Raw genomic sequence first — 144,179 nt, forward strand, 5'->3', positions numbered from 1 at the left:
ATCTCTAGTCTTTCCCATTCTATTGTTTTCCTCTATTTCTTTGCATTGATCACCGAGGGAGGTTTTCTTATCACTAAGAAACTAAAAATATCCAGATGCTTTTCCTAATATGATAGTTTTCAGAATTTTAGATCCAGAGGGCACCCTACAAATTGCTTACTCTTGTTAGTGTAGTCTTCTCATTTTTTAATATGAAGAATCTAAAAATCAGATATTTAGTGACTTGATCAAGATTGCAAATTGTTAGTTAAGGTCCAGAATTAGTACCTCAACCTTCTTTATCTTTATAGCTAATATAGAACTCTGTCTTCCAATAATAATATTTCTCTCATAGTAAAAGTTGTAATATGGGAGAAATATTATATCTGACCCAATATATATCTAGCCCAATATTCAACTTGGGCTTCCCAGGTGGCACTAGTGGTAAAGCACCCACTTGCTGATACAGAAGATGTAACAGACATGGGTTCAATCCCTGGGCCTGGAAGATCCCCTGGGGGAGGGCATGGCAACCCACTCCAGTATTCTTGCCAGGAGAATCCCTCAGATAGAGGAGCCTCTCAGATTACAGGCCATGGGGTCGCAAAGAGTTGGACACGACTAAGTGACTTAACACTCACCCACATATTTCTGACTTAGAGATTTAAAATTATTCTGAGAAATAAAACAAGTTGGTGATAATCACATATTTCAGATGCAAACAACATTTTTGGTTTATATTGCTCTGGTATTTTCCTTATATAAATGTATACATGTTACATGTTTAAAGCTCAGTGTTGTGTCCAGTTGAGTCTTTCTTCTTGATTGTATGATGTGGATTGTCTTGACTGTGACACAGTTGAATGCAAGAGAAAGACTCTGGCTTATTTTGATGAACCTAAACTTATATCACAGAAATATTATTTAAGAATATTCTAATAATATTAAACCTTGTGCCTCTTTCTTATATGGAAACCCAAATTAATATGAGCAGGAATGGGAAGCCTTGACCTTCATGTGTTGTTCCTTCTCACATTGGGCTTGAAAAACAACTGACTGACTCTAGGGCCCTGGGACCTCGATTTAAGTCATTACCAAAGAGGGGTGTCTCCAGCTGGTAAGTGTTGGTGATGCTTTCAGTTCCCGTTCTGGCCCTGTTTATAAAAGTTTCACTCTTTCGCTATTCCTGCTTTGCATGTAAAGGTGATGCTAAAACTGAGCTTGGTTTGTAACTACAGACAGCTTTCTGTTGTCAAGGATAATGTGTCAGTGTCTCCTGCAAGGTGTGTAACAGTTACAGGACAAAAATGTAAAGCAGATTTTTGTGAAAGCAAATTATTCTTAGGTCAAAACTGGAAAGTTCCATAATCTTATCTTATTTTGCCATGACATTCCAATAGGATGAATAAAACAATGCAATATTTCATGCCCACTTTTGTCAGATCTTGAAAAGTTGTGGCCCTAAAATGGATCATGGGACAAGTTTTTAAATAATACTATTGATTCATTGTATCTTAAACCAATTGCTTTTAATGGATGGAATCTGCTTTCCACTGGACTATTTAGAATGTTTACAGAAACTAAGAAAAAGTTATTTTAAACAGTAGTGAATTCTTGCTTTCTTGCTCCCATGTCTAGCTGTTACTTTAACATCTTTCCCATGACTTACCAATACCTGATAAGTAAGTAAGCAAGCAAGTAAGTAAGTGTTAGTCGCTCAGTAGTGCCCAACACTTTATGACCCCATGGACTCCAGCCTACCAGGCTCCTCTCTCCATGAGATTTTCCAGGCAAGGATTCTAGAGCGGGTTGCCATTTCCTCCTCCAGGGGATCTTTTCAACCCAGGGATCAAACCTGGGTCTCCTCCACTGCAGGCAGATTCTTTACTGACTGAGCTACAAGGGAAGCCCAATATCTGATAAATATTGTTAAATCCAAATGTAATTAAAAGGGAAGCAAGATTACAAATCTAGGCTACCAAATTAATGCATGTTCATGGGCATTAATCAAATTAAAACTAATGACACTGATAATATTGAGAGAGTCAATTCCTAGGCAGTTAAGAAGTCAGGGGTCCCTGAGAAGGAGAGAGAGGGTCTGGGGTTCTCAAGGTGGAGATAGGGGTCTGGAATTCTCAAGGAGGAGGAAAGGACGAATTTTTTTTTTTTCCCTCTACATTCCTTAGTGTTAGTCACATAAAACTTTTGTTTTTTCCCTTGAAGCCCAGAACTGATGATTACACATCAAACAACTCAGTTTAAACTCTATACAGCAATGTATCCTGCTTGATGACATGTTTCTCCTTCTTGAGAACTTTCTGACTAATCCTGTCATCTTAAAATAATTATTATGGGAGTGGGTCTGGTAAGACCTTTCTGCTGTCAGTTCTAATTTTGTTAATTTAAGATATATGTTGTGAGAGTGTGTCTGGTAAAAGTATATAAGGCCTTGATAAGACTAATGAGTGGGGCACTCTCCATTCGCCTTCTGAGATCTATGTCAGAAGATTTCTCTGTCCCTTTTCATACTTTAATAAAATTTTGCTACACAAATGCTCTTGAGTGATCAAGCCTGGTCACTGGCCCTGAAGCTAAATCTTCTTTGGAGATCATGAATCCGACATCATTCATATGTAAAAATTAAAATCAATTAACAACTCTGTTAGAAATGTGTATTCTATAGATTTGAGTTCAGTTTAGTTCAGTCGCTTAGTCATGTCCAACTCTGTGACCCCATGGACTGCAGCATGTCAGGCTTCCCTGTTCATCACCAACTCCCAGGGCTTGCTCATATTCATGTCCATCGAGTCGGTTATGCCATCCAACCATCTCATCCTCTGTTGTCCCCTTCTCCTCCTGCCTTCATTCTTTCCCAGCATCAGAATCTTTTCCAATGAGTCAGTTCTTCGCACCAGGTGCCCAAAGTATTGTAGCTTCAACTTCAGTGTCAGTCCTTCCAATGAATATTCAGGACTGATTTCCTTTAGGAGGGAAGAAGAACTGTGTAACCAAGTAACCAATCAACCAGTTTAGGTCAGTAAAAGAGTATCAATATCTCAGGATCATAGCATATATTTTCATATAGTACTTAGATTAGGAGCTCAGAGGAAACTAAGGGCTTTCCTGATGGCTTATATGGTAAAGAATCTGCCTGCAATATAAGAGACCTGGATTTGATCCCTGGGCTTGGAAGATCCCCTGGAGGAGGGCATGGCAACCCACTCCAGTATTCTTGCCTGGAGAATCCCCATGGACTGAGAAGCCTGGCAGGCTATAGTCTACAGGGTCAGAAAGAGTCAGACACAACTGAGCGACTAAGCACACAAGGCAGAGAAGTGTGTTCTGTAAAGGTTCTTCTGGGTCCCTCATCCTATGTACTTCTACTCTGACTTTCTCCTGGAAAAATAAACACTTTGCTAACTTTACTCAAACCTACCACTAGGCCAGAGAGGAAAGCTGCCTCTCAGATGAAGAAACTAGTCCCTGAGAAGACTTTAGAATATAAAGTTCCAATTTCTCCACATCCTTGCCAACAATCATTATCTGTTATTTGATCATAGTTATTCTAGCAAGCATGATTACCAGTAACTTATTTTTTATCTTTTTAAAAAATTCCAAAAATAACCAGAATTTTTAATATTAAAAACATGTTATTAGAAACAAGCGGGTTTTATTGATGTTTTGAGTCAATTGCTTTTTAATAGATTGCTCTCTTTAGATTCAATATGTTTAGATGGCTTTGATGGTATGAAGAAATATGGAGAATTAATTGGGATTCAAAAATCTATGGTGTATATTTTAAAGTCTTCTCAGGGACTAGTTTCTTTATTCAACCATAAAAAAGTATAAAGTCTTGATATGTGCTATAACATGAATGAATTTTTAAAACACTTTGCTAAGTAAAAGAATTCACTTACAAAAAGAACTGCTGCTGCTAAGTCGCTTCAGTCGTGTCCGACTCTGTGCGACCCCAGAGACGGAAGCCCACCAGGCTCCCCTGTCCCTGGGATTCTCCAGGCAAGAACACTGGAGTGGGTTGCCATTTCCTGCTCCAATGCATGAAAGTGAAAAGTGAAAGGGAATTCGCTCAGTCATGTCCAACTCTTAGCGACCCCATGGGCTACAGCCTACCAGGCTCCTCCATCCATGGGATTTTCCAGGCAAGAGTACTGGAGTGGGGTGCCATTGCCTTCTCCATCAAAAAGAACACATATTATATGAATCAATTTACAGTAAGTCCCCTACATACTCACCTTCAAGTTGGGAACTTTTAAAGATATGAACATGCATTCATGTTTGCAATCACATTAAGTTAGTCCACATGTCTGGTGTATATTGTCACATGGGTGCATCTTCTGCAAGAAGTCGTGCTTTTCTGTATGGTGCTATATAGATTACAGTCGTACAGTACCTTCATTTTAACCCCAGGCTGCCCAGAAGCAAGTGGAAAAGCAGTAGCAATGTAGCTGGTACTGCTAGGAAGCATCAAGGGATAACAGTAGAAGAAAAATGAAAATAATTGAGAGCATGGAGCAGAGGAAAAGATGGTAGATGTCTCTCATTCTTATAATGTGAATCGTTTAACACTTAGTACGATCCTAAAGAACAAGGATAAGATTATGGAGCACGTGGACTCAGTTGTGCCAATGATATTGACAATATGGTCAAAGAAGCATGGAAAAGTGATGGAGAGGATGGAAAAACTTCAGCGTGTGGATGCCGCATCAACATCAGTGTTGAGACCCACTCAGTTTAAGGCTGACTCAAGAGAAAATTAAAAGCCTTTATGAAGACTTGAGGAAGAAACACAGCAAGGAATCAGAGGGCACATCTTTTAATACCAGCCATGACTGGATTCATCAGTTCAAAACTACAGTCAACCTTCACAGTGTTAAATGACAAGGCAGAAAGTATAGATACAATAGCTGTCTGGGAATTTCCTGAAACATTTCAATAAATTATTGATGAAGGAGCATATTTACACAAGCAGGTTTTTAATGTGGGGAGACAGGACTGAACTGGAAGAGGATGCCAGACCGAAGTTACATCAATAAGGAGGACAAGTTGATGCCAGGCTATAAAGCAGCAAAGAATAGACTAACTCTGTTGTTTGGCGGCAGTGCTTCTAGCTATATGAACCTGAAACCTCCCAGTGTCAAAGCAGAGCATCTGCACTGAATACTAAGTTGCTCATCCAACCTAGAGATCAGGGAGTTATAGAGGCTTTCAAGAAATATTATTTACATCACACTTTTTGTCAGGCCAGTAAAGATGAGTGATGAATCAGAAACAACCTTGTAAGAATTTTGGAAGGACTATAACACCTGTGCTGTGCTGTGCTAAGTCATTTCAGTCATATCTGATGGTTCGTGACCCTATGGACTATACCCCACCAGGCTCCTCTGTCCATGGGATTCTCCATGCAAGAATACTGGAATGGGTTGCCGTGCCCTCTTCCAGGGGATCTTCCTGGCCCAGGGATCGAACCAGTGTCTTTGCACTATGTGAGGTTGGGCCATCACCATGAAAAAAGCCAGAACTTTTGCCTGCAGTTTGTTCACAATTTTGGGGGATTTGAGAAGGTGGATGAGGAATTCAAAGAGGTCTTCAGCAACTTAGTGACCCTCAGTGAGAAGCTAAAGCTAAACCTGCAAGAGGACAACTGCATTGAACTTCTTGCTGTGTGCCACATGAGAAGCTTACTAGTAAAGACCTGATGGAATTGGAGGCCCAGAGAAAGGACAAAGAGGGACAAGAGGAAGAAATAACTGAAGAACTGAATGAGATTCATAACACAGGAAATGATAAGGGAATTTTCCTTACTTGGTCAGGCGCCCTTAGTTTTTGAGACACAGAGGATGAGATGGTTATACAGCATCACCAACTCAGTGCACATGAATTTGAGCAAACTCCAGGAGATATTGGAGGACAGAGGAGCCTGGCGTGCTGTAGTCCAGGGAGCTGCAAAGAATCGGACACAATTTAGCGACTGAACAACAACAATATAACATGAAGGCTTCAGCAGTCATTCAGAATGCAATCCAGTGCTACCATATCATCTGTGATGGAAAAAAAGAGCTGCTCTCCAGACATCACTGGAGCATTTTCTCAAGAGGTTAGATACAATTGAATCCAACAGGTAACCAGAATCTGTACCATCAACATCAGACATGAGTGAAATTGCAGCTTGCCCTCTGTCTCCCATTGCTGACAATTCTTCTGCTCTACCATCTCCCACCTCCTCCCTGCCTCCAGTAACTCTTCTTGCCTGTTCACTAGATGCCAGCCCCTGTGTGCCAGCTGTTGCACCACACTACTATAATTTTCAAGGTACTATACTGTAAGGTTTTAAAAGTTTTCTTTATTTTGTGTGTTTTTTATGTATTATTTGTTTGGTAAGTATTATAAACCTATCACAGTACAGTACTATAAATCTGATTGTGTAAGTTGGGTACTTAAGCTAACTTTGTTGGACTTAACGAATAAATTGGGCTTAAGGAACATGCTCTTGGAATGGAACTTGTTCATATGTAGCAGACTTACTATATATGAAATATCCAGAATAGGACATTCTATAAAGACAGATGATAGATTAGTGGTTGCCTAGGCCTTAGAGGTGGAAAAGGAAATGGCAACCCACTCCAGTGTTCTTGCCTGGAGAATCCCAGGGATGGGGGAGCCTGGTGGGCTGCCGTCTATGGGGTCGCACAGAGTGAGACACAACTGAAGCGACTTGCAGCAGCAGCAGCAGCAGCAGGCCTTAGAGGAGAAAAGGAAGTGACTGATGATGGGTATAGGGTTTCTTCTGAGCCCTGAAATTGAACTCTGAATATATGAAAAAACCACTAAACTGCACATTTTTAAGTGGATGAATTCTGTGGTATTTTTCAAATTATATCTCACAGAGCTATTTTTAAAAAAGTATTTGATGTTATTAAAGTAAATGCCTATTTCTTCCACATGTTTTAACTTAATGACAAAACAAACTCAGAGGTCATTAATTACATTACTGAAACCTAAGACTTATTTAATTAACAGTTATATTCTCTTCATATTATCGCTAGTTAATGCCATAACACCTATGATTAAAAATCAAAATAATTTCATAAATCACCTCAACTGTCCCAGAAACTAAGATATTTAGAAGACAGGATAGAGAAGAAACTGAAAGATCATATGGGTAATTTGGTATAATTCCAGTAACTAGATGTCTTTTATCATAGGGAATTAACATGACTTTTTCAGGGGAGAACTTTACTATGGATTTTTGGTTCCAGGCTAACTTCAGAATCTGATACTATATACATCTGATAAGATTTTAACATCCTCTCCCCCACCACCACGAAGTTCTTAAGAAAGACACCAAGACGGTGAATAGAATTTTTTTTTAAAATATATCCGGCTAATTTGTTTTATCATAACCTTTAGACCATATCCAAGGCTACAAATATGAAACTAATTATGAATGCTATTTGTGAACAGATAGCCAAGTTTCCATTCAGGAATAAAAGTGATCAACATATCTACAGTTTATTGCCTGCTGCTGTTGCTGCTGAGTCGCTTCTGTCGTGTCCGACTCTGTGCGACCCCATAGACAGCAGCCCACCAGGCTCCCCCATCCCTGGGATTCTCCAGGCAAAAATACTGGAGTGGGTTGCCATTTCCTTCTCCAATGCATGAAAGCGAAAAGTGAAAGTGAAGTCGCCCAGTTGTGTCCGACTCTTCAAGACCCCACGGACTGCAGCCCATCAGGCTCCTCTGTCCATGGGATTCTCCAGGCAAGAGTACTGGAGTGGGGTGCCATTGCCTTCTCCGACAGTTTATTGCCAATCTACTTTAAATAACTAGAATATTAGACTTCACTAGAATTTCTACAGGAAAATGGTCACCACCATCCTTGCAGAAAATATAGGGCTATAGGTCGGAATAACAAAACAACAATTATATTGCAGATTGTTTTCTGAATATTTCAAGTTCATAAATACCCTTGCTCAGCATGAATCTGAAAGTTAGAAACAGACAAAATATGTTTTTCTATTGGATTGAATAAAATAAATACATGGAATTGTTGAGAATTGGTAAGTTTTACGCTCAAAAAAACTGAAAGATGCAAAAATGAAGCCACAGAATTTGAATATCAATTTCTGCCTGTATGACCTTGGACAAAGTATTTAATCTTTACCAATTCTTCACCTGCAAAACTGGATTACTAGTATTATTTACCTTAAAAGCATCTGATAAAATCCTAAGTAAAACTAGTCAACATTAAAACCTCTATAGCAGTCACTAAAATGAGCAAAGCCTCCATTCAAGGTATACTAACAGTATTGAGAACAGTGTTTGCTTTTCTCTTCATACCAACAGCAGAGGTCTGACATACAGCTAGGGTAATACAGATGTTCTTATTAGTGTGAGATTAGCATGAAGAGGCAAGGCTTGCAATATTCATAAAGATATTGGACAAAGGGTAGATGAACCTTCATCAGAGTTTCAAAAAGATGACATGTCAAAGAGTTCCTTTAATCTTTCAAGAGATTTAAATTCTACTCAATCCTTTGAATGCCATTTTGAATGGCAGCTGAGTTATAAGAGGAGAATCTGTGGTTAGAGAGCACGAACCTTGATAAAAGTTAATTTCAAGTCAAGATTAGTATTAAATAGAACAACTCAAAGTAACAAGTGCCTCATACTTGTGTACATTTTTATTAAATAAGTGTCAATATCTTCATTATAGAAGGCTTTAGAAAAAATTTTTAGTGGTCAACAGTGAAAGGAAAAATATGAAACAAATTAAAAGGAAGAAATCATTTCCCTTTTCATAAAATTTTCAAGCATATTTTTGCTGAGCAAGATATCAAGTGATATTTGATAAATATAGAAGCCCTTGAATCATCATTGAAATGAAATGCCAGATTATATCATAGAGTTATATATTTAGAAGAAAATGTAGATATATATTATTTGATATACAGGTAGAATTTTTTTAAATAGGAAAACAAAAGGAAAAATAGTTTATAAAACAAAAATTATACTATGCAGGGCATACCTCATTTTATTGTGCTTCACAGATTCTTTTTTTCAAAATTAAGGTTTGTGGGAAAGCATGAATCAAACAATTCTATCAGAGACATCTTTCCCACAGCATTTGTTCATTTTGTATCTCTGTGTCACATTTCGCTGATTCTTGCAATATTTCAAAGGCTTTCATTATTATTGAATATTATACTTGTCATGCTGGTAATCTGTCATTAGTGAACTTTGATGATACTCATGACTTGCTGAAGACTCAGATGATGGCTACATTTTTAAGAAATAAAGTATTTTTAAATTAAATTATGTACATTTTTAAAACATAATGCTATTGCATACTTAATAGGCTATAGTATAGTGTACACATAACTTCTATATGCATTAGGGAAACAAAAATTTGTGTGACTTGCTTTATTGCATTTGTTTGGAACTGAACCCACAGTATTTCCAAGTATGCCTCTATTAACTTATATAATTTAAAAAATACCACATAAAAATTAATAGGCAAATACCAGCACCAGTATGCAGAAAGTTATTTCCAACATATATCACAGAAAATGGGCTAGTATTGCAAATGCATTAAACTTTTGTGAATCAATTAAAATTATAAAAATAGAGGAAAAAGTCATAGAAATAAAATACAAATGGTTGATACATAAAACATTTAAACTGATCAATAACAAAGTTTTGAAATTAAATCTCTGTAATTAGCAAAGATATATTTTTAAATAAAACATGTATAATTGAAAACGATATAAGAAAATACTCATGGGCTAAATTTTTTAACAGTTTTATAGGACTATAATTCACATTTCATACAATTCACCCATTTTAAAAGCATACAATTTAATAGTTTTTAGTGTATTCGGAGATTGGAGAAGGAAATGGCAACCCACTCCAGTGTTCTTTCCTGGAGAATCCCATGGATGGAGAAGCCTGGTGGGCTGCAGTCCATGGGGTCGCACAGAGTTGGACACGACTGAAGAGACTTAGTAGTAGTAGTAGTAGTATATTCGGAGATATGTGCAATCATCTTCATAGTCACTTTTGGAACATTTTCATCATGTCTAGTACCTTTTAGTTATACCCATGTATCTGGTGTTCCCAACTTACTCACTAATTTACTTCTGGTCTTTATAAATTTCCCTATTCCGGACTTGTGAACGATTGGAATCATGCAGTGTACAGTCTTTTGTGATTGACTTCTTTCACTTAGAATAAAGTTTTCAAAGTTTACCTATCTGATCTGTGGCATGTATTAGTAGTTCATTACTTTATATGCCAGTTAATATTCCACTGTATGATTTTACTGCATTTTCTTTACACATTCATCTGTTGTTAAATGTTTTTGATGAATTGTCTCCCTTAATTCTGTAAATAATCTGAAGAGATTTAACCATTTCAATAATAGGAAAATTGAGGTAACTTATTACATCATATTGGGTTAGTAAATGGAACTTTCATTGCACACTGTCCGTTTTATAGAGCCTGCATACTTTCTATTCTCCATCACCTAAGCATGTTTTTCATAGATGGACCAGTAATTCTACATTCAGGAAGTATTCAGAAAGTGATAATCAGATACTTATAGAAATATTATATATACTGATTACTTCTTGCATCATTTATCAAAGTGAAAATTTGAGCATAACTTACTGTGTAATAACTGTAGACTTTTTAAATTATGGTGTATCAGTATCATGGAATATTATGCAGTTATACAAAATAAATGAAGCTTAAAAAAAATAACTAATGGTCTAAAAAACCAAAGAGACCATAGTCTTATTCTTGGCCACACCTTGCAGTATGTGGGATCTTAGTTCCCTGACCAGGGATTGAACCCATGCACCCTGCAGTGGAAGCATGGAGTCTTAACCACTGGACTGTCATGGAAGTCTTGTGACAATAGTCTTAAGTGTAAGGAATGGTAGCGATATACTATCTATAGTTATGTTCAGCAGACATCAGTATTTACATGTTCATCACTTATAAAGTACATGTAATAATAATACCAACTTTCTGGGGATGTTGCAAAGATTCAATGTGTTAATATACACAATGTGTTTAGAGCTGTATATATATATACATTTATGAGTCCCTTGGACTGCAAGGAGATCCAACCAGTCCATTCTGAAGGAGATCAGCCCTGGGATTTCTTTGGAAGCAATGATGCTAAAGCTGAAACTCCAGTACTTTGACCACCTCATGCGAGGAGTTGACTCATTGGAAAAGACTCTGATGCTGGGAGGGATTGAAGGCAGGAGGAGAAGGGGACGACAGAGGATGAGATGGCTGGATGGCATCACTGAGTCGATGGACGTGAGTCTGAGTGAACTCTGGGAGTTGGTGATGGACAGGGAGGCCTGGCGTGCTGCGATTCATGGAGTCGCAAAGAGTCGGACATGACTGAGCGACTGAACTGAACTGAACTGACTTAAATGTTAGACACACACTCACACACACACACATACACACACAGAAATACCAAAGGATAAATAATATATACATATAAGAATTCGGAGTGGAAATTGTGGGTGATCCTGAGTTTTTTAATATTTTTTGTTTTATTCCATCTATTCTATAAGAATCCCCAAAAGGTTTAAGTATGTGGAAAGAAATATCTTAAAACAATGAAGCAAAGAGAAACATTTTGTTCAACTTTTTGTTTCCATAAGATTTAGGGGCAGTTTGAGTCCAAGTAACCACTTAGGTTCATCCTGGAACATGAAGCTGGCAATGTAACAATCATTCCACACTATCTAACCTACATTCCTAAGTGTTTATAGACCTAGACCTGATTTGAAAAGGAGATTACCAAAATGATCCTAGTAAAAAACAGATGCTTAACAGTCTTGAAATGAATGGTAGGGTATGCGGCAGGATATTTTTGCCACTGTCAGATGTTGCTTATCAACCCCCCACCTAGCTAAGCACGCAGTTAGATTAGGAAAGAGCTTACAAAACTACTTTCTTCCCAGGAGACAGTTTGTTGACACGTCAGTTGCAGAAGAAAGTTTTCTGAAATCACTCAGACCATCTTCTTTTTAATAGCCCATACTTAATTAACACTCTTCCTCCCTCTGTTTCAAACCAATATAAGACAGCTGTCAAGAGCTGATTTAACTTGCCCTAAGTAATATTTCATTAGAAACTAAAAGCTTTTATATCACTTTTGCATCCTGCAGATACAGGAGGGAAAAAAAACACTGCCTAAGAGCAATTCAGTTTCATATGCCTACCTCCCTATCAACTGACACACCTCAAAGGAGGCGCTGTAATCATTCAGACTTAAGGGGACAGGTTCCACTTCTTTTTCTAAGTATACTTCTCTTTAAAAATTTCATTACTGGAATATAATTGCTCTACAGTGTTGTGCTAGTTTCTGCTGTACAACAAAGTCAATCAGCTATGTGTACACATATATCCTCTCCCACTTGAGTTTCCCTCCCACCCACCCGCCCCCATCTTTCCCCTCTGGGACATCACAGAACACCAAGTTGAGCTCTGTGAGCTATGTACAGCTTCCCACTAGCAATCTATTTTACACATGGTAGTTTATATATGCCAATACCTATGCCATACCACCCTGAACGTGCACAATCTTATCTAAGTATACTTTGATAGTGTATTCTCTGATTATAAAATGCTGCTGCTAAGTCGCTTCAGTCGTGTCCGACTCTGTGTGACCCCATAGACGGCAGCCCACCAGGCTCTCCCGTCCCTGGGATTCTCTAGGCAAGAATACTGGAGTGGGTTGCCATTTCCTAAAGGTATACAATTCCTTATCTGGAATTTTAAAAAAAGATTAAATGAATCATCATATGTGAAATCAATCAGTTACAGTCCTAACAAGTCCATGATAAGTAATTAGTTGAGTTTGAATAAATGTGAGTTCTCATGATTCTATTAATTTACTCAACAAATACTTTTGTGTGCTTACTTATTATTATTCTAGGATTCATCTCATTTGACCCTGTTGTGTAAAACACACTTGGGGAAATACAGGTTCTGCTCTGTCATTTAATGACCTGACCATTCTTTAAGTTCCTCACTTCCAAGGTGGAGATTTTTAATGCCTACTTCAAAGAGTAGTTGTAAAAATTAAATGATGTAATGCATTAAAGTACTGAGAGCGGTGCACATAATCAGTGATCAACCATCTTGAGAGTGTTGGTGGTGAGTAGTCAGATTTCCCACCCCAGTGCCTTACACAGAGTTGAAACCGTTCATCATCAATTTACCTCCCTTTTGTTTTTCTCATCAGCTCATAATCAAAGGTACATTACTTACCTGACCAGTCACTGCATGAGTGCAGGACCCACTAGAAAATCTGAACGACAAGATGAGAATTAATCAGCTAAACAAATTTCCACCCACCACTCCTTCACCATAGACAAAACATAACAAACAATAAACCCTCATGTTTCTTACTGAAAGCAATCCATTCCTTAATAATGCAAATATGAAAAATAATGAAATATAAAAAGACAATGATGGAATGTGCCTCGACTGCCAGAAAACCCCAAACAGAAACGTCACTAAAGAAATAAAGCAATTATTTTTAAAAATAGCTACTCTTCCCACTAAACAAGAAAGGAATTTTAAAAGCCTATACTTCCAGTAAAGTGCTTTTCTCTCCAAGGGAGCTGTGAGATTTATAATTATATAATCATGATTTTTTTAAGATACAATCAATTAATTCTAAGTTAATAATGTTCAAACCCATTAATTTTAAAATGATGAATTTTATAGTGTTGTGTCTCATTCATAATAGCTACATATTTGCCAACTATTATTTTATACTCTAACACTGTAGTCATTGATATTTAAAGAGCCATGACTATATCATCAAATAAAGCACATATTTGCTCAATTATCTAGTAAGCTTGAGAGCACAATGACATTCAATCTTAAATCATTAAAGCAAAAAAAAATAAAGTGATTCTAGCTTTCAAATGTCTTTAAGCTTGGGGTTAGGTATCTTCATGGGAAATAACAGAGCCCCAATTTGTTTATGGAAATATTGCCCCTGAAAAGATCAAGGGTGAATCCCTGAGAAATCACTTGCTCAGCTAGTCTAATAAATTGTTTTCAACCTTTTACTTTTTTTGTTCTGATCCACAATGGTTCCGGTTCATAGGACAAAAAGGCACTAACGAGGACTGTCTCTATAGCTTTAACAGAGGAGAGACAGATGACTGAATGGGCAGAAGAGGCATAATAAGCATTAGCCAGAGTCCTGTGTAACCTGTTATAGTATCAAGAAATCTTGGGAGAGAAAGAGGTGCAGTTTTTCACCGACACAATCTTTGGTTTTGGAAATCTGGTCTGGAAATCTCTGGTTTGCCTTAATAGAGGTGGACTCACTTGCTCTCCTGACATTTTGGCATTTGGATTTGCTCATACAACAGGAGTATGATTGCCAGTGTATGAAAAATGCATTCTGAATAATTGCAGGGTGTGAAAGCAGCTTCAGTATTTCGAGACTGCTAACAACCTAAGGTGGAAGTACTCAATTCTTTCATCTAAGAGATCGATATGCAAGATGCTGCCATGTAGTTGTCATCTTTGATAAAATAGTGGCTGAATAATAACATTTTTATTTTATGAATTTGACTTCTATATTAAAACTTCTTCTCAATGTTACAGAAGAATTTTGAAGCACGTTGTGAATTCAATCATTCAGGAAGAGTTTGAGTGATTATTAATATCTGATAGATAAATAAGAGAGTTTAGATATAGAAAAGTTACACAACCAAAAGCACAATATATTCTAAAATTCTTCCTAATGTGAATTTAGAATATTCCGTCCTAACTTCTTTTACTTGAGAGCATTAGATTTATTCATAGCATCCAAACTCTAATTCAGATTAGGTGTAAGGGGGTAAACCACTTTCAATACTATCCTTCACTTCTAGTAAGTGGGGAATACTATTTCTACTACTGCCCTAGTCATTCAGATGGTAAAGAATCTGCCAGCAGTGCAGGAGACTCAGGTTCAATCCCTGGGTCGGGAAGATGCCCTGAAGAATGGAACAGCAAACCACTCCAGTATTCTTGCCTGGAAAATTTCATGGACAGAGGAGCCTAGAGGCCTACAGTCCATGGGGTCTCAAAGAGTTGGACACAACTGAGTGACTAACACTTTCACTTCTAGTAATGTCCTTTAATCTACAATAATTATAGAAGGCAGGACAAAAAGAAAAATGCGCTGAAAGGTCCAGTCAGCTTTGGAAGCCATCGACTGTACAAGCAACATCAGTGTGAGTGAAGGCTGGCAGGTTCATAGGAGGAAGCCACACGATAGGGGCAGGCTCAAGGCAAGCAGAGTTCAGGATGGAGTCAGAAGATCTTAGCACCGTTGAGTCATTGAGAACAGTCCAGTACCCTGAAGAGCATCAGGAGAAGATGAAACATGATCCTCAAAGCTAAAATCATTTCTGTTAAGTGGAAAAGACCTACTTTTTTGTGGAAATAGAAAAAAATAATCTTTACCTTCCTAGAGTTTTCTAAACAGGCCTAAAGAAGAAGCTTACATCTCTTACCACTTGGGGCTTTGCGGCTTATCCTTGTTCTTAGAAGTTCTGGTGTACTGTTTAGGGAAAGGAGGTCATCTTCCTCTTCACTCTAAGGTTGATATTCTAAAAATGTTTCTCGTCTTCACCCTAAGGTTGATATTTTAGGAATATTTCTCCTCAGTCCATGGGCAGAGCTAGTTCATGATCAAAATCTTAATTGTTTTACCTAAACAAGCTTGGTAGAATGCCACAAAAGAGCAGACCTTTCTATAGTATAATAAGAGGTTAAATGTCACCAGGCAACTGCTAGGAAATTTCATTCCATACTACTAATTAATCAATCTCCTCCCCTTTTTTGAGCTACCAAAATCAAAAGTAATTACCTCAAACACTCTCTACTGAAAAACAAGGAGCTTCATTATGTTCAATTCAAAAAGGTACTATAACAAAGGAAATAATATATGAAACAGCAAAGATAGGCAATCGTTTATAGTTGTGTCATGGAATTGCAAAGGGGAAAACTGGCATTTTCCCTTCCTACCACTCCGTCTCATAGTCAAGGTCTAGCTTCTGAGCTTTAGGGTGGAGTCAAGACAGGTGTTGCTTTATTGACATCTAAAAGCCTGACTCTAGAAACTTCCATAATTTATTTGTTTGGATCAGTGTTTTAATTTTTATGGGATATAAAAAATTTATTTATACGTAAAAATTTATTTTACCTTCAGCTCCCTGGGCCAAATTTTTACTATTCACTCCAAGCATGTATTACTGTTTTTCTTGATGTTACCAAGTAATAGAATTGTGAAGTCAGCTACTGGTTGGATCACAGGCAGTAGGGATTGGCTGCTGTCACCATGTGCAACATTAGCTGATGTCAGGGACCAACCAATGTAGATAACCAAAATGACCAAAAGTAGAATGGCTTAGTATGAGCAAAAAATCCTTTTTGCTGCAACATTTACATTGAGAACCAGACCATTTATTTTCTGGTGGATATATCTCACTAGCTACTTAGAATCAGCAGGTGAGAAGCTGTTTCTGTAGATCTATGTATGGGCTAATTGTTTGCTATGCTATGCTAAGTCACTTCAGTCGTGTCCGACTCTGTGCGACCCCATAGACGGCAGCCCACCAGGCTCCCCCATCCCTGGGATTCTCCAGGCAAGAACACTGGAGTGGGCTGCCATTTCCTTCTCCAATGCATGAAAGTGAAAAGTGAAAGTGAAGTCGCTCAGCCGTGTCCGACTCTTAGCAACCACATGGATTGCAGCCTAACAGGTTCCTCCGTCCATGGGATTTTCCAAGCAAGAGTACTGGAGTGGGGTGCCATTGCCTTCTCCAGGGCTAATTGTTTAGAGATCATGTAAAGCTGTGATTACCAAATCTGAATGATTATCAGAATTCAAGTTGCTCAATCAGCTGTAGTATGAATTACCAATGTTTCACATGACATGTCCCTTTGATAATTTGATCACCATATAATTAATCTGGATAGATATAAAATGCATAGAAAATATTTATATATATTTCAAATGTTATATGGAGAAGGCAATGGCAACCCACTCCAGTACTCTTGCCTAGAAAATCCCACGGACAGAGGAGCCTGGTGGGCTGCAGTCCATGGGGTCGCTAAGAGTTGGACATGACTGAGCGAATTCACTTTCACTTTTCACTTTCATGCATTGGAGAAGGAAATGGCAACCCACTCCAATGTTCTTGCCTGGAGAATCCCACGGATGGTGGAGCCTGGTGGGCTGCCGTCTATGGGGTCGCACAGAGTCAGACACGACAGAAGTGACTTAGCATACATATATATCAAACAACCAAGTTAAAAAATGGAAATGGGTAAAGGACTTGAATAAACATTTTTCCAGAGGAATACAAATGGGCGACAGGTGTATGAAAACTTATTGGAATATGCTAAAATTTGATTTCACTTATGCACACACAAAATAGTTACTATGTTAGAAGATATGTTAATTAGATTGACTGTAACTGTAGTAATCATTTCACTCTGTGTATGTATATCAGATTGTCATGTTGTAAGATCCAAAATACACACAACTTTTATTTTAAAAAATTTAGAAAGGGCTCTCACTAGAAGCAATCACTTTACTTTTAGTTCTCTTCTTCCTCATTTCACTATCTTAAGATCATAGTCTCTTGTTCTGAATATTGTATATGTCCTTTGACACCAAACATAAAAGTTCCTAGCCCCAACTACTATCAAGCTCTTTTGTTGTGCAAGGTCCTTACTTGACCTTCTTATAATTAAAAATAATCAGTTTATAACTCATATTTCTGACCCATTATTCCTAATTTTGCTTGCCTGGGATTTAGATCCCTACTGTCATAGGCTACCTCTTGATAATTTGCTTGAATTTTTCAATCTAGCTCCTAGCTTTGCTTTTACTTTGAAGGAAATTCAAGATGTACTTACTAGATGAAGGAATGGAAAAAGGAAGTTTATCAAACAACACCTTCCTGTTATCTGTTTCCACCAGGTTTCCATGCACTTATGGCAAAACTCAAACTATGAGTGGGGATTTTAAATAGACTGGGAGAATATGAGCTTAGATTTTGCTATGTTTCAGCTGAACCTTGGAATTTGAAGATAATAAGAGGTCAACAAATTCTTAAGATAGCCTATAGCTTTTGCATCTTCCTAATAGCATAATATCTAGCCTATCAATCAGATGATATGAGCAAATGAGTGTTACTTAATTCTCCTTTGTCATAATTTTCTAAAAGGCAATAGAAATTGAGAGTTATTTTTTAAAAATCTTGCTGAAAAGAACTCAAGTATTCTTTAAAGTCTTTGTGCTTAAAAAGGAAGAAAATCTCATTAGGGTTTAGGTCAGAAGCTAAAGAACACTTGAAGAGAAATTAGAACAAAGTATTTTTTCTTCCTCTTTAAACAAAATAATTGTTAAGCATACAGACACACACACACAGATACACAAACTCACTTTTCTTTCATAATAAGATAAACCTGGAGATTCTTCCACATGACCACTCTTCCACTTAATACCCACACTCTAGGCCCATCCTTTTCCAGTGGTTTCCACATACCATAGAACTTTCATACCGCTATAGACCATTAGCCAGAATCCTCATAAGTAGAGTTCTGACAGTGGTTAGAACTCTCTGGGTTTATAAAAGTGGTGTGTGGAAACTTTTGAAATGGTGTGTACCAGTATGGTGTGTGCATGCTCAGTCATTCTGACTGTTTTTGCAACCTATGGACTGCAGCCCGCCAGGCTCGTGTGTCCACGGGATTTTCCAGGCAAGAATACTGAAATGGGTTGCCATTTCCTCTTCCAGGGGATCTTCCCAACCTAGGGATCGAATCTGCATCTCCTTTGTCTCCTGCATTGAAGTTGGGTATATCTGTATTTATATCCTAGAACCCAGAGCCATCAGATGGATCCAGTTTAACTGTTATTATTTTCTATCATCATCACCTGCTTCCTCACCCATGTTCCTATTTGCTCCCTCAATGTACTTTTTGCTTTTTATTAAGCTTCTGCTCCTTGTACATGGACTATTTTTGGCTTTCCTTCATCCAACTCTTTTCTTTCTTGACTGCACATTAAGTGAAAACAAAATAAATGCAAATAGTAAGTTATCATGTTACCTCATTTAACAAAATAGTAGAAGGCAACAAAAGATATCCACTGGCACAGAGATGATTTTATAAATTTTTCTCAAACATGAAGTTCTGGGAATTGTATCTGGATTAAAGTCCAGAAGCATTGTCTACACCTTAGATAAAAGCTACTTATTCCTTTAAATAAATGAGTTTTGGGGATGTTGTACAGGAACATGCTTTTACTTTTGAAATCAAATATTTCCTTCTCCAAAACACCTTCTTCTTAACGTCTTAGTTTCATTTTCAAAGAAGAACATCCTTCTCCCAGCTGCCCAGGACTAAAATTATAGACTCAGATTTGACTGCTACTCCCTTGCCCTTTAATACGTTGTCAAGTCTACTCAGGTCTACCTACATACTTTTCTGTATTTCCTTATCCCTGTTTGTACTACCCTTTTTCAGATCCCCAAGATCCACAGAATAATTAAAAATCTAACTGACGTGTAGTGATCTTGTTCTTCCAGTCTTGCCTTTCCAGTCTTATTTAGGGAGCAAATTTCTTTCATCTGAGCTTTGGCTTTTGCTTCTGCCTGAATACCCACCTTTGTCTTTTCCATTTGTCTAGCCCTCATTCATCCCTTGGATGTATACAAATGCCTCTACGCTGGAAAGCCTTCTTTAATTTCCACAAATGAAATGACAGTCATCACTCCCTCCTCTGAATTCCTACATACTTAACTCAGTTCTCTATCATTCTCTGTTTCTCATTCTCTATCCCCTCTTCACCTATTATCTGTTTTTTTTTTTTTTTTTTCCTAGTAGATTGTAACATCCTTGAAGGCAGAAACAATGATCAATTTGACTTCAAGTTTTTCATCATCTTCTGGAACATAGATATTCAGTACATTTAGGTAAAAAGTACGTAACATTTTAGTGCTAACACTTTAATGGATAAACTGATTACTGATTCTAAGTAAAGATAAATCTACATGGGCAGGGAATTAATAACATTCAGATAATAGAATTTTACCCTAGTTTATGTTATTGCCCCTTACCTAGTCACCTTCGTCACAAATGCCCCGGTTTTACTCTTAATGGGTCAGAAAGATGTAAAATCCCTCTTTTGAAAAGGGATGTTAAAAGGGGTTGGGAGTGGCATGAGATTCAAATAGGGTAAAATGACTAGCAAAAAGGCTTATTTCTTGTTTCAAAAGTCTAGTCAATATGATAGCCTCATTAATGCGTTAACCTGAAACTTCTTTTTCAAGTGCAAAGTTATTCACTGTAGACCTTCAAAATCATCATTTGAATAGTCTGTTCACACACCTGGTTCATACCTGATACAACTTTCTTACTCCCTCAGAAATGACCCACCAACCTAGTAGTGAATTAATAAACCAACAGTTTCTTATAACAGATTTCTGCATTCATTTGCAAATTCACTGAAAACTGAAAAATCAATTACAGAAAAAGTATTTAAACCAAAATTGAGAGGAAAGGGAAGAATATAAGACAGTACACTTTTGATTAAATATAACGTAAAAGCAGGAGAGATTTTTAAAAAATAAACTCTCCTCACTTGGCAAGAGCTGTTCCTCTGGTAGCATTGCATTCTCAACCAGAGAACTGCCAGTGGCTATTTGAAGAAGAAAAACAGGAAAAGGAGTTTTTAACAAGAAAAAAATGATATTTGTCAAAGACAGTTTATTAAAGAATATCATTTCCAGATAACTCCCTGGTACAGAGTAATAAAAATGAACTTAAAAATTAAATAGAAGCCTTGCAGACAAACATAGGACTTTTCTATGAAGCCAGACTATCCAGAACCAGAGTTCACCTTCAGTCAAGGATATGAGCTAGTGGAAAATAAAAACCATTGAGAGAACGTCAAAGCCCAGGGGTAAACACTGAAAGTTTAACTGGAAGTTTGTTTACTGTATTAATGAATCAGTAATAATCTCTGAGTCTTGCTTATATGCATACACCTCTGTGTTGGCAATCTGCACCAGAACTTTCAAGTGAGAGAAAACAATAAACTTTGAAAACATTTTTACTTTCTTGGAACCCAAACAGTAACAAAGAGACAAGAATAACAAAAAGAGACTATAAAGTCTAGCAGGAACCCCAATGCTGTTTTGCAAAAAGCATAATGGTTTTCTTGCAAAAGAGAGAAACAAGAAAGTGCAAAGTAATAGGTTAACATCTGCTGCAAGAACTGAGAGAACGTAAGGTCAAATAAACCTAACCCATGTAGATGGACAAGACTGTGCCCCAAGCCTCCTGTTCATATGTTGAAGCCCTAAACCCCACCATGACTGTATTTGGAGATAAGTTCTGTGATGAAGTGATAAAGAGTAAATGAGTGGGCCCTTGTGCAATAGGATTGGTGGCCTTATAAAAAGATATTCTCCCTCTCTCTCTCTCTCCTGATTCCCCCTCACTCTCTCCCTCCCTCCCTTCCTCTTTCTCCCCCACTATGTGAGGACACCAGGAGAAGGTGGCCATCTACAAGTCAGAAAGAGAGCTCTCACTAAATTGGCTGGCACCCTGATCTTGGACATCCTACCTCCAGAACAATGAGAAATCCATTTCCATTGTTTATTCCATAGAGTCAACTGTACTTTGCTATGGCATTCTGACCTGACCAATGCATCTGGATAAGTTGTTAACTAGCTTCTAGCCTTAAGAAGGGAGAAATGAGAGATTCTTCTATCCATTTTTCAATAGATAAACCTTTGTAAAACCTATATACTAGTCACCCTGCTAGGTGCTAGGGTTTCAATGATAGACCAAAAATCTAGGTACTCTATCTTTGGAAGTCCAGAGCCTATTTGGAGAAAAAGATATTATTTTAAAAATCACAAAAAGATGTACTTACCAATGATGATATATCCTTTGAAGAAAACTTGAGAGGAGCTATGGGCAGGGGAAGCAACGGGTCCTAATCCAGTCTGAGTGGCCAGAGAAGGGTTCTCTAAAGAAGTGACATTTGAGCCAAGGGGAAAACAATATGAGTTGATGTGGATGAAGAAACAAGGAAAGACAAGGGTTGGCTGGAGCAAAGGGAGGCCTGGCTAAGCTGAGGAAATGGCCCATACTAAGGCTCCTCGAGGGGGCAAGCGATATATTGAGGCAATTCTGTCATTACTCATCTTCTTGGATTTTATAACGGGGTATTGTGAATCAATACTTACAAGCCTTAAAAATAGCTTTACAAATAGCTGAGAAAAGAAAAAGACAGGAAAGGCAAAGGAGAAAAGGAGAGATATATCCATTTGAATGCAGAGTTCCAAAGAATAGCAAGGAGAGATAAGAAAGCTTTCCTCAGTGATCAGTGCAAAGAAATAGAGGTAAACAATAGAATGGAAAAGTCTAGAGATCTCTTCAACATAATTGGAGATATCAAGAGAACATTTCATGCAAAGATGGGCACAATAAAGGACAGAATTGGTATGGTCCTAATGGAAGCAGAAGATATTAAGAAGAGGTGGCAAGAATACACAGAAGAACTATACAAAAATCTTGATGACCCAGATAAACACAATGGTGTGATCACTCACCTAGAGCCAGACATTGTAGAATGCAAAGTCAAGTGGGCCTTAGGAAGCATTACTATGAACAAAGTTACTGGAGGTGATGGAACTCCAGTTGAGCTATTTCAAATCCTAAAAGATGATGCTGTGAAAGTGCTGCACTCAATATGCCAGCAAATTTGGAAAACTCAGCAGTGGCCACAGGACTGGAAAAGATCAGCTTTCATTCAAATCCCAAAGAAAGGCAATGGCAAAGAATGCTCAAACTACTGCACATTTGTACTCATCTCACATGCTAGCAAAGTAATGCTCAAATTTATCTAAGCCAGGCTTCAACAGTACGTGAACCATGAACTTCCAGATGTTCAAGCTGGATTTAGAAAAGGCAGAGGAACCATACATCAGATTGCCAACATCCACTGGATCATCAAAAAGCAAGAGAGTTCCACAAAAACATCTACTTCTGCTTTATTAACTATGCCAAAGCCTTTGACTGTGTGGATCACAGCAAACTGTGGAAAATTCTGAAAGAGATAGGAATACCAGACCACCTTAACTGCCTTCTTAGAAATCTATATGCAAGTCAAGAAGCAACAGTTAGAACTGAACATGGAACAATAAACTGGTTCCAAAACGGGAAAGGAGTACATCAAGGCTATATATTGTCATCCTGTTTATTTAACTTCTATGCAGAGTACATCATGAGAGATTCTGAGCTTGATGAAGCACAAGCTGGAATCAAGATTACTGGGAGAAAAATCAATAACCTCAGATACGCGGCTGACACAACTCTTATGGCAGAAAGCAAAGAAGAACTAAAGAGTCTCTTGATGAAAGTGAAAGAGGAGAGTGAAAAGGCTGGCTTAAATCTCAACATTCAGCAAATTAGAATCACGGCATCTAGCCCCATCACTTCATGGCAAATAGATGGGGAAACAATGGAAACAGTGATACACTTTATTTGGGGGTCCAAAATCACTGCAGATGCTGACTGCTGACATGAAATTAAAAGACACTTGCTCCTTGGAAGAAAAGCTATGACCAAACTAGACAGTGTATTAAAAAGCAGAGATATTACTTTGCCAACAAAGGTCCATTTAGTCAAAGCTATGGTTTTTCCAGTAGTCATGTATGGATGTGAGAGCTGGACTATAAAGAAAGCTGAGCACTGAAGAATTGATACTTTTGAACTGTGATGTTGGAGAAGACTTTTGAGAGTCCCTTGGACTGCAAGGAGATTCAACCAGTCCATCCTAAAGCAAATCAGTCCTGAATATTCATTGAAAGGACTGATGCTTGAAGCTGAAACTCTAATACTTTAGGCATCTGATGTGAAGAGCTGACTCATTTGAAAAGACCCTGATGCTGGGAAAGATTGAAGGCAGAAGGAGAAGGGGACAACAGAGGATGAGATGGTTGGATGGCATCACTGACTCAATGGACATGAGTTTGAGTAAACTCCAAGAGTTGTGATGGACAGGGAAGCCTGGCGTGCTGCCATCCACTCAGTAGCAAAGAGTTGCACATGACTGAGTGACTGAACTGAACTGAAATGTGAATCAAAGCATGTGAAATAGCTTCTGATAAAGTAAAAGTACTTCCTGTTTCAGGAAAAACAAAGTTCCTTCTCTTCATGGGGAGGGAAATAAAAATGATCTTAAATTCATCAGTGATATCCTGTGGACTGAAGGACAGTGTGACCTATGAGACAGTCAGTAGCAACCAAAAAGGAGCCAAGAAGAGACAAAAGCAAAACGGATCCATCAAGTTTCATTGCTCTATCTGAGCTTCTTAACCAAAGTTGCCTGTGTTGTTGCCATGGAAACAGATCTTAGAAGGAGAAATCAATGAGTAAAAAATAAGAGTGAGAACAATAATAATAAACTTGACTTGCCCCGTTGTCTGACCTGTCTAGAACATGACTCAGTATTGCTGACGGAAGTGAGAAAAGAAATGAAGAGTCCTACCCAGAGAGGAATCTGCTTGGCCCGATGCTAGTAGGCCAGGCTACACAATTCAGTGTAACTACCAGGTTAATAAATGAATCCTTGGAGCATTTTCCTCTCAGGGGCCAGTTGGCTGTGATTACCTGGAGTGGGGTGAAATCATGCAATGGTTTCTGTGGTGGATGAGGGAGATTTCACAAGGAAGAGGTGTCTGAGAAAACAAAGATTCAAATCTAGTACAGTTTTACACAGACAGATATGTCATCTTAGAGATCTTTCTATTCTGCCAAATAAAGATGAGAAATGTAGCTCCAAACCATCATTCATTTATCTTGAGGTTTTATTTGTCTATTCAAGTGCAGATATATCAGTTAGGGATAACACTGAAATTTGGATCAGTCCTTTAAACCTTATGTGAGATAGTTTCTTAGGTACTTTGCTAAGATTTTGATGGGAGTAAGATAATTTACAAGGCACATGGCTAATGTGGTTTTCAGGCATAAAGTAAAAGTAGGCTGAGGAGGTACAGATTGCCTTCATGCACTCAGTAATTTTGAGTACAGACAGGCCTGATTCTATCCCCCAGTATCCTCAGCTTCATCTTCTCCCAGTCCTGACTGTCCTGATGTATTCTTTAAAATCATTTGCAAATAAGTTTCTGTAGTGGATACTTTGTTCATAGACCTACTTTAGAACATTAATTTACTTTTTTTTCGAGATCAGAACTATAGTTCCTTTTTTTTTTAAAGTCAAAACAGTCCTTATTGGAGTCTCTAGTGCCTCTGAATCTGAAGCATCCAAAGAAACAAGTGGTCTGGGGACATATGAAGTTTCCACCATTTTATTTGTAGTTTATTTATTAAGAGCAAAAAACAGCAAGTAAAATAGGGCCCTGTCTGAAAATGGACACCCAAGAATGCCAAGAGACTGAGAGCATGCTCAATAATGCAGAGTAGCAGCCGTGCTCGGCAAATCCATTCCATGGCCCACTCGTTTCTGTCTGCAGTTAACAGACTGAAAAAAATGAATGTTGTCTCAACCCAGTGACCAAAAGATATTCACAAAGGCCCCTGGATTAGCATCAGTGTATTTAGTACTTGAAAAATAGACCACTAAGCTAAAGAAAATCAGCAAATGGAATGACATGGCAAACATGGATAGAAAGTGAGAATTTAATATATTTTAGGCCTGATTTCTTATTAACACTAAAATAATTCACTTCTTGTGAAAAGTCCTTGGCAGCCTACTAATAAGGATTAAGGAGAATCACCTGATCATTTCTATTAGATCAGCCCAGATGCCACTGCATTTGATACAGCTCTGATTCCCCTTGCCCTCCCTTCTCTCAGGCAGGAAAAAAATGTGTAAATTAAAATCAAGCAGGCAACTAAGATTTTCTTGCCATATGGGTTGCTGAGCTTCTCCTATTATCCACTTAGAATATTATGAGGTTCATCCGTTAAAAGTGATATTTCATTAAGGCCTAGCTGATTCTTATCATGCTAGCTCTATCTGTGCCCTTTAGAAAAATCACTCTGAGCCTCTGACCTTCAGGGTTTTTACCTGAAAAATGGTAGATAATGTCTAGATGTCCGTGAGCTCTCTAATTATGTAAAGGAAACATATTTCAATCATAATAAAATGCTGTGGTAAGTGGCAGGTAACATTTACAGAGTTATTAGTGGATGTACTGCAAAAACCTTGTGAGAGGGTCATCTTGTTGTTCAGAGGTTCAGTTGTGTCCAACTCTTTGCTACCCCAAGGACTGCAGCACACCAGACTTCCCTGCTGCTGCTGCTGCTGCTAAGTCGCTTCAGTCGTGTCTGACTCTGTGCAACCCCAGAGACGGCAGCCCACCAGGCTCCCCCATCCCTGGGATTCTCCAGGCAAGAACACTGGAGTGGGTTGCCATTTCCTTCTCCAATGCATGAAAGTGAAAAGTGAAAGTGAAGTGGCTCAGTCATGTCCAACTCTTAGCGACCCCATGGACTGCAGCCCACCAGGCTCCTCCATCCATGGGATTTTCCAGGCAAGAGTACTGGAAAATCCAGACTTCCCTGTCCTTCCCTATCTCCTAGAGTTTACTCAAACTCATGTCCATTGAGTCAGTGATGCCATACAACCATCTCATCCTCTGCCACCCTCTGCTCCTTTTGCCTTGTCATCCTTATTTGACAGATGAGGACAGTGAGGGTTCAGAGATATCAAGTTACTTATCCACAGTTGCACAGCTGGTCAGAAGAAGAATCAGGACACAATTTACTTTTATCTATTTCCACAGTCAGGACACAATTTACTTTTATCTATTTCCACAGTCTACATTCCTAAAGAATAGGGAGCTGCTTAATGGAATTAGAGCTACACTATAAAGCCTAAATTTGGATTTAGGCATGCAGAGATGGTTAAAGGAACAGTTTCTAGTATTTCATCAACTTAATATGATTTAAAGTCAATTGGCTTTGGAAATAAGAATTCAGTTCTGCATTCATGTTTCAGTTTTACAATAATGCTTTCCAGGAAAGGTAAAAGACAAAAGAAAGAAAAATGTATTTCTTCTGCTTTCACAAACCAACAACTAAGGTGGGAGATAGGAAACTAATGTACCAGGCATTAGATGAAGCATGGAAGTTTCTACAAAAGATAATATTCAGACAGCTAATTTCTAGAGTTTAAACTTTAGATTAAACATCATCCACTCACTTGCATTTGGGTCATGGAAAAGGAGGAGATGGTAGATATTGTTAAGAGTTTAGTTTGTAGTTACTCAAGCTTTTTCTATGTATTGTTATGATTCTTACTATCAGAATTTACTCTGGGCCAAACTTCTAATTTTTTTTTTAAATATTTACCAGCATAGTGTCTCAAATGTTTTATTTATATTGGCTTAGTTTTGTTGTTGTTGTTGTTTAAACAGCAGTAAGCATTTACCTGTACTAACCCTAAAGAAGACAGTATTGGAAATTAATTTCTAAGAATCACATATTGAATCACTCTATGAATACCATTAACATTTGTAGTAATCTTTTTTTTTCCTTCTCTTTGACTTCTCTGATTCTGAAAATGCAAGGTGGGGGGGGGGGGTGGAAAGAGCGAGGTATCAAGTGTGGACACATCCTTTATTTCTTCTCCAGAAAAAGGATTTCTAGGAGACAAAAGGATTTACCCAATAGAAATAGAATTATAGTTCATATGCCACCTTTTCCCTTCAAAGAGCAGAATAGGGCTTGATGGCTAGTGAGCAACAATAAAACAATGAAATTCTCTTTATATTTCCTTTTAAAATAAATTAATTTGGACAACAAAAGGAGATTTCATAGTAACCAATTTAAGAGAAGACACATAAATCTTATTCTATAACTGTGAATGTTCCAGTTCTGACTAAGACAAAATAAACATGTGCCACCCTGTCCTTCCCAGTGAATGCAACTATCTGTGGACTCTAAAATGCAAACAAGGAAGGAACTTTGAGGAAGGAATTGAGAATAAAAAGTACAGATAATCTGGCAGTGAATCTGTATTTCTCTTTTCCTCCTGTATTTCTCAGCCTATATCCAAAGGCAGTACACATCTCAGAACTATGCAGGGTGAAGACAGAAGGACCTCCAGGAAGCTAATCCCTTCTCCCTCTGGTCTATGGAGATGGAAAATCTATAAAGAGTAAAGGAAATCCCCGGTTATTTTTTTCCTTTTCTCTTCATCTCTTATTATGGGACATACATAGCAGTGTAGGGACACTAAATCTCTGGTGTTCTAGCCTAAGGATCAAGAAGGAAGAAGAAACCTTGGACCTGGAATATGTTCTAAAAGGAGCAAAGGAGAGGAGGGATCATGTAAAATTGTGTATGTACTCATGCGCTCACTTGTGGGCCCATGTATGCGTGGATCTGACCTTAAACAAGTATACTGAAGCCTTTGAGAAAAACCTACAGTGGAGATTACAATCTAGGTCTAAGAGGGGCCCCCGGGCTGCAGACATTTGGGGAAAGACACAAATAGCACTGTAAGGGCTTTGAAAACAACTAACATTAAAACCAAAGTCCACAAAATGAAGTTTGAAACTTATGGTGAAAACCTATTAATAACTGGGATAACTACTTACTGTAAAAATAACAACTATATTTTCCACAGGCTTTAAACAAGATCTGCATCTTATAGCATAATATTGAAAATATTTAGTATACAATCAAAAAGTAATCAAGGTACAAAGAACTAGTGAAGTCTGACAAACTCTCAAGAGAAAAGACAATTGATAGAAGCCAGCCCCAAATCTGCCATGATGTTAGACTTAAGAGATGAAGACTTTAAAATATCTCCCCTAATCTTTCTATGAAAACTAAGGGCAAACACTTCTGAAACAATTGGAAAGATAGAAAGTCTCTAGAGAGATAAGAGATATATTTTTTAAATAATCATTTTAGAACTGGAAGCTACATAAGTGAAAAACCATAAATAAAATAAAAATATTCACTGGATGAGTTCAAGGATAAAACTTATGAGTCAGTAATCTTGAGGACAGATCAATAAAAATAATCTTATCAACAGAGGGAAAAAGTTGAAAAACAAAAGATGAATAGCACCTCCAGTACCTGTCGGAGAATATAACAAAGTTCACAATTTGGTGTCCTATAGGTGCCAGAAAGGCAGGAAAAAAGAGTGTGGTGTAAAAAAAAATATTGAAGAAATAACAGTGGAAATCATCCTGAATTGGGAAAAGGTATAAATTTAGAAATTTGAGAATCTCAGCAAAATCTAACCAGAAACTACTCATAGAACTACAGACCCAGATATACTGTAATCAAACTGAAAACCAAAGCTAAATAAAACCTTGGAAACAGGCAAAAAATGACATAGTGTATACATATAGGTGAGGGCTTCCAGGTGGTGCTAGTGATAAAGAACCCGGCTGCCAGTACAGGAGGTATAAGAGACCTGGGTTCGATCCCTGGGTTGGGAAGATCCCCTAGAGGAGGGCATGGCAACCTACTCCAGTATTCTCGCCTAGAGAATCCCATGGACAGAGGAGCCTGGCGGGCTATAGTCCATGGGGTCACAAAGAGCAGGACAGGAATGAAGCTACTTAGCACGCATGCACACATATATAGGAGAACAAGTATTTGAATTATTACTGATTTATCAGAGGCAACTATAGAGACCAGAAGGTAATGGAACATTTATAAAGAGCTACAATAAAAGAATGAGCAACATAAAATAATATATTTAGTTTAAACATTCTTTAGAATTGAAGACAAAATGAAAGCATCCTTATCTTCAGATGAAGGAAAACTAAGAAAAGTTTTTCACCAGCATATCTAATAAGAAAGAAATGCCAAAGCAAGTTCTTCCTAAAAAGGAAATGATACCAAAAGAAAACTGTTATAAAGTAGGATATGCAGGAAAAACAACAGAAATGTTAAATATCTGGGTGGATATAATAGACTATCCACCTCTGTCTTAAATTCTTCAAAACAGACACATCAACAGAAAACGAAAACTGTGTCATTGTGTGTCAGAATGTGTGTGAATTACATATGTGTAATTCATTACAACTAGAGCTTAAAAGAGTAAAGAGACTTACCTGGTTTCGAGTTACCTACACAGTGGAGTGGGTTGCCATTTCCTGCTGCAGGGGATCTTCCCAACCCAGGAATCAAACCCAGGCCTCCCGCATTGCAGGCAGACTCTTTACCATTTACATTTCATTCCACTAGTGGTGGTAGATTATTAATTCAAATTAAATTCTGAAATGTTTAATACGTATAGTAATCTATAGAGCTGTTGCCCTTAAAATAACACAGATAATGCCCCCCAAAATCCCTACAAATCAACACTGCACCAAACAATGTTACTTTTATGGCATAGTACTGTAATTTAAAAGTAAATAAGCACACACACATGCAAAGACCTTTGTGCTCCACAGGAATTTTAGGCTGAGGAAAAGTTCTATATCTTGAATATAATGGTAGTTATATGGGTAATTATTCAAAACTCATTGAACTGTACTCTCAAATGGATGCATTTTATTATATACTAATTATACTTCAATAAATTGATTTTACAAATAAAAGCAAAAGAGTACATACCAAGAAGAAGATAGTGTGGCTCTAAACAGCACTTATTAATTTCAGCCACATGAAAAATAATACCTAAAATTACCATTTATGAATAATTAGTTACTCAAATTTGGGGCATAATTTCAGCTATAACTATGTTATAGATTTTAGAAAATAAACACATAATAAATTGTTTTATACATTTAGTAGAAGCTCCAAAAGTATACTTTATCTTTCTTGAATATGATTTCTTCCAGTTAGGAATGTTAGGTACATTCGGAAGTGTTTGAGTGTCTTTGCTGTTCAGTCACTCAGTTGTGTCCGACTTTGAGACCTTATGGACTGCAGCATGCCAGGCTTCCCTGCCCTTCACTATCTCCCTGAGTTTGCTCAAATTCAGGTCCACTCTATCCATCCATCTCATTCTTTGTCATCCCCTTCTCTTTCTGCCTTCAATCTTTCCTGGAATCAAGGTCTTTTCCAATGAATTGGCTCTTTGCATCAGGCGGCCAAAGTGTTGGAGTTTCAGCTTCAGCATCAGTCCTTCCAATGAATATTCAGTCCTTCCAACTGAATATTGATTTCCTTTAAGATTGACTGGTTTGATCTCCTTGCTGCCCAAGGGACTCTCAAGAGTCTTCTCTAGCACCACAGTTTGAAAATATCAATTCTTCAGAGCTCAGCTTTCTTTATGGTCCACCTCTCATATCCATATATGACTACTGGAAAACCCATAGCTTTGACAATACCAACTTTTGTTGGCAAAATGATATCTGTTTTTTAATATGCTAAGTTGGTCATTGGAGAAGGAAATGGCAACCCACTCCAGTATTCTTGCCTGGAGAATCCCATGGACACAGGAGCCTGACAGGCTACAGTCCATGGGGTCGCAAACAGTCAGACACGACTAAGCGACTTTCACTCACTTACTCGAAGTTGGTCATAGCTTTTCTTCCAAGGAGCAAGTGTCTTTCAATTTCATGGCTGGATTCACCATCCACAGTGATTTTAGAGCCCAAGAAAAGTCTGTCACTGTTTCCATTGTTTCCCCATCTATTTGCCTTGAAATGATAGGACCAGATGCTGTGGTCTTCATTTTTTGAATGAGTTTTAAACCAGCTTTTTCACTCTCCTCTTTCACCATCAAGAGGTTCTTTAGTTCCTCTTCTCTTTCTGGCATAATGGTGGTGTCATCTACATATCTGAGGTTATTGATATTTCTCCAGGTAATCTAGATTCCAGCTTGAGCTATATCCAGCCTGGCATCTCCCATGATTTACTCTGCATATGAGTAGAATAAGCAGGGTGACAACACGTTGCCTTGATGTACTCCTTTCCCAATTTGGAACCAGTCTGTTCTTTCATGTCTTGTTCTAACTGTTGCTTCTTGACCTGCATACAGGTTTCTCAGGAGGTCGGTAAGGCAGTCTGGTATTCCTATCCCTTGAAGAATTTTCCACAGTTTGTTGTGTGATCCACATAGTCAAAGGCTTTAGCATATAGTCAATGAAGCAGAAGTAGATGTTTTTCTGGAATTCCCTTGATTTATCTATGATCAACCAACGGATATTGGCAATTTAATCTCTGGTTCCTCTTTCCTAATTCCAGTTTGTATATCTAAAAATCCTCTATTCATGTACTGCTGAAGCCTAGCTTGAAGGATTTTGAGCATTACTTTGCTAGCATGTGAAATGAGTGCAGTTTATAATAGTTTGACCATCCTTTAGTATTGTCCCTCTTTGGGATTGGAACAAAAACTGACCTTTTCCAGTCCTGTGGCCACTGCTGAGTTTTCCAAATTTGAGGGTGTGTTGAGTGCAGCACTTTCACAGCATCATTTTTTAGGATTTGAAATAGCTCAACTGGAATTCCATCACCTCCACTAGCTTTGATGTCTGGCTCTAGGTGAGTGATCACATTATTGTGACGTTTGAGTGTCTATGAGCTGCAAAACACAATATTTTGAGTGATCTGCAAAGTATTAAAATTGGTGTTTTTTTTCTCTTTTTTTGTTGTTTTGTTGTTGTTTTAATTTATTTTAATTGGAGGCTAATTACTTTACAATATTATAGTGGGTTTTGCCATACATTGACATGTAAACCCATGGCTGATTCTTGTCAATGTATGGTAAAATTGGGGCTCAAAAAGCCTACAGTTTCAAATGTATTCTTTTTAATGGCTGAGTAATACTCCATTGTGTATATGTACTTCCAATACATGAAAGTGAAAAGTAAAAGTAAAGTCACTCAGTCGTGCCCGACTCTTAGTGACCCCATGGACTGCAGCCTACCTGGCTCCTCCGTCCATGGGATTTTCCAGACAAGAGTACTGGAGTGGGTTGCCATTGCCTTCTCCAAATGGAGTATTACTCAGCCATTAAAAAGAATACATTTGAATCAGCTCTAATGAGGTGGATGAAACTGGAGCCTATTATACAGAGTGAAGTAAGCCAGAAAGAAAAACACCAATACAGTATACTAACACATATATATGGAATTTAGAAAGATGGTAATGATAACCCTGTATGTGAGACAGCAAAGGAGACACAGATGTATAGAACAGTCTTTTGGACTCTTGGGAGTCCAAGAGACTCCCAAGAGTCTGTGGGAGAGGGTGAGGGTGGGATGATTTGGGAGAATGGCATTGAAACTTGTATAATATCATATATGAAACAAATTGCCAGTCCAGGTTCAATGCAGGATACAGGATGCTTGGGGCTGGTGCACTGGGATGACCCAGAAGGATGGTACGGGGAGGGAGGTGGGTGGGGGGTTCAGGATGGGGAACACGTGTACACCTGTGGTGGATTCATGTTGATGTATGGCAAAACCAATACAATATTTTAAAGTAATTAGCCTCCAATTAAAATAAATAAATTTAAATTAAAAAAAAATTTTAAAAAGCCTACAGTTAACTTGAGATTCATACCATATGCACATTGGACATAAAAATAACAAATATTAAATAACAAATGAACTGAGTGGTATAAGCAGTAAGTATATAATAGTGTTATTTAGGAAGGGAAAAATCAATAGTCAATAATGAGTTTAGAATGGCTGAACAAGAAAGGCTCCACTGAGATATGTGTATACAGGTCCAATGCCAATGAGTACATCAGGTGTTTTCAGGCTCTGGGAACAACTCTGACTGAGTGAACATACACAATTTCCAAAAATGAAAAAAGGAGAAAGGTATCTCACTTTGAGTTTATCAAAGGGAATCAAAATAATGACATTCAATCCAGCCAAAGCATATCCATGTGCTTAGAAATTGAAACATATATGCCATTAACTAAAGGTGATAACAATAAATAATAAAATAAATTTTTTTATTGGATTTTATTCTGTTACTTACTGTAGTACCTCAGGGACTAAAAAGAAAGATTTTTTCTTTTTTTATTTCCTGGAAAAACAAAAAAACAAAAAACTTCTTTTCTAATGCTACAATGCATAATGCAAGGGATGGAGATTATTTCAGCTTTATTTTACTCTCATGCACTACAAAACAATTTCACGATATTAGAAAATGAATAATTTATTTAATGTAAATGTACACACCTCTTCTTAGAGTGATGCTGACACTTTCACTTATTTTAAGGGAAAGGTTTATAAAATAAATCTTAATGGATATCTATAGACCATAGACTTTTTTATTGCTTTTTTTTATACTGACAAAATCTCTTCACCCATCAGCTTACTTTAAAAAATAACATATTGTAATATAATATTCCTTGTAAAAATTGTAATAAGAATAAAGGGTAAATTCTGTTAAGAATTTCTGAGGCAGGACATCATTCCCTCCACAAAATAGACTCCTTCTTTACCACTTAGTTTCTAAACATATTGAGAAATAAAGCAGAGTAACTTTTTGAGGCCAAAATACTACTTCTTTTACTTTAATGCTAAGTTAAATGCCATAGCTTAGTTCTAAGAATGAAACTGACTCCTAACACCAAATTCCCAAATTAGGTAGACATCCATCCAGCATCTGTCATGGTCAGAGGGTAGAGAAACTGCCTCTGAGAAAAACAACTTGTACTTCTAATAGTAGCTTACTTCAGTGAATTCTAAGAGACATCACTAGCTATTTAAGAAATGCAAATCAAAGCTACAAGGAGGTATCACCTCACAACAGTCAGAATGGTCATCACCAAAAAATCAATAAGCAATAAATGCTGGAGAGGATGTGGAGAAAAGGGAACCCTTCTGAACTGTTGGTGGGAATGTAAATTGATACAGCCACTCTGGAGGACAGTATGGGGATTCTGTAAAAAACTAGAAATAAAACTAACATTGTTGTTTAGTTGCTAAGTTGTGTCTGACTCTTACAACCCTATGGACTGCAGCACTCCAGGCTCCTCAGTCTTTCACCATATCCCTGGAGTTTGCTAAAATTCATGCATGCTTGGTTCGCTCAGTTGTGTCCAACTCTTTGTGACCCTTTGTACTTTAAGCCGGCCAGGCTCCTGTGTCCATGGGATTTTTCAGGCAAGAATATTGAAGTGACTTGCCATTTCCTCCTTCCCAACCCAGGGATTGAACTCATGTCTCCTGCATTGCAGGCAGATTTCTTCACCCACTGAGCCATCAGGGAAGCCCAAAACTACCATATGACCCACTAATCCCATTACTGGGGATATATTCTGAGAAGACTGTAATTGAAAAGGACACACGTACCCCAATGTTCATAGAAATACTATTTACAATAGCTAGGACATGGAAGCAACCTAGATGTCCATCAACAGATGAATGGATAAAGAAGATGCGGTGCATATATACAATGGACTATTATTCAGCCACAAAAAGGAATGAATTTGAGTCAATTCTAGTGACGTGGATGAATCTAGAGCCTGTTATACAGAGTGAAATGTCAGAAAGAGAAAAACAATATTGTACATTAATATGGAATCCAGGAAAATGGCACTGATGAACCTATTTGCAGGGAAGGAATGGAGACACAGTTAGAGAATGGATACAGTGGGGGAAGGAAAGAGTGGGACAGATGGAGAAAGTAGCATTGGCATATATACACTATCATGTATAAAAGAGATAGCTGGTGAGAAGTTGTTGTATAACACAGGGAGCCCAGCTTGGCGCTCTGTGATGACCTAGAGGTGTGGGATGAGGGGAGGGGAGGGAGGCTCAAGAGGGAGGTGATATGTGTATAATTATGACTGATTTGCATTGTTGTATGGCAGAAACCAACACAACACTGTAAAGCAATTTTCCTCCCATTGAAAAGTAAATTAAAAAAAAAAATTCTAAGAGGAAGAAGTAGTAGATCTAAGCTGAGCAAATAAACAGATCAACATATTTTTCCTTCCCAATTTTATCAATCAGGTATGTTATTCCACTGCCCGTGGATTGAAGTCAATCAAGGGACAGTCAGATTCTGAGTTTCTTTCAAAGCAGGAAACATGAAGAGGGAGGATTAAGTCTTTCATATAAAATCTCCTCTCTTTTTTTCTTCAAAACCCTTAAACTTTTTCAGAAAGCCTGTAGTCAGACAGGAGTCTGGCTGCCCTTTTAGGGAGAGGGGACCAGTAGTTTATGAGAGAAATCTTGCCCCCACCCTCATTAGATTGCCCCTCCATTGTTAACTACTACTGGAATCCTCCTAGGACCACCGGTAGTCATCTCAGATACTGATAAAATTGATGGGAGAAATACATTATCTAAATCAGCTCCAAGGCCACTTTGTACCCAAGAATAAAAAATTATTTCCTATTTAGTTTGCGATCCCAAATTACAACCAACCACTGTATCCACATAGCATTCCAGACATTCTTAAAGAACATTAAGCATATTCAAATAATTAAAATATCCACAATATAGGGACATCTCAATGTGAATTAAAAAAAATTCTCCCATTATCAAATTCCAAGAGATAATGGTTAAATCCTCTTGCAAGTTAAAATCCCCAAATATTAATATCCCTTAATGTCTGAACTCAAGTTATTTTGCTTATTTGAGTGTAAAATCCAAACCTCCAAATTTTTAAGTTAAAGTCAAAACCCCAAATTTTTTCAGCAAAATCTTGACCACGTGGAATTGGGGTTTTTAAAAAGCAGTCTTAGAAGAGGAGCATTGTTCCTTTTGGGTCATAACTGCAGAGTCAATTCTCTGATATATTTCATTTTAAATATCCCAGTGAGTGAATGAGCTAAATGACTATAAAAGCACTGACTTCACAATCGCGGTATTGAGAAAGGAAGCCACACCCAGGCCCTAGAGCCGTTTGTCCGGCAAAATAATGATCCCAGAATCCAGTACTTAAGTGTTGAAAAGGCCACAGTGAAGAGAAGTGTAGGCCTTGACACAATGCCTCGCTGAAATGCCAGTCATTGGTCGATGCCAAAATGTCTAGAATCCCAGTCTGGGGAATATAAAATGATTGGAGAAACCAGACGACCCCTCCATCGGAAGTGGACCGCTTCCGCCGCCGGGGCTCCGCGGCGCCAGCAACCGCCCATCTGCCGGAGCTCTACGAGAGTTATCGTGCCTCTCCGTGACCTTCTACTTTGACCATGACGCTGTGGCTTAGAAGAACTTTGCCAGCATTTTCTTCACTAGCCCTTTGAGGAGCGAGAACATGCTGAAAAACCGTTGAAGAGATGGCCGAATCTTCCTTCAGGTTAGCAAGGATCTGGAGCACTGAGACTGGGGCGGAGTCTGCATTAGAAACTAGTGTGAATCAGTCACTACTGGAACTGCACGAACGGGCCACAAACCAAAACGACACCCAAACTGTGACTTCTTTGAGATCTGCGACCTGGAGGAGCAGGGAGATGAAAGCCAGCAGAGAATCGAATGGCCTCGTAACTAACCTGCGTGAAACGAATGTGCCCCTCCCTGCCCTGCCCTGCCCCACCCCCAGTCTCCTCTAGTCCCCCTCCCCCCACCTCCCCGCCCAGCTCCTGCCCCCGCCTTGGAAACTGCCTTGGATAAGTGTCCGTGACAAGTGCACCCTTAAATCCTAGAGTGGCTTCCCTACAGTGATGGGGTTACCCTCTGTGGTCACCAGGGCAGTGTGTGTTTTTCAGGTTTATATTCTCCCTTTAAGTTGTAAGAACATCTACCTATGTTCTGTCATTTGTACCATTTCTTCAAGTGAAATAATTTAATACTCCTTCCCAACGAATTGAGAAAAAAAAATCTCCCAAAATGTAATTTATTTTGCCTCTGTGTATATACCATATTTGGGGGAAGCAGAAGAAGGGAGCCCATCTTTCCCCCAAAAAATATGCAGTATGTATTTCTTAAATTTCTTAATGTCGTCTTAAAGCCACACGATTTTTTGAATTCTGGTACTTGAGTGTGAACTAAATCTGATGACATACTATTTTTTAATTTATTACCATTCTTTTTCTCTATTCTTTTCTTTCCTTTTCAGTTATTGTCACTACCCCTTGTGATTGATACTTAAACCTAAGCTTTTTCATCATATCTTCACATTTGGTTTAACTGTCATCACTCTAAGCAATTATAGAAATTACAGAAGCTTGTTCTTAGGAAAGTGGTTATCAAAGTACAGTCCCCAGATGAGAAGCATCTGTATCCCTGGGAATTTGCTAGAAATGCAAATTATTGGCCTAACAGAAGCATCTGAATCAGAAACTTTGAAGGGAAAGCTTGACAATCTGTATGTTAACAAGTCCTCCAGATAATTCTAGTGCCGTGCTGAAGTTTTAGAATCATTGCCCTCTTCTAGGTGGGGTTGGCGTACTTTTCCATAAAAAGTCAAGGGGTCATATAATCTCACCATGCTACTTAACTCTGGCAATGTGGAGGGAAAGATATCTTGGACTAATGGGTATGGTTTGTCCCAATAAAACTTTATTCATAAAATTAGCTGGCAGTCCGATTTGGCCTGTTGGCTATAGTGTGATACCTCTGCCCTAGAGGATTAGAGAAAAGCAAGACTTCTACCTTATGTCCCTCAGCACACTATCTTTCTTCTACTTTTCAATCCCTATGCTTGTGAAACATGTTCTCTCAGGGCACTGGCATACCACCTATAATAACTGAATCATCTTGAAATATGTACACTAGTTCTTTGAGAATTAGTCATTCTCATATATACACACATATACGTATATATGTATATAAACTGCATTAAAGAAAATTAATTCCTCCAATAGCATCTCCTTATCTCTGAATAGATGATAAAATCTGGAGCAGTCATCTAGCAATGCTTTTCTGCCTGGTACTAGGACTTTTAACTTCTGAGAACTGTAAATCATGGAACTATAGAAACTTGTCTTACTTAATATTTCAATGCAGCAAATATTTTATACCCACCAATACCAAGCAAGCATATCAAGATTCTGTTCTTCCTGTGATATAATCTTTGCCACAGATAGTTCAGTTACAAAAAGCCCAGTCTGTGAATTAAACTGTGATCACATGCACCTGTTAAAGGCCCACGGAGGCCACTTGGGCATGGAGAAGTTTTGCCCAGTCAACTTTGTGATTCCCATGTACCTGTGGTAAAGATACACATACGAGCCATGTACCTCTGCTGGGACTCTCTTGCTTTTGTCAGGACCACCACAACCTTAAAAAATTAAGCCAGCCATAGCCTAGTCTGCAATGTGAGGCCAAGCCATAGCAGCTAAAAACTGATTATAAACCTCTAAAAGCTCTGAAGATCAGAATACACGGTGGAAAATGAAAGTCCATGGCTAAAGAGATGGTCATCATCCCATCAAAATCTTCTCTAATGTACTCTTTGCATCAGAAATCTACTCCTTATTTAATTCTCAATCCTATAGCCAGTGAACCAAATGTTACTTTTTAGGAGACTTAGCAGCAGCAGCAGCAGCAGCTTCCTTCTTCCTTTCTCAAGTTCTGAACACATTGGACATTAATAAAGAGGGTAGCTATCAACTTTATTCCCTAGTGGCTCAGGGGTAAAGAACTTGCCTGCCAATGCAGGAGACCCAGGTTCAATCCCTGGGTCAGGAAGATCCCTGGAGAAGGAAGTGGCAACCTGCTCCAGTATTCTTGCCTGGGAAGTTCTATGGACAGAAGAGCCTGGTGGGCTACAGTCCATTGGGTCCCAAAAGAGTCAGACATGACTTAGTGACTAAAACAAACAACATCAACCTTATTGCTTATAAATGCTTAGTTAGAAAAATTAGCTTAGGTATAGAAGTCTAGAGGGCTAACATAGAACTCCAGAAGGGGCTGAAGTTAAACAGTCTTGATACCTGAGAAGACTGGAAGACCTTGATACCTGGGAAGGGCTTCCTTTTCCCACAACATTTTCCCACTGAGATAGAGTCTCCCCTGGTGGAGCAACAGGTTAGGTGTTACCTTCAGTCAGTTCTTCTAAAACAGAAAGTCATTGCTGAACTAAGCATAATCTGTTAATTCCTCCCAAATTTAACCAATAATTAAATTATGTCATGCCAATGATTAAAAGAATAGAGAATAAAGATTGTAACAGGTGAACTCTGTCTACACTGGGAAATATATATACATATATATGTGTATATATATATATATACACATATATAGATATATATGATGTGTTTATATATATACACATACATTTATATAATAATGGAAATTACTCATTTTAACAGAAGTTAGAAAAGGGATATGTATGTCAGACACTGTTCATTGTCAACCCACAATTATTCCCATCCTCTAATTCCTTTCTGTGAAATGAACCCTGATGTTACAGGTAGGATGAGGAGATGCCTTGATCTCAAAAAGGAAAGCTTTTACATAGGCTTGAAGTAAGTAAGTAAGAAAGTAAGTGTTAGTCGCTCAGTCGTGCCCCACTCTTTGTGACCCCATGGACTGCAGCCCACCAGGCTTCTCTGTCCATGAGATTTTCCAGGCAAGAATACTGGAGTGGGTTGCCATTTCCTTCTCCAGGAGATCTTCCCAACCCAGGAATCGATCCCAAGTCTCCTGAACTGCAGACAGATTATTTTACCAACTGAGCTACAACTTGAAACGATGTTTCAAATCAATCCCAATAATCCTATTCTAGACCTATTGAAAATGGTCTGGGGTGGACAAAGTTCTAGACAAGAAGAGGAGGTTTTTGTTTGTCTGTTTTGTTTTGCTGAGGGCTTCCATACCCTGATAAAAATAAATACTTCAATGAAAAAGTTTTTACTTCTCATCTTTCTTAATGTGTCTTCTTGGAGGGCCACCAATCATATTTCAAAAAGAAGGACAGAGTCTGAGATTTTAAGCTAAATCATGCCTGGAATGATTAACAGGCAGCTTAGTAAATTTTCTGTTTCTTGTAACCAAAACATCCTGATGTAGGTGAAAGCAATGTATTCAACTACTTGACCTCTTTAATTGTTTCATTTAATATCCAATAAACTTAGTGACTTAAAAATCCATTATCATATTGTGTGTCTTGAAACATAGCAAGTTGAGACAATTTGAACCTGTTCATTTGAAATACTATCTCCACATTTTAAATTTCGTATAAATTGAGGCATAATTTAAATATAATGAAATTCCCTGATGCTAAATGTATAGTTAGATGAGGTTTTGAACCCTTACCCTTAACAAAATATAGAATGTTGTCATCACCTCTAGGAAATTCCATCATGTACCTTACTGTTCATTCTCTGCCCTGCACCCAGAGGCAATCGCTGTTCTTATTTTAGTTTTACCTATTTTAAAATTTCATATAGAAGGAATCACTTAGTCTGTACTCTTTTGTGTCTGTATTTCTTCAAGCAGCATGTTTTTGAGATTCATCCATGCTGTATGCACCTACAGTTGTGAGAAGCACTGAATTGTATAAATATACCACAATTTGTTTTATACATTTACCTACTGTTTTTTTTCTTTGCAACTGTGACTAAAGCATTGTACCAGAGTTTTGGTTATTCCATATCTTTTCCAATATTTGGTATTATTACTCACTTGAATATTGTTCATTCTAGAGGTGGTACAGTGACATTTCATTGTTATTTTAATATGCATTTCTCAGATGACAAATCATGTTGAGCATTTTTTCATATGTTTATTGGCCACCTGTAAATCTCCCCTGGTGAAGAGTCTGTTCAATTCTTTGCTTATTGTAATTGGGTTGTTTGTCTTATTGTTGATTTGTAACCATTATTTATATAGTCTGCAAATGAGTTCTCTTTCAGTTATACGTATAATTAATATTTTCTCCCACTCTATGACTGGTTGATTCCTTTCTTAATAATGCTTTGTTTTGATGAGCAAAACTTTAATTTTGATCATTAACATTTTATCAGTTATTTTTTCTTCTCTCTGCTTTATTGAAGGAACCACATGCCATGAAGTTATTCTCTTATGTTTGTTCCCAGAAGATTGATACTCTTAGCTTATTCATTTGGGTCACTGATTCCATTCCAAATTAATGTTTTTGTATGGTGCAAGGTAGACATCACAGGACATAGATATGCAGTTGTTCAAATATCATTTGTTGAAGAGAATTCCTTCCCTTTCCTCATTAAATAATTTTCATACCTTTGCCTAAAATCAATTAATTGAAAGTGAAAGTCACTCAGTCGTGTCCAACTCTTTGCAACCCCATGGACTATACAGTCCATGGAATTCTCCAGGCCAGAATACTGGAATGGGACGCCTTTCCCTTCTCCAGGGGATCTTCCCAACACAGGGATCACACCTGGGTCTCCCACATTGCAGGCAGATCCTTTACCAGCTGAGCCACCAGGGAAGCACAATTAAAAATCAATTAATTGGATATGTCTAAATTTATTTTTTACTTCTCTATTTGTTCCATTTATCTGTTTATTTTTACATCAACAATATGCTATCTTAATTAGCATAGTTTTATAATACTTCTTAAAATCAGGTAATGTAGATCCTCCAAACCTTGATATTTATTTTCAAGTTTTTTTTTTTTACACTATACATGTCCTTTGTATTTCCACATATATTTCAGAATTAGACTTGTCTGTTTCTATCCATAAAAAGTGTTCTGAGTTTCTTATTGGGATGGAATAATATCTGTAAATCAATTTGGAGAATATTGACTTTTTATCAATTTTGAGTTTTCCAAACTATAAACATGATAAACCTCTCTTTATTTACATTTATTTAATATCTCTTAGAAGCAGTATTTTGTAGTTTTCAGTGAAGAAGTTTGTACAACTTAGACTAAATTTATCTTTGTGCATTTTATGATTTTCCATACTACTATAAATCATATTTATTTCATCATTTTAACTGTTACTCATATGTAAAAGGGCAACTGATCTTTGTACATTGACATTTATTCCCTAAACTTCTTAAATTCATTTCTTAGTTTTACTAGTTTCCTCTCTCTATTTTTGGTAGATTACTTAAGATTTTCTACAGAGAAAATCATGCTGTCTGCATGTAGAATTGGTTTTACTTCTCTCTTTCTCATGTCTATACCTTGCGTTTATTTCACCTGCCATGGACCACCAGTGCCCCTGGGAGAGGAAATGGCAACCCCTTCCAGTATTCTTGCCAGAAAAATCCCATGGACAGAGGAGTCTGGTGGGTTACAGTCCATAGGGTCACACAAGAGTTGGACACAACTGAGCCACTGAATGCCACAGAACCACCAATGTAAGGATGAATAAAAGTGATTCTCGGCCAGTATTCATTGTTTGCAAATTTTCCAAATTTTAGAGTAAATTTATATTTTTCACCATTAAATTTAATGTTAGTGCAAAGTTCTCCATAGCTCCCCTATTTCATTTTGTGGAAATTCACTTACATTTCTGGTTTGTCAAGAGTATGTATCATAAAGTGTATCTATTGAGATAAGCTTTATGTTCGACAAATACTTCCCTTAGAATAAATGTGAGGAAAAGAAATTCAGCTTTATTACTTGTCTGCTATATTTCAATAGGTTTTATTTTTTACTAAATTGAGTTTGGGGAACTCTTGCATTTAAACAGAACTAGATGGATAAATTAAAAGCGTAAGATTTGGAGTAGCCAAATAAAATTCGAATGAATAAAGCAGAGTAGTGAAATACTGACAGTGTAAGTGGAACAACTGGCTAATCTTTGAAACAACTGATATTCTCAACGTCAAAGTGAAGTCACCAGTAGTCAGTCAGTTATTCATTACTTTATTTATTTACTCAAGAAAACTCTGTCAGATACTTGGCACATTTTAGGAATAAACAGATGTATTTGTGCATGCATGTACATACACACAGAGGAAAGATTGCCAGACTCAGCATCAAAAGGATAACAATAGCTATCACTAGATAGTTATGGCTTATATCATAGGGTATGGCTTATTTTCTTCTCTAAATAATTGTATTTTGTGAATTCTACTTAAAAGATGTCTTATTTGTACAAACTTGAAGAGAGCTATGCTTTTTAAATCATTCTAAGGTGAAGATAGTGGAGCCTGTGAATCTTAACAGTACTCACCTGTGACAACAAATCGCATGGTAAAAGCCTGGCAAATTGCCATGGGTGAATGCGTAGTCGCTTTATCCCTAATTCATTGTCATCAGGGGCAACATACATCATACATTGGTGCTGGATATTGCACAAAATTTTTTTTTTTGCTTTAAACAATTATGTCAGCATAGATATAATGGAAGGAATGGAAGGAATGCCCAACTCAGTTTCACTACATATTTAACGATAATTTTATCCAGTTTTATACATCCCTGAGCCAAATGGATTCTTAGTAGGAAAAGTTGCAGTGTTCATTACTAACATCTGACTTTCCTAAAGAAATTGTTCTTTATTCCTTAGACCCATCAGGACTACTCATCAGCTCAGTTTATTGGATCTAATGATAGTATCAGAAGCACCAAGAATGTGTGGCAACTATTCATTCCTTCAACAAGAAGTTAATATTTTCCTGGCAATAGTCTAAGCCTTGTGGATATATTAGTGAACAGCATAGAGAAGACTCTTGCTTCCACAGTTACTATTCTAGTAAAAGGGAGGAGATAGAAAACAAAAGAATAAGTAGAAGTGCTAAAAAGAAAATTAAACTCTTGCCAGGAAGTACTGTCCACTCTAGGCAGGGTGATTAGGAAAGGAATGAGAAGTAAACTTTAAGCTAAAAGAAAAGACCCAAGCATAGAAAAAACTGGGTAAAAGAAACATGTAGTGTTAACACATAATCTCTGAGGTGGTAAAGAGCTCAGTGTGTCACAATGCAGAAAGAAAGGCTGGTGAGGTTAAAACATAAAGGGCAGGAACAGGATGCAATGTGGTTTAAGAGGTAGACAAGGGTGACCCCTGAATGAATTATGAAAGTACTACAGATCAGGACTAATCACTAATTTCCCTTTCTAAATTTTAAAATTCTTTATGGAAGTGATCCCTCTCACTCTTCTAAATGTATTAGTCACTTAGTCATGTCTGACTCTTTGTAACCCGGTGGACTAGCCTGCCAGACTCCTCTGTCTATGGAATTCTCCAGGCAAGAACATTGGAGTGGGTAGCCATTTCCTTCTCCAGGGGATCTTCCCGACCCAGAGATCAAACCTAGTTCTCCTGCATTGCAAGCAGATTCTTTACCATCTAAACCACCAGGGAAGTCCTGGGAGTAATTACACAATGGGACAAAAAATGATAAAGGGTTATATTAATTCTTAAGTGACTTAGAAATAAAGAAAGAACAAATAGTATTTTGAATTCCATATGTTTGTTTCATTTCTCTCTGCTCTTGCTTTTAGATTGCACTCTATTGGATCATGACTGTGAGTTTTTGAATTTCTACATCTTCAATATCTTCATCAGTTAAATGTAAATAGTAATCCCTGTAAGAGCAACCGGGCAGCCATGGTGTGAGGTTTTAGTGAGATAATGGACGTGAAAGAACTTTAAAGATCTGGAAGCACTAAGACTATAGTGAGGAAATGGAATTTAAGTGGAAAATACTAATCTATAAAAGACCTGTGAAATAGGAACTGGAGTTCTTTCTCTTTTCCATTGCTAGAAGACCATTCAAGCTATCAGTGAAATTACCACGTATATTAGTTTCCTGTTGCTGCTATGACAGATAACTGCCAGTTTAGTGGCTTAAAACACAACACAAATTTATTTTCTAATAATTCTGAAGATTAGAAGTCCAAAATAGACATCCCCAAGCTAAAATCACTTGTGTACACAGTGGGAGAAGGTGAGGGTGCGATGAATTGAGAAAGTTGCATTGACATATAGGCTTCCCTGGTGGCTCAGATGGTAAAGAATCCGCCTGCAATGCAGGTGACCTGGATTTGATTCCTGGGTTGGAAAGAACCCCTGGAGGAGGGCATGGCATCCCACTCCAGTATTCTTGCCTAGAGAATCTGCACGGACAGAGGAGCATGGCGGGCTATACTCCATGGGTTTGCATAGAGTTGGACATGACTTGACATATAAACACTATAATGTTTAAATAGTGGAGAGTTGCTAAATAATGCAGGGAGCCCAGCTGGTCTCTGTGATGACACATAAGGGAGGAAAGGTGGGGAGGGGCGGGCAGAGGGGGAAGAGAAGGGACTCTCAGGAGGGAAAGGATATATAAATATATGTGTGTGTGTATATATATATATATATATATATGTGTGTGTGTGTGTGTATATATATATATGTATATAATTATGGCTGATTCACATTGTTACATGGCCAACACAAAATTGTAAAGAAATTTTCCACCAATTAAATAAATAAATAAAAAAATTTTTAATGCACCAAACAAACAAACAAAAAAGGAAAATAAAATAAAATCACTGTGTTGACAGGGCCGCATTCCTTCTGGAGGCCATAAAGGGGAAGTTAATTCCTACCTTTTTCCAGCTTGCAGAGACTGCCCACCTTTAACTCACGGGGCTATTCCTCCATCTTCAAAGCAAGCAACATTGGGGTGAATCTTTCCTACAACGCCATCTCTCTGGTATCCTCTCTTCTGTAAGTGTTCTTGTGAGGACGTCTGACCCACCCAGATAATCCAGGGTCAGTATTCCATTTCAAAATCAGCCGATTAGCAACCTTAATTCTATTAGCAGCTCTAATAGGATTTTCTCCTTGCTCTGTAGTCTATCTACAATCTTGGGGATTAAGATGTAGAAATCTTTGGTGGACCATTATTCTGCATGTCACACCACTCTAGAATGGTTTATTAAGGAATTCTTAAATAGGCAATCACAGATAATATACTGAGGGTTTTAAAGTTGGAGTGAGATTGTAGTTAAAGTTTGGGTGCTTAAAGCAAAAGAATATTTTATGTAAGCCTGACACATTCACACAAGGAAAGAATATGTCTCAAGGGAAAAAGGAAACAGGCCCCTATATGTTCTAGATCAATCTATAAAGGAATGGCAAAAATCTTCTAGTGCTTAGGTCCTCCTAAGAAAGGACATATAAAGACTAGAAAAACCTGCTGCTGCTGCTAAGTCACTTCAGTCGTGTCCGACTCTGTGTGGTTCCAACAATCAGAGGTTTATTTTCACAGCATTTTTAGTACAAATTTCTTTTAGACAATTGCCCTCTAGCTTGAACTCTGTCTAGCTCTCTTGTTTTGTAAATATCTTCTTATTTAGTCAAGAACTCTTTCTGCCTGCTTCTATTTAATAGTTCATTGTAATAAAAATTATTTTGGACCAAAGTATCTGCAGTTGCTTAGCCTCTGTTAACATGTAATCATGACAAAAAAAACCATCTAATGAAAAAACTGTGACAGACCAGGAACTTAAGTGTAACATATGATCTGTGAATAACCAAAATTTATTAAAATCATCAACATCAAATGTTAATCATGAACACACTACCCACAGGGCTTTTTATATTAGGCAATGAAGACAAACAGTTATGAGACATGGTTTCTGCTCTTAAAGGCCTGACAAGCTCTTTGGGGTAACAGGATCCATACATAAAATGATAAGTAAAAATGCAGGGCAAAATGCCAAAACAGTGGTTGAGGCAATGAGTACTACAGAATTTCAGAGAAAGAAAAAAACAAGTGAAAGGAAGAAAATTTATTGCAGGCTTTATGGAGCTTGAATTCAGTTTGTCTTATGCAAGTGTAGAGAAGTAAATAGATCATTCCAGACAAGGAGGATATAGTTATAAAAGCAAAGTTGCATAGGCAAAATCATACATAACTTTTCTGAGGGACAATGAGAAATCTATCTTGACTGGTGCAGGTGATGTGTGTAGAGACTAGGAGGAGGTACTTGGACTGCACAAGACTCTATGTCAAGGTGATTGTTGATCCTTAAAGCTTAGACAAGAGGAGAGAGTTTTCATTAAGGGGATATCAGTGTGAAGAACCAGTTCAGAAAGAAAACTAGCTGAATTCATTAGTGATAAGATATTATTTTGAGCTGTTTCTGATTATATCATTACCTCTATCTCTACTTCAGTACCTATACTTGAGTCTGTACCTACAAACATACATATATTTGTATAATTTTACCTATTTACCCTTTACATAATAACCCATTTGGTCTGAAGGACAATGTTGTTTTGTCTTCATGAAGCAGAACCATGGCAACAATGAGGTAATAAAATAAAACACTGGTCTTCAGTGTGTTTGTATTTTGTATAATATTGGCTGCAGTTGAAAACTGTAAACAACAATGCCTTCTTAAGCTGACTGTTTTCCTGAAGAAAACAAACACTTCTTCAGTGAATACATTTCAGTGAACACTTGTCTCCTGGGAACAAGCAGAAAAACCATATCCTCAGTACCAGGTTTCAGTTGGCTAGCTGACACACTCGAATCCTCTGAATCAATGCCCTTGCCATCTTCCTAATGCTGATGCAGTTGTGTGGACATTTGAGTGTGGGTTTTAATACCACAAAATATCTTCAGCTCTAGTGGTTTGGCTCGATCCAAGAAAGGGATGTGGCTCAAAGAAATGAATTCAAGAATCAATCTAATACTCATAGTGGTTGAAAACACAACCTAAAAGTTAATGTATATTGTGAATAAACAAACAGGGGGTGAAAAAATCTAAAGCAATTCTGTTGCCTCCAAGTCTGCCTGCCTTCAAATTGGAGGACAATAGTTATTCTCACCAGTTCTGATGCTAAAATATGTACACAAAATTAAAGGAGCAGTAAGTACACTAATGAAAATAGTAAAATAAGAGACTTCATTTTTAGTTCACAATGAAAGTCCTTATACTTTGCATTTGTAGATAAAATATATATTTTACATAATCTATACAGGTCATTTTCTATATGCCTAAAATTATCGAAATAGATCTGTGGATTACAGTGAAGATTTTGTTAGTTGTCATTTATGAATGAGAAAAGCAAAAAAACATTCACAGAGAAAGTCAATGACTCACCAAGTTCATATAATTGATTAATAAAATTACATTAAAATAGGTAAGCCCACAGATTGAATTTTAACATATCTCTGTAGGATTACTTTCTCAATCCCTTTATAGCCAGGAAATGTTCTAACTTAACCTCATCAAATCTCACTTTCTTTATATCCAAAGTGGGAATGATACCTAATATATAAATTTTGGTGATGATTTAATGAGATAACGAATACAAAGTTTTCAGCACAATATCAGATACCTAATGATCACTCAGTTCATGAAGATATTTTGGTTTGCTATACATAACAAAATGCCCAAATCCATTAACTTACAGCAATAAAATTCACTTATTATTCCTCAGGTGTCTGTAAATTGACTGTGATTACCTGGATGCTTCTATTCAGTCTCCTCAAGCTGTGATTGGTTGGAAAGTCTAAAATTGCTTGCTAAGCTAATGACTGACAGGTAATGCTAGTGTGTTAGCATGAAGCTTTTCTGGGGCCATCAACCAGATCATCTCAGCTCCCCTCCATGTGATCTCTCTCTGTCATCTGGGCTTCTCTCTATATGGTGAAAGAGAAAATATTCCCATTGTACAAAAGCAGAAACTGAGGATCTCTAAGGCCAAGTCACTGAAGTTAAACAAAATCATCCCCTTCACATTTTATTGGTCAAATAAAATCATAAGGTCAGCCAGATTCAAGAGGAGGAAAAAATAAACCATCCCTCCTACTGAGAGGTGTGGCAAAAAATTTATAGTCACTTTTAATCTACCATAGTTCTCCCTCTGGCTACAGATTATTTATATCTTTCCCACAGACAAAAATATACACACTGCCATATCAGTTTCCTAGGGCTGCCATAAGAAATACCACTAACTGGGTGACTTAAATCAGTAGGAATTTGTTGTCTCACAGTAGTTCTGGAGGCCAGAAGAAAAATTCAAGTTTTGAGCAGGACCATGGTGCTTCTGAAACCTAAGCAGAAGTATCCTGCATTGCCTCTTCTGGTTCTTGAAGTTGAAATCCTGGGTGTTCTTTGACTTGCAGATGCTTCCCTATAATCTCTGTCTCCATTCTCACATGGCCGTGTTCTCCCTCTTGTGTCTCTTCATACCAGTTACAATGGATTATGGGGCCATGCACCCTACCCCACTGTGACCCCATCTTAATTAATTCCATTTACAACATTATTTCCAAAAAGATCATATTTCTGAGGTACTGGTAGTTAAGATACCAGCATAACTTTAGGAGGACACAGTACAACCCATAATACAATCCTGCATGTAACCAAACATTGCCTTCACCATGTGATTCCATTCCAACATCAGACTCAGGCTCAACATAGAGGATTTTATATATCAGGTCCGGATGCCTGCAGTTTGTATCTTTAGGTGTCACTCCGCCAAGATGGTTCTAGTCATTCTGGAGACCTGGAAAATAAATGGACATTATTCCACCCACCCATTTCCAACATATTCAGTGCACAGGAAGCAGATGGGGACAGGAAAACCACAGTAGTCACTTCAAACAACAGTCACATCAAACAAGGGAAGATGGGAGGCCCAGAATAGTCACTAGTTCATATAGCTTGTGAGACGTAAGTGGGCGTTTGCAGTCAAGCTCTCCTGCTTTGGGGAAAGGAAATGATCCTCAGTCAGGGCTTGTTTTATTCACTGAGGGTAATTTTATTCACTGAGGGTATGTCTCCCTGGTTCTTGGCTCCATCCTCCATGTCATGTGTACAGCCACGTAAGAGTCTCAGCGTTTTCCCTTTTGTCTTGATTTTTCTGTCAGTTTTAGTGTACCATCTCTTCAAAAAGACTGCGTGTGTTCTGCAAATGAACTTATGACCCACTTCATGAGGCAAAGCCATACCTACAAATATCACCTTTGCTACAGTGTCTTCTCTTTCTGGACTATGAATCAAGAGTGCAGTGAGACAACATCCGAATCTAAGAAGCCCTTTAGCTGAGACAGAGTCTCTGATCCTCTGCCTTGAACGTTGCCAACGTCTTACAGACCCACCTGGGGTGTGATCTTGATCTTGTGGCCATATTTTACTGGCACTTCTTGGTTTTTTTTGTTTGTTTTTTGTTCTTTTTTTTTTTTTTTTTGAGGAACTTGCTGCCTAGAGATACTGTCCTGGAATCTCTATGTTTCCTTTACATTCTGTCTGAAAACTATATAATTCTCTATCTGTCTTCCTGTGCTTATTAAACAACTGAAAGAAATCAGTTGGGACTTTTAACATTCTACTTCAAAAATTTTTTCACTGGATCCAAAGCTTATTAGGTACATTTTCTTTTTTGAAAATTTTAAATTTATTTGGTTTTTAATTGAACGATCTTTGCTTTATACAACTGTGTTGGTTTCCGCCAAACATCAACGTGAGTCAGCTATAGGTATACATATGTCCCCTCCATGTAGTCACATGAAACGTTTTTCTATTGGTACATAACTATTTCACTATGGATTGAAAATAGAAAAGTGAAATAATTATCTACCTAATTTGTTTTCATAAACTGATATGGGAAAATGATGGATTGATACTTAATCTAAATGCCCAGTTTTTAAATAAAAATGATGTCAAGTAAAATTCCTCCTCTATAACTGATCCTATGATCTGGGTTATTTTCTTTAAATTATCCTTTATTTGTTAACAAAAACTGTTGGAAGATACTGGAAGAATTAGGCACTTCCAAGGATAGCAATGCTAAAGAGGACATTATAGTAAAAACCTATGAAACATTAATCATGCCATTTCAAGATATTAGGAATAACCCAAATATTAACATACTGGTGCATGTATTCAAATATATGCTAGGTAGCCATTTTAAAACTAAGAAACTATGAAAATCAGTTATGTTTGGTAAATTTTAAAAAGAGAGAATATAAATTTTTATATACACTGACTATGGAAATTTTATAATGGCACCCCACTCCAGTACTCTTGCCTGGAAAATCCCACGGATGGAGGAGCCTGGAAGGCTGCAGTCCATGGGGTCGCTGAGGGTCGGACACGACTGAGAGACTTCACTTTTACTTTTCACTTTCATGCATTGGAGGAGGAAATGGCAACCCACTCCAGTGTTCTTACCTAGAGAATCCCAGGGACGGGGGAGCCTGGTGGGCTGCCATCTATAGGGTCGCACAGAGTCAGACACGACTGAAATGACTTAGCGGCAGCATGGGAAAACAGATTAGAAAGGATCATAAAATTTAGGAGCAAGGAATTTATTTTTTATTTATTTATTTTAAATTTTTATTTTCTATTGAATTATAGTTAACAATGTTATACTAGTTTCAGGTGTACAGCAGAGTGATTCAGTCATACATATACATGCATCTGTTCTTTTTCCAATTCTTTTCCCACTTAAGTTATTACAGAACAGAGTTCCTGTGCTATACAGTGGGTCCTCCTTATTGTTTACCTGTTTTATATATAGTAGTATGTACAAGTCAATCCCAAACTCCCAATCTATCCATCCCCTCTCCACCCTTCCTCCATGGTAACCAGAAGTTCACTCTCTATGTCTGTGAGTCAGTGTTTGTTTTGCAAATAAGTTCATTTGTATCATTTTTTTCATGTTCTGCATATGAGTGAGATCATATGATATTTGTCTTTCTCTGTCTGACTTACTTCCCTTAGTATGATAATATCCAGTTCCTTCCATGTTGCTGCAAATGGGACTATTTCATTCTTTTTAATATCTGAGTAATGTTCCATTGTATATATGTACCAGATGTTCTTTATCCATTCATCTGTTGATGGACATTTAGGTTGCTACCATGCCTTGGCTATTGTAAACAGCTCTGCAGTGAACATTAGAGTGCATTTATCCTTTTGAACCATATTTTTCTCTGGATACATGCCCAGTAGTGGGATTGCTGGATCATACAGTAGCTCTGTTTTTAGATTTTTAAGGAATTTCCATACTGTTCTGCACAGTAGCTGTACCAGTTTACATTCCCAACAACAGTATAGGAAGGTTCCCTTCTCTCCACATTTGAACATTGTTATATTTACCTCTTAAAGGCACTATTTCTCACTTATTGAAGTAACATAAACTTTAAAACATTAAGAATATTAGAATCTTATAAAATAAAAATTTCAGAGATTGTGTCAATTGAAAAAAAAAGTAATAGACAGCTACAAAGAGATTCTATATAAAGATATAATGTGATATATGATAAACAGATATCACAAAATAATGTGAAGAAAACACAGGTAGCTTTTGGTATTAAAATTAAGAATTTTTGAAGTTCAAAAATGTAAGAATTATGTATAATGCAGATAGTCAAATCACAAATATATTTTGAACTTTTGATGAATTCAGTGTAGAATTTATTTTTCAAGTATTTTAGGAATACATCTTTCCCTGAATTTTGTGTATCACAGTATTTATACTATTTTCTTATTTATGGTTTAGAAATTTGCCATCACTTTAAGAGATTCCAGTATTGTGGGATATAATTTTTCTGGTCTAGAGACATAAACTAGATAACCTGTCTTAATTGCTTTTTTCTAAACTGAACTTTAATTTCTTCCTAATCATGTTTGTTCTACCCTTAACATTTTTCTATTTAATTAAAAAATGTAAGGTATCATCAATAGAATTTAGGTCAAAATTGAACTCTTTTGTTTGTTTGTTTCTGGTGTGGCCATTGTTCATGAATTTTGGGTTTTAATTTTTTTCATTGTTTAAATCATTTTTTTAATAATCAAAAGGCATTGGTTTGTATAATGAGTAATCATAAAATAAACTTTTCTTTGTAGTTTCTGAACTTCCTACAAAGATTATGACATTAATAATAAGATTTTTAAAACTTATTAAAGAAGAACACCATGGGGTATTGTTCAGTTACTGAATGAATATCAATTATTATCTAAAAGTTGGATATGTGCTATGGTTGCAACTCTATAAAATAATGTAAGGTATAGACAAGATCTTGAAGAAAGTATTTTGGGTATGACTGTTCGTATCCCAGAATTGGCAAGTAGTGGTAAGTAATAAGAGGGGATAAATTCTCAACATTTATAGTTTGATCTAAATGTTTATCTCAGAGTTTATTAGTAAATTGCTCAGCAGATTCTGTAATCCCAATCATTGCTTAGCCAATTCTTGCCTAGTTTCTCCAAAAATACTGGAAAGGAGGAGAGGCATGGATGGAGTTTTAGGACATATGATCTTCTTAAGAGAAATCCCCCTCACCCCACTTGGAGGGACCTGCAAAATGAGAAGGCACAGTTTCCCTACCTAGAGGGCAGGTCACCGAGGATAGATTTATAGGCCCATCTTGGAGTTGCTCTTGGCATAGCCATGGGAGTAGAATGATTCATGGTGATACTATATTGGGAAAACTTGCCAAGTGTTCCCAGAAGTTTAGGGTCATATGTAGGAAACAGGCATAATAAAAGAAAAGCAGGCCTCAGCAAGGGCTGCAAAAGAAATTTATAATTATTGATAAACTGGATGCTATAAGGCATGAGACTCTTAGAACAAGTCCAGAGGGAACAGTTCATAGTCTTGAAAACAAGATATAATCCTGGGGTCAAAAAACCGACCCCAGACTGTTTCTCAACTGGCATCTCAGAGTCACATGTTTTACATAACTGGTGGAAAATCTATGTATAAGAATATTAGTCTTAGTTATTGATTTGTTATTGATTACTGTTTCTTAGTTACTCAATGGTTAATGATCACTTTGTTCTTTGGCTCTGAAGGCCACACGGGTTATAGCTTAACTCCCCACATCTTCTTTCCTTCGTGGCTGAAAGTATAATAAAGCCGGCTTGGGTTCAGTTTCAGCACCTGCACCTTGGAGCGGTGCTGGTCCCGATCCTCGCTTTTCACTGAATTCTTGTGTCTTGTTTCTCATTCTGCCATATCGCATTTTTCCAAACCCTGTTTGTTGAGCTGGTCTTGACAGTCATACATGAAGAAAGAAGGTGGAATCTCTTAGCCACCTGGATGTTTCTAAGTATGGAAGGCTTGAGGGAGTAGACCTCTGCCTAGGGCCTATAAGAGACTATTGTATAGTGGACCTAGGGAAAAGTGTCTCCCACTTCCAATAAAGGACATACAAGAGCGATGTAGTGACTTCTCTGGTTCCAGATAAAGGAGGACTAAGTTTGGGAAGATGCAGGTAGTACGGTAGGCATTGTTGGATGTGCCACAAAATATGCCTCCCTGTAGTCCATACCATGATTTGAGGCTTGAATATGGTTGTCAGATAATGATTAAATTTCCTAATTCCCTTTGTAGTAGCCAGGTAACTAAGGTCATATCAATAATTTTAAGTCAAAGTGATGTACACTTCTGCCTCACTTCCTTGAGAGGAAATTTCTGAGACTAGTCCTTGATTTGTCTCCCTCTCTGAAGGTAGTATGGCAGTGTCCAGGAACACATGAACCTGAATCATTGCCTACTTGACTATGCAGAGCTGCCTTGTAACACCCACACTAGATCATACTGGACCAGTATACAAGAGGAAAGTAAACTTTTGTTTTGTGTGAACTATTAATTTTTTTTTTAACTAGAGCACTTTTTATAACATATGTCACCCTGTTTATTTAACTTACATGCAGAGTACATCATGAGAAACGCTGGGCTGGAAGAAGCACAAGCTGGAATCAAGATTGCTGGGAGAAATATCAATAACCTCAGATATGCAGATGACACTACCCTTATGGCAGAAAGTGAAGAGGAACTAAAAAGCCTCTTGATGAAAGTGAAAGAGAAGAGTGGAAAAGTTGGCTTAAAGCTCAACATTCAGAAAACGAAGATCATGGCATCCGGTCCCATCACTTCATGGGAAATAGATGGGAAACAGTGGAAACAATGTCAGACTTTATTTTTCTGGGCTCCAAAATCACTGCAGATTGTGACTGCAGCCATGAAATTAAGAGACACTTACTCCTTGGAAGGAAAGTTATGACCAACCTAGATAGCATATTCAAAAGCAGAGACATTACTTTGCCAACAAAGGTCCATCTAGTCAAGGCTATGGTTTTTCCTATGGTCATGTAGGGATGTGAGAGTTGGACTGTGAAGAAGGCTGAGCACCGAAGAATTGAACCTTTTGAACTGTGGTGTTGGAGAAGACTCTTGAGAGTCCCGTGGACTGCAAGGAGATCCAACCAGTGCATTCTGAAGGAGATCAGCCCTGGGATTTCTTTGGAAGGAATGATGCTAAAGCTGAAACTCCAGTACTTTGGCCACCTCATGCAAAGAGTTGGCTCATTGGAAAAGACTCTGATACTGGGAGGTATTGGGGGCAGGAGGAGAAGGGGACGACAGAGGATGAGATGGCTGGATGGCATCACTGACTCGATGGACCTGAGTCTGAGTGAACTCCAGGAATTGGTGATGGACAGGGAGGCCTGGCATGCTGCAATTCATGGGGTCGCAAAGAGTTGGACACGACTGAGCGACTGATCTGATCTGATCTGATCTCTAATCCAGATAGCATAAACTTTGGTCCAAAGATTTGATAGGATAATTGGACTACCAGCAGGACACAGAGACAATAGAATTAACTACTTAAATAGATACATATTTTGGTGCATCAAGCAAAGTTAATCCATCTATGAAAACAAATGGCAGATATACATGTTCTTTTGAACAGTGAAATATTCTTTTGACTCCAATTGATAAGATTGTTGTAAACTATCTGAAACTCTTAACTTGACCCACTCCACAATGTTATGGAGAATTCCAAGAACAGAGAAGGGAGAAGAATAAAAATCTCCAGGGAGTATACCAATCATTAAACTGAGATTTTGAGTTTGCAGAGCCAAGACATAGCTATGGGGGAATGCCAGTGAAGAGCATTAAAGAAACAGTCTGACTTATAATAAGAATCTCTATCCAAATCCATCTACCAAATCAAGTGAATCTGCAATAAATATAAAACCACATGCAGTAGTATCTCTCCAGGGAAATCTGGCATATTCCCACCAGACAGGATTGTTCTGCACAGCAGCCCTTTTACAGGAAGGATGACAACTTGTCTGTCTGTGCCTGCTGGGATCAGATCAGAATGTCAGCTATGCTACCAGTCAGGGCTCCTCTTCATATTAAGGTGACAGTTTGCCATAAGGAAACATTCTCTCAGCCAGACCATCCAAGAACAGGACACTAAGTTCAGACAACAGAAATAAGATAGGAAATTTCTCAAAACATGTATTATAGGAGACTTTTAAAACTCAAAGTTCCAAAAAGCATATAATGTCAAGGTTCTTTAGTAACAAGATATCCTTAGTAAAAGTAGTAATTTATCTAGGAATAATTTGTGTTCTTATTACTTAGTACCTCAGACTGTAAAGACTCAACCTGCAGTGCAGGAGACCCGGGTTCAATCCCTGGTTTGGGAAGATCCCCCAGAGAATGGAATAGCAACTCACTCCAGCATTCTTGCCTAGAGAGTCCATGGACAGAAGAACTTGGTGGTCTACAGTCTATGGGGTCACAAAGAGTTGGATATAACTGAGCGATTAGTAGTACTTTCATACTTGGTCAGAGATAGTGAGCCAGAAGTTGAGCTAACTACTTCCTGAAGCCTTACAGGTTTGAATTTGTTTCATACTTTCAGTCAAAAATCTATTTTTGTCTAATATGTTAGTAAAAGTAATAATAGTAGTAGTTGTTATGGTCTTTGGGAATGAATGTTATTGAAATGTGATGGATGGCTCAATCGGTTCTTTACATTATTCACATTCACAGAACGGTTCTCCCCTGTGAGTATCCTAATAATACATTTTAAGTTTTCTAAATTCAACATTTTAATAAAACATCGGTATTGTCATATAATGTTTGCAATACCCAAAAGTCCTGTCCTTTTTTTCAATATTTCAGTGAATAAAATTAAAAAATACTATGGACCCAGGTAAATAATTCATTTAGGAGGAAACCAGATTACAATGATATACTTCCGATAACACTGGTACAAAAGTATTAGATGATGTTTCTATGTAGATTCTTAATTTGCTACAGAGAAGTACACATCCATATGAACTTGAACTAACATCACTACTCAGTTTTGGGTGTTTTTATTGTGTTCTGTTTTTCGTAATCTTGGATGAGATGTTTGTCTTGTGCAAGAGCAAACATCACTCTCCTTCAAGTAATGTAAGTAGAAAATCATCCATCATATATATTTTTCCATAAGTAATATTATAAGGCAAAACCAGCTTTGCTAAGATATTGGATCCACTGGGTTCTGAGAATCTATCAGTGCCCCCCTCCCCAAAACACTGAGTTGAGTTCTTATTGATTAAGTGAGGATGTGAGCAAGAAGTTACAGCTCAGTCTGAAACACAGCACACCAAAGATTACATATTAGGAAGGCAACATTTCATTCTGGAGAACTCAATCAGTATGAGTTATTTTGTTTCTATATGTTAGCACTGCTACTAAACAGAATAAGAAAGGAGATCAGACTTCTCCAAAACTGAAAAAACAAACAAAAAAAAATTTTAAAGGATGATTTGACAATCTATAAGGTTCACTCCAGTACTCTTGCCTGGAAAATCCCATGGACAGAGGAGCCTGGTAGGCTGCAGTCCATGGGGTTGCTAGGAGTCGGACACAACTGAGTGACTTCACTTTCACTTTTCACTTTCATGTATTGGAGAAGGAAATGGCAACCCACTCCAGTGTTCTTGCCTGGAGAATCCCAGGGATGGGGGAGCCTAGTGGGCTGCCGTCTCTGGGGTCGCACAGAGTCGGACACAATTGAAGCGACTTAGCAGCAGCAGCAGCAAGGTTATGATATTTTACATGCATTAATATTATCCTTAATTGCATATCTTCTTCTTATCTGTCACTTGATAATGTTAAAGCATTCAGGATGTGTGAGCTTTGAGGACTAAACTGGAGGAGGAAAAAGAAAATAAAATAAGTGCCAGCACATCAGCAAGAAAAAGGAACTTAAAATGGCCTGTATTTTTCCTCATTCAAGATTTTGAAGATGTAAATATGACTAAACATTTCTGCTCTTAATCTTTCATCTTAAAATTTCTAGACAAACCTTAGTATGTACCACTGGTTAACATATTTTTAAGACTGTCTTTCTTTTTCTTTTTTTTAACTGAAGTAAATTTTGTTCATTTTAAAAAACATTAAAAATAAAAAAGTAATATATAAAGTATATACCATCTCTTAACACCATTGTCCACTTTGATTATTAAGATTGATGCATGAACTCTCCATTAAAATGGAATCTTTTCTGCTTCTACTGCTTTTCTAGAGGAGCAATTTACCTACCACACTCTTCTGTCCTCTTTCTAGGCCTTCCTGCACTCCAGCTCAGAAGTAGAATGATTGGAAGAACAATAGGAAAAATAAGTTGGCTTATTTGCCTCTCGTCTTCTCACCTCAGGTATTGCTACCCCTCTTGGGAGTGGTTAGGGAAGCTTCCCACATGAGGGCAAACCTGCTGAATTATGGGGTTCAATTCACAGTTCCAAGGACCCTGACACTAAGCCACACCCCATCACTTGGTTATTATCAACATGAAAAGAGCTGCCATCGACAGCTCCCAGTTATGTTTCTCAACTTGTTCAAGACTATAGGGGTGTCATTTATCTGATCTCCTAAGAGACCTGAACTCTTCTGCTTTTTTTTTTAAAATAATAATAGAGACACCTTAAAAAGTAACATAAAAAGCATTCATTCTGGTCATTGTAGCCCAGAACCTTGTAATTAGTCTTGCTCTTCTTCTTTATATGAACTGGTAAATTATTTTTAAGCTTTGTAGACTATACAGTCTTTTTCACAACTAATCACCTATGTCTTTTTAGTGAGAAAGTAGTCACAGACAATATTTAAATCAATGGATGTTGCTATGTTCCAATAAAGATTTGTAGAGATAGGTGACCTCCAGATTTGGCCTGTGGCTAAATTCAGATTCTTAGATAAAGCTGTCACCCTATTCCTGAATTTTCATTTTTCTTTTTTTTAAGTCATATTATTTTTAATGAAGTAGCTGAGTGAAATGTAATATATGAAGTCTAAGAAATTATATTCCATTCCATTGGAATTGATAATGTTAAAACATTCAGGATATGTGAGCTTTGAGGACTAAACTGGAGGAGGAAAAAGAAAATAAAATAAGTGCCAGCACATCAACAAGAAAAAGGAACTTAAAATTGGCTGTATTTTTCCTCATTCAAGATTTTGAAGATGTAAATATGACTAAACATTTCTGCTCTTAATGTTTCATCTTTTAATAAAGGTAATAAAGGTAATTTTTAAAAGGTAATTCCATTCCATTACCTTCCATGGAAGATCTTTTCACTTCAATAAAAGTGAAATAAACTAATTAAGGCTGTAAAGCTCTCTTATAAATAGTTTAAAGGAAGTTGGGGCAGAGACTGGGAGCTATCAAAGAAAAATTTCTCTGGACAGTGTTAAATAAGCAAGGAAGACTTTATTCAAGACTATTGCAATAGAGGAGAAAGAGTGAACTCAATGCCACCGATATAAGAGGCAGAAGGACTTTTAAGTGCTGGGTGAGCTAGTAGGAAACTACTGAAGGACATTAGTGGAAAAGTTGATCAATGGGATGGGTTGGACACATTGAATTATTACTAAGTTTGCAAATGTTTTTCTCAATGATTAAGCCATCTGTGGTTTCTAACTGCTGCCCATTGAAGTTAGATTTCTACCCTCCTACAGACACTAGGAGCTAAAGCTCTATCTTTCTTGATGTTTATACTTCAAAGGGATAGCTACCAGGTTGTTCAGAAAGACATTCCTGGGTTATAAAATTGATATGAGCCTGGAAGGTTTATATACACTTCAAAGGGGGTCAGGAAAGAATTTGCAATTACAACTTTTTAAAAGTAAATGCTCTAAGAAAAAGGAGGTAAAGGCCTAGACTTAGCAAGAACCCTGTCTAAAGTTTGTGCATGCATGCTAAGTTGCTTCGGTTGTGTTCAACTCCAGTTGTATCCAACTCTTTGAGACCCTATGGACTGTAGCCCACCAGGTTCCTCTGTCCATGGGATTCTCCAGGCAAGAACACTGGAGTGGGTTGCCGTGTCCTCCTCCAAGGGATCTTCCCAACCCAGAGATTGAACCCCCATCTCTTATATCGCCTGCATTGGCAGGCAGGTTCTTTCCCACTATCGCCACTTGGGAAGCCCAAAGTTTAGTTTAGTAAAGCTAAAGGAAGCCTTAATCCTGTCTTGGCCAGAACTGATCAATACCACCTGTATACTTAAATTTCTATTACCTCAGAGGGAGTTATTAAAGATTTTTTACTATATACATAACTACCAATAGTGAGATTTTATATTTGTTTATCATGTAAACAAAAGTTCAACCAATACATTTTATATTTATCTGAAAAAATCCAATAAATTGATATTATCATCTCCATTTTACAAAGGAAGAAATTGAGAATGATTTGGAAACATCACAAAACTACAAAGATAATAAGTGGAAGAATCAAAATTTTAACCCAGATCTAATTATATGTTTTCTCTCTTCACTATACCAGGCTGTTTCTCAAAGGAAAAACAAAAAACAAAAAAACAGAAAAATCCTTGGGTTCATCTAGAAAATAAAGAAAAATAATACTCATGGTATGGTAAAATCAATATTTCCCAACTATTCTGAGGAGAATTTAGAGTTGTTATGGAAATAATAGATATGTTTTAGAGCTCGGTTTCTCAACCATGGTACTATTGATATTTTGGTTAGATAATTCTTAGTTATGGGAGCTATCCTGTCCTGTGCTCTGTAATATTTTTAGCAGGATCACTAACTTCCCCCAACCAGATGCCTATAGCACTCCCAAGTTGTGACAACCAACATATATCATTGACAATATCAAAAGCATGGGGCAAAATAGCCCCTGTTGGGAACCACTGGTTTAGAAGAATGTTCTTGTAAAACATTTTTAGCAGTGGAACTCTTTGAACAAAGAAATATTTTATGGAACACCGATTTTTTAATTGAATAAAATTGGGGGGGGGCGGTTCCTAGGAGATAGAGCTCTATCAACATGACTTTGTCCTTCTCTCCCTTCATCAACTTCCTGAGACTTTTACATCAATCCTAGAATTTCAATATGACTATGTAGAAATGGCTGTTGAAATAGAATTTACATCTTTCTCTTGAGACATTGCCAAATGGTTGGTCTACAAAACATTCTATGTACTCTTCATCGCATTAAACATAGATGTGCCATTTGTACTTTTGGCATGGTGGATAAGTAGAGCTATTGTCAGGTTTTTTTGTTTTTGTTTTTACAACCTCATTCAGACCAGCAAAATGATTCCAACTCTTCAGATAAATGGCTGTTATATGCACTTGGGTGAACTGAGCAACTCATTTGCCACAGAGCTATCTCTAATAGTGATGCTCGCAGCTTGCAGTTGATCTGGTTCAGATTTCATTGACAGTAAAATGGATCCTTGGCTTAGCTGGTCCCAATCTTGGTCTGAAGGTTACAAGCATTCTAAAGGGAATATTTCTTTGTGGTTATTGTTGCATAATGACTTTTTCTTTTGTTACAATTGAAATATTCTATCACTCTAACTTTTACAATTGGGAAAAATTTATAGTGTAGGTTAGTCCCAATGGAGAGTATGTTTTCTACTTCACCAGATCTTCAGGCATAGCCAAATTAAATTTCATACTTGCTGGCTAAAGTCCAAAAGGTCAAAAATATTTAGTATTTGACCAATTTTTTCCAAAGTTTTTCCAATTTTTTCCAAAGTTTTTCTAGTTTCACATTACTAGACCAAGGTTAAATGCCTTTGCTGTAAAAATAAATTATTTAAATGTACTTTGTACAGACCAGAGAGTGAGTATTATGAGGACACAAATCACCTCTGTGAATTTTGAGCATTACTTTGCTAGCATGTGAGGTGAGTGCAATTGTGCCACAGCTTGAATATTCTTTGGCATTGCCTTTCTTTGGGATTGGAATGAAAACTGAACTTTCCCAGTCCTGTGGCCATTGCTGAGTTTTCCAAATTTGCTGGCATATTGAGTGCAGCACTTTCACAGCATCATCTTTTAGGATTTGAAATAGCTCAACTGGAATTCCATCACTTCTGCTGGCTTTGCTCGTAGTGATGCTTTCTAAGGCCCATTTGACTTCACATTCCAGGATGTCCAGGCTCTAGGTGAGTGATCACACCATCGTGATTATCTGGGTCATGAAAATCTTTTTTGTATAGTTCTTCTGTGTATTCTTGCCATCTCTTCTTAATATCTTCTGCTTCTGTTAGGTCCATACCAATTCTGTCCTTTATTGTGCCCATCTTTACATGAAAAGTTCCCTTTCTATCTCTAATTTTCTTGAAGAGGTCTCCAGTCTTTCTCATTCTATTGTTTTCCTCTATTTCTTTGCAACACTTTTAGTCATCAACAATTCAGAGTGAATGAATACATTAGTTTTGTTTTTATTTTTCATTTATCGAATATATGATATCATGGAATAGAGTTTAAAAACAGATTAACTGTTTTAGTAATACAGGCACATTTTTAAAGTTCTACAGAATTCCTAAACAATAGTTTTGAATAAAATTTAAAATTCTAGAAACTTCTCTTCTAAATTCAGAAAAATTAAAGACTTTCACACATTTTTATCTTTTTTAAATAAAAAACTAATGCCAATTCTTAAAGCAAATATACACAAATTTGAGCCACGTTAAGAATTCCTAAGCATTATCATTATTGTTGTTGTGTTCTTATTAACCTAGAAAGGAAAGACAGAGTGAAACAAGTAGGATGGTGTTCATCTGAATTTAGGACTTACAAAGCATAAAATGTAAATAAGCTTTTTGATAAATTTGATATAATTTTCTGTAGCTACTTTCTTTTAGAGATTTGTTGCTGAGTTGTTGGTATTGTTTCTATTTGTTTAAACCCATATCGCAAACTGTCAGTGAAACATCTCCCTCTCATAACTTAGTAGAATCAGCCACTGATTTTATTCATAATAGTAAAGCAGACTTTAGTGAGATCAATTCCGACACACAGTCAATTCAAAATTACCATTTTATGTATTAACCTCTGCATTTTTCAACTGTTAAAGAACACTTAGAGTATAATCATGATTCTCATACAACTATAAAAGCAACATATGTCAAATGGTTTATTTAACTCATTACTTAAGGAATGAACCAATAAAATGTTACAACTGGATCAAAGAAGAATTCAAAGTACAATAATATACTAGCAGATAAGAGTGCTCAAATGAATGTAAAATAGATGGAAAATTTATATACTACTTGGTACGGGAAGGAGAGGTTTTCATTATAATTCCATTAAACAAAATATATTTGTATGTCTATCAATAAGAATTGCTTGCATCCATATCAGTTATTTGCAACTTGCAAAGTTGTAAAGTAGCTCCAAGATAATGAAAGGCATATAGATTTGTAGAATCAGATAACTTGGATGCTTATTCTTAAGACAACACTGAATTTTCCATAGAAGAAAACTGGTAGTGATTTTGGTCTGTTCCAAACTGTTTCACAATTTTCTATCTTTTCTCCTTTTCCTGGACTAGCATGATGATAAATGAAATGAATGTTCTCCTTCACTGTATTTTATGAAGGAAGTATTTGGGTTAAGCAATTAAATGTCTTGCCAGCAACTGATATGAAAAGGTTAGAATAGAATGAGGAAGACTATGTTTTTAATTTGGAACCACTAAAAGAATTTATGATTTTGTCAATGACCGTTTCCCATTTCTTACCTACCCACAAGACAGATATATACTTTTCATTTTTAAAATTCTGGTTGACAACCACTGACCTAAGTGTGTAGCCAAGTTTAAGAACCATTGGTCTACATCATTTGTGGTACCCAAGTTCTTCCCTTTATTGCATAATTTTGCATCTTCAGGTGACCACATGATCCATTTCTGGTCAATGAGATATAAAGTCAATTCTTTTAAGAGAATGATTCTGGGAAAGCTTTCCTTTTCTCGCTGAGGATACCAGACATGGTTGGCATTGTTCCTTAGTCTCTTTCTTCTGCCTTAAATGCAAGCATAATGGCTGAAGCTGTTGTAGCCATCTTGCTACTGTGATGAGACAAGCACAAGGATTAAAACTGACAATCTAAGCATAGCAAAGTAGAAAAATAGAAAAAATCAGGGGCCCTGATAGCATTGTTCAGTAGCTAAATCAATGTCAGAAACAACTGACAGCATTGAGAGCTTTTCTTTAAGCAGACATCTCTTTAAGTCACATTTATTCTGTTTAAACCACTGCTATCAGCAGCTGAGAGCATTTCTAGATGGTACATGTAATTTTCCACAATATGTAGCTTTTTGTACTAATTCCTGTGTGATAAAATGAAAATCTACAATCTGTAATTGCCACTGATAGCATTCTTGCAATTTGATCTCTTTCCTCTCCCTCTCTTCACACACACAATAAGAGATTGTATTTACAAATCATGCTATAGGTGTTATCTTACAACTTATGTTTTTAACCTTATTTGTAACATTTTCCTTATATGCTAAACTCCAAAACAATTAACAATTCTTGTATCCCATTTTATAGATGAATTTTAAAGAGATTAGTCAAACTCCAATGGGATCTTTGTCTCCAATTTTGTTTATCATTATTTTTGTGAAGCTTGATCTTAAATAATGTTCATGACAATCTATGATTATTTTTCTTAAAGTTTTTGAAGTATAATGACTAGAAGAAAGAATAGTCATGATTTTGAATTGATATCTGTTATCAAATTTTATTACAAAAAATTAAGAATGGTTATAAAAGAATTTCATACTCTCTTCATCCTTACTGATGGTAATATTATTTCCTTATCATTTTGTAGTTGAACTATCATTCTGTTATCTACTTTTAAAAATCCTACTGTTTCAGGAAGGGGGACCCCTTCCAGGGCCTGAAACTGGGCTCTTGTCTAACACTCAGAAGTGAATTGTCCTAGGAGAAATATGTGCTGACAAAGCAAGAGATTTTCTTGGGAAAGGGCACCCGGGTGGAGAGCAGTAAGGTAAGGAAGCCCAGGAGAACAGCTCTGCTATATGGCTTGCAGTCTCAGGTTTTATGGTGATAGGATTAGTTTCCAGGTTGCCTTTAGCCAATCATTCTGACTCAGAGTCCTTCCTCATGGGCCTTGTTCAGCCAAGTTGGATGCCAGAGAAGGATTCTGGGAGTTGGTCGGACATGTGGTGTCTCCTTTTGACCTTTCCTGAACTCTTCAGGTTGGTGGTGGCTTACCAGGACCTCCTGCCGTAAAACAACTCATGCAAAGTAACTATGGTGCCTGGCCAGAGTGGGTGGTTTTAGTCAGTGTGCTTCCCCTAACACTAACATAACAAAATCCCCATTTATTTATTGAAATTCATTAAAAATGAGTTAATTTGGATACAATTTACATTTTTACAATATTTCTTAATGAAATTTGTGAACACATATCTGCTGCTGCTGCTAAGTCACTTCAGTCGTTTCTGACTCTGTGCGACCCCATAGACAGCAGCCCACCAGCCTCCCTGTGCCTGGGATTCTCCAGGCAAGAACACTGGAGTGGGTTGCCATTTCCTTCTCCAACGCACAAAAGTGAAAGTGAAAGTGAAGTCGCTCAGTCGTGTCCGACTCTTAGTGACCCCATGGACTGTAGCCCACCAGGCTCCTCTGTCCATGGGATTCTCCAAGCAAGAGTACTGGAGTGGGGTGCCATTGCATTCTCTGAACACATATCTATCTATATATAAAAGCATTGTTCTCTCAGCTGTTTATTTTTAAGAAATGGCCTAAATTTGCCTTCTCATTGTCAATGGAGTTACTTACTAATTCTCCTCTCAGACTATAAGAGAGAGGACTGATCATGTAAATTCAAAATAACCCTGCCACCTGATAGCATTTGCAGGCACAAATAATCTCGACAGAATAACTCCACCTCTCATTCTCCTTCATGACTGGTCGTTCCTTTTTCATCTCTGTGATAAACAATTATGGTTAAAAATACTTTTAAATCAGTTTGTTTGAGGTCTACTAAAATGTCTATAGTCCTAGGGATAAATCCAAAATCTAATCTCTGTAGAGGAAGGATAACATATTGCAACCTAAGTTCTGTTTTAAGAAATATAAGGGTGCACCCTAACACCTGAGGCTGAATTGGAAAAGCTTGTTAACTTACTTTCTATTTCAAACAGCTACAAGTTTTCAGAAGCTTGCCTTTCTTAGGGCTCAATCCTGTGTACTCCTTCCACTTGCTGAGTAGTGTTCTTTTTATTGAGGAGTCTTCTAAGCATTATTGATGGAAGTGCCCTCTTAAAGTTAACGCTCATGAATATTTAGCATGGCTGGTATTGTAATGTAAATTGGCTCTTCTGTCTGCCTCTTCATTGACTTACCAGGACTCATTTAAAGGCTTTCCTTTAAGTACATAATTCTTTATTAGAATAATAATAGGGCATTTGTAGTGATCTCTCTCTGTAATACACGTGTTTTTTGTTTGTTTTTCCTGACTGGATTTAAAACCAAAGCTAAGAGGTTTTGTTTCTTGGTTTGGTTATTGTTTTTGGTTTTTCTCAAGTAATAGATAGTCACTGAAGAATTCTGAGCAATGGATTTGAGTAAGACAACAACATATGGTAAAAGTATGGAAAATGGGTTATCTGCAGCAGTGAAAATTTAAGGAAGGAGTGAGCAGAAGATATCTGAAGGCAGTAATCTTCAAGACAAAGGATAATCAGTTGGATGAACTACCTTGGGCTGCAGATAAGAAATGATATTTTAATTGTCACAATAGTTTATATCAAAAGTTTACATTAAATCAAACTGATCAAATTGTTGTTAAAAGTAGACATAATTGGACTTTGCCCAACAGTGTTTCTGTAATTCTGGGCCAATTTTATAACTCTTTAGTCATCTGTTTTAGATCCCAAGCAGATATTGTGTATGTGTATGTGTGCTAAGTCATGTCTGACTCTTTGAGACTCCATGGACTGTAGCCCACCAGGCTCCTCAGACCATGGGATTCTCCAGGCAGGAATATTGGAGTGGATTGCTATTTCCTCCTCCAGGGGATCTTCCCAACTTAGGGGTCAAACCCATGTCTCCTGCATCTCCTACATTGGCAGGCAGATTCTTTACCACTGAGCCACCAGGGAAGCTCCAAGCAGAAATTACTACATTTTTATTCATTATTTTGAAAGTTATGAAAAACTAAAATATTAATTCCAAGAATATGAATTTTTTAAATTGTGAAACAACTATGCATATTCAAATTTGATGTTTCTTTATTTTGAAAACTTCTGTAACTTGTTTTTTTAACCTAAAATAGACCCGTTTTGAATGGATCCAAATGGATCCATTTGAATACTGCTCCCAACTAAAAATCCGCACTAGCCATCTGCCTCTACAAGGATTAAGTCACTAGCCACTGCAGTGACTGACCTTCAATACACCCTGAAAGGAGTTCAGGTGATCAGGAAAGAGGCATTTTGTGTTCTGGGAAAAACTGACAGAATAGGCTTTCAAGATAGTTTGATATTTTCAGGAGAAGATTTTATGAGCCTAAATTCTTAACATTTTCTCATATCTAGGAAAGCACTAAAATCATTTAATGGAGACATCTGCTCCTCGTGAGTCACAGCAAGCCTCTGCTAAAATGTTTGCTTGACTGCATGTGCCCCCTTAACGAAAATCATATATAATACTGAGCTTCCCCCCTGCATCTTCAGAGCTGTTTCTTAAAGTTATCTGAGATGCTATCTCCCAGCTATACTCCTTTACTTTGCCCCAGATAAAACTTAACTCACAACTCTCATGCTGCACTTTTTTTTTTTTTCAAGTCGACAGGGCCCAGAGGGAAACATGAGAAACCATCAAAGAAAGTCAAAAAATGTTTCATGAGGAAGGAAATATTTTAGCTGGGATTTAAGTAAATAGAAATTTCCTAGGCAAAGAAATATTAATAGTAGTTCAGATAGAGGAAACAGCATGACCAAAATTATATTTTGGAAGAGAATGTGTTGTTTAGATCAGCGGTTCCCAATATTTTGGCACCAGGGACCAGTTTCATGGAAAACAACTTTTTCACAGACCCTGGGGTGGGGGTGGGGGGGTGGGGGAGCATGGTTCAGGCAGTAATGTGGGTGATGGCAAGTGGCAGATGAAACTTTTCTCACTTGCCTACCACTCACTCCTGCTTTGCAGCCCAGTTCCTCCCGGGCTATGGACTGGGAGCAGTCTGCAGCCCAAGGATTGGGGACCCTTCATTTAGATAACATTAAATATTTCATTTATGGGGAGAAAATAAAGATGGGCTGTGGGAAAAATAGGGAAGAAGATGAGGCCGACCAGCAGACACCTAGAAAGGCAAGAGACGTCTGGAGTCCTGCACTACGTAAGCATAGGCAGACGTGGTGGATGGAGAATGTGGATGAACATGCCAGAAGGTCAAAAAGCAGCAGCAGCTGCGTGAAGACTGTAAGGTGAACTAGGTTCCGAAACACAGCTCTGGGCCATCAAAAGCTTCTTGTTTACTATTAAAGTAGAAACCAAGCCCAGGTTGTTAAAATACAGTTTCCTGTGCATGTTTACTTGGAAAGATGATACAACTATGGAAATTCACCACACTTATTAAGTTTTTATTGTGTCCAAGGTATAATATTATACAAAATTGTTATGATAAAGTATTTACCCACAAGAAGCTTATAATCTAGCAGGAAAAATAATCATGCACTTCAATTATTATACAAAGCTGTAGCAGGCTCATATCTCAGCAGGGAAGGGAAGTGAATCAACTGAGAGCCTGGTCGGTACAAGGCAGTGGGCCAAATGTTTGGCATGGAATTTCCATAGCAAGTGAAGTGGAGATTATTGTCCTATTTAGAAATGAAAAACATGCTTTAAAAGGCTATAAAACTTCCCAGAACTCATAGTTACTAAGTATCAGAGCCAAATGAGCTGAAATCTACTTGCTACCAAAACCTGTCTTTCTCCCATAATGTGAGCTGCCTCAAATCAAGTAGAATGTAAATATTTGCAATAAGAAGAAGAAATCTAATTTTTCTTATGCTTTTTCTTGTTTAGTTTGCTGAATGTTGTGAGGATGTTTCTGAAAGGAAGAGAACTCCAGGTTCAGAGAGCTGTGTAAAGAAAGGGTAACTGGCTGCCTGCACAAACCCTCAGCTGGTGGCATTTATCTTGATCAGCACTGTGGTCCTCGGTCATCAGACCTGACTCAAGAAAACTGATCCACTCTCAGCACACTCAAGAGACATCTATGTAAAGGCCAAAATGCCAAGTTTAAAACTTAAGGTTGACTATTAATCAGATGAGATATTCACTTCTGATGTAGATACATTCTTTTCTCACCAAAAAAATTATAGGGAAATCAAGCAGAAAGCTTTTTGTTAACAAAAGCTAGGAGATGGATGACTTAAATGGCTAATTAAATATAAAAATAAGTTGTATTCATTTATCAGAGAATTATTGAACAAGTTGATGTGAAGTATTATATTTAAACACCGTGCTAGATCTTGAAGAACAGCATGGAATCAAAAGATGAAAACTCAAAGTCACTGACCTCTGATCTCTGACCCTCTTGGTCAGCTGGGAGAGAGGGCCAAGAAACAGATGGCTTTATTATTTAAGTATTAAAGGTTGCAAAGGCAGGTATTCATGCATTCGATACGAATGGAGAGACCTTTAGTCAAGATGAGGGTCAGGTGAGGCAAGTTACAGATGCAAACTAGAATAAGCAACACCTGAGTGAAATCATAAATAATGAGCAGAAGTTCCCTGAAAGAGACAGAAAGTGGATAGAGGAGGAAGTTTCAGAATTAACTGCTCAGGCGAAGACCAGAAGCAAAAAGCAGCTTGGAATTTGCAAACTGTAAGTAGTTTTAAGTTTTTGAAGCACAGTCTAAGTCCTGGGTGCAGTGAGATGAGGCTGGGGCATAACACAAAGAACATAGTGCCCTCATGTTCATATTGTGGGTTATTTATGGAAGAAAAGTAGAATTGAGTGTGTTTATATAAGCTGTTCATTTTGCCAGTTTTTGCCTTGGGTTCTTTGTCATGGTGTGATATATATGAGCATTGGTCATTCAGATTTTATATTTCTTTAGTTAATTTTTTAATGTTTATTTCTTACAATGTTTCTATTTCAACTAAGTTTTTATATTTGTTGATAAAACATTAATAGTCTTTTTTTATCCATTAGAATTACAATGTACATAATGTTGATAGTTCTGACTTTTTTTTTTTTTTGGCTTGTTGCTCTGAAATTTCATTATATTATGTCTAGATGTGGGTGGTTTTCAAATTTATTCCTCTTTGTTAAATTGAATATAAATCTTGGTTTTAAAAACAGTTCCGGGAACTTTATCAGTTGTTAGCTTTTTTCATTCTAAAACTCAGGTGTCTGGTAAATATCTTTCCTGCATCCTCCGTGTTTTGTTCTTCTTCTTTTTTTTTTGTCTTGTTTTTCTGTGCTGACTTCTGGATAGGTTTAGTTTTCCAGTTTTCTAACACTTTTTCTTCTATCTCTTATATAAGATGTTCATTGAGTTTTAATTTCAATTATAATTTTTACTACTACATGTTGGCTCCTTTTCACAAGTGTTTTGGCAGTATCATATATTCATTCTTATTTTCAGGCCCCTATCTTATTTCTTGAAGCATATTAACCCTTTTAACTTTAAATTCTGTGATAATCTAACATCTGTGCCTTTAAGTTTGGCTTATTATGGCTGTGGTTTCTGCTGGTTTTGTTCATGTCATTTCATTATGAGTTTTGTGGTTATTGACTGTAGTAGATTCCTGGCAAATTTATTGGTTGGGATCTTTTGACATCTGTTTTAAAAGTTGGTATTCAACAATGTATTTTTACTGCTTTTGTTAAGTACCTCAGAGTATTACCTTCGTAGATCAGCTTGAACTAAATTCTAGGGTTAAAAGTTTTTGCCACCTATCGTTATGAAGACCAGCTGTGGTATGCATTTTTCAGCGGAGGTTTCTTTCTTCTCAGTCTAGTGCCAAGATTTGAGATGGGTGTTTTCCATTCTTCCCCCATGAGAAGGGTGATAGATTTATTTCTGGCCATCATTACACTGATGGATGTTCTCAGGTACCAGTTAACTGTAGGGGTTTTCTGTGAGACTTTCCATTTTAGTAGGTTCCTAAACTCTTTTCCCTGCCACTTTACCGCCTCCACTTATAGAACATAAAAGCTAAAAATCAACAGGAGTTGGCAAAGACTCTAAAGCAAAAGCCAGCTTCAGTGCTCTGTTTGCCTCTTTGGGTCCTGTTTTTACTAAGATTTTGGACTTAGGAGAGTCTTTTTATTCTTGTAGATGAACAAATGCACTTTAAAAGATGCTTTAAAGTACTGTATCCAAGACATTTACGTTCTCAGTGGGAGCATTGTCAGAGTGCCTAACCCAGTATATTGTCATCAGTGGAATCCCATGCCTTTTTAACTATGGTAGCTGATGGGATTTTTTTATTTGAGTTGGCACTGTCAGAGTTCCCATTTTCTTAAATGCATCAACATACAATTAAAATGTTGTTCATTAGAAAGAGTTTAACAGCTACCTCCTCCTCCTTTCCTGTAGTTGATGAATATTGTGACATCAGCTGAGACTAGAAATAAGAGAAGGTAGCACTCTTCTGATAAGAGGTAGAGAAGCTGGCTTCTACTGAAAGTAGGGAAGAAATAAAGTCTGGCATGGAATAATTGCTCATTGAGTACTCATATCAAAAGCATTGAAATAAGCTAAAAATATTAACCTTCAGGTATTTTAATATTACTTTTCTCCTAGATAAAGAAGTTCCTGGTGGTTGGCTTTAAGGAATAATCAAAAAACCTAAGTCAGCCCTTTTCTGGGGACCTGTCATCCATTTAGACACTGTGCATGTAATATGACTTAGGAATGAGGGAGCAGAAGGCAGAGACTTCTTACATGGATGAACCAGAATGCCACAATCTCCTACTGGAAAATTAAAGTCATTGGCCATTTGACCCTGTGGGATACCATGGAAACAATTCAAAGCATATTATTGCTGACATATAGGTCCGGCAAAACTAACAGGAAACACAAAAAAAAGAACTGTACCTCTTTAGAATTACAGATTAAATATGTATGAAATATCCACCATCTTAGCTTTACCACCTTCTCAAATCTAACTCAGGGGATATTTGAAAAATATAGATTTGACAAGTGAAACCTAAATCACCTGTGTAGTTTCCTGGTAGCTGAATATATTTTTGTGGTTAACTAGAGAGATGGCAAAGAGAAAATCAGCTATTGAAGCACCCTGTGGGTAGCAGGCTCAAGAAAACGAGGAAACAAAATACATGGTCATTTTCATCTTGTTCCCTAGTGCAACTAGAAGGGAACGGTGTTATTTCTTGAGTTCAATGTAAATGCTGGATTTCGAGATTGCCAGATTGTGTACCAGTGTTTCAGAGTATTAAAAGTTTTTCTTCAATGTTCTCAAAGACATTGAAGAAAATAACTTCAGGATGCTCAAAATCTATGTTTCAGATGGGTAAGCTGGGGGTAAAGAAAGAGATACAGTGTGTTTGGGGAATTAAAATTGTAATCATCACAGAATTTTTTAATATTATTACATGAAACTTTTAAATGTATTCTATTTTTTCTTAAAACAGCAAATATTTGGATCACTTACATAGTTAATAGTTAATAAAATGAAATGTCATTGAATTACAGTTCCCCATAGAACATATTTGCAGACAGCAATCACAGGAAATAATAGTCACCTATTATAAGGTGATTTCATCTCTAAGAAAATCCAGTTACATGAATGGCATTGTAGTAGTCTATACTTTCTTTGATTGGAGGATTTTAAACTTAGTTTTTACTAACATACTAAAGACTAATTATAGAAAGTATTATGCTCAAATTAAACACTGGATCTACTTTCAGAAGAAAACTTTTTTTACCTGGTTTCTTTGCTCACACAAAGATTAAAAAAATCTAGTTAATCAGTGCATAGCTTTTATGGTTGACAAATAACACTTTGAAGTGAAATTACAAGAGATCAGAAGAACTAGAAGTCTAGAAACCTGGTTTTTAGTTGTAGCTCTGGAAGTAACTAGTGCAGTCTTTCAATTTTCAAAGCTACTCTGTACCTTAGCTTCTTGATCTATGAACTGAGAAGGCTGCATCAAAGGTCTATTCTAGTTTAAACTTAATAAAGATTAAGAAGTTAACCAGAATGATTCAGTTGCAGAAGACAGAAATACAACTAAATGTAGTTACAACTGTAAAGAGAACGAATTTACTGGTTATCTTGGTGAGAGGTAGACCAGTTCCAGGAGTGGGTGGGTCTAAGGACTTGAGGACATCGACAGTCAAATTTCCTGTGTCCTACTTCTGCCTTATAAATGTTTTCTTTCCTGCATTTTAAGACCAATTATTTACATGAAGTAATTACAAATTTCCTGATTTATTTATGCTCCATTTAACAATGCCAGACAAGGAAAACATCTTTCTAATAGTTCTAACAAGATCCCATTACTGACGCTGGCTTGTCTGACCTGAGTCACGTGTCCAGTCCTATACTGTGGTTGAGGGAATAGACTTCTCCAATTCCTCAGGCATGGGCTATATTTCTATTAATTGAGGGGAGGAAATGCCCTTCCTCCCCAAACCATATGAACAGTGTTATGTGGCTCCCACAAAAGAGAATTGAGGTTCTCCTACCCGAAATGGAAAAAGAGAAAAAGGTATACCAAGAAAACAAAACTGATATATCCTCAGCACAGATCTTTTTGATGAAAAAATCAGTCATATTCATTTCTTCATATTTTCTTGACATTAAAATTTTATTTTACTGTGTTTCTATAGCTTAAAAGGAGTTATCTTAACAGGTATAGAAATTTTTTAAATCAGCACTTTAAACTTTCAATCTATAATTTAGTCAAAGATAATTATCAGCCTAAATTAAAAGAAATTTATCCATCAAATGCCATGTGGAAATTTAACTGAATCTTGTGTTTTTTTTAAAAAAAATGCTATAAAATCACATTTGGAATAAGGAGAAATTTTAATATGGGCTCTATGTTAGGGATTTTAGTGATTTTGTTTTGATAATAGTATTATATATTTATATGGGAACATACCCTATTCTTAGAATATCCATGCTGAAGCATTTTGTGGGCAGATGGGTAGAATCTGCAATACTTGAGATAGTTCATCAAAATAAACACACACAACACACATGAGTGTGTATATGTATGTGTGTTTGTGTCTATATCTGTCAAATGAAGAGGTATAAACCAAAGCAAAAAAAAAAAAAAAAAATCCTAACTGCTATTGCATTTTTCTAAGCAACAACTTGGAACTGATTGTATAATATTTTTCAATTTCCATAGTAAATAATATACTTTGGGGACATTGTTATGAATCGCATCACTCCAGTCCATATCTTTTTCTGTTCCTCCCTTCTTTCATATTCCCCCATCCAGAGGAAAATAAATGGTGATCAAAGATTACTGCTCATATGTAAAGATCCTTTGTTGTCAGTTCTTACCCATTTCTTAGCCATGCCAGTTACTGTTAATAAGTAGCTGGTTATTTGTAGCTTCTGTTTCTCTTTTCTGGACCCAATGAATGTTGATAGTTTCTCACCCCTACAATCAGTGCAATTTGGAAAGATACTCCTTGCCCATCTGTAACAGTAATGTTTATAATTTTTGAGCATTTACTACATGACAACATAATGTTAGATGACACAATGTTTTTAAAAACCCTATTATTTAGTTTGAGCAGATGGTGAATGACCGCCAGGGGTGCTGCAGTCCATGAGGCTGCAAAGAATCGGACATGACTTAGTGACTGAACTACTCAGACAAAACTTGGCCCAATCCCTACTTGAGTCAAACCGCAACCACGTATCTTTTGCCTGAGTTACTACTCTAGACTCCATCTCTGACTTTGTTCCTATGTAAAGGATCTTCTCCAAGGCAGCTGGCCAGTCATTCCCTAGGTCAGAGACAGGAATTTTTGTCTGTAGTTGCCCAATCCTCAGCATGGATCAATGCTTGCCATACCAGTGGTGCTAAATAATTATCAAGTGAGTGAATAAATACCATTTATCTTCTCAAAACATCTTAATGGCTTACCTTTGCCATTAAAATAGTATGCAAATCAAACCTTAATTCACAAGGCCTTCCCCTACCTACCTCCCCATTAGCCTTTTCCCCCCAACTTTGCCAGGTTTACTGCTGCCTTCAGGTTTGTTTGTGATTCCCTCTGCTTGGAATCTTCTACCTCCAAATCTTCTTTTTTTAGTTTGTTTATTTTTATTTGGAAAATAATTGCTTTACAATATTGTGTTGGAATCCAAATCTTCATCTCTCTTTTCATGCACATCTCAAGTCAAATGCCACTTCTTTAGGTTTTCTTGATGGCCACCCAATCTTACCTAATTCCTCTAGCCAGACACTGTTGATCACATCACTTCCATTTATTTTATTCATAGCCCTGAATAATAAATATTATTTATATTATTTTTTCCCACTTATTAGTTTATTTTCTGTCATTCACTGCTAGAATGCAGCCTCCACATGTCTAAGGACTTTACTAGATAAAGATTTAACACAATTTCTAGCTCTTAGGGCAGTTCCTGTTACATAGTAGGTCTGCAATGGATGCACTTTTTTAATAAATGAAGAAATCAGGAAAATAAGGCTTAAAGAAATTAATATTGAACCCAAATATTGAAGTTCATTCCTGTATTGTGAACTTCTAAATATGAGTATATTCATTTTATATGTTCCAATATAAATATTCATTCTTATGTTCCAACCAAAGTAAAAGTTAAGCATATTTTTCTCTGAGTATTTTCTTTGAATCTCTTCATTGGATATACTCAACCCTCTGTTGTAGATTTAGGTAGAGCAATTGTGAAGAAAAATATTCTTTGCTTTTTATATCTAACTACCACTTTTTAAGAATTTTCTCTGATCTTTCAGGCTGATTTGCTATATGATTTTCTGCTTTTTCTTGGGAACAATGAGAAACCAGAAATAGGAATTAGGAAAATTCATTCTAGAGTTTTAATTGTAATGGATAATTCTTAGCAAAACTATTCTTAGAAATAGACTAAGCAGGTCCCTGCTTCCCTGGTGCTTCAGTGGTAAATAATCCACCTGCCAATGCAGGAGACCCAGGGTTCCATCCCTGGGTTGAAAAGAGCTCCTGCAGGAGGAAATGGCAACCCACTCCAGTATTCTGGTCTGGGAAACTCCATGGACAGAGGAGCCTGGCGAGCTATAAGACATGGGGTCACAAGAGAGTTAGACATGACTTAGTGATTAAACAACAAAGCAGATCCCTCCGCACTCCCAATGTCAGGTTACATGTGTTGGAGTCACTTTTTCTTGCTGTTAATTCAGATATGAAATTACATCAGTGTACCTTTAAATAAAAAGCAGTACAGTTTTTCTCATACAAAGTAAAATATGTTTATCTGATAAATTATATAACTTTAGAAATCCTGACGTTTGTAACATTTAAAGTGCTTTCACCTACCTTATATTAATTTGAAAAGAGTCCAGGGAGCTAGGTATGTCTTGAAACATTCCTCTTTAACAGATGGGAACACTGAGGCAGCAGATGGGAAGGAGCACATCTACACAACAACGGGCAGCAAGGTAGAAAATTCACAGCTGGGAATTAAGTCTTTTGGCTTTCTCTCCAGGACTGTTCAAGTGAGGTAAGGTAACAGATACTGGTATCAATAGGTAAATGTTACTAGAAAAATGTCACACCAAATGAAAATAATTTTTTAAAGTAAAAGAATAAAAAGAATCAGACTTTTAAAACATTTATAGCATCAATATTTTGAATGGGATACAGAGAAATGAATTGTCATTGTCTTTAAGCACCTAAAATGAACAATTAAAATGACCATATTAGGAATTTGGAAAAAAAAAAAAAAGCCATTAAGGCAGAATGCTTATCAGACTAACTGCTACTGCTGCTGCTAAGTCGCTTCAGTCGTGTCCGACTCTGTGCGACCCCATAGGCGGCAGCCCACCAGGCTCCCCCATCCCTGGGATTCTCCAGGCAAGAACACTGGAGTAGGTTGCCATTTCCTTCTCCAATGCATGAAAGTGAAAAGTGGAAGTAAAGTCACTCAGTGGTGTCGGACTCTTAGTGACCCCATGGACTGCAGCCCACCAGCCTCCTCCATCCATGGGATTTTCCAGGCAAGAGTATTGGAGTGGGCTGCCATTGCCTTCTCCCTATCAGACTAGAGGTTTATATTAAATCCCATTTTCAACACAGGAAAACTGTACCTTTTTGAACATCAGCTAAAATACCTTTATTTCTTGCTTTGCTGAAATCATAATTTAGACATGTCATAATTGAATTTGAATAGAAGCAAACTTTACTCAGTTTAACTTCTAAAAATGATTTATATGGATGAAACTTGTGAGTTTAGCTAGCTAATTATTTAAACAATGTTTCCTTTATAATGTTAAATGTTCCAATGAAGATAACAGGTGAATTTATTATAAGTTGGAGTCCCATTAGGAAACAAGTGGCACACTCAAATTAAAATTATTCAAAAGGAGTTTATTTTCAAGGGTAGGAGGAGGTTGTAGGATGGCTTCTTCTGACGTCCTTTTTGAGTTTCTTGTTGGTTAATCCAAACCTGAAGCAAGATCAGCCTCTGAGGGCAATGGGCAGGAGAGAGAAGGGCAGACATAGATCTGGAGGTGCAAGTTGAAAGTATCTGCCAGAGTGATACGAGACATGAAGATGATACTGATGAGACAGCTAGCACTTATTGTTTGATATCTATCCATTTTTGCACTTAGCATTCATTGACTCATTTAATTCTCCCAAATAGCCTATGAAGTTAGTAGTTTGTCCATGTCACATGTGAAGAAACTGAACTTCTCACTTTCTGGTGAATTTCTTCAAGGTGTGTTCATGATTATCTTCCTCCTCAGGGCCAGAGTCCATGAGAAAAAAGGAAAGCAGATGTCAAACTCTGGCAGGGAGAATGGGCCACAGACTCTTGTTTCGATTATTTCCCTTGGAAAAATAAGCATAAATATATCAGTATTGCTTTTTTTATGTATTCACTTTTGTGAATGAAAAGTGAAAGCGACTTCACTTTCGCTTTTCACTTTCATGCATTGGAGAAGGAAATGGCAACCCACTCCAGTGTTCTTGCCTGGAGAATCCCAGGGACAATGGAGCCTGGTGGGCTGCTGTCTATGGGGTCGCACAGAGTTGGACACGACTGAAGCGACTTAGCAGCAGTAGCAGCATTCATTTTTTATTAAAAATACATAATAAAATACAGATTTTTTTCTAGTTAACTGGATAAAATAAGAATCTTCTGATAGAAAAACTTGCCAATGTTGTCTCAGTGCACATAATTAAGAAGGTAAACCAATAAGGATGAGTCACCCAGCACACTTAATTTTCTAATCAGCCTCAGAAAGAAGTAAATTCAGGAGACAGAACTGTTTGTTGTTCAGTGGCACAGTCATGTCCAACTCTGTGACCCTATGGACTGTAGCACACCAGGCTTCCCTGTCCTTCACTGTATCCCAGAGTTCGCTCAAACTGATGTCCATTGACTCAATGATGCCATTCAACTGTTTCATCCTCTGCTACCCCCTTCTCCTCCTGTCCTCAGTCTTTCCCAGAATCAGGGTCTTCTCCAGTGAGTTGACTCTTGGCATCAGGTGGCCAAAGTATTGGAGCTTCAGCATCAGTCCTTCCAATGAATATTCAGAATATTTTCCTTTAGGATTGACTGGTTTGATCTCCTTCCTGTCCAAGGGACTCGCAAGAGTTTTCTCCAGCACCACAGTTCAAAAGCATCAATTCTTTAGCACTCAGCCTTCTTTATGGTCCAACTCTCACATCCATACATGACTACTGGAAAATCCATAGCTTTGACTATATGGACTTTTGTTGGCAAAGTGATGTCTCTGTTTCTTAATATGTTGTCTAGGTTGGTCATAGCTTTTCTTCCAAGGAGCAAGCATCTTTTAATTTCCTGGGTACAGTCATCATCTGCAGTCTATTTTAGAGAAAGAAAATAAAGTCTGTCACTGTTTCCATTTTTGTCCCCCCATCTATTTGTTGTGAAGTAATGGGACTGGATGCCATTACCTTTGTTTTCAGAATGTTGAATTTTAAGTCAGCCTTTAGTCTCTCCTCTTTCACCTTCATCACAAGGCTCTTTAGTTCCTCTTCTCTTTCTGCCATTAAAGTGGTATCATCTGCATATCTGAGGTTATTGATACTTCTCCTGGCAATCTTGATTCCAGCTTATGTTTCATCCAGCCCAGTATTCCACATGATGTACTTGGTATAGAAATTAAATAAGCCGGGTGACAGTACTGCTGTCACACACAGGTGACAGAAAGCAGCCTTGATGTACTGCTTTCCCAATTTGGAACCAGTTGTTCCATGTCCAGTTCTGTTTCTTCTTGAATTGCATACAGTTTTCTCAACAGGCAGGTAAGGTGGTCTGGTATTCCCATCTCTTGAAGAATTTTCCACAGTTTGTTGTGATCCACACAGTCAAAGGCTTTAGTGTAGTCAATGAAGCAGAAGTAGATATTTTTCTGGAATTCCCTTGCTTTATCTATGATCCAACAGATGTTGGCAGTTTGATATCTGGTTCCTCTGCCTTTTCTAAATACAGCTTGTAATTCTGGAAGTTCTCAGTTCACATACTTTTGAAGCCTAGGTTGAAAGATTTTGAGCATTACCTTGTTAGCATGTGAGACGAATGCAAATGTGCAGTAGTTTGAGCATTCTTTGGCATTGCCTTTCTTTGGGATTGGAATGAAAACTGACTTTTTCCATTCCTGTGGCCACTGCTGAGTTTTCCAATTTGCTGGCTTATTGAGTGCAACACTTTAACAGCGTCATCTTTTAGGATTTGAAATAGCTCAGCGGGAATTCCATCACCTCCATTAGCTTTGTTCATAGTGATGCTTCGTAAGGTCTACTTGACGTCACACTTTAGGATGTCTGGCTCTAGGTGAGTGATCACATCATCGTGGATAAAACTGTTAGATGCATGTTTTTACTGTCTTCTTTGCTTTCACTATTGAGCAAACAGGCTTTCTCTGGTTTGTAAACGACTGGTGTAAACTTGTGTGAACATTTTCTAACTGAAAGTTGAAATATGAGCTTCAGTTTGAAACTCATTTGGAAAATTAGGAAACATCCAGATGAGATAGCACAGAAACATTTGTGAGGCACTCTCCCAGGACCATGAGTTAATAAATCCTCAAAATGGATCTTGTACCAGGGTATGCTCTCAAAGTCTACTGGATCTTGTACCTAGGTGTGCTCACAAAGTCTGTGTCCCTTCCTCTTTGCCTTGACCTTTGACCTCTTGACCTTTCTTCTGTATTTACACAAGGGGAATAAAGTACAACAAACATATTGGTAGTTTGCATAGATTGGTATGTAAATTGTTAGTGGGCTTTTTTTTTTTTTTTTTGGTATCCCACCATATTCTACTAAGATACATAAAATTGGTGCCAAAAATAGTCCCATAGGGCACAAAACTGAACGATTGAGAAAGAGGAGAGGTAAGACAAAAATATGGAGACAGCAATAAATCACTTCTCAGGCTTTATTATAAGTCTCTTTAGATTTTCCATGAGTTACTCATAATATGTGTAGAAGTATTACATTTGACCAGAAAATATGGCCAATGTAGACAGACCCAAGTCCCTCAAGCTGACTATCAAAGACTGTGAAGATTCATGACTCAATCACATCAACCTTTGCTGTACCCAGGCCAGTCAAACTCTTGCCTCTGTTTGACTTTACATCCCCTCTATAAAACAGGCATAGAAGTCATAAAAATACAGGATGTTTTAGGAGGTTGATGAAATAATTTGTAAAAGGTACTTTTAAATCCCCATAGATCCTTTATACTAATTCATTTTGGGGATTTTTCCATGGTATATTTTACCAGTTTAAAATTTACAGGCCATATCACCACATAAATATTTGTTCTAGCTTAGTGCTTAATAGGTGGAATGGTGTTTCTTGCATGCTATTCTATTGATAGAACATTTTAGCTGTACTCCTTGGAGAAATACAGACCATGAAAGAATTGATTGCTTTGCTCGATGTATGCTTCAGGGATCTGCACCACTGTATGGACCTCTTATATATTACCAGATAACACAGCAAACTCGCCCTCCTCTTAAAAAAATTCAGACACTATGAACAAATAGAATATATATATGATGTTCAAATCTTGTTTCCCCCACTTCTCAGGTTTAAAGGACCTGCTATTAACTCTGCTCTGAATTCTTTAAAAGCATAATGTTGACCATGTTGTCCTAAACTCTCCCTACAGGATATGTTGGCATCTTCTATAGTATATACTCAGTCTTCCATGTATTCCAGCGAATCTGCTCAGATTAAAATCAAATCAAAATAACTCACTGAGTGGTAAACAGATGGCTGATATTTGGCTTTCCTTGCTGGCTACAGTGGTGGCCCATGAAGCATTACCTGCTGGATGGGCTTTCTTCTTGGCATTGTTTTCCTTCACATTTCAGCTTCTGAGCCTGTGATTATGGATCAGAGCTTGAAAAAAGTCTGTGGTTTGCTCAGAAAAAGATTGCATGAAGTGCATCAGTGCTTTCCCGGCTGAAAACATCTGTTAGGAGACACAAATTTAGCTTCTCATTGTTGGCTTCCTGTGTACCAGACAGAGTTTATTATTTAACTGATGACTGGGAGAAACGGGCTCCTGCAACAATCTGGCCACAAACTGAAGATGGATTTTTACATTTGTTATTTAAATTACCTTGAGAGGAAAGGATTTGGGAATGAAGTGTTGACCTTTAATCCTTGTTGGCTAAGAAATCAGCTCCAAGAGTATTATCAAAAGTGAATATATTCATACATGTATATTTATATGTGTGTATATATTATATATGCTTAAATTGTAAGCTTTAGGAAGCCACTTTGCTTTCTTAAGAAAAGGAAAAGATTTTAAAATATGAGGTAACTTGAATTTAGCTAAGATAAAAGAGAGAATTGCTTTTTAGGAATTTTATGAGAGATTGTACTGAAATAAAATTTAAATTGCAGCTAAATAGTACCCCAGCACACCAGAATGGACATCAGTGGATGTCATCCCACATAGTATATCAGTTACTAAGGGAGCATTCCTAAAGATTTGTTTCCTTACTGAAATATTTGAAGAAGCAGGAATGGAGAATAAATTCTCATCATCCTCCATACAACTGCAATATATACAAATGTCCTTGAATTTATTACTTTATTACATTCCATAGAAGTTGTACTTCCAACTTTGTGATCCTATGTCTACAGATTGTTTACTGTTTTCTGCTCTTCCAGTCAGCTGAGTTGTTTTGGTGAGATGGTTCTCAAATATGACTGCTCATTAGATCACCTGGGGAGGACTTTTAGTATATACTTGTTCCTGGGTCCCAATCTAGACAAAATGAGTCAGAATTTCTTAGATTATAAGAAACCTAAATGAGTGCCTGTCAATTATAAACTTAGGTGACTTATTCTGACTTCTTCAACTGAACCATGAAATGAATAGACAAACGCTCTCTTAAGTCCCATCAAAGGGTGCAAAGCCGTTGTTATCATTTCTTAAAAATTCAGATTGAAGTCAGGACCTTGACATCTCAGTATCTCATTTAATCTTGACCACAACTTTTCAAGGACTGCATTATCTATTTTAGAGATGGTGGCAGAGGGTCAGTGACCTTAAGAACATTTCCCTAGAACATAACATTTAACACATGGTAGAACAAAAATTTATAAATCCAGATGGATTTAAAAGAAATTACAGTCAAATTCTTAGCTTTTTCATCAGTGGTTTTCATTCCTTGATTCAACCTCAGTTTTTATAACAAATATTTTGACCTCTTTATACTATCTATATCTCAGAAAAGTAAAACCCCATAATTATAATGAAATAAAAGATAAAAGGAAAGTAAACTAAAAACAATAAACACTGCCTTATTTATTTGATGTCTAAAAGCATATATGATCACATTAGAAGATGTAATAAAGTAGTCAGCTGCTCGTACCTACAATTAACTTTAGAATCACTGAATGCCACAGCTTCACCTGAACTTTGACACAGATGCATTGTGTAGGCAACTTGTGTACTCGTGAGCAACTTGTAGTCAAGGACACAAGTTTTTCCAAGGGTATAACTTTTGATCTGCTTAATGAACAAAACAGCCTAAATTTCCTCTTGATTAATAATGTAGTTGCAATACTGGAAAAATCAGTGTATAGATACCTCATAGCTCAGGTGATAAAGAATCTACCTGCAGTGCGGGAGATCTGGGTTCAATCCCTGGGTTGGGAACATCCCCTGGAGAAGGGACAGGCTACCCACTCCAGTATTCTAGCCTGGAGAAATCCATGGACTATATAGTCCATGGGGTCAGAAAGAGTTGGACACAACTGAGTGACTTTCACTTACTTAGTGAAAGGTCTTTTCTGTCTGTGTAAAATGGAGTTGGATTGGAGCTCTGATCATTATAAACAGATTTTTCACTTCTTTGGCTGTTTGGAAATTCAAAAGCCATACAGAATGCTTTATTGTTCATCATGTGGGACTCTCTGAGGAATTTCAGAAAGATAAAAATCTCTAGTTCTTGCCCACCCATCTGAGCCACCAGGGAAGTCCAATACCAAATATACCAAATTCCAAATATAAGATTGGTAGAACTCTCCAACCTTCTTTCTCCCAAAATCTTGTAATATCTGAAAACTCCTCCAGTTCACCAAAAGCACTACTAGGGTGGGGGTAGGGGGTAGCAGGGCCATTGTTGAGACTTACTTCAATGCGCCAAATTGGCTGAAGAGCACCTAAAGCTAATCTTATATATGCTGCGTGAATCTTGTGTTTTTCTCTTTGGGGCATACAGTACATTGGTTAACTGAGTAACTAACTAGAAACCTAGGTCTACTATTAACATGCTTAGCCAAGGAACATCTTCGCTGAAGCCTTCTTTATTTACAGTATGTTTCTTATGGAAATTAATGACACAGAGGCAAAAGGGGAGGCAATGGAAAAAATGTACTGATCTCATTCTATTACTTTCATGATGGGAACAAAGTGACACATTAAGATGCTGTAGAAAAGAAAATCTATTTCTCTATCTAAGATGTTCTTGTGACACTTCAAAAATTTATAATAGGAATCTGTCATCTACTATACACTGGCCCACAAATGAAGCTAAGAATAGCTTTTGCTCCAGGCATTCTTTTCCTTTAAGCCACAACACAAAGAGAATGATAGGCGTTTTCCTTCAATCACTTAGATTTTAGTCAGAATTTGTTTCCTAAACCTTAGCCACCAACTTGGTCTGGTTTAAATAAAAACTCTGAAAACTGAACCAGCTGACATTCATCCTTGTCATCTTTTTTTCACTATTATGCACCATTTACTTTTTATTATGACCAGATATATTTAATATTTAGATATTTACTTTTCATTCTCAAGATTTTTAGCATACTTATGATTTAGGATTTGTCAAGGAAGCATTCTTTTTTTATATTAGAGTTTTATATTATTTTACAATATTATAGTTTCAGGTGTATAGCAAAGTGATTCAGTTTATATATATATATGTATACACACACACTGTACACACACACACACACGTGTGTATATAAATACACATACACACATATGGACTTCCCAGGTGGCTCAGTGGTAAAGAATCTGCCTGTCAATGCAGGAGCCACAGGAGACCTGAGTTTGATCCCTCGATAGGGAAGATCCCCTGGAGGAGGAAATGCCAACCCATTCCAATATTCTTGCTGGGATAATCCCATGGACAGAGGAGCCTGGCAGGCTATAGTCCATGAAATCTCAAAGAGTCAGACATGACTGAGCATGCATACACATACAGATCAGATCAGTCGCTTAGTCGTGTCCGACTCTTTGCAACCCCATGAATCGCAGCATGCCAGGCCTCCCTGTCCATCACCAACTCCTGGAGTTCACTCAGACTCACGTCCATCGAGTCAGTGACGCCATCCAGACATCTCATCCTCTGTTGTCCCCTTCTCCTCTTGCCCCCAATCCCTCACAGCATCAGAGTCTTCTCCAATGAGTCAACTTTTCACATGAGGTGGCCAAAGTACTGGAGTTTCAGCTTTAGCATCATTCCTTCCAAAGAATACCCAGGGCTGATCTCCTTCAGAATGGACTGGTTGGATCTCCTTGCAGTCCAAGGGACTCTCCAGAGTCTTCTCCAACACCACAGTTCAAAAGCATCAATTCTTCGGTGCTCAGCCTTCTTCACAGTCCAACTCTCACATCCATACATGATCACAGGAAAAACCATAGCCTTGACTAGATGAACCTTTGTTGGCAAAGTAATGTCTCTGCTTTTGAATATGCTGTCTAGGTTGGTCATAACTTTCCTTCCAAGGAGTAAGCGTCTTTTAATTTCATGGCTGCAGCCACCATCTGCAGTGATTTTGAAGCCCAGAAAAATAAAGTCTGACACTATTTCCACTGTTTCCCCATCTATTTCCCATGAAGTGGTGGGACCAGATTGCATGATCTTTGTTTTCTGAATGTTGAGCTTTAAGCTAACTTTTTCCACTCTCCACTTTCACTCTCATCAAGAGGCTTTTTAGTTCCTCTTCACTTTCTGCCATAAGGGTGGTGTCATCTGCATATTTGAGGTTATTGATATTTCTCCTGGCAATCTTGATTTCAGCTTGTGTTTCTTCCAGTCCAGCATTTCTCATGATGTACTCTGCATAGAAGTTAAATAAGCAGGGTGACAGTATACAGCCTTGACTACTCCTTTTCCTATTTGGAACCAGTCTGTTGTTCCATGTCCAGTTCTAACTGTTGCTTCCTGACCTGCATACAAATTTCTCAAGAGGCAGATCAGGTGGTCTGGTATTCCCATCTCTTTCAGAATTTTCCACAGTTTATTGTGATCCACACAGTCAAAGGCTTTGGCATAGTCAATAAAGCAGAAATAGATGTTTTTCTGGAACTCTCTTGCTTTTTCCATGATCCAGCAGATGTTGGCAATTTGATCTCTGGTTCCTCTGCCTCTTCTAAAACCAGCTTGAACATCAGGAAGTTCACGGTTCACATGTTGCTGAAGTCTGGCTTGGAGAATTTTGAGCATTACTTTACTAGCGTGTGAGATGAGTGCAATTGTGCGGTAGTTTGAGCATTCTTTGGCATTGCCTTTCTTTGGGATTGGAATGAAAACTGACCTTTTCCAGTCCTGTGGCCACTGCTGAGTTTTCCAAATTAGCTGGCATATTGAGTGCAGCACTTTCACAGCATCATCTTTCAGGATTTGAAATAGCTCAACTGGAATTCCATCACCTCCACTAGCTTTGTTCGTAGTGATGCTTTCTAAGGCCCACTTGACTTCACATTCCAGGATGTCTGGCTCTAGGTCAGTGATCACACCATCGTGATTATCTGGGTTGTGAAGATCTTTTTTGTGCAGTTCTTCTGTGTATTCTTGTCATCTCTTCTTAATATCTTCTGCTTCTGTTAGGTCCATACCATCTCTGTCTTTATCGAGCCCATCTATGTACAAAATATTCCTTTGGTATCTCTGATTTTCTTGAAGAGATCCCTAGTCTTTCCCATTCTGTTGTTTTCCTCTATTTCTTTGCACTGATCGCTCAAGAAGGCTTTCTTATCTCTTCTTGCTATTCTTTGGAACTCTGCATTCAGATATTTATATCTTTCCTTTTCTCCTTTGCTTATCGCTTCTCTTCTTTTCACAGCTATTTGTAAGGCCTCCCCAGACAGCTATTTTGCTTTTTTGCATTTCTTTTCCATGGGGATGGTCTTGATCCCTGTCTCCTGTACAATGTCACAAACCTCATTCCATAGTTCATCAGGCACTCTATTATCTATCAGATCTAGGCCCTTAAATCTATTTCTCACTTCCACTGTATAATCATAAGGGATTTGATTTAGGTCATACCTGAATGGTCTAGTGGTTTTCCCTACTTTCTTCAATTTCAGTCTGAATATGGCAATAAGGAGTTCATGGTCTGAGCCACAGTCAGCTCCTGGTCTTGTTTTTGCTGACTGTATAGAGCTTCTCCATCTTTGGCTGCAAAGAATATAATCAATCTGATTTTGGTGTTGACCATCTGGTGATGTCCATGTATAGAGTCTTCTCTTGTGTTGTTGGAAGAGGGTGTTTGCTATGACCAGTGCATTTTCTTGGCAAAACTCTATTAGTCTTTGCCCTGCTTCATTCCGTATTCCAAGGCTAAATTTGCCTGTTACTCCAGGTGTTTCCTGACTTCTTACTTTTGCATTCCAATCCCCTATAATGAAAAAGACATCTTTTGGGGATGTTAGTTCTAAAAGGTCTTGTAGGTCTTCATAGAACCATTCAACTGCAGCTTCTTCAGCATTACTGGTTGGGGCATAGACTTGGATTACTGTGATATTAAATGGTTTGCCTTGAAAACGAACAGAGATCATTCTGTCGTTTTTGAGATTGCATCCAAGTACTGCATTTCAGACTCTTTTTTTGACCCTGATGGCTACTCCATTTCTTCTGAGGGATTCCTGTCTGCAGTAGTAGACATAATGGTCATCTGAGTTAAATTCACCCATTCCAGTCCATTTCAGTTCACTGATTCCTAGAATGTCGACATTCACTCTTGCCTTCTCTTGTTTGACCACTTCCAGTTTGCCTTGATTCATGGACCTGACATTCCAGGTTCCTATGCAATAGCAACATTGCATACATGTACACTTACATATATATACATTACATGTATATACACTTACATATATACATTATGCAACAGGAACATTGCCTACACATACACTTACACATATATACATTCTTTTTCAGATTCTTTTCCTGTATAGGTTATTATAGAGTATTGAATATAGTTAATAGGTTCTTAATTGAATATCTATTTTATATATAGTAGTGTGTATCTGTAAATCTCAATCTCTTAATTTATCCCTCTCTGCTACCTTTCCTCTTTGGTAACTCGAAGTTTATTTTCTATGTCTATGAGTCTATTTATATTTTGTAAATAAGTTCATTAATTTCACTTTGCTTCCACACCTTGGTAACATATATTTGTCTCTGACTTCACTTAGTATGACAACCTCTAGGTCCATCCATGTTGCTACAAATGGCATTATTTCATTCTTTTTTATGGCTGATTAATAGTCCATTGTATATATGCCCACTCCAGTGTTCTTTCCTGCAGAATCCCAGGGATAGCAGAGCCTGGTGGGCTGCCATTTATGGGGTTGCACAAAGTTGGACACAACTGAAGCGACTTAGCAGCAGCAGCAGCAGTATATATGTAACACATCTTCTTTATCTGTTCATCTGCTGATGGACACTTAGATTGCTTCTATGTCTTGACTATTATAAATAGTGCTCCAATGAACATTGGAGTACATGGATTCTTTCAACTGATGGTTTCTTCCAAATGTGTGCCCAGGAGTGGGATTATAGGATCATATAGTAGCTCTATTTTAAGACTACTTAAGAAACTCCATACTGTTCTTCATAGTGGCTGTACCAGTTTACATTCCCACTAACAGTGTAGGAGGGTTCCCTTTCACCACTCAAGTGGATACTTGAAATTCCCAGAAAAGGAACAGTCAAGTCATATTCTTTTACATTGTTCATGGCTGTGTGTTGGTTTGATCTTGCTTTGGGTATTCCAACTACCTATTTGAGTGAGGAAAGGCACTATCAACATTATTAACTTTCAGGAGAAAATCAAAGATAACACTTAGAAAGTCCACATGCCTTTAAAACAAGTCAACAATAGACTTAAGATTACTTCCTAATTGATTAAAGTGCTTGATGTGGATTAAGTATTTAAAGAATAGGATAGGAGAAAACTTTCTCCACCCAGGGAAAATGTTAAAATAAATGTTTTCTATTCAAACATCATCTCTCTTCATACCAATGACAGGTAATTTTCAAAGGTGGAAAATTATTCTCTTTTTTCCAATCTAATATTCCTTTGAAAAATAGTTTTTGGTTTGGAAAATGGATATTTTCCTCCAGTAGAAATAAAACTTGCCAACTGATGCAAGTAGTTTAACTCAGGTTGGGTTGAATTTGGAAAAAGTTTACATTTGCAGTGATAAAGGCTTGATTTTTCTCTCTTAAGTTTTAGTTTTCTCTCATAGCTTTTTATTTGCAATTGAGAAAAAAGTTGGATTGAGAACAAAATAAGAAATTAATACCTCACTCCTTTATTCAAACATAAATTCTGTGCTGTGATATTCAAACTTTCTTTTTCTCATAATTCTCTAAAAAATACCAAATAAGAAAGATTAATAAACTAAAGTGATATTAAACTCTTAGCAGCTAGCAGCTAACTCCCTCATGTATAAGTGAACAAGAGACAGACTTCTCAGTGATAATAATGGAAATGAGTTGAGAAGGCTAAAACAAATGAGTTATTTTAGAATTAAGCCTTTACCCACTGTAGGGTTTTTTTATATATCAGAACCTTGGGTACGCCTCCCTTTAAGAGACAGCTCTCCCTTGAGTGTGGGCTGGAGTTAGTGATGCTTCTAATGAACAGAATAAAGCAAAATTTATGACATGTGGATATGGCAGCAAAAAAAAAAAAAAACCAGTAACATAGTGGCTTCTATCTTGTACTCTTTTATCTTGGGTCACTTTCTAGGGAAAGTCAGCTGCCTTATTATGAGAACATTCAAGCAGCCATTTGCAGAAGCCCATGTAGTCAGAAACAGAGGCCTCTTGTCAACAGTCATATGGGTGAGGCCGTCTTGGGAGCAGATCCTTTGGTTTCAGTCAAACCTTCAGATGATTCCTATTTCAGTAGGGACCCTGACTCAGAACTCCTGGACTAGGCCCCTCCTGAATTCCTGACTCATGGAAACAATTAGACAGTAAATATTTGTTGTGTAAACCATTAATTTTAGAGTAACTTGCACATGGCAGTAGATAACTAAAACATCAATAATATGTCTTTGATACTCATTGATATTTAGAGTATTTTGTCACATTCCAAATCCAAGAATACACTAGCTTTTTAACATATCAACTCAAACATGTGGAGAAGTAAGGCTACTACTAGATTTAGTTTTCACAGATCTGGAATGATTTTTCAGTTTATGTAGTACTCTTAGCATGCATTCTTTGAGGTTTATTAATAGACTTTGGTAACTGGTTTATAGACATAGGCCTTCCTTGGTGGCTCAGCTGGTAAAGAATCCACCTGAAATACGGCAGACCTGGGTTCAATACCAGGGTTGGGAAGATTCCCTAGAGAAGGTATGGCTACCCACTCCAGTATTCTGGCCTGGAGAATTCCATGGACTGTATAGCCCATGGGGTTGCAAAGAGTTGGACACATTGAGTGACTTTCACTTTTAGTTTATAGAAATAACTCTCTCTTTTCTTATGATCTAATAAAAATTGAAACGGTAATGCTGTAAGTGGTAGTGGTAGTAAACTCCGTGGATAAGTGTAGGACTGGCTATTTGGGTTCAAGTTCTGGCTTCACTACTTTCTAGCTGTGTGACTTAGAGCGAATCACTGCTGTCTCTGTCCCTAGATTCTTCGTGTGTGAAACAGGCATAACAATAGTACCTTCTTCTTAAGAGTTTCCAGATGTTTAAGCTGGTTGGTTTAACATCTCAAAATCAGTGTAATTTACTGCATTGATGAATGAAGGAGACAATCACAATTCATTTTAATACACATGGAAAAAGCATTTGATAAATGCCACATCAATTCCACAGTTTTTAAAAACCTCAAACTCAGAATAGAAGAGAAGCAAACATCTTTCAGTTGTAAGAAGTTATCTATAAAACATTTAAAAATCTTATATTTAATCCTGAAATGCAAATTTTCCCTTTTGAATTTAGAAAATTAAAATATTTAGCTTCTTTGTGTATCTAGAAGAATGAAATTAAATTTCATATTGCTTGGTTCTGAAACAACTTGTCCTCAATTCACTTATGAACACTGTTAATTTATCTCAGAGTGTTTATTTCTTTACCTGTGTGATAGCACCAAAGGAAAAAGAAACACACAGTAATGAAAACACAGGGTGATGAAACACAGTGACTCTTCAACAACTGTTCAGAAGTGGTGTACGTTGCCTCTCATATTTTATTGGCCAAAGTAAGAACCAAGCATGTAATCATTGGGGCAAAGAAGTATAATCACCCCAGAAGTAGAGGCAGAAAATATTGAGGATAATTATAAAATCCATTGCCCAGATTTGTATATCATGTCCTTTGTAAACAAGGCAGAGAATATTACCTAAATGCTAATCCCTTAATGCTAAAATTACACAGGAATAGGGGCCTTGTTAGTGAATGTGGTGACTTAATTGAGATTCTATTGGATCTTTATCTTGTCACTGTCTTGCAGAATTTCATCTGTTAATCAAGAACTTTTCTTTGATATTTTAACTCTTGGTATCCAAGATTTCTCAATCTGGGAAATTATGTGTGCCTATGGGATAAACTACACTAAAATAATACTATATATTTATATAATCCTTTACAGTTTACTGGGATACTTTCATGTTATTTCACTTTAAAAAGCAATGGAATAGAGTTAGACATTTTAATTGCCTGTTACTCAATTATGTTTCCCAATAGACAGAGAAAAAAAAATGAAAATAGGGGCAATCTTGTACTCATTTCCCCATCCTCAGAGTCTAACACAATGTCTGACACGAGGAGGGCTCATTTATTGAGTGAAATGGTATTCAATTACTTGTTCAAGATTGTGGTGCTAACAATTTTGGGAGCAAGAACAGGCCTTCTGGACCCAACAGCGATGTTTGCTTCTCTACACCCCTGCTAACCCAATAATACTTGCCTATATGAGGGCAGAGAAACTAGAAAAGCAGAGAATAATTAATTAGTTTGTATTTTCTTGGAAACTGACCAACATTTCCACTTTCAGCATGCTGGCAGGTAAACAGATAAGAAGATAAAGCATGGGTCAGTAGGAATGCAACTGCTGAGAAGTCCCTGCCCATAAAATACCATCAATGTGCCCATCTGTTTCATATAGAGATACACGTTTTTCAAAATTAACATATTTACACCAATTTAAGTGAAGACAATGTGTTCAGAAAGGTATTAGGAAGTGCTGCGGAAGGCTGGTGAGCAGCCTGAGGTCTGAGAGCATCAGTCACTAGCGTTTCCTTGCGTTCGAAGAACCATGAAGCTGGTAGTTGTTGGTTGCCTGTTTGCTAAGTCATGTCTGATTCTTTTGCAACCCCATGAACTGCAGCCCACCAGGCTCCTCTGTCCAAGAGATTTCCCAGGCAAAAGCACTGGAGTGGGCAGCCATTTCCTCCCCTAGGGGATCTTCCCAACCCAGAGATTGAATTCGCATTTCCTGCCACTGTCAGTTGCTTTTTATTGTAAGTAAATGGATATTAGAATTGGCATGATGTCCCCAAGTCAGGCTGATATTCTACTTTCAGAAGAGTATAATCGTCACTAAGCAGAATAAAACATTTTCTCAATGGCCCTCTGTACAATGTTTCAAATTTCCTGATTTCAATTTCTTCATCTTTATTTTCTGCATTATCTTCCATGTCACCCTGTCATTCAATAACTATTTTTCCAATCTGAAAAGGACATCTAGGCAGTCTGGGTGATAGAATCACAAATAGTGTATCTGTCTTTACCTTTCTGAAATTAACAATAGGTAATATAGGAGACCATACAAAGGAATTTCATACCATGAACAAACCAGAAATCATTAAATTAGCGCCTGTTTTGGATCAGTCTGTTGTGGGAAGCACAGGGAATTGAATCCGTAATCTTTGCTGGAAAATTACTACAGAAAAATAAAATGGTAGATATATGAAAAAATTGAACTCAAAGCAAAATTAAATAAAAATACTTGATACTGTAGAATACATAATCTTATTGCTTATGTAATCAATATTATATATTAAGGGTGTATTGAATAGTCTTTGTATTGTAAAATTGTGAGCTTACTTATAACTAATTCATACAAATTTTAAATACTGTATTTTAGCAGAGAGATAACTATGAACTGTAATAAATAGAAAATTCCATAATAAGGAAAAATTTGAGATATCCCTTGATATGAAGAATTAGTACCATCTTGAGGGAATACAAAGTGAAAGAATGATCTAGTATTCATCAGGTAAATTCCAAAGCAGATTAAAATTTTAATTCTATCTTAGAAGGAAAAAAGGGATAACATTTGGAGGAAAATTAAGAAATCCGTAAGATAGGGCTCATGTTAAAGAACAAGGGGCAGAAAACAATGTGTTGGCCCATGCCACTTCAAAGTGTTCTTGAGAAAGAATTGAAATGAAAGCTTTTCATCCAAGACTAGAGATCACCACTGTAAAAATTGGGTGTAAGGCAAATCCTGACGAGCAATACACAAGAAGGCTACACAGGGCAACTCCTTTTAGATTCTCCAGTGTTCTTCCTCTTCAACTTTCTGGCTTTAAGACTCACAAGAGAAATTTCCTGCTCTTTCCAAGCAGCAGTCATCTACCTTAATTGGATATTATACTGGGTAAGTTCAGAAAAATGCTGAATGTGTTGGTAACAGATGTCTCTACTGTACTATTCCTATATTAACTCTAATAGTTGTGTCTTTAAAAGGAAACATGATGGACCCTGCAAATGTAAGTCCTAGCTGTAACATAGCTGTACTGGTGCTGTCGATATACACTGTTGACCTGTTTTCCAATTGCTGCCAAAGTTCTTCGTTTTTTAAATTTTCTCAGACTGCATGAATTCCCAGATATCCCACTATTTTTGCTTTGTTTTGCAGTGCAGTTCCTCATAAGTAAAGGTGTATATTTAGTTTCCATCTACCTCTTCAAGAGCATATTCTTCCTGAAATAATCTACTTGAAACAGAACCTTTATCTTTCTGCCTAGTACTGTTCAGCTCAGATAGCCAACATCTTACAGACCAGTGTGATGTCAGAGGACCCATCCTCTTAATGGTTTGGATGTTTAGTAGCCTCAAAACTACAGTGGGCATTTTTACATCCATAATATTTGTTCCACCTTCCTCTAGTCAGTAGATGATACAAAAATGACAAATTTATGAATGTAAAAGTCAGATACTGCAGAAAACATCCACTTAATGTGAGTCACTAACTTTCCTTTTACAGAACAGATCAACAGTCAAGTGACTCATTAGAAAAGAGGGACGTTTTTCTACTGTTCATCTCTCCTCTAGTAAAGTTATCTATGGCCTGAAAATACAGGAGGTCGATTAGCACAGAAAAGTCAACCAAGTGCCTTAACTCATTTCTCACTGAAAATGAAAGAATGGGGTCTTATTGGGGAAAAAAAAGGATCTGGAGTACATCTACTGACCTAGAAACAGCTTAATCTAGATAAATTTACTGAGGAAACAGAGGGAAGTGATTGCAACTATTGATCCACTCCATTCACTGTGCTTGATACAGAGAAGAAAAGTAAAGATTCTTCTCCTTAAGGAATTCAAGTTTAAGAAAGAATAAACACACATATGAATAATAAGGTGTAATAAAGTAGATATGCAATCAGCAGTATGTGACACATGTAGAACAGCACTGAGAATCTCAGTAAGAAGCCACATGGCAGTGTTATCATTACAACTCTTCAATATAATGTTGTGATGGCTGGGCGAAATGATTAAATCTGCTTGGTTAGTTAAGGAAGGCATCCCATCCATTACTATTGGGTTCAGTTCAGTTCAGTCGCTCAGTCATGTCCAACTCTTTGCTACCCCATGAATCGCAGCACGCCAGGCCTCCCTGTCCATCACCAACTCCCGGAGTTCACTCAAACTCACATCCATCAAGCCGGTGATGCCATCCAGCCATCTCCTCCTCTGTCATCCCCTTTTCCTCCTGCCCCCAATCCCTCCCAGCATCAGAGTCTTTTCCAATGAGTCAACGCTTCGCATGAGGTGGCCAAAGTATTGGAGTTTCAGCTTTAGCATCAGTCCTTCCAATGAACACCCGGGGCTGATCTCCTTTAGAATGGGTTAACTCTTCGCAATAACCCTATGAAATAAGGAGAAATAACTTTGGTTTTTCTAATGGAAGAAATGGAGATGGAGTAGTTAATTAGCGTTCTTCATATCATATGGCTATCGGGTGGTGTAGTTCAGGTTTGGCTTTAGAATTGCCTCATGCCCAAGACAATCTTCTCAGCTTACTGCCTCTTTCCCTTTTGCTACCATCTTGACCATGCAGAGGTTTCAAACACATATGTTGTTCATACTCTATCCTTAAAGAGTATGTAAACCTGTTTAAAAGACCTCTCTCCTAAAAGCAGAAACCACAACAAACAGCATGTAACAGAAAATTCCATTGGTCAAGAGAAACAAATTTAGCAGACTCAAAGAAGATCTTTCTTAGAGTTACTTCAAGACGTGTATGGTTAGAGTCAATCTCTACATCCCTTCTAGTAGCATGTTTAGACAGATTTCAGGCTTCAGTGAATACAAAATATGACTTCAAAAGAAATAAGTGTGGCACTAGTTATATCTCTTTTGGGTATAGAAGTATTTCAAAAGAAAAATAGACTAGTGTGACTTGTAGAATCTTAGATGATTAATTCAATAATGGATGTTCTGTTGCAGTTTGGGAGAAGGATATTTTTTAAAACTTTAAAAAAAATTATGTATTGTGCATTAAATGTTTTGTATTGATAAAGCTACATGACATAGATACCACACAGTTTTAGCAATAATTTGTATTTTCTATCATTTTGAGAGCATTCATCTGTGTATCTTTAATAAAGACTGGTTTACTTTTGTGAAGATTGAGTAAAATGAGCATAAAGAGTTCTGAATATTTTTCCAGGGAGCAGGTATTACTGCCAGAAAATGAAGATCTCACAGGGCTATGTCTGTGGACAAGACAATAGTAAATGATTATTTAACTCTTCAGCTACCTAAATCTGTTTGAAATACTTTATTAACATCTTTCTATCTGAAATGTTGATGATTAATTAGTTCAATGGTCAATATTTAATACATAATTACAGATTATGCACTAGGTATAATGCACTTTGCTCTTGAGCCCAGTGGAGAGTGCAAAAAATAAAGAGAGAGAAAAATATATAAAGTTCCTGACCTAAAGGAAATTCAGTCAATAACAATGAAAATGAGATGTTGGTTGATTCTTCCAAAGATTAAGTGCATGCTGGGCACAGGACTAGGCCTTAGCGATACATTGGCACATGAGATAGATAAAATGCCTTCTCACATGGAGATTGCATTCTCTTAGGAGACTCAAGCCACAAATCCCTAAATAAACTGGATTGTGGGTGACAAACACTACAAAGAAAAGAAAACAGATCAAATAAAGTCTCTCTGCAGTGGTGATACTTGTGCCAGTCATGCAAATATCTGAGGCCAGTGTGTTCTTGTAGGGACAAACTGCAAGCACAACCCTTGGGAAGTAGGAGCAAACAGAGTGTTCAAAAAGTACCAAGTCAGGCACTGGGCTAGAGCTCAGCAGTCAGGGGGCTGTGGGGAAGGATCAAGTTCAAAGAGGTGGTCAGGGCCACTTCATAGAGGACCCTGAGGATTCTGGGGAATAGTTTCAATTTTAATCCTGTTGCCATGGGAAGCTGGTTCAGGGCTTTTTCAGTGGGCTGAAAAATTATACAAATGATATAATTATATACATAATTATAGTGTACACATAACATGCTTTTGATCCAAAAGGCACAGTTTAGGAGCTGTGATTGTTGAGAGGCTAGACAATTTGGTTTTTTTCCTCAAAAAATTAAGGATGACTTCATGGAGAAGTTTCTTTTTGAGCTGAGTTCTGAATTATTCATGAAATTTTCATGAATATCTTCTGAAGTATTCATAAAACTATGTGCCCAGAGAATGGTCTGAACAAAGCTCTCAGGTGAGAAATCCTAAGATGTTGACAACTTACACATTCACAATACTGGTATATTCACTTCCCAAGAAGCGAAAGTACTTACACTGAAATAAATAACTATTCAAACTGAAATTGTAGGCACCAGAGCAGGCTGAAATGTTTAGGGGATGAGAGGTTGAGGGGATGAGAGTGGTGGACTTCAGCCCTCAAGCTACAGTAATGGCGACTGTTTACTCTGACACCCCAGAAGCTGACCCTCTTGTTGTGCTTTGATGTCCTGAAAGACAACATGATGTAGTAAATGACATGATAAAGGTATTATGTTCAGGACTCTGCTGAGGTCACAGGGAAAGATCTATGTATTCACAGAGTAGAAGAAATTTTCATTTGTGAATATGAATGGGCTGCCCTCTGCAGCCTTTTATGTTTCCCTTAGTGATTATGCAACAGCACAGTCTGCATCTAGAAAGGGCATTTAAGTGCTTGATAAAAAGGACTGGAAGGACAGTTCCAGGCTTCTGATTATGCCAACAACTCAAACAATTGCAGCCAACTTTAGTGGCTCTGTCTCAAAGGAGATGCTGTGCTCCACGCCACTTTGCATCTGTGGGTGCTAAGTCACTTCAGTCGTGTTAAACTCTTTGTGACCCTATGGACTGTAGCCCACCAGGCTCCTCTGTCCATGGGATTCTCTGGGCAAGAATGCAAGTGGGTCACCATTTCCTACTCCAGGGGGTCTTCCTGACCCAGGGAGTGAACCCACATCTTACATCTCCTTCTTTGGCAAGCTGGTTCTTTACCACTAGGCTCCAGGTCACTAATACGGTTTAACATGCAGTCCTGGAATCATTCAGAAGTCTTCATTTTCATTTGGGCTGTCTTCATTATGCTGCTTTTCTAACTTGAAAGGCTCTGTCAGACAGACGACTGTGACTAGCAATGCATATCAACTGTTGAATCACACAAAGGCAGAGGTCAGAAAATTTTTTACATGAAGATCAGATCAGTCGCTCAGTCGTGTCCGACTCTTTGAGACCCCATGAATTGCAGCACGCCAGGCCTCCCTGTCCATCACCAACTCCCGGAGTTCACTCAGACTCACGTCCATCGAGTCAGTGATGCCATCCAGCCATCTCATCCTCTGTCGTCCCCTTCTCCTCCTGCCCCCAATCCCTCCCAGCATCAGAGTCTTCTCCAATGAGTCAACTCTTCGCATGAGGTGGCCAAAGTACTGGAGTTTCAGCTTTAGCATCATTCCTTCCAAGGAAATCCCAGGGCTGATCTCCTTCAGAATGGACTGGTTGGATCTCCTTGCAGTCCAAGGGACTCTCAGGAGTCTTCTCCAGCACCACAGTTCAAAAGCATCAATTCTTCGGTGCTCAGCCTTCTTCACAGCCCAACTCTCACATCCATACATGACCACAGGAAAAACCATAGCCTTGACTAGACAGACCTTTGTTGGCAAAGTAATGTCTCTGCTTTTGAATATGCTATCTAGGTTGGTCATAACTTTCCTTCCAAGGAGTAAGCGTCTTTTAATTTCATGGCTGCAGTCACCATCTGCAGTGATTTTGGAGCCCAGAAAAATAAAGTCTGACACTGTTTCCACTGTTTCCCCATCTATTTCCCATGAAGTGGTGGGACCGGATTGCATGATCTTCATTTTCTGAATGTTGAGCTTTAAGCCAACTTTTCCACTCTTCTCTTTCACTTTCATCAAGAGGCTTTTGAGTTCCTCTTCACTTTCTGCCATAAGGGTGGTGTCATCTGCATATCTGAGGTTATTGATACTTCTCCCAGAAATCTTGATTCCAGCTTGTGTTTCTTCCAGTCCAGCGTTTCTCATGATGTACTCTGCATATAAGTTAAGTAAACAGGGTGACAATATACAGCCTTGACGTACTCCTTTTCCTATTTGGAACCAGTCTGTTGTCCCATGTCCAGTTCTAACTGTTGCTTCCTGACCTGCATCCAAATTTCTCAAGAGGCAGATCAGGTGTTCTGGTATTTCCATCTCTTTCAGAATTTTCCACAGTTTATTGTGATCCACACGGTCAAAGGCTTTGACATAGTCAATAAAGCAGAAATAGATGTTTTTCTGGAACTCGCTTGCTTTTTCCATGATCCAGCAGATGTTGGCAATTTGATCTCTGGTTCCTCTGCCTTTTCTAAAACCAGCTTGAACATCAGGAAGTTCACAGTTCACATATTGCTGAAGCCTGGCTTGGAGAATTTTGAGCATTACTTTACTAGCGTGTGAGATGAGTGCAATTGTGCGGTAGTTTGAGCATTCTTTGGCATTGCCTTTCTTTGGGATTGGAATGAAAAGTGACCTTTTCCAGTCCTGTGGCCACTGCTGAGTTTTCCAAATTAGCTGGCATATTGAGTGCAGCACTTTCACAGCATCATCTTTCAGGATTTGGAATAGTTCAACTGGAATTCCATCACCGAACCAGATAGTAAATGTTTAAGTCTTTCTGGACCAAGAAGCAAAATCAAGGATGTTACAGAGACAGTTACAAAACCAGAGAGAGAACAAAAATCTACAGTTTTTCATTGATGAATTTGTAATCCCAATTCCAACTAATGACAAGTCTACTAATACACGTCTGCTAATGAGATGAATGGAATTCTTTTTTGGGGAATAGGATTTCATTTAGAGTTCAAGATTAGTGTTCTTCATCATCAAACCAAATACAAATATTCATCTATGAAAATAATTCTTGGCTCACAAACTGTACTAAAGCAGGCAATGGGGCTCATTTGGCCTAATAGATGTCATCTATGGACTGATGCCCTAAAATATGTACACCTTAACTTGTGACACGTACATTTTATCAAATTGATAATCAAAATATTGATAAATTATCTTTCTGTAACAGTTCTTTTCATAACATATATAATAGACAAGTAACTAAGAACACATGCTTTAGAATTAGAACAATCCAGGTACAGTGCTTGGCTTCACCCTCTTCTATCTATATGACTTTAGAAATATCACTTAAAATCCCTCAGTCTCTACTTTCTTATCTATAATATATTGATAATACTGGTATCCCTTCAATTCTGTTTTGAGGGGAAATAAGATAGTATGGTGTGTAACACATACTGGACAATAAATAATAGCTATTAGTATTCTTGGGAGCTTCCCTGGTGGCTTAGATGGTATTCTTATGTGCTATATCCAGTTACTTGTTCAGTCATTTAGTTGTGTCCGACTCTTTGCGACCCCATGAACTGCAGCATGCCAGGCCTCTTTGTCTATCACCAACTGCTGGAGTTCACCCAAATCCATGTCCATTGAGTCAGTGATGCCATCCAATCATCTCATCCTCTGTCATCCCCTTCTCCTCCTGCCCTCAATCTTTCCCAGCATCAGGGTCTTTTCAAGAGTCAGCTCTTCACATCATATGGCCAAAGTATTGGAGTTTCAGCTTCAGCATCAGTGCTTCGAATGAATATTCAGGACTGATATCCTTTAGGATAGACTGGTTGGATCTCCTTGCAGTCCAAGGGACTCTCAAGAGTCTTCTCCAACACAACAGTTCAAAAGCATCAATTCTTTGGTGCTCAGCTTTCTTTATAGTCCAACTCGCACATCCATACATGACCACTGGAAAAACCATAGCCTTGACTAGACAGATCTTTGTTGACAAAGTAATGTCTCTGCTTTTCAATATGCTATCTAGGTTGGTCATAACCTTCCTTCGAAGGAGTAAGTGTCTTTTAATTTCATGGCTGCAATCACCATCTGCAGTGATTTTGGAGCCCCAAAAATAAAGTGAGCCACTGTTGCCCCATCTATTTGCCATGAAGTGATAGGACCGGATGCCATGATCTTAGTTTTCTGAATGTTGAGCTTTAAGCCAATATTTTCACTCTCCTCTTTCACCTTCATCAAGAGGCTGTTTAGTTCTTCTTCACTTTTTGCCATAAGGGTGGTGTCATCTGCATGTCTGAGGTTATTGATATTTCTCTCGGCAATCCAGGCTGTGCTTCCTCCAGCCCAGCATTTCTCATGATGTACTCTGCATATAAGTTAAATAAGCAAGGTGACAATATACAGCCTTGATGTACTCCTTTTCCTATTTGGAACCAGTCTGTTGTTCCATGTCCAGTTCTAACTATTGCTTCCTGACCTGCATACAGGTTTCTCAAGGGGCAGGTCAGGTGGTCTGGTTTTCCCTGGATGTATGTAATACATTGATTAATTTTTTCACCACAGTTGTTATTCCTTATTGGGGAGAACCAAGCTCAGAGATCAAGGAACTTACACAATATCTGTGGTGATGCTATGACTAAAACTCAGTTCTTTTATCTTACTGATTCATTTAGTAATTATTGAGTGTGCATGCATGTGGTAGGAAGAATCCTAAAATGACCCCCCTGAAACCTGTTTATGGCATGCATATACAGAGCATGTGCTCTGTAATCTCTGCTTGAGGGAATTGGGTGGGACCTGTGAGTGCCAGGGATAGTAATTCAAGTAAGGTAACCTGATTAGATTACCTTACTTGAATACATGATGGGATTGTCCTCCTCATGGTTATGTCACATTCTATACAACCCCATTAATGCAGCCTGAAGGGAGATTCTCTGGCTGGCCTTGAAATAAAGCAGTCATATTATGAGACAGACAAGTGGGTAGGACTTGAAGGAAACCTGTAGGAGCTGGGAGCAGCCTCCTAACCAACAGGCAGCAAGAAAATGAGGACTTTGGCCTCACAACTTCAAGAAAGTAAAATCTGACAACTTGAATGAACTTGGAAGAGTCATCCAAGCTTCAAATAACACATCCCAGTCAATATCTTGGCTTCAGTCTTATGAGACCCTGAGCAGAGAACCCAGCTATGCCATGCCAGGACTTCTACCCATAAAGGTGTATTTTATGAAATAGTTAAATTAGTGGTAATTTGCTATTGAGCAAAAATATCTAAAAACACTCTATCAGGTAGTTCACTCAGTGATGACAATAAAGTGGTGAAGAAAAATAGACTTGATTCTTGTCCTGTTGGATTTATGGTTTGGAGAACAAGATATTGTAATAACGTAAAAAGAGGATGTCATGAGAGAAAGAAGGGAGCCATCGAGCCATCTGAGGGTTGGGTGACAGGGAAAGTTTTCTAGGGATAGGTTAAGAATGGAAAATTTAATAGACTTAAGCAAGGAACTAGAGGGCTGGGGTGGGAGCATGTAGAAGGAGTATTTCATCCTGGGAAGTAAATGCACAAAGGTTCTGGAGGAGGCAAGTGACAGCCCAGGGTAGCTAATGAATTCCAAGCTAGTGAATTCCTATACCTCAGTGAATTCACTCACTGAGGTATAGGGAGAGTTTGAGAGATGAGGCTGGGTAAGCAGGTGCAAGTTCATGAAGGGCTTCCATAGAGTTTGGACTTTCTGTTGAGGGCAATGGGGAGCCAATGAAGGGTTCAGAGTTGAAAAGTGGCAGCTTCAGATTGGTCCTCTATGCATTCTTCATTTAACTGCAGAATAAATGATAAGAGACTTGCTGAGGGGCAGAGCTATATACAGGTGACAGATTATAGTAGTTGGAATGAAGACCATGGGAGTCAAGGTGAAACAGAAGTGTTCAGGGCCTCCTACGTTTCCACAGCATGGATATTGGGTTGCTTTAGATTCTGACAAGATAGATGTGATGGTTTACAAAGGCATAGCTAGAACTGTAAACACTTACTCTCCCACTAAAACCTTTCTCAAAATGGGTTATATGACCAGAATGTCTAGACTGTGGCAACAGAAGATTCAATCAAGTGTTCTCATTATCTCCAAAGACAGAAGAAAATATATGCCTTTCAATTGGTTCCCAATGGTTATTGTTTTTTTCAGGCAAAATGCTTTCAGAAGAGTGGTCACCCACAGTTGTTTATTGATCCTTCCCATGATTGAGAAATGATAAAATGCTCTGATATGTTAACCTTATTGCATCCCTCTGGCATTTTGATAAAAAAAAACAATTAGCCAATTCGCTTTTCTGGTAATAGCAGCTTCAAATTCAGACCAAGCTCCCTAATGAGAAGATTATAAGCTAGGATGGAAAAGAAAATGATCACCTGGCAAGTCAGAGTAAGATAAATGTTGTTGACCCCTTTATGTAGGGGCCACTGGGTGGCATCTGGGAAGGTTCATTGAAAGAGAGTTGAAAATTAATCCTAACTTGCAGAATGGCGTAGATGCCATCATGACACTGTTGTCTGTTAGTAATTCTTTAAGTGCTGAGGTGCACAGAAATTCATTTATGATAGCAAAGGAAATATGAAAGATTACAATTTAGTTGATTGATGAAAAATAATACCAAGGATTTTGTTATCCCATCATTGAGAGAGCTTTGGGGTGGTTACTATGAGTTTTGGTTCCACTGAAGGCACAGTGCAGTTATTCTTTATCCCCTAAATAGGATTTAGAGTGATTCTCTCTAGCCCTGAATAGGAGAGTTGTTGCAGCCTTGAGCTTCTTGTACAGCTCTTTTGGTAAATGACAGAGGTGAAGCCTCCAACAAGTGTATCTGAAATAAGAGGTGGTTTGACAGCCCAGGAAAGCTTTGATCATGTGATAAGCCAGTCAGTGGAAAGAAATCTCTCTGGTGAGAGAGCTATAGTTCTATCAATTATGTTAGTCTATAAATCTGGAGAATTGTGGAAAGAGTGAGAGGTTGCCTTTCAGCTACCTGCCAAATGGATTTCTAGGAGAAAGCCTCAGGTGTATTCCAGAACATGTCTGTATGGCAGATGAACTCTCAGCCTAAGTGTTTTAATGTAGATAGGAATATTATGAAAGTACTTACTTAGTTCCTCAGTCTTCTATATAAAATAGTCTGGCAGGGTGCTGCTGCTGATATAGACTGACTGAAACAAATAAAGATACTTTGATACAAACCCTCTCTTTTCAATGTCAATTTAGGGGTCAATCTGTCAAACGTGTTTTCTTTAGCAAATCGTCAAATCAGTCACTTTGATAAAGGTTGACTGTAAAGGATCTGATATTCCTGAAGCATAGTGTCTCCCCTGGGGGTGTCTCTCCTTAACTAAGTCTCAGTGGGTACTTCATTGCTGAAATGAAATACTGATGAAGTGACCCTAAAGTGAACTCAAGAAAAGTGGCACAGGGGTCTCTGTTTCTCATTTTTCCTGGATAGATGGATTCATCAAGTCAAGTTTCAAAGTCGAGGAGATCCCTCAGGGACAAATCATTTTATGAGATTTCTAACACCAAGATCAATCTAAATAAGCTATCCGTGAGCATTTTTAATCTGCAGTGCTAAAATGCTACAAGATGAGCCTCTGGTTTCCTGAAATGGAGCACATTCTCTGACATAGGGCTGTCATCAGCTTCATATACATCACTGAGGAGAGTAGGAAGGTGGGAAGGAATCTAAGATGCTGAAGGAAATGTTTAATCTCTGGATCTTTGTGATGTTTATGAATGTCACAGTCGCCATCTCCACTGCCTCCAGGCCCTGACAATACAGTTGACCCTTGAACAACTCAAGTTTCAGCTGCACATGCCCACTTGTATTAATATTTTTCAGTAGTGAATACTACAGTAGTATACAATTCACAGTTGGTTGAATCTGCCGTTGGGGAACTGTGGATAGGGAGGAACTGTGTATAATGAGAGCCAACTATATGTTATACAAGGATTTTTTTTACATGTACACACTATTTATTATTTATTTTATTTTTTGGCTGTGCTGGGTCTTCTCTGCTGCATGCAGGCTTTCTCTAGCTGTGGAAAGTAGGGGCTACTCTGTAGTTGTGATGCCCAGACTTCTAATTGTGGTGGTTTCTGTTGTGGAGCACAGGCTCTAGGCGCATGGTCAGTAGTTGCAGCACGTGGGCCCTAGAGAGTGGGCTCAGTAGTTGTGGTGCATGGGCTTAGTTGCTCTACAACATGTGAAATCTTCCTTGACCAGGGATCAAACCCGTGCCCCTGTGTTGGCAGTCAGAATCCCTTCCACTGTGCCACCAGGGAAGTCCATCATAAGGGTTTTTGACTGTGGGAGGGTTGTGCCTCTAACTCCCACATTGTCCAAGGGTCAGCTGTATATTTTTTCTTTCTAGATCTAAGTAGTTATATATTATAAATGAATTGGCAGTAGGATTCATATAAATAAGGGATAAAATCTTCCAAAATACCCTCACTGGCACTCAACTAACCTAATACGTCCTGTCAATAAGCATAGATTGAAATGTGATCTTAAATTACTATATTACACTGCCCTCTTAGAGCCATACACAACTGTCCATTGCTAAAGAGGAGATTAAAGGGACAAGACTTTGGATCAGTTAGACATACATGTTGTTGGCAGTTACAGAAAACTTTGGTGGCTTATAGAAATGTTATTTTTTTCCTGTGATCTGTTGCCATGTCAACATCTTTGATTCTCTTTTATTTTTTAATTGAAGTAGAGTTGATATATAATGTTGTGTGAGTTTCAAGTGTAAAGTGATTCAGATATAGATAGATAGATATACCTATTTTTTTCCAGATTCTTTTCCCTTACAAGTCATTACAAAACACTGAGTATAGTTCTCTGTGCTATACAGTAGGGCCTTGATGGCAATGTGCATGTCTCTCCCTCTAAATCAAAAGCTAAAAGTGACTAAGCCTAGTGAGGAGGCTGTGTCTAGAGTCATACAGGCCAAAAGCTAGTCCTTCTGCACCAACAGGTTAGCCAAGTTGTGAATACAAATGAGAAGTTCTTGATGGAAATGAAAAGTTCTACTCCAGTGAACACAAGAAAGATAAAAAAGTGAAACAGCCTTACTGCTGATAAAGAGAAAGCTTTAGCCATCTGAATGGAAGCTCAAAACAGCCACAACATTCCCTTAAGCCAAAGCCTAATCCAGAGCAAGGCCCTAACTCCTTTCAATTCTATGAAGGGTGCAAAAGGTTAGAGAGCTCTAGAAGAAAAGCTTGAACCTTGCAGGGTGCGGTTCATGAGGTTAGAGAAAGAAGCTGTCACCAAAACCTCAGAGTGCAAGGTGCAGCAGCAAGTGCTGACGTAGAAGCTGCAGCAATTTATCCAGAAGATCCAGCTGAAATAACTAGTGAAGGTGGCTGCACTAAACAACAGATTTTCAGTGTAGACGAAATAGCCTTCTACTTGAAGAAGATGCCATCTAGGACTTTTCACGGCTAGAGAGAAGTTGGTGCCTGGCTTCAAAGGACAGGCTGACTCTCTTTTTAGAGGCTAAGAAGCTGATGAAACCAGCATTTCTAAAAATCCTAGGGCCCTTAATAATTCTACTAAATGTATTCTACCTGTGCTCTATAAATGGAACAATAAAACCTGGATAACATCATATCAGTTTGCAATTTGTTTTACTGAATATTTTAAACCCTGTACTGAGACCTACTGCTCAGAAAAGAGATTCAAAATATTCCTTTTCATTGACAGAGCACTTGATCACCCAAGAGTTCTGATGGAAATGTTCAATGAGATTAATGTTGTTTTCACACCTCCTAGAACAATGTGCATTCTGCAACCCATGAATCAAGGGATAATTTAAACTTTCAAGCCTTATTATTTAAGAAATGCATTTCATAAGGCTATGGCTGCCATAGGCAATGATTCTTCTAAAAGATATGTCAAAGTTAATTGAAAACATTTTGGAAAGGATTACCATTCTTGATGGACTTCCCTGATGGCTCAGTGGTAAAGAATCTGCCTGTGATTCAGGAGCCATGGGTTCAATCCCTGGGTTGGAAAGATACTCTATTAGAATGAAATGGCTACCTACTCCAGTATTCTTGCCTGGAGAATTGTCACAAAAGAGTCAGACGCGACTAAGCAACTAAACGACAACCATTCTAGATACCATTCAGAACAACCTTGACTCATGTGGAGAAGTCAAATATTAACATTAACAGGAGTTTAGAAGAAGTTGAATCCAATCCTCATGAATGGTTTTGAAGGGTTACTTCAAGTTGAACAAGTCACTAGGGCTAGCAAGAGAATAGCAATCAGTAGTGGAGCCTGAAGATGTGCCTGAATTGCTGCAATCTCATGATAAAATTTGAACCGAACTGACTCGATGAGGAGTCAGTTTTCCAGATGAGCAAACAAGTAGTTCTGGAGGTGGAATATATTTCTGGTAAACATGCAGTGAAGATTGTCAAAATGACAACAAAGTATTTAGAATGTTACATAAACTTAGTTGATAAAGCAGAAAGTTTATCAGGTTTTGAGAGGATAGACTCCAGGTTTGAAAGAAGTTCTACTGTAGGTAAAAAACAGTGAAATAGATTTGTCTGCTACAAAGAAATCTTTGGTAAAAGGAAGAGTCAGTTGATACAGTGAACTTCATTGCTTTATTACAAAAATGCCAGTCACCCCAACCTTCAGCAACCACCACTCGGACCAGTCAGCAGCCATCAACATTCAGGCAAAACCCTCCACCAGCAAAAACATATGACTCACTGAAGGCTCAGATGGGGGCTGGTATTTTTAGTAATAAAGTATTTCTAATTAATGTTAATATATGTAATTTGGAAGATATGTGATTGCACATTTAATAGACAACAGTATAGTATAAATATAATTTTTATATGCACTAGAAAACCAAAAATGTCATATGACTCACTGTATTGCAGTAGTTTAGAACCATACTCACAGTTTGTACATGGTATGCCTGTAAATTTAAGTCATTATGATGTCTTTCTGAAGGAGATTTCCATTTTAGGTTGTATTTTTTAGTGAAAGGCTTTTCTCACAGTTCAAGTGATTTTAGGCACTAGTGAACGAATGAGGGAGCTTTACGATCAGCACAACTACTCCAGGGCCCCCAGAAACCACACTGAATTGGTGACAGACTTTATAGATGTCTACCTATTGTGCTTATTCAGGAGGTTGGCACTGAATATTGCCTTGAACAAGGGTAGCCCTAGAATACTAAATCTAATTTAGACCATTGTATTTTTTTTTTCACTGCAGTGTAACAAATAACCACAAATATAGCAGTTTGAAACAACACCCCCCTTCTTATTCCACTGTACAGTGGATGAGAAATCTGTCGTGGATTTGTCTGGGTTCTCTGCTTAGGGCCATACAAGACTGAAATCAAGCTGTCAGCTGGTTTGCACTCTTTGTCTGGAGGATCTAAGAAAGAATGTGCTTCTAAGCATGCCAGTTGTAGTCAGAATTCACTTCTTTGTGACTGTAGCACCAAAGTCCTCATTTTCTTGCTGGTTGTTACCTAGGGTCGCACTTAGCTCCTAAAGGCCACCCTCAGATCCTTGCTATATGGCCCCCTGTTCTTGCCTGGAGAATCCCAGGGATGGGGGAGCCTGGTGGGCTGCCGTCTATGGGGTCGCACAGAGTCGGACACGACTGAAGCGATGCAGCAGCAGCAGCAGCTGCATCCTCAAGCCAGTTTTGAATCTTGCTTGTGCTTTAAACTCTGACTTCCTCTTCTGCTATTAGCCTCAGAAAACTCTGTGTTTAAGAGGCTCAGGCTCCAGTCCATAGGGTCACAAAGAGTCAGACACAACTGAAGAGACTTAGCACGCAGGCACATGATGAGATTATGCCAGGTAATATGACAGCAAATTTGGAAAACTCAGCAGTGGCCACAGGACTGGAAAAAGTCAGTTTTCATTCCAATCCCAAAGAAAGGCAATGCCAAAGAATGCTCAAACTACTGCACAATTGCACTCATCTCACATGCTAGTAAAGTAATGCTCAAAATTCTCCAAGCCAGACTTCAGCAATACATGAACCGTGAACTTCCTGATGTTCAAGCTGGTTTTAGAAAAGGCAGAGGAACCAGAGATCAAATTGCCAACATCTGCTGGATCATGGAAAAAGCAAGAGAGTTCCAGAAAAACATCTATTTCTGCTTTATTGACTATGCCAAAGCCTTTGACTGTGTGGATCACAATAAACTGTGGAAAATTCTGAAAGAGATGGGAATACCAGACCACCTGACCTGCCTCTTGATAAACCTGTATGCAGGTCAGGAAGCAACAGTTAGAACTGGACATGGAACAACAGACTGGTTCCAAATAGGAAAAGGAGTATGTCAAGGCTGTATTTTGTCACCCTGCTTATTTAACTTCTATGCAGAGTACATCATGAGAAACGCTGGGCTGGAAGAAGCACAAGCTGGAATCAAGATTGCTGGGAGAAATATCAATAACCTCAGATATGCAGATGACACGACCCTTGTGGCAGAAAGTGAAGAGGAACTAAAAATCCTCTTGATGAAAGGGAAAGTGGAGAGTGAAACAGTTGGCTTCAACATTCAGAAAACAAAGATCATGGCATCTGGTCCCATCACTTCATGGGAAATAGATGGGGAAACAGTGTCAGACTTTATTTTTTTGGGCTCCAAAATCACTGCAGATTGCATGGTGACTGCAGCCATGAAATTAAAAGACGCTTACTCTTTGGAAGGAAAGTTATGACCAACCTAGATAGCATATTCAAAAGCAGAGACATTACTTTGCCAACAAAGGTCCGTCTAGTCAAGGCTATGGTTTTTGCAGTGGTCCTGTATGGATGTGAGAGTTAGACTGTGAAGAAAGCTGAGTGCCGAAGAATTGATGCTTTTGAACTGTGGTGTTGGAGAAGACTCTTGAGAGTCCCTTGGACTGCAAGGAGATCCAACCCAGATCAGCCCTGGGTGTTCTTTGGAAGGACTGATGCTAAAGCTGAAACTAATCATTTGGCCACCTGATGCGACGAGTTGACTCATTGGAAAAGACTCTGATGCTGGGCAGGATTGGGGTCAGGAGGAGAAGGGGACGACAGAGGATGAGATGGCTGGATGGCATCACTGACTCGATGGACGTAAGTCTGAGTGAACTCCAGGAGTTGGTGATGGACAGGGAGGCCTGGTGTGCTGCGATTCATGGGGTTGCAAAGAGTCGGACATGACTGAGCAACTGGACTGATTGCTAGTTTAAGGTTAAATAATCCAAATTACATCTGAAAATTTCCTATTGTTGTATCTTCATATTTTCTTTTCTCTTCATGGATCTAGGTAAAAAAGTCCAATTCAAAGCACACAATATGTTAAAACCTCTCAGATGGATGTAAAGCACCATAAGTCACATGGTCAGTCCCACAGTCATGGATTGGGAACAGTTGGTCCATCTACTTAAAGGCACTGCAACATCACATAACAAAGGGTAGGATGAATTTTCTTAACATGGGAAGTTCAGTTCAGTCAGTCACTCATGTCTGACTCTTTGCAACCCCATGAACCACAGCACGCTGGGCCTCCCTGTCCATCACCAACTGCTGGAGTCTACCCAAACTCATGTCCATTGAGTCGGTGATGCCATCCAACCATCTCATCCTCTGTCGTCCCCTTCTCCTCCTGCCCTCAATCTTTCCCAGCATCAGGGTCTTTTCAAAGAGTCAGCTCTTCACATCAGGTGCCCAAAGTATTGGAGTTTCAGCTTCAACATCAGTCCTTCCAATGAATAGATTTTACGTATTGTTTTGTAAAGGAAATGTGTATGTAGCTCAATCTCTTTCCTCAAAGAAATGTATATCCTTTCCTTTCCTGCATTCAAGCAACGTTAGTTTTAAATTATAGCAACATACAGTGAAAAAATACTGTTCTCTTTCCTTTTAATGCATGCTCATTTCTCAAACTTACAGGAAAACTTGTTGTGGAAATAACATTTTAGTCAATAGATTGCCAACATATTATATGCCTTGTACCTTGGGTAATGTGATGTATGGAAGATTACTTAGCTATTAGTCTTCAGTGGAAGCCAAATGAATAATGAGAATTGGTAATTCATCTTATTTTCAAGGATTTTCAACACTATCTGTGTCCTTGGGGCCACTTTTGCAAATGTTACACTTTACTGTTTTCTGATCCAAATTGACAGGAGGCTTTTGTTTTTTTAAAGTCTTTAAGATTTAAAAGAGGATTGAGGCTTGTCGGAGCTACGCATCCGCATCCATAAAGACAGGCAGGCAGAAACATAACCTTTGTTTGTATTTTTTTCAAGTGTGACAACTAGAACAATGGCTGTGTTTTCCAATTCTTGTGAAGTTTCCAAAGCACATCTGCGGGATATTCTGTTATCAAGTAAAAAGCTGAATCCCAGCCTCACAATTCATCTTTACCCTTGGTCTTGACCACCTCCTGCCATAAAGGAAAATGTAAAAATTCTCATCATCCTCCTCCTATTTCTCTGATAGGAGGTTTTTCTGGTAGTTGGTGATAACGAGAGTCTCCTTAAATCCTTATTTGATAAATAAGCAACATGCTAATGTGGTGGATGGGGAATCATTCATATAAAAGTGCATCAGAGGAGAGTTAGAAGCATACGGTTCTTTTGACTGTTACACCTACCCTCATAGTGTCACAGTTACTTTCAGAATTTTTTTTTAATAGTCCCTTGATGTGTCCAGTCAGTTTTTCCTTTTTTTCCCCCCCTGCCTTTTGAGTTTATTGCAATCTTTTGGGTTAATGCAATCTTTCTTATTCTTAAAGAGACTGAACTGAAGACTGTAGGGGAACTGGTATATTACAGTAGAACTGGATAACAAAGCTAGCTTGTTTACCAAGCTTTATTCCTGAGCACACAAACCACATTTCCCAGACTTGTTTACAAGTAAGTGGAAATTCTGAGTTGCAGAAAATGAAATATGAACAAAAATTAAATGAGCCACTTTCTGGGAACATGTCATAAAATTCCCACGTGTGATCCTTCCCTGGCTGGGTGAAGATGATGGTTAGACAGGTGGTGAAGTTGAACGGTGGTCTTGGAATTCAACATGGTTACAAGATAAAAGGAGGCTGGATCACTGTTTGGAGAGGTGTCTTATTCTGCTAATCAAAAATTCCTATTTTAGTCTTTCTTTGAATGAAAAATAAACTACTGTTTTGAACCTTGGTGTGTTTTGGACTTTGTTATTGCATCTATTTTTTAACTGAGGCATATAGAATTTTACTGTGTCTTTAAATTTAATAATGGGATTTAAAAAGATGACCTGTTGAATTCTTACGTTGTTTCTGGATTCCTTTTATGTTCTTAGTGAATTCTGAAATATATAAATCATTTAATTTGTGCATGTCCCAAAATAATATGGAGAGGGGAATGGAACATATGAAGAAGCATGAGGGGTCATTACTGAGCATTTATATACCTAAATCTGAACTCTAACCAGAGTTAGCATGATGCAGTCTACCTTTATACCCACTGAGGCTTAGAAATTTTTAACCAATTGCTGCTGCTGCTAAGTCACTTCAGTCATGTCTGATGATGTACTTAATAACAGAGATGAATAAAACCTGTCCCTCTTTGATTGCAAAGGCATTTCACTGTGTTGTACACAGATGCCTGACACATAGAAATTGAGATAGTAAATATTGTTTTAAGCTATTAATTTGGGGGTAACATAATTTTTAAACAATCTGTAGTAGTTTTATCTACTAGAGCTGAATGTATATACTAGCTCCCAGAATTTCCACTCATAGCCATCAGATATGCATACATGCTCACAAAAGACATGAATAGAAAAGTTTGCAGAATACTATTCATATAACCCACACTAGAAACTTGGTGAATGTTCTATACTTTGAATGTTCACCAAATGTAATCTATAAGTAAATTATGGTATATTCACAAAATGGAAAACTATTAAGCTTTGAAAATAAGTAATCCACAGCAAAATACAACAATATAAAGTTCACAAGGATGTTGGGTACCAAAAAGATCCTAATTTATCATTTACTTTATGTAAAATATTCTGTTTTCTAACTGGTGTAATGTCAGTATGATTGCCCTCTAGCGAGAGTAAGACTGAAAAAGTGAAAAGTAAAGTGAAAGTCACTCAGTTGTGTCCAATTATTTGCAACCAGGTTCCTCTGTCCATGGAATTCTCCAAGCAAGAATACTGGAGTGTGATGCCATTCCCTTCTCCAGGGGAACTTCCCAACCCAGAGATTGAACCCGGGTCTCCTGCATTGCAGGTAGTTTCTTTACAATTTGAGCCACCAGGGAAGCTGTGCCTTGTGTTATAGGTAATATTCTGTTTCTTGAAATGAGTGCAATACATGGTGTGCTCTCTTTTTGAAAATTCATCCAGGCTTATACTTCGATATATTTACATTTCCCTATAAGTATTAAATATTAAAAATTTTTAAAGTTTAAGAAATGTGCATGCCTTTGTGATGGACACTTATTTTAATGATATTGCTGAATGTATATATAAAGCTGTTTGCATTTGTGTGTGTCCTATGTATTACAAATTGAAATTTGGTGAGAACCTTCATATCCATTAAAATGATTGGTTAAACAAATTGTAGGGCATTCATCAAATTGTTTGCTCTAGTTCTATTAGGATAGGTATGGTAGTCCATTTGACAGAGAAAGATGCTCACTATATGCTTCTCAATGAGAATAATGGGTCATAGTTTTGCATGTAAGGGACTGGCAGAAACAGAGAGGGTTAGACAGAAAGATGCTTAACAAAATATTAATACTGATTTTCGAGGGTGGTTGGAGAAGGAAATGGCAAACCACTCCAGTATCCTTGCCTGGAAAATCCCATGGACCGAGGAACCTGGTGGGCTGTGGTCCATGGGGTCACAAAGAATTGGGAATGACTGAATGACTAACAGACAGACAGACTGGGGTGGTAAATTCATGACTGATTTTTTTTTTCCTTTGGCATATCTATCTTTTTAATATATCACTGGATTTGGTATGATTTTCTTGTATTAATTTGATTTTAATATCTTAGAAGCCATGAGTCATGCTTTTCATTCAACAATACTCATTCTACACACATTTATCACATTGAACCATAGACCTTGTACAAAGTCAGAACTCGATAAATATTCACTTACTGCCTGACTAAATAAAAAGTCATAATAAGACACAATGCCATCCTCATCCATGTATTTTAATATGTCTTTGAGAAGGGCATTTCTGTGTTCTGAGAGGTTGTATGGGCTTCCCTGGTGGCTCAGATGGTCAAGAAACATCCTATAACATGGGAGACTTAGGTTCGATCTCTGGGTTGAGAAAACCCCCTGGAGGAGGGCATGGCAACCCACTCCAGTATTCTTGTCTGGAGAATCCCATGGTCAGAGGAGACTGGCAGGCTACAGTCCATGGGGTTGCAGGGTGATATACAACTGAATGACTAAGCACAGCACAGCAAGGGGTTGTATAGAGACAACTACTGAACATGTTGTGTATTTGTATGTTTACATTTTGTGTAGGAGAATTACATATTAGAACTCACCTTCAAGGCATTTTGGACATTAATTTAAATGAGAGAGAGAGATGCAATTGAGAAGGGACAATTAAGGCGATGTCTGCAGTTGGTTAATAGTCTGTAGCCACTTTTTTTCAAATCTATTGAACAATGTGTTAATTTCATTGGACATTTTATCTGATGTGTAGGCTCCTGTCTGATTTAGTGAAGGTCACATAAATCCTGATTTACTGTGAGGCAACAACCTATAAGGTCCTTCATAGCCCAGGCAGGTGGTTGGTGACAGGATGCTGAGTGATTTGAAGCCTAGAATTGTAACTGGTTGCTGATTGTGCATGCAAGGCTCAAGTTCTGGATTTTATATTTCCTGTTTGGGAATGATTGTACAAAAATGAGAAATATCAGAAAACTCCATAGTACTTTTGAGCAATTCTTTTTCTTTTACTTGAGTGCATGTGTATGGTGGTATGCCCTAAATTAAACATCAACAGCTCTTATTATTTTGTTGAAAAACAGTACTGACAACTATCCACTGAAATGTAATAACAGCTCAGCTGTCTCAGTGGAAGCAAAACTGTTCACAAGTGGCAAAATGTAAATAGAGATGAAGGAGGGTGTAGGGGAAGACAGGAGAGCTAAGAGAGGATTAAAAATATTTTTAAGACTTAAAAACCAGGACCTTGCCTATCACAAAAATAGCAGCTTTATATTTAATTTATAAAATAAAAAGAATTAATAGTTTTGGCACAGGGGCAAAAATGGATTGAATAACAAAATGGAAAGAACAGTAAATGATTATTCTCTAGATAATGTATTATCCAGGCTTTAACTTTCTCTTCTCCCTTTTCCTAGTCTTTTGGGCATTCACCACATAACTGCAAAAATTTAGACAAAATTTTTAAAAAATGATTGAAGTTCAAACTGGTTTCATTTATCTGCTTGCTGGAATCTTTCTTAGAAAGTGAAGTGAGAGATATCTCAAAGCAGTTGACTTAATTGAAGAATTATCTATAGATCTGTAATATAGATCTGTAATTTTGCTATTCACAGTCCTACTTACCATAAGTGTAGTTTTAAAAAAACACCTGTGGCGGATTCATGTTGATGTATGGCAAAACCAATACAATATTGTAAAGTAATTAGCCTCTAAAATATATAAATTTAAATTAAAAAAATAAAATAAATTAGTGTTTTCAGATATAAAAAAATAAAAAGTCATATGAAAAAGCTGACCAAATTATTTACTATTTGTTATTCCAAGCTTTATAGCTCAGTGGGGAAAAACGGGGATAGCGATGGATTTAGCTTAATGAAATAGTCTTAGAAAAGGAAGTGAACAGCATGGAGGTATAATTGGTTGAATGAGCCAATAGATGGATTAGGTGATGTGCTTACTGCAAGGTTAAGTGACAGGTAATGGTAGGCCCTAATACTAGGGTAAAGTGTATTCAACTGAGCACACTCACAGAGCCCTGAAATATATACTGACAAGCATTCCAAAGGGTTTATGAATATATAATTATGATTCAGAAATAAACAATCAACCCACATGGTAGAATAGTACCATATCTCTTCTGGTTGTAAAACACTGATACAAAGATCCAGGTATAAAGGCAACTAAAGTGAGAGCTCTTGGGTTTCTAACTGCAGACCTTGTTGGTTAGTCACTAAGTTGTGTGACCCCATGGACTGTAGCCCACCAGACTCCTCTGTCCATGGGGTTTCCCATTGCAGACCTACAGTTTAGGAACAGGACTGAGATAGCCATGGCAGTCCTGGCATTACATTCTAGGGCATGATAAAAGATGAGATGCTGAGTTATAAGTATTTAACATATTACCTTATTTTCCTACCCCCTACTGTACCCTTTCTTGGACAAAAAATTCTTTTTCACAGGATCAACATTCTGTAATGTTTTCCATGTCATGTGGAATCTATGTCCTGAAAAATAGGGAAATAGAATCTAGAGAGGCTAAGTTGATCTAAATAGTAAAAAGCTGAGATGGGATAGAAGGAGGAGAATAAGGAAATATCTTTGAAAATTGAGTCTTAGAGAAAAGTTAGGAGAGAATTCTAAAGAACATCAGAATGAAATAATTTGGACTGTGCATATCTGTAAAAGCAGTTGAAAATGAAAGATGGAAAGATGGAGATTAAAATAGTAATTAGATGGGTTTGAACCTGTGAGTAAGACCATTTTAAGGACCAAAATGTATGGAAACTGAATTAGAGTGGGATTCAACAAATGACATGTAGGCTCATACTTCCTAACTACATGAAAATTCCAGAATTTGTTTGGGAAAATACATAGAATATTCAACATACTAAAGGAAATAAAGCATGAAAATGTATTTTTTGAATTGCATATATATGTTTATGATCATGTGAAATTAGGGCAATACATTTAACTTCTGGGACCACCAGCTTTTTCATCAGTTAAGTGAGATAACTGCTATAACCACAGTCATAGTAGCACAGTCCCCAGTATATACTGGTTTAAACAAAAAGAGGAAAAGAAAAAGCTGGAAACCTGCCCATAAGAATTTTGAGATAATTCATCTGCTGCTGCAGCTGCTAAGTCACTTCAGTCATGTCCGACTCTGTGAGACCCCATAGACGGCAGCCCACCAGCCTCCCCCGCCCCTGGGATTCTCCAGGTAAGAACACTGGAGTGGGTTGCCATTTCCTTCTCCAATGCATGAAAGGGAAAAGTGAAAGTGAAGTCGCTCAGTTGTATCCGACTCTTAGTGACCCCATGGACTGCAGCCTACCAGGGCTCCTCTGTCCATGGGATTTTCCAGGCAAGAGTACTGGAGTGGGGTGCCATTGCCTTCTCCGGATAATTCATCAAATCCTCCTTTATAGGACTGTAAGCCTTTATTTTGGTTCAATGACTTCTATAATTACAGTGAATAGGTCATTATTAGAACCTCTTGAAATGCAGGATTTATAGAATATTGTAATCTTTCGATCAGAAATAATAATCAGTGCTATACAGTAAAGTCTCTATACAGCTGACAGTTTACCAGACCAATAAAAGGTCCAGATTTTAGCAATTGAAGTTTTGCAAATATAAGACAAATTATTTGATTCTTTAAACAAATACTCTTGACTCCATCCCTCTTCCACATACCTATTTTATCTGTTATCTAACACAAGTTGAATAGTAATTGTACATTTTAGAACTCTTATAAGTCATAGAGAAGTTGATGTTGGACCATATTCTAGCACATAAAGCAGTGTCAAAGGTCAGTTGTCAGAGCTCACAGCCTGAATGTAAACACTGTGATGTCTGGGACATTTTTCCAATTTTTCCTGCTGATCTCTTTTAGTACCTAAAATACAAAGCTTAGCCACAAATGGGTAATTGATAAATAGTTCTTAAGAGAATTAAAGAATAAATGGATTAATTATGAAATTACCATGGGTATTGATCGATTGTATTATCCTGTAAGTAATTTATATTTTTCAAAATTTAGCTTTTTGTAGAGCAGTACTAACAGAAATACAATGTGAGCCACTTACATAATTTAAAAATGTCTTGTAACCACATTAAAAAGTGAAATTAAACCAGCTAATTATAATTGTATATATTACTTATTTTAATATATCCAAAGTAACAGGTAATCAATATAATTATTATTTATTAGGTGTCTTACATTTTGAGGCTTCTCAGGTGGTTCATGGTGAAGAATCTGTCTGCCAATGCAGGAGACGTGGGTTCAATCCCAGGGTTGGGAAGATCCCCTGGAGAGAAAAATGGCAACCCACTCCAGTATTCCTGCCTGGGAAATTCCATTGGACAGAGGAGACTGGTGGGCTACAGTCCATGGGGTCACAAAGAGTCAGATACAACTTAGTGACTAAACAACAGCAATCTTAGTGTTTTACTATCTTTGAAATACTTTTGTTTTACACTTACAACACAGCACATTCAGTTGACCTGCATTTTAAGCACTCAAGTGTGTCTCTAGCAGGTTGGATATCGCACTGATGGAGAAGTCAAAATCTACTTTGAATGAGCCAAATTAAACAGGTCTTAGATTTAAGATAAGAGGAATAGTTTATAGATAAGGGTGTGGAATTCAAATTTAGGTATAGCTAATTTTGAATCCCATTTACTAGCTATGTGACTTTGAACTGGATAATTCAACAAGTCTGTTTCTTCCTGTAAAATGTATATAATATACACATCTTGATGAATTGCTGATTATCCTAGAAATAACGTATATAAAATGTCTACTATAGGGTCTGACGTATGTTAGGTGCTCAAAGAAAATTATGAATAGTTGTCATTATTTTGTTCATTGTAAATATTTAATGTATATATTTTAATCTCTCAGTACCTTGTGATTTAAACATGAGATTAGACTTCTTTTTTAAATTGAAATAACTAAGGCATGAGCCCTGTTACTAAGTTATATACCAGGACTTTGCCCTGGTCAAATTTTCTTCAATTCTTCCTGAGTATCTGTGTCAGGGTAAACTTCTGTATGTGTTATAAGGGGCCCTCTGGGTTCCCTGCTCTGCTGGAACAGTTCTCTGCTAGTGCTTTGCCTCTGTGGTTGTTTTGATACCTTCATTTCAGAGGAACGACCTTGTCTTTAGGATCACAAAAATAATTCAAATATTTTCCACACATAAGAGAAAAAATACATTTCTAATATCTAGAAATTTATTATCTACTAGTTTCTCTGAAAATTAAATTACTCATAATATTCTCTAGCAAAGATTGAGTGATAGCTTGAGAAAAACACGACATACAAGGAATGATTAACAAATTAAAAGGCCAAAAATTCAGTTGTTACATAAGGATTTTAAAATAAAGACCTGTGGTTCAGAGATAATAGTACACAATTTTTAAAAATCAGTAAATCAAAACTAGCAGTATCAGAGGTCCTGTATTAGAAGAAAATAGGTAAAAGTGAAGTATAATGGCCAGTCTGTGTCAAAAGAAGGGGCTCTAGATAATTAATTTTGAGATTAAATAAAATAGTTCTCAAATGTTAGCTGTAAATTTTAACATGAATAAAAACTGAAACATCCAATATGTTGTTGTTGTTCACTCAATCATGTCCAACTCTTTGCAACCCCATGGACTGCAGCAGGCCAGGTTTTCCTGTCCTTCACTGTCTCCCTGCGTTTGCTCAAATTCATGACCATTGAGTCAGTGATGCCATCTAACCATCTCATCCTCTGTTGCCCCCTTCTCCTCATGCCTTCAATCTTTCCCAGCATCAGGGAGTTTCCCAGTGAGTCGGCTCTTCACATCAGGTGGCCAAAGTATTGGAGTTTCAGCTTCAGCATCAGTTCTTCCAATTGGTTTTCAGGGTTGATTTCCTTTCAGATTGACTGGTTTGATCTCCTTGCTGTCCAAGGGACTCTCAAGACTCTTCTCCAACACCACAGTTCTAAAGCATCAGTTCCTCAGTGCTCAGCCTTCTTTATGGTCTAACTCTCACATCTGTACCTGACTACTGTAAAAATCCCAGCTTTGACTATAAGGACCTTTGTGGGCAAAGTGATGTCTCTGCTTTCTCATACGTTGTTTAGGTTTGTCATAGATGTTCTTCCAAGGAGCAAACGTCTTTTAATTTCACGGCTATAGTCACCATTGGCAGTGATTTTGGAGCCCAAGAAAATAAAGCCCCACTGTTTCCATTTTTTCCCCATCTATTTGCCATGAACAAAACTAATAATATGTAGGTTAACATGGGTAATAATAAATTGGAAAACAAATCATAGACATAGAGAAAATAACATGGCTATACTAGAATCTCACCAAAATCTTTGTCTTCTTCTTCCTGGGCACACCACTGGAACATGTTTTCCATATTCTTGTGCAGTTTGATGAACTCATGTGATGTCTAGACAATAAGAGCATAAGAAAAAGTTGTACCACTTTCAAGATTGGTCCCTGAAGACCTCTCATGAGGGCTCCTTGGTACATGTTTCCTTAGAGTGGGGTGGAAATGACTAGGGTAATCAAACTTGGACTTGATTAATTGAAGATGGCAAAACTTCTATTGGTGGTGATAGTTTAGTCACTAAGTCATGTCCAACTCTTGTGACCACATGGACTGTAGCCCGCCAGGCTCCTCTGTCCATAGGATTTTCCAAGCAAGAATACTGGAGTGGCCATTTCCTCTCCAAAACCTTTATTAATGTGAATTTTTCAGTGATTATGTGGGAGCAGCTCTCTGTTACTTTCTACCCTGGACCAGTCAAGAATATTACAGGAGAAATAAACCTCTATTTCATTAAGTCATTACACTATGCCCTTGTGTCTATTCCATACACAGCTAGTATTTACCTTACTAATATTGTGGTATACTTTTCTGGGATATGTTTTCTTACCACCAGCAAATATCCTGTTTTATTGGCAACAAATTCAGATTCTGATAGAACTATGGGCTTCTGTGAACAAACAGGGTGGGGACATGTAATCAGGATGCCTTTCTTCTTGGGTATGAGGTAAGTTTCCCTCCTCAATGTGAGAGGCGGTAGACATCCTTTAGCTTCAATTTGGCTCTAACATTTGCTTGGGGAATATCCAACAGCAGATTCACTGCTTAATTCAGAAACCTATTCTTGAAGCAAAAATCAGAATGGAGAGTAGGGGACTGTTGCAGCTGTTCCCCAGACTTTAATCAAGTGTCTCACTGACTGTCCAGCTCTGCCTTCCAGCCTCTGGTGCATCTGATTGGGATAATTCCAGATTTCTGTTAGGAAAACCTATTTTTTAAGTGATTCTGTGTTTAATTATTTTGTGTTGAATTTTATCACCCCAGTTGAGGTTCGCTGTTGACATAACTTCCTCTGTTGTATATTATCTATAAATTCCCCAACACTCTTTTCTAACTGTGACATTGTTCTTTGTTTTTCCGTGAACTTTTATTTTGTATTTTAACCACTTTTTTAAATGACTGAGAGGGATGGAAGGTAATCACATGTGCTCATTTGCCTTTCTGTTTTCACCACAGAAATCAGGCATTTCGTGTATTAAAAGTTAGGTTTTAACTTCAAAATTCTTAAATTATTTTTTCTTGCAATTATATTGTAGGGGGTAAATGACACTTATGCCAGTAATTTTTTTTCTTTGAAGAGAGTCATATCGATTTAACTATTTAGTAAATACTGACTGACTATGCTTATATATGCATACTTCTGAATTGACATGTGGCTAGTTTATTGGCAGATATAGCTCCAATTGTGAAGACATTTAACCCAAATGGAACCTACATCATTTACTTTAGGAATGTTTTCTCTACATTCTCTAGTCATAACTACCATCATAAGCTCTAAAACTCTCTAGTTGTCTCCTCCTCCTCCTCTCCCTCTTCTTTCTCTTTCTCATTTTCCTTCTCCTCCTATTTTTTCTTCCTTTTCTTCTAATTCTTAAATTGAGACAGATAGAAGCAAACATAGGAAAAACTTCTTGATATGAGTCTTGACAATGATTTTTTGGGTATGACACCAAAAGTGCAATCAGTAAAAGCAAAAACCAACAATGAGACTGCATCAAACTTAAAAGCTTCTGTGCAGCAAAAGAAATAATCAACAAAATGAAAAGGCAACCTATAGAACAGATCAAAATAATGTGCAAACCGTGTATCTGAATACATGGTTTCAGAATGTATATGAATTGATATAATGTATAGAATTGTATATATTCTATACATTATATCAATGTATAGAATTGATATAACTCAATAGCAATAATCATTACCACCATCCAATTAAAAATGGGCAAAAGACCTGCATAGACTTTTTTTTCCAAGGAGGACATACCAATTGCTAACAGGTATATGAAAAGATGCTCAATATCAGAGAAATGTAAACAAAAATCACAGTGAGATACCACCTATTACCAGTGACAAGAGAGCAAGGGTTGGTAAGGATGTGGAAAAAACAGAACCCTGTGTATTGTTGGTGGGAATGTACTGGTACAGTCACTATGGAAAATAGTATAGAGGCTCCTCCAAAAATTGAAAGTTTACCTTATGTTCCAGCATTTTCACTTCTGGGTATATAGCCAAAGGAAATGAAAGATAACTTGAAGGATTTGAAGAGATATTTGCACCTCCAGGTTAATTACAGTCTTTTAACAATAGGTTGTTTCCATATCTTGGCTGAGCATCCATCTCTGGATGAAAAAACAAGATATGAGATATACACAAAAGTATTATTCAGTCATAAGAAAGGAGGAAACCCTGTCATTTGTGACAACATAGATGGGACTTGAGGGCATTATGCCTAAATGAAATAAGTCAGACAGAGAAAGACAAAATCTGTATGGTGTCACTTATATGCAGAATCTAAAAATGTCAAACTCATAGAGACTGAGTAGAATGGTGGTTGTCAGAAACTGAGGAGTGGAGCAGTTAGGGAGATGTTGCCCAGAGAGTACGAACTCCTAGTTATAGAATGAATAAGTTCTAGGGATGTAATGTACAGTATCGTGACATTACATAGCAGTATAGTATAATCTTTGAAAGATGCTAAGAGTAGATATCAAATGTTCTCATCACAAAAAAGAAATCACTATTGTGTGAGCTGATGGCGATATAAACCTAAGGTGATTGTTTTACAGTATATAAGTGTAACAAATCATGTTGCAAATCTTGAACTTATAAAATGTTATAGGTCAATTATATTTCAATAAAGTTGGGGTAAAATTCAAATTTAAAAACTTTTTAACTAACGGTTAGAGTATGCTAGCCCTATAAAGTATTAAAATATATTGTTAAAGCATAAAAAGAATGATGAAACTGAAGAGGAAGCTCACCCAAAATGCATATGCAAACCAGGAGAGGATAAAGATGCATATTAAATTGGTGGGGAAATACAAAAAGCTTTTAATAAATGATAGCCGTTTGGGAAAAGATAAAATTTAATCTATACTTCACTCCATATATCAGAGTTCTAAACATTAAAAAAAATGAAAGCAACCTCAGAGTAACTATAAAGTTGAGAAAATGAAGTTTCTCTTTTGCTGAACTATTCGATTTTCAACTTGGTTAATCCGAGAACTGTGCTTCCTAGAATTTCCTTCCCCAGTTGGCCAAAAAAGGAATTTGCATGTAATATTGGACATGAAAAACATTAATTAAAAAAGAACACTAATACCATTTCAGGCTTCTAGCATTTTCTTTCATCTTAATCAGTGTCTATTAGGCATTTCTCAAGAGGCAGATCAGGTGGTCTGGTATTCCCATCTCTTTCAGAATTTTCCACAGTTTATTGTGATCCACACAGTCAAAGGCTTTGGCATAGTCAATAAAGCAGAAATAGATGTTTTTTTGGAACTCTCTTGCTTTTTCGATGATCCAGCAGATGTTGGCAATTTGATCTCTGGTTCCTCTGCCTTTTCTAAAACCAGCTTGAACATCAGGAAGTTCATGGTTCACATATTGCTGAAGCCTGGCTTAGAGAATTTTGAGCATTACTTTACTAGCGTGTGAGATGAGTGCAATTGTGCGGTAGTTTGAGCATTCTTTGGCATTGCCTTTTGGGATTGGAATGAAAACTGACCTTTTCCAGTCCTGCGGCCACTGCTGAGTGTTCCAAATTTGCTGGCATATTGAGTGCAGCACTTTCACAGCATCACCTTTCAGGATTTGAAATAGCTCAACTGGAATGCCATCACCTCCACTAGCTTTGTTCGTAGTGATGCTTTCTAAGGCCCACTTGACTTCACATTCCAGGATGTCTGGCTCTAGGTCAGTGATCACACCATCGTGATTATCTGGGTTGTGAAAATCTTTTTTGTACAGTTCTTCTGTGTATTCTTGCCATCTTTTCTTAATATCTTCTGCTTCTGTTAGGTCCATGCCATTTCTGTCCTTTATCAAGCTCATCTTTGCCTGAAATGTTCCTTTGGTATCTCTGATTTTCTTGAAGAGATCCCTAGTCTTTCCCATTCTGTTGTTTTCCTCTATTTCTTTGCACTGATCGCTCAAGAAGGCTTTCTTATCTCTTCTTGCTATTCTTTGGAACTCTGCATTCAGATGTTTATATCTTTCCTTTTCTCCTTTGCTTTTCACTTCTCTTCTTTTCACAGCTATTTGTAAGGCCTCCCCAGACAGCCATTTTGCTTTTTTACATTTCTTTTCTATGGGAATGGTCTTGATCCCTGTCTCCTGTACAGTGTCACAAACCTCATTCCATAGTTCATCAGGCACTCTATTATCTATCAGATCTAGGCCCTTAAATCTATTTCTCACTTCCATTGTATAATCATAAGGGATTTGATTTAGGTCATACCTGAATGGTCTAGTGGTTTTCCCTACTTTCTTCAATTTAAGTCTGAATTTGTATGCAGGTCAGGAAGCAACAGTTAGAACTGGACATGGAACAACAGACTGGTTCCATATAGGAAAAGGAGTTTGTCAAGGCTGTATATTGTCACTCTGTTTATTTAACCTATATGCAGAGTACATCATGAGAAATGCTGGACTGGAAGAAACACAAGCTGGAATCAAGATTGCCAGGAGAAATATCAATAACCTCAGATATGCAGATGACACCACCCCTATGGCAGAAAGTGAAGAGGAATTCAAAAGCCTCTTGATGAGAGTGAAAGTGGAGAGTGAAAAAGTTGGCTTAAAGCTCAACATTCAGAAAATGAAGATTATGGTATCCGGTCCCATCACTTCATGGGAAATAGATGGGGAAACAGTGGAAAGAGTGTCAGACTTTATTTTTGGGGCTCCAAAATCACTACAGATGGTGACTGCAGCCATGAAATTAAAAGACGCTTACTCCTTGGAAGGAAAGTTATGACCAACCTAGATAGCATATTCAAAAGCAGAGACATTACTTTGCCAACAAAGGTTCGTCTAGTCAAGGCTATGGTTTTTCCAGTGGTCATGTATGGATGTGAGGGTTGGACTGTGAAGAAGGCTGAGCGCCGAAGAATTGATGCTTTTGAACTGTGGTGTTGGAGAAGACTCTTGAGAGTCCCTTGGACTGCAAGGAGATCCAACCAGTCCATTCTGAAGGAGATCAGCCCTGGGTGTTCTTTGGAAGGAATGATGCTAAAGCTGAAACTCCAGTACTTTGGCCACCTCATGCGAAGAGTTGACTCATTGGAGAAGACTCTGACGCTGGGAGGGATTGGGGGCAGGAGGAGAAGGGGACAACAGAGGATGAGATGTCTGGATGACATCACTGACTCAATGGACGTGAATCTTAGTGAACTCCTGGAGTTGGTGATGGATAGCAAAGCCTGGCGTGCTGCAATTCATGGGGTCGCAAAGAGTCGGACATGACTGAGCAACTGATCTGATCTGATCATTCATTTTATTAGTGTGGTGTATTCATATGCTATTGCAATTATTCCTATTTAATTTTTGAGAAAACTTTTAGTTCTAGAACTAAATTATTTACCATGTGAATTGAGGTAAATAGCAGACTGAGAATTCAAAACCACATTGTTTGTTTCCTTCCCTGTGTTATGCTAAGAATTCCACACACACTTGTGGGTATAATTTTTGAATATTAATCAAACAGCTGCTAGTGTCAGTACTGAATGTTTTTCTGGTTTAAGAGTTCCTTGGATAAGGAAATAATTAAATCCTCCATTTTCAGAGGTATGTGCCTCCTCATGAAACAGTGAAGACTGTGGGTATATTTTCTCAAAACATTCATTTTCTAAAGTCTTGAATCGACCAGTAGACATAATCCATGGGTTGGTAATTCCTGCACTAAAATAAACTAGCATGGGAATTGAGGAGGAAATTATCTACCAGGTAAGTTGATGACTTACAATCATAAAAGTAAAAAATAGCAACAGATAGTTTTTAGCAAATTGATTGAAAATAAATTTCTGTCTGTATAGATACTGCATGTAACTGATTTCAATCCAGGGTAAATTTGTATGGTTGAATTACAACACTTCAGAATTATGGGTTTGTATGGCTTTCACATTCCCTGGCTTACATAACTATGTTTCAGCTATATAACCATTGAAGTAAAATGTTTATTACAGTATGCCATAGTGAAAACTTATTTACATTCTTAACATATGGATCTATTTCACATTGTGACAGGAGAAAGAAAATACATAAAGATATGTTACATACCCATGTCATTTTTAATCAGAAAATAAAGAGGTGAGTAAAAGCTCATGTAGTGCAAGTAGACAGTTAATGTTCTAGTTCTTAAGTAAAAATGATAGGTACCCGATTTTATTAACATAATTTAAATGGATATCTGGTAATTAAAATAGGTACATCTATCCCTCCTAAGCAGGCATGTGTCTCCGATCAAAGAAGAAAATGAATCATCATAGGTAAATGAATTCTCTGTATTCAGACATGTTATCTTCTCCCTGGTCCATATGTTGTCATAGCAACAATTGACTTCATATGGCCTGACTCAGCTACTCAGCAACCAAAGAGAAAAGAAATGTCCTGTTTTCTGTAATCTGCTGTTACAGGTGATGTTTTTAGATTGTGCAGTAGCAAAAGGTAATCCTTAAACCTACAGGATTTTCTTTTGTGATTGCAGTAAAATCAGTCATTATCTTCTAGATGCAGGACAGTTGTCATTTTGGAGTTTGGGTGGCAATTTCTATAGGTGAAGGATATCAGGATTTCTTGAAGAAAACAGAAGCAGGATACCCTTTAAATAGTTATTTGTCTAAACATTTTGATATATAACTTAGACACAGAGAATATGAAGTTTTTAAGCAGAGAACTATTGTAAGAACACAGGAAACTCAGTTCTATTTTTCTGTATCCCTTTGTTTTGTAAAATTGAGATATTCTTTTCTCTGTGACATAGATATAAATTTATAAAAATTGTTTGCCAAAATAAGGGGAATAGAATACCTATTTTGAATTGAGTGCTGGATATCCAGTAGTAATGCTTTTCAAAATAGTATAATAAAGACATAGTAAATATTTTCTAGTCATATATTTGTAGTTTCATATGTGGACTGTGTTGAAAAGATAAAAATAAGCTGAATAAAATCACAAATAAGACTTTATTTCTTATGGCCTTGGTCAGATTGATAAAAAACAATAACAAACAAGCCTTTAAAGAATTAACAAAATCTTCTAATTTATTAAGTTCCTAATTCCCAAATGCATTTAGATGTCTAGATTTTCAAGTGATTTCCACTTTGTGGACGATGCTGCCATTATAGACAGATTTTGTTCTTCAGAGAATAATAGCAGGTGGTGCCTATATGGGAAAACACATGAAAAAAAGCCACCTTTTTTCTTTAATTTTTCATGTCTCTATTATAGCTATATTTATTACTTTATCTAGAGAATGTGATACTTTTGAATATGAAGAATAGTCCAGTAAGGAGTACCATGATAAATAAAAACAAATCAGATTTAATAGGTAAATCTATGTAGCATGTATATTGCAGTAGCTCATCCTCTACCCGTGGCTGTCCTAACACATATGCAAAGTCACTCTTACCTCTGATTGCAGGTTTGGATGAACAGTTTCTAAAAGTGGTCCTGGAAACCACTTCTGGGATTTTCCTGATATATTATGTTATCTTTATTTTATCTAGTGAAAAATGGCTAGAGAGGGAAATTAAACACCTTAAAAATATGAAATGTGGTTAACCTCTACCCCATCATCTTGACCATTTTTTCAGTCTTCCTCCAGTCATTCACCTCACTCAAGTGATTTGATTTATTCTTTAGAGATCATCTGAAAGATTTAGCTACTTCACTCTCATCTGTCTCAGTTCTGTCATCTGCAAATTGTGTGTGTCAAGAATACTGAATCAGATTAGTATAACCTCAAATGCTTGGAACTTCTTGAAAAACTGACCCTACATTAATACAAAGCAAGGCTATTCAGCTTTTAAAAAATGACTCAGTCCCTATGGATCTTTGTTTCTCCTCTTAATATCTGAAATGTTGGAAATCACCATACTGATCTTGGCTTAAAGACTGCTGCTGCTGCTGTTAAGTCGTGTCATTCGTGTCCAACTCTGTGCGACCCCATAGACGGAAGCCCACCAGGCTCCTCCATCCATGGGATTTCCTAGGCAAGAGTATTGGAGTGGGGTGCCATTGCCTTCTCCGGGCTTAAAGACTGGCCCTGAATTTATCAAACTGGTTTTGAAGCAAGTTAGTCTGTTCAATTCAGTTCTGTTTAGTTGCTCAGTCATGTCCAACTCTTTGCAACCCCATGAATCACAGCATGCCAGGCCTCCCTGTCCATCACCAACTCCTGGAGTTCACTCAGACTCACATCCATCAAGTCGGTGATGCCATCCAGCCATCTCATCCTCTGTCATCCCCTTCTCCTCCTGCCCCCAATCCCTCCCAGCATCAGACTCTTTTCCAATGAGTCAACTCTTCACATGAGGTGCCCAAAGTACTGGAGTTTCAGCTTTAGCATCATTCCTTCCAAGGAAATCCCAGGGCTGATCTCATTTAGAATGGACTGGTTGGATCTCCTTGCAGTCCAAGGGACTCTCAGGAGTCTTCTCCAACACCACAGTTCAAAAGCATGAATTCTTCGGCGCTCAGCCTTCTTCACAGTCCAACTCTCACATCCATACGTGACCACAGGAAAAACCATAGCCTTGACTAGACGGACCTTTGTTGGCAAAGTACTGTCTCTGCTTCTCAATATGCTGTCTAGGTAGGTCATAACTCTCCTTCCAAGGAGTAAGCGTTTTTAAATTTCATGGCTGCAGTCACAATCTGCAGTGATTTTGGAGCCCCCAAAAATAAAGTCTGACACTGTTTCCACTGTTTCCCCATCTATTTCCCATGAAGTGATGGGACCAGATGCCATGATCTTCATTTTCTGAATGTTGAGCTTTAAGCCAACTTTTTCACTCTCCTCTTTCACTTTCATCAAGAGGCTTTTTAGTTCCTCTTCATTTTCTGCCATAAGGGTGGTGTCATCTGCATGTCTGAGGTTATTGATATTTCTCCCAGCAATCTTGATTCCAGCTGTGCTTCTTCCAGCCCAGCATTTCTCATGATGTACTCTGCATATAAGTTAAATAAGCAGGGTGACAGTATACAGCCTTGATGTACTCCTTTTCCTATTTGGAACCAGTCTGTTGTGCCATGTCCAGTTCTAACTGATGCTTCCTGACCTGCATACAGGTTTCTCAAGAGGCAGGTCAGGTGGTCTGGTATTCCCATCTCTTTCAGAATTTTCCACAGTTTATTGTGATCCACACAGTCAAAGGCTTTGGCATAGTCAATAAAGCAGAAATAGATGTTTTTCTGGAACAATTTTGCTTTTTTGATGATCCAGCTGTTAACAGTACCAAAATAAATCTGAAATTAAATATCCTTTCTTTAACTTCACTGAATTGTCCCAAAGAGGGTATCCTCATTATTTCCTCCACTGTTCTGCATTGTTATATGTTCCACTAATGCTGATATTCAGTAGGGTGATTGTAGCATCTATCATAGCACCTTCTAAAGATGAAAGGTCCCCAAACATGTGGTCTTTCTATTTTGTTTGACCTCATGTTTTATTGCATCTAGACTATCGGCAGACCTCTTTGCCCATATCTAGTAGAGCACAGGTTAAGCACTTCTAGGCCTCAGCCCCATTATTGGACTTGCTCTGCCCTTTTCTTTCTAGTTCCCCTATCTCCTAATACAGAAGTCTCCTTTTTTTCTTTCTTTTTTCCTATCATGGTCTTGTCCCTACCCCCTTGATATCAGGAATTGCTTTAAGTATGAATGTCTTTTAACTGATGAGAGATGGGCCAGCAGCAGTTAAAGAAGATACATCTTTGCCTTGGGCTCCACTGCAGTCTCCTGGAGGTTTTCTAAGGTAATTGAAGCCACATGAGACTTGCTTCACAAAGAGGAAACCTGTTCTCTGGGTGTTGGTGAGCCACTGTGCAAAGTGTTTTCCTTTCAGAGCCATGGGAAGAAAGGAAGTACTTACTGTATCTCCGTTGATTCCAAGCAGTCCTTCAAACTCCACCAATCCTTTAGTCCATAGAGACTGCATCAGAATCAAGAGGTAGAACCAAATTTTAAAAGACCCCTGTATGACTCATGTGTTCTATCCTTCACTCCCTGCCAGAGAACCTGTGTAGGCCTTTATTAGCTAGTTATCTTGTCCCTTGCTGCTGCTGCTAAGTCGCTTCAGTCATGTCCGACTCTGTGCGACCCCATAGATGGCAGCCCACCAGGCTCCGCCCTCCCTGGGATTCTCCAGGCAAGAACACTGGAGTGCGTTGCCATTTCCTTCTCCAATGCATGAAAGTGAAAAGTGAAAGTGAAGTCGCTCAGTTGTGTCCGACTCCTCGTGACCCCATGGACTGTAGCCTACCAGGCTCCTCCATCCATGGGATTTTCCAGGCAAGAGTACTGGAGTGGGTTGCCAATGCCTTAATCCCTTACTCACCTATAATGGCAAGTGGATGTAGGCTTGTGTGTGTACTAAGTCTCTTCAGTCGTGTCCAATTCTTTGTGACCCTATGGACCATAGCCTGCTAGGCTTCTCTGTCCATGGCATTCTCTAGGCAAGAATTATCGCATGGTTGCCATTTCCTCCACCAGGGGATCTTCCCAACCCAGGGATTGAACCCACATCTCTTATGTCTCCTGCACTGGCAAGCAGGTCCTTTACACTAGCACTGCCTGGGAAGCCCTGGATGTAGGCTTACATGTGTATGTGTACACTTGTGTGTGTGACTGTCTTTTACTAGAAAGAAATGAAATAGTAAGAGTATGGGCTTTATAATAGAATGAACCTGTCTGGATTTCAGTTGCAGACAAATAACAGATTGTCTTCATTTGTGAAATGGGGAAAAGATTATTTTATAATTATTGTAACACTAAATAGAATACATTAAACACATGGAAGAGGGCATGAACAGTCAGCAATTGCTAGGTTCTTCCCTCGCCCCCATATCTGGGAAAGATTTCCTTTTGGTAACTTGATTTATGCTTACTGCATTAATTAACTATTGTTCCATTACAAAGCACCTCAAAGTCTAAATGATTAAAATCTTTCTCATGAAGATAGGGTTGTTCTGCTAACCTTAGCTGCTGCTGCTGCTGCTAAGTCGCTTCAGTCATGTCCGATTCTGTGCGACCCCACAGATGGCAGCCCACCAGGCTCCCCTGTCCCTGGGATTCTCCAGGCAAAAACACTGGAGTGGGTTGCCATTTCCTTCTCCAATGCATGAAAGTGAAAAGTGAAAGTGAAGTCGCTCAGTCGTGTGTGACTCCTAGCGACCCCATGGACTGCAGCCTACCAGACTCCTCCGTCCATGGGATTTACCAGGCATGGCTCGAATGGTAAAGAATCTGCCTGCAATGCAGGAGACCTGGGTTCGATCCCTGGGTCAGGAAGACCCCTGGAGAAGGGAATGTCTACCCACTCCAATATTCTTGCCAGGAGAATCCAATGGACTGAGGAGCCAGGCAGGCTATAGTCCATGGGGTCACAAAAAGTCAGACATGACTGAACAACAACAGCTAACCTTAGCTGCTGCTAAGTCGCTTCAGTCATGTCCGACTCTGTGCGACCCCATAGATGGCAGCCCACCAGGCTCCCCCGCCCCTGGGATTCTCCAGGCAAGAACACTGGAGTGGGTTGCCATTTCCTTCTCCAATGCATGAAAGTGAAAAGTGGAAGTGAAGTCGTGCAGTTGTGTACAACTCTTCTTGATCCCATGGACTGCAGCCTACCAGGCTCCTCCATCCATGGGATTTTCCAAGCAAGAGTACTGGAGTGGGGTGCCATTGCCTTCTCCTAACCTTAGCTCTCGTGGTCTTAATCATGAGATCAATGATGTGTCCTCTGGGGGAAAGTAAGTTGTTTAGGTGACCTTGGATATGATGATTGAGCTTTATTGGAGGTCTCTCTCCTATCCCTTCAGCAATCTAGCCTGATGGCAGGGATTCAAGAGCAAGCAAGTCTAGTTCTGGAAGGAGGTAAGGGGGAAATTGAGCATGTGCTTCTCAAGTTTGGATCACACTTGATAATATCTTGCTGGTCAATGAAAAGCACATGGATGAGCCCAGAATCAAAGTGCAGAGGGACTGTCAAGTTACAGGACAAAGGGTATGAATAACTGGGGCCATTAGTACAATTCCCCTACCACCCCCTACAAAGCCTTTCTTGCCAACCCTTCTAATTAGTCATGGTTTGATCAGAGAAGAAGAATGCCTACAAGTCATCAACTGTTGCAGAATAAGGGATTTATTTTAGGAGTTAAACTTTACATAGTTGTGAGACCTGTTGGATCCAGCTTTAGGTCTCTCTGGTGTTAATTCTTGAAGCCATTTTGGTTAGCCAGACTGGCACTCAGGAAGAAAAACAGAATGAATAACTAGAACTCATGAGTATTATCTAGGACCCAGGACTCTCTCTCACTACCTGTAGTCTTGGTGTGGTGGGTCACCTGAAGGAGAAGGTAGGACTCTTTACTGCAAGCTATGCATGTGTTAGCCCCCAAATCAAATGTGCTGAAGGGGAGAATGCATTAATGGATGGGAGCTGGAGGCTGCTGGTCTAGTGACCCTAATTCACTCCTGAGCTACTGCATGTGCCTGATGCTCTACGTCAACCTCCACAGCATAAAAATGGGTGGCTGCTGCTTCACCTCCATTAGCCAGATCTCCTAAAAATGTCTCTTGTGGCCAACATTAATCTGGGATTATACAGGGAGGCGAATTCTGGAAAACATTTCAGTTTGGTCTCCTCTGCTATTTTGTTGAAGTCTCTTATCGCGTTATATGTGGTTATGCTAAATTCACTTTTTCAGGGTTCGTCACCTTCAACTTTCCCTAAAAACATTTAGATTAGTAATTAATTCAATGTGGCAGAAATGATGCCAAAATCACTTATAATAACATCTGAATATTTGGCAGTTTTTAGCTGCTTTTCCCATCTCATAATTCTTGATAAAATACTCCTTTGACTTCCACTTTGCTTCCAGATTAGACTATGTTTAGAACATACTTTGCCAACTTAATAGTAAAACATGTTTTAGGGAATTTTCTGGTGGTCCAGTGATTAGAACTCAGAGCTCTCATTGCCATAGCCTGGGTTCAATCCCAGGTCAGGGAACTAATGTCCTACAAGCTGAGGGGTACAGTAAAAAAAAAAAAAAAAAAAAAGTTTTATAAATGCAAAGATTGAGGCTGAGAATTTAATTTCTAAAATAATTATCACAGCTCTAAGGAACCAAGGGGACAGATAAACCAACCAAGTGTATTAGGAATTTGTTAGCATTTAAGGGGAGAAATTACTGCAATCGCTGATAATTATGTCCCTTAATTAATGAAAAAATTTAGTGAAGTTCTTTGACTTCAGTGTAAATTCCCACCATCCAGTATATAGAACTAATTCTCAATAGGGAAATCATAGACTTTCTAATCTCAAAGCAACCACTGCTCTAATAGTACACTACTGCTGTTTCTTATTAAAATACTTTTTTGTAGAAACAGCCAAGACTAACTAGTTCAGAAACTTCCTTTCTTTCACTCTTTCTTTTTCTCTTTTCATCACTTTCTGTCTTCCTCTTGTTCTCTTTATCTCTCTCTTTCTTCCTTTCTATCATCTTTTAATGAGAGTTCCTGGCTTGAGGAAAAGAACAGCCCAATTTCTATAGGGAAATTGTCATTATGATATAAGTGGGTAAAGCTAAGAGTTAAAATGGAATTGTTAATGAAAGTGAACTTCATGAGAAATTAATTCTAATGATAATGACTCATCTTTGTATAGTTGCTATTGGTATGGGATAAGAAGAGACAACTAAATTCTTCTTTTCATCAAGATACATGCTTTGTGATGATAGAGTAGGATAAAATATAGATAACTATTTTTATTTTTAATTGTGGTAAAAGACATAAAATTTACCATTGTCATCATTTTAAAGTGTACAGTTTAGTAGTGTTAACCATATTCATATTACAAAACATATTTTCCAGAACTTTTTCATTTTTCAAAACTGCAACTCTATACCCATTGAACATCAACTCATTTCCAACTCCTTAGAGCCTCTGACCAACCAGTCATCCACTATTAATTTCTATTCATTTGGCTACTTTAGAATTCTTAATTAAGTAGAATCATAAAATCCTTATCTTTATGATTAACTTATATCACCTATAATTTACTCAAGGTTCAGCCATGTTATAGCATATAAATAATTTCCCCTTTTTCAAGGCTGAATAATATTTCACTGTGTGTATATATACCATACTTTCTTTATCCATTCATTTATCAATGAATATTTGAGTTGTTTCTGCATTTTGGCTGTTGAGAATATCTGCAATGAACATGGATATGCATATACCTTCTTCGCATCCTGCTTTCAATTCTGTTGGGTATATAACCAAAAGAAAACAAAAGGGATTACTGGATCGTATGGTAATTTTATTTTTAATTTTTTGAGGAGCCTCCATACTATTTTCCATAGTGACTGAACCATTTACATTGCCTCCAACAGTACAAAGGGGTTGATTTTTTTTTAATAGCGAAATAGTGGCCATCCCAATGCATTTGAGGTGATATCCCACTGTGGTTTGCATTTCTGTAATGATCAATAGTGTTATTACTAATTAATGACTAGTTGAATACTTTTAAATGCTTGTTGTCTCTTGTATATGTTTTATCCAAGAAAATGTCCATTCAAATAGTTTGCACATTTTAAAATTTCATTGTTGTTGATATTGATGGGTTTTTAATATATTTTGGATATTAACTCCTTATAAGATACATGATTTGCAAATGTTTTCTCCCATTCCCTAGATGGCCTTTTTCCTTTGTTGATTGTACCTTTAAAGGTACAATAGAGGCTTTAAAGTTTGATGTTATCACATTTGTCTATTCTTGCTTTTGTAATTTTGGTGGCATATCCAAGAAATCATTGACAAGTCCAATGTCATAAAGGTTCTCCACAATATTTTATCATAGGCATTTCATAGTTTTAGGTCTTATGGTTAGGGCTTTAATTCATTTTGAGGTTTAATTTATTTTAGTTTTTTAGTTTTATTTTTTCTCAACATTGCTTTCTTTTTTTTTTTTAATTTTATTTTATTTTTAAACTTTACATAATTGTATTAGTTTTGCCAAATATCAAAATGAATCCGCCACAGGTATACATGTGTTCCCCATCCTGAACCCTCCTCCCTCCTCCCTCCCCATACCATCCCTCTGGGTCGTCCCAGTGCACTAGCCCCAAGCATCCAGTATCGTGCATCGAACCTGGACTGGCATCTCGTTTCTTACATGATATTTTATGTGTTTCAATGTCATTCTCCCAAATCTTCCCACCCTCCCCCTCTCCCACAGAGTCCATAAGACTGTTCTATACATCAGTGTCTCTTTTGCTGTCTCATACACAGGGCTATTGTTACCATCTTTCTAAATTCCATATATATGCATTATTATACTGTATTGGTGTTTTTCCTTCTGGCTTACTTCACTCTGTATAATAGGCTCCAGTTTCATCCACTTCATTAGAACTGATTCAAATGTTTTCTTTTTAATGGCTGAGTAATACTCTATTGTATATATGTACCACAGCTTTCTTAACCATTCATCTGCTGATGGACATCTAGGTTGCTTCCATGTCCTGGCTATTATAAACAGTGCTGCGATGAACATTGGGGTACACATGTCTCTTTCCCTTCTGGTTTCCTCAGTGTGTATGCCTAGCAGTGGGATTGCTGGATCATAAGGCAGTTCTATTTCCGGTTTTGCCAACATCAACATTGCTTTCTGATATACTTTCTTATTCTAGGGTTTTGGGGATATTGGGTTGATTTATGTCATTTTTGTGATTTAATGAAACATTCTAACTATTTCTTTTCTCTGTATAAGCTCATTGGGGAAATATACATGATAAATTTTGGTCTTTCTTAGTCTTAATTTTGGGCTTCCCAGGTGGTGCTAGTGGTAAAGAACCTGCCTGCCAATGCAGGAGACAAAAGAGATGAGGGTTCAGTCCCTGGGTTGGGAAGATCCCCTGGAGGAGGTCATGGCCACTCCAGTATTCTTACATGGAGAATCCCATGGACAGAGGGGCCTGGTGGGCTGCAGTCCATAGAGTCACAAAAAGTCAGATATGACTGAAGTGACTTAGCACACAGTCTTAATTTTATTATTATCATTATATAGATAATTTTCTGGAACTGTCAATGTCATTCATTTTACTCTGACTATGTCACAGTATTGTTTTGGAAACCAAATAGTATTTTTTTCATTGATTAAAAAAAAGCATGTGTTTGGTGCTTATTATTTGTCCTGTAAAGCAATCATTATTGTGGTAGATATCATAGCAGACTGTTGAGGATGTTTTATACAATATTCAGGAGATTTCTAGTCTCTTCCTTATTTGTCTCCCTCTACTGCACAAGCTGGGAAAATGATATAGTGACATATTTCTGACACATATATGAATAGATGATCTTAAACAGTGATGCCTAGATTAGACAATGGGGAAACAAGTATGCCTAGACAAGACACTCTTTGCAAAAATGGTGTTGGGAAAAGTGGACACCCACATACAAAAGAATGAAGTTGGCCAAGGGAAAGATTTAGATATTTTGGTTAAAAATGGAGAGACATAATTAATACTGTTTTTCTTCTTTCATTGAATGAAGTTACAATGGTTGAACATGTTCGTTGTCCCGTCTAGCACAGCGGGTGAGAAAGACCTGAAACGGGGGCGAGCGAATAATGAAAAGACAGACACATATAATTTGACAAGCGGGGAGTCAGGGGCCCTCCTGCTGTCCATGGCAGGAAGACAAAATGGTTCCTTTCAGCCCATTACTTTTATTGGCAGAAGTCACATGAGATCATTAAGGAATAGCTATACTGGGGAGTTTGATTAGCCCAGGCTCTGCTGTTAATCAGGAATGCATTGTTTTGTTTCCGTGGAGGCGGACACAGGGGTAGGTAGTGAAGCGGGGCAGAAAGCACCTCCTGCCCCAAGAATTTCTGTTCAGCATGCTTACTAGGACAATCAAAAGGGCGCACTTTGCCTCACCCTCGAGTCTTGGGGCAGGTTCTGGTCTCTGATCCGTCAGGCTGCAACAGTTTGTGAGCATGAGGGAAAGGCTATGAGAACTGAGAAATGTCTCTGACATGATTAAGAAACTATACAATGCCAGTAATCTCCTATCTTCATATATCTGGTAAGATGAGAAGTCATTTAAACTGTATATTCTGTTACTTGCATCTACTATTTATCCTAAATGATACATAGACATAGGTGAAAACATTAAATCATACAAAGTAGAAAGTTACATGTGACCAATGGAAATCAATGAGTTCAAAATAGGTTGGAGTAAGGAACATTCATGCTCGATAAAGGACAGAAATGGTATGGACCTGACAGAAGCAGAAACTATTAAGAAGAGATGGCAAGAATACACAGAAGAACTGTACAAAAAAGATTTTCACGACCCAGATAATCATGATGGTGTGATCACTGACCTAGAGCCAGACATCCTGGAATGTGAAGTCAAGTGGGCCTTAGAAAGCATCACTACGAACAAAGCTAGTGGAGGTGATAGCATTCCAGTTGAGCTATTTCAAACCCTGAAAGATGATGCTGTGAAAGTGCTGCACTCAATATGCCAGCAAATTTGGAAAACTCAGCAGTGGCCACAGGACTGGGAAAGATCAGTTTTCATTCCAATCCCAAAGAAAGGCAATGCCAAAGAATGCTCAAACTACCTCATAATTGCACTCATCTCACACGCTAGTAAAGTAATGCTCAAAATTCTCCAAGCCAGCCTTCAGCAATATGTGAACCATGAACTTCCTGATGTTCAAGCTGGTTTTAGAAAAGGCAGAGGAACCAGAGATCAAATTGCCAACATCTGCTGAATCATCGAAAAAGCAAGAGAGTTCCAGAAAAGCATCTATTTCTGCTTTATTGACTATGCCAAAGCCTTTGACTGTGTGGATCACAATAAACTGTGGAAAATTCTGAAAGGGATGGGAATACCAGACCACCTGATCTGCCTCTTGAGAAATTTGTATGCAGGTCAGGAAGCAACAGTTAGAACTGGACATGGAACAACAGACTGGTTCCAAGTAGAAAAAGGAGTACGTCAAGGCTGTATATTGTCACCCTGTTTATTTAACCTATATGCAGAGTACATCATGAGAAACGCTGGACTGGAAGAAACACAGCTGAAATCAAGATTGCCAGGAGAAATATCAATAACCTCAGATATGCAGATGACACCACCCTTATGGCAGAAAGTGAAGAGGAACTCAAAAGCCTCTTGATGAGAGTGAAAGTGGAGAGTGAAAAGGTTGGCTTAAAGCTCAACATTCAGAAAACGAAGATCATGGCATCTGGTCCCATCACTTCATGGGAAATAGATGGGGAAACAGTGGAAACAGTGTCAGACTTTATTTTTCTGGGCTCCAAAATCACTACAGATGGTGACTGCAGCCATGAAATTAAAAGACGCTTACTCCTTGGAAGGAAAGTTATGACCAACCTAGATAGCATATTCAAAAGCAGAGACATTACTTTGCCAACAAAGGTTCGTCTAGTCAAGGCTATGGTTTTTCCTGTGGTCATATATGGATGTGAGAGTTGGACTGTGAAGAAGGCTGAGCACCGAAGAATTGATGCTTTTGAACTGTGGTGTTGGAGAAGACTCTTGAGAGTCCCTTGGACTGCAAGGAGATCCAACCAGTCCATTCTGAAGGAGATCAGCCCTGGGTATTCTTTGGAAGGAATAATGCTAAAGCTGAAACTCCAGTATTTTGGCCACCTCATGCGAAGAGGTGATTCATTGGAAAAGAGTCTGATGCTGGGAGGGATTGGGGGCAAGAGGAGAAGGGGACGACAGAGGATGAGATGGCTGGATGGCATCACTGACTCGATGGACGTGAGTCTCAGTGAACTCCGAGAGTTGGTGATGGACAGGGAGGCCTGGCGTGCTGCAATTCATGGGGTTGCAAAGAGTCGGACACGACTGAGCGACTGATCTGATCTGATCTGATCTGAAAGGTAGGGTTTGAGTTGGCCTTAAAAGAAATAAAAGAACCCCAAGATACTGTGTCTTAAAACAACTATAATGTTCTTTTTATGATTCTAAGTATCTAACACTTAGATGGTGTTTAAAATAGAAATTTCTCACCTCTTCTCCACATCATGTCAACCTAGAATGGCTTTCATTGAGACTAGAGGACCCAAAATGGTCTAATTCTCAGTCTGGTGTCTCTCTTGAGGTGTCCCAAAAGACTGAGAGCTGTCTGGGATGATAGGGCATCTTCTTGGTTTGCCAGTGGGCTCAATCATGTGGGGCTTTATTTCACTACCATGTGGTCTTTTCCCCCTTTATCTTCTAGGTCCTTTAGCTAGATACACTATCTTCTTTAGATGGCAGCTGTCATCCTAGAAGACAATGGAAACCTCAAGATTTGAATATCCAAGAATCAGAAATCCTAGAATGTTATTTTTGTCACATTTTTTGATCAAAGAAAGTCCAAAAGCCAGCCAGATCTAAGGGGAGTGAAAAACAGAAGAGATAGCAGCAAAGTCACACTGCAAAAAGGACAGGAATTGCTGTAATAACTTTTGGAAATAATCTGTTGTCACAACCTTATGTCCTGGTTTGAGAGGCCTGGGTTGTTCCTGTTGTTTTGATATAATTATTATACAGCATCCTTACTCTCCAAAATATACCTATTTAGATGGTCATCTTGTATCTGAGATATATTTCTATAAACATGCGTTTTCTTTATAACACACAAATATAATCAGGCAATATCAAACATTTGAAAGAGGATGGGTTGAGGCTCCATCAGAACTTGCTTGCTTGTGTGAATTTGGGCAAGTCAAGAAAGCTTTCGGCCTATACATATATCACAGTTGTAGTAAACATTGATTACAAAATAGAACTGTAGCACTTAAAAGGAAGTCTGGCCTATAACAGGAGTTGTCAAATTACTTTAATCTTACAAATCATAGACAATGATAAAGCATGGAAGTAGCAATATATAAATGAAAACATTTATTAAAAGTATTTTTATTAGTTTTATGAAGCAAATATTTAGATTGTCTTGTTTAAACATCATTACATAGTCCTTTTATTCTAGTAGTAAACTGCATATGTATGTGTATTTGCAGGGCCTAGTTTTTCATTCTATTCAGATCATGTGCCTGTCCCCACATCACAGAATCCATACAAACTAATCTCAGTTTCTTTGAATATTATATACAAATTATATTTTGCAGTGTGCTTTTACCTTTACCATGTGCTCCATTCTGCTTCTGGGGCCTTCCCTCATTACGGTCCCTGAATATTTTCTCCAGTCCGTGGTCTCACTTGTTTCCCTCTAACCTCATCCTTATCCCATGCCCTTGACTCTTTTTCTAAGCGTGCTTAAAATCAGTGTTTCTGCTGACTGTTCCTTGTTCCTGTGGTTATGAAAATGGGTCTTCCACATACAGTGAATTGGAAAACAAAGAGAAAAGATTCTATTTCTTGAGTTGTCCGGGAGTTCTTATATTGGTTGCAATAAATCTTAAAACACATAGCATGAAGCCACAGGGAGTGTTTGTTTTTTAAGCCACAGGGAAAGAAAATGTTAAAATTTATTTTTCTAATTTATACTTTGGAATCATTAAAGAAGCTACATCTAAATAGGTAGAAGTATCTCAATATTTGAAAAGAAGCTAGTTAAGCACTGATTAAAATGATCAATAATGTCCATATTTTTATAGTAATGGCAAAAATAACAATATATAAAGTCAGCATCTTTATATATTGTTGTTATCAATCTTCTCCCATGCCCTTGACTGTTTTTCTAAGCATGCTTCCTATTGTTAGCTATCCTAGTTACTTTATATATGTTCTCATTTAATCCTCATAATAACTCTGGGGTATACATTATAATCTGCATTTACAGGTAGTGATTTTTCAATTTGCGGAGTAAATAATTTCTTCAAGTTTACTTACGTTAAGTCATGGGTGGATTAAAATTGGACTTTGCTTACTCAAAACCTGTGATAGTTTTCCCTGATTTACTTAGTGTTTTGGTTACCATTGTGAGATAACCATGTATAAGGATGGTAAACAGGTTGGATTTCATTTCCTTTTCAAAAGAATAGGTATTTATCACATTCCCATTGTAAATTTTGAAGAATGGCTAAAGCAGAAGTAAATGTGATATGTCTAACATATAGCCATAAGTAAATATCTGCATTCATAAATACAAGATTTCTCTGTTACCAGAAATTTTTATCTTTTAATTTTAGAATTGTATCAGAAAGGAGCTTGTTCTTGTTGCCAAAAAGACTAGAAGGAGCACATAGCTTAATGGGTTTTAGGACTGGGGCTTCCCTTGTAGCTCAGTCGATGAAGAATCTGCCTGCAATGCCAGAGACTTGGGTTCAATTCCTGGGTCAGGAAGATCCCCTGGAGAAGGAAATGGCAAACCACCCCAGGATTCTTGCCTGGAGAATTCCATGGACAGAGAAGCCTGGCAGGCTACAGTCCATGGGGTCGCAAGAGTTAGACATGACTTAGCGACTAAACCACCACCAGGTAAGGAAAGACTGATGGGAAGACAGCACAGTGTTTTCAAAAGAGCAAAGAGTTGTTTATTTTTAACTGGAGTATAGTTGATTACAACGTTGTGTTAGTTTCAGGCATACAGAAAAGTGAATCAGTTAGATATATTCATATAAGATTTTTTTCCCATATAGGTCATTACAGAGTATTAAGCAGAGTTCTCTGTGCTGTACAGGAAGTCCTTATTAGTTATCTATTTTATACATAGTAGTGTGTGTATGTCAATCCCAATCTTTCAACATATTAGAAGAGCAGAGTGTCTTGAATCAGGCACACCAGCTCTATCACTTACTTCCTGAGTGATCTGAAGTTATTTAAGCTCTTAGAATTTATATTTATTCCCATGAAAGATAGGGATAAGAACACCTACCTATTAGAATTATTAGTTACTTGAGATAATCAATGTAAATGCCTAATCATGTCTCACACACATTAGACACTCAAGTCATGTTAGGTCTCTCCTCTACCTCAGTGTGGCATAGTGGGAGGTCATGGAAGTTCAGCAAGTAGGAGTCATTGCAGATCACAGCAAGAGGGCAATAGATAATATGCAGCTATCTATCCAGAGTATGTCAAGGAGGAAAGAATGAAGGTTAAAAGTCTTAAGAAGAGATGCTTCTTAGACTGAAATATCAAATTGTTTCACTTCATTTGGAAAATACAGAAGTGCCTTTATTATCATTGAACAGTGAAATCAGTCTAAGACTGAGAGCAAATTTGCTTTGGTGCAGAGATATCCAAGCACTTGTGATTTTTTGAGTTAGTCTCAAGTTTTGATTGATTACAGAGTCCAAAGTAGTATCTCACACTGTGGTTTGAAAACAAAGAATCCTCTGGAGAATTCATTTAAAAATACAAATTCATGGGCCTCAATCCAAACCTTTGTTCTTGCCCTTGTTTACATTCTGTGCTTTAGAATACACTGTGATCTCATATCAGCCTGGGAAAATAGATTTATGGATTAAACTCCCTTTCATAAAATAAGTTTCTGCAAAGAAATTCTTAATAAAAATGAAACAATAATGCAAGTATAAGTAAGCAAAAGGACACTTCTACTGTTATTATGGAGTTCCTTGCAACCAAGTGATGAGTAAATAAGATGCTAATCTGATCACGAATGATACAGTCAATCACATTGTTCAATACTGATGTTCTCAGCAACTGTGAGGACAAAACAACTTGTACCAGTAATATATAAAAACCAAAATATACATTTAAAATATTTGCTTCATGTTTATCAGATTCTTTAAATTTTGTATTCTTTTTATAATGGTATGTTGATAGAATAATAGATGTATATAATTTATAAATAAATATAAACATAAAAGCCTGTAGTTCAAATTGATTAGAGGTAAGGGATAAGAAAAAACTAAGAGTAGGGACCCAGGCATGTCACTACCAATCTATCAAAATACTTATGCAAAGTTGAATATAGTATCATATATTCAAATAATTTCTCTCTATGATGCCCAAGATAAGCATGTTAATATCCTAATATCTTGATGCTATAAGACATGCCATAGGCTTGTGAATCTTATATCATGGTAATGAAGATAAAGAACCATTGTCTTAATTACTGAAATATAAATCAAGCTAGATCTTCCTTTCCTTCTAAAAAAATGTGCACTAATTCTTCAGTCATAGCAGCCAA

The sequence above is a fragment of the Bos taurus genome, chromosome 11, assembly GCF_002263795.3.
Source record: "Bos taurus isolate L1 Dominette 01449 registration number 42190680 breed Hereford chromosome 11, ARS-UCD2.0, whole genome shotgun sequence".
Classification (NCBI taxonomy): Eukaryota; Metazoa; Chordata; class Mammalia; order Artiodactyla; family Bovidae; genus Bos; species Bos taurus.